Source organism: Pseudophryne corroboree, chromosome 2 (genome assembly GCF_028390025.1).
Source record: "Pseudophryne corroboree isolate aPseCor3 chromosome 2, aPseCor3.hap2, whole genome shotgun sequence".
In the NCBI taxonomy this organism is placed as follows: Eukaryota; Metazoa; Chordata; class Amphibia; order Anura; family Myobatrachidae; genus Pseudophryne; species Pseudophryne corroboree.
The window spans coordinates 192,959,133-193,103,311 of record NC_086445.1 but is presented as its reverse complement, the minus strand read 5'-3'; the positions used below and the strand labels follow the sequence as shown (position 1 = coordinate 193,103,311).

The 144,179-nt window shown below is 46.7% G+C and overlaps 1 protein-coding gene across 3 annotated transcripts; it reads left to right on the top strand.

Moving 5' to 3' along the window:
- Positions 1-27,489: 27,489 nt before the first annotated feature.
- Positions 27,490-128,723, top strand: GPR84 (G protein-coupled receptor 84). Of its 3 annotated transcripts, XM_063957068.1 has the most exons (4): positions 27,490-27,571; positions 32,907-32,986; positions 72,890-73,048; positions 127,365-128,723. In XM_063957068.1, the coding sequence occupies exon 4, from the start codon at positions 127,399-127,401 to the stop codon at positions 128,518-128,520; it is 1,122 nt and encodes a 373-aa protein (XP_063813138.1). In that variant the 5' UTR covers positions 27,490-27,571; positions 32,907-32,986; positions 72,890-73,048; positions 127,365-127,398; the 3' UTR covers positions 128,521-128,723. The 3 variants fall into 3 exon arrangements, with proteins under 3 accessions (XP_063813138.1, XP_063813137.1, XP_063813139.1); XM_063957067.1 differs by lacking the exons at positions 27,490-27,571; positions 32,907-32,986; positions 72,890-73,048 and adding an exon at positions 124,155-124,253; XM_063957069.1 differs by lacking the exons at positions 27,490-27,571; positions 32,907-32,986; positions 72,890-73,048 and adding an exon at positions 124,171-124,248.
- The last annotated feature ends 15,456 nt before the right edge of the window (positions 128,724-144,179 follow it).

The following is a 144,179-nucleotide window of genomic DNA, read 5'->3' as shown; positions in this document are numbered from 1 at the left end:
TCCAAACATCTTGGAGAACTAACCACAGATCTTCTGTGGATGTATACTTACTCAAATCCTTCTGTCTCTTCATGTAATCCCAGGCAGACTTTTTGATGTTGAGATCAGGGCCTGACTCCCAGACTAAACAACCCGTATCTCACAGACAGACACAGTAACTAAGGAGGTTCAATCCCAGCATTTCATACCTTCAAGGAATACAAAACCAACAAACATTAACATACCTATAGTGTAGACACCTATGTGCTTCCGACCATGGGCATTCCATCCCGATGTGTGACACGATGATGTAATCAGCATGCGCTGCATCGCTGACACCCTTCCACTCACAATGGGAGGTCTGAGCCAGTGTTGTCTTTCCCATCAACATTGTGACATACAGAGAATCATAACCAGATTCTACTTCTACCTATACTACCCACATTAATACAACAGCACAACTGTTCAAATCGCCATTCTGAGACTCTCTCATTTGTAAGAGGTTGCAAATTTACAACCATTTCAAAGCAAACTTAATTTTCTGGTGAGTTTAGCCTCCAAATCACCGAATGTAATCAAACTCTGGTGATGTACATTGGCCTATAATTCCACACTTTCCAGCATTCCGTTGTGTCATTAGCATTTCTTTTAACTATATAAAAAAGGAACACTCCCATCAGTATGCAACCATACCAGGCTGAGCTTACCCTGACATGGTCGCATCTGATGCGACCAGTCAGAAACACCCACTGTGTGGCTGCGGGAAGAGAATCTTCTAGCAGCTGCCAATCTCAGAGGGACCTTCCAGCCCCTCTGCTTCCTGTGTCATCCCCCCCCCCCCCCTCCTCCACAGTGCCTACTACGCTGCCAATCACTGCTGAAAGGGTAGTCTGGCATCACCCACCACTCTGCAGCTGCAGAGATTAGCAGCCACTGGAAAAAAATTCAAAAAGCAGCCCTCCCCTTCCCTGTGTACACCCAGCGGTTGCAGAGAAGAGCAGATGCTGGGAAAATGTAAAGTCGTGATGGTCGCGATGTTCCAATAAATTGGCCATTGATGTTAGAACCAATGTTTATAAAAAATTCTGAGCGGCTTTCCAGAAAACATATTAGCCACTTAAGTGGTTAATGATACTGTAGATGGAGAATGTCTGCAATGGGGCTCATACTGTACATCAGCAATTAGAAAACATTCAATTATTCTGAAGTTTTTTCACCCTTATTTAACAATAGTCCAATCCGCCAATATGCACCTGTACATTGCCAACATTTTTCAGTGATTTGCAGATCATTTTCAGCAAATACAGATGCCAATCTTGAAAAGCTCATCATTTTATTAGTAACAATTAGCAAATTGGCTTCTTGTTAACATACACCAGCAACCTACAGCCCTGATTGGTCGGTGAAATTCAACATGCCGAACAACCCAATTTACAGATTTCAATAACTTTTTGCAGATTTTCTATCCCAGTCATTTGCAAAATGGGAATTGCCCCAATCTATCACACATGTATGGATCCCATAAGGTATTTTCAGTACATCCTTGTAAGGATTTGTTAGGCCAGCCTCATCTGGACAGTTCTGATCATCTTATGATTACAGGCTAATGTGATTTATAAACAGAGAATCACTGGCATACACAGCAGAACTAGTTATGAAATACAGTACATGTCCCTGAAAAACACAGGAACACTGAAGACTGGTTAGGACAACAATCTATTACTTATGTAAGATGTTGTTAGGTTATGTTGGTGGAGTTATAAATAATGATTAAGCCTAATAAAGAAACAGTTATTTTGTTTCACTTGGACTCACCAGTCTTTATCTGCTCGGACTTGGGGCCTAATTCAGACCTGATCCTAGATGTGTTAAATTTCGCACATCTACGATCAGTTACACAGACATGCGGGGGGGTCACCCAGCACAGGGCTAGTCCATCCCGCATATCAGGCTCCCCCCGCTCAAGTACAAAAGCATCGCACAGCAGCGATGCTTTTGTACCTGAGGAGTAGCTCATTACCAACGCAGCTCCTGCGCGCTGGCAGGGATCTACTTGTCGCTGTACGGATCGCAGTGGATGAGTGTGATTTCACGCAGCCGCCACAGTCTGCCCCCAACGCCTGCGTTGCCCAGACTGCGCCCCTAAAACAGCGGTCAAGCTCTGCCGGCCTGCCCCCTCCCACCCAGCGACCGCCTCTGCCTGTCAATCAGGCAGAGGCAATCATAGGGCTGAGATGGCCATCAGCTGTCTGGCATGCCCTGGCGCATGCGCAGTTCAGACCTGACCGGCTGCTGTGAGAAAACGCACACCAGCGATCAGGTCTGAATTAGGCCCATGGTACCTAATTTGGAAATGTAAGCAAACGTGATTATCGCTGGCCTGTGCATGTGTGTAAGTCGCACTGCACATGTTCCTTGGTCTTGCAACAGTGGTCACAGAGAGGATCAATTTGCAAAATGATTGACACTCAGAAACCATTTGGGGGAAGTAACAGGAAGTGGTGGTAAAAAAAATGCAGGCGTGTCGCAACCGGTTTGGGAGCATGTTACTGATTGTGAATGCAATGCCGTATGCAGTAGAAATGTCTCTGGTGTCTTACTTCCTGCAGCCATGTTGTGTGGACATAGGTCTACGCAGATAGTCAAAGTTTACATGATTGGGCCCAATGGATACGTATTTGTACCCAAGCGGTGGAACAGTGACGCGGCTTCGACCGGCGGCTGCGACATTTGCATAGTTTTCGCAGAGACGCTGAGTACAAAGATGTAACTACAACGACAGTCGCATACATCTCTGACTCAGGCCCCCAGCCATTTACATCAGATAACTCAAGATATGGGAGATTGGCCTGGGTAGGTGTTGTATCACTAGGTTTGTATTAGCAAAGGCGTCAGCTTCCAGGACTTAAACATCCTGATTTCCATATCACCTCAGTGGTAACAGATTTCCTCTTGCTTATAGCTGCTTTGTAACAGCAAATAATACACCACAGAAACAAAGAAGGAAGGATTAAGCCCATACTTGCCTACTCTCCCGGAATGGCCGGGAGGCTCCCGAAAATTGGGTGACCCTCCAGGCCCCCCGGAAGAGCAGGCAAGTCTCCCGGAATCAGGGGTCCCCCTGCCCGTCCGCCCACTTAGTGTGTAAAGTGGGCGGTCCGGGCAGTTGATGACGCAAATTTTTGCTGAATCGCGTCATCATAGCCACGCCCCCTGCAGTGTAATGCCGGGGATCGCGGCATTACAGAACGGGGGGCGTGGCTTAAAGGATGTGCCGCCAAAACTCCGCCCCATCCCGCCCCTGCTCCGCCCCCGTCCCGCCTCCGGTCCATCTCCTCCTCACGTCACAGCCCTCCCCTGCCCTCTTGCTGAGCCGACCTGGCTGCTCTCTCCCGCAGAGAGCAGCCAGAATGTCGGCAAGTCTGATTAAGCCTCACTAAAACATTGTGTTTGGTTCCAGTGCCGTAACCTCCTTGCGAGTCTGTGAGGCATCCTCGTTTTTCTTGCTATAAATGGCAACCCAAATCATCAGTGACTGCAGATCCCACCAATGACTTAGCACCTGAAAAAAATAGCTCTATTAGTGATAGTTTATAAAGGGTTGCTCCTATACTTCCAAGAACCCTTTTTTTTCTCTTTACCTGCTAAAGCATTACTGGATAATAAATTAGTAGTGATGTGCACCGGACATTTTTCGGGTTTTGTGTTTTGGTTTTGGATTCGGTTCCGCGGCCGTGTTTTGGATTCGGATGCGTTTTGGCAAAACCTCACCGACATTTTTTTGTCGGATTCGGGTGTGTTTTGGATTCGGGTGTTTTTTTACAAAAAACCCTAAAAAACAGCTTAAATCATAGAATTTGGGGGTCATTTTGATCCCATAGTTTTATTAACCTCAATAACCATAATTTCCACTCATTTCCAGTCTATTCTGAACACCTCACACCTCACAATATTATTTTTAGTCCTAAAATTTGCACCGAGGTCGCTGGATGGCTAAGCTAAGCGACACAAGTGGCCGACACAAACACCTGGCCCATCTAGGAGTGGCACTGCAGTGTCAGACAGGATGGCACTTCAAAAAAATTGTCCCCAAACAGCACATGATGCAAAGAAAAAAAGAGGTGCACCAAGGTCGCTGTGAGACTAAGCTAAGCGACACAAGTGGCCGACACAAACACCTGGCCCATCTAGGAGTGGCACTGCAGTGTCAGACAGGATGGCACTTCAAAAAAATTGTCCCCAAACAGCACATGATGCAAAGAAAAAAAGAGGCGCACCAAGGTCGCTGTGTGACTAAGCTAAGCGACACAAGTGGCCGACACAAACACCTGGCCCATCTAGGAGTGGCACTGCAGTGTCAGGCAGGATGGCACTTCAAAAAGATTGTCCCCAAACAGCACATGATGCAAAGAAAAAAAGAGGCGCACCAAGGTCGCTGTGAGACTAAGCTAAGCGACACAAGTGGCCGACACAAACACCTGGCCCATCTAGGAGTGGCACTGCAGTGTCAGGCAGGATGGCACTTAAAAAAAATTGTCCCCAAACAGCACATGATGCAAAGAAAAAAAGAGGCGCACCACAGGTATAGAATGTAGATGGATAATAAGAATTTACTCACCGGTAATTCTATTTCTCGTAGTCCGTAGTGGATGCTGGGACTCCGTAAGGACCATGGGGAATAGCGGCTCCGCAGGAGACTGGGCACAACTATAAAGAAAGCTTTAGGTCTAACTGGTGTGCACTGGCTCCTCCCACTATGACCCTCCTCCAGACTTCAGTTAGGATACTGTGCCCGGAAGAGCTGACACAATAAGGAAGGATTTTGAATCCCGGGTAAGACTCATACCAGCCACACCAATCACACCGTATAACTCGTGATACAATTCCCAGTTAACAGTATGATAACAACTGAGCCTCTCAACAGATGGCTCAACAATAACCCTTTAGTTAAGCAATAACTATATACAAGTATTGCAGACAATCCGCACTTGGGATGGGCGCCCAGCATCCACTACGGACTACGAGAAATAGAATTACCGGTGAGTAAATTCTTATTTTCTCTGACGTCCTAAGTGGATGCTGGGACTCCGTAAGGACAATGGGGATTATACCAAAGCTCCCAAACGGGCGGGAGAGTGCGGATGACTCTGCAGCACCGAATGGGCACACTCTAGGTCCTCCTCAGCCAGGGTGTCAAACTTGTAGAATTTTGCAAACGTTTTAGACCCCGACCAAGTAGCTGCTCGGCAAAGTTGAAGAGCCGAGACCCCTCGGGCAGCCGCCCAAGAAGAGCCCACCTTCCTCGTGGAATGGGCTTTCACTGATTTAGGATGCGGCAGTCCAGCCGCAGAATGTGCAAGCTGAATCGTACTACAGATCCAACGAGCAATAGTCTGCTTTGAAGCAGGTGCACCCAACTTGTTGGGCGCATACAGGATAAATAGCGAGTCAGTCTTTCTGACTCCAGCTGTCCTGGAAACATAGATTTTCAGGGCCCTGACTACGTCCAACAACTTGGAAGCCTCCAAGTCTTTTGTAGCCGCAGGCACCACGATAGGTTGGTTCAGATGAAACGCTGATACCACTTTAGGGAGAAACTGGGGACGAGTCCTCAATTCTGCCCTATCCATATGGAAAATCAGATAAGGGCTTTTACATGACAAAGCCGCCAATTCTGATACACGCCTGGCCGAAGCCAAGGCCAACAACATGACCACTTTCCACGTGAGATATTTCAAATCCACGGTTTTAAGTGGCTCAAACCAATGTGACTTTAGGAAATCCAACACCACGTTGAGATCCCAAGGTGCCACTGGAGGCACAAAAGGGGGCTGAATATGCAGCACTCCCTTAACAAAAGTTTGAACTTCAGGTAGTGAAGCCAGTTCTCTCTGGAAGAAAATCGATAGAGCCGAAATCTGGACCTTAATGGAACCCAATTTTAGGCCCATAGTCACCCTTGACTGTAGAAAGTGCAGGAAACGGCCCAGCTGAAATTCTTCCGTTGGGGCCTTCCTGGCCTCACACCACGCAACATATTTTCGCCATATGCGGTGATAATGGTTTGCGGTTACTTCTTTCCTAGCTTTAATCAGCGTAGGAATGACTTCCTCCGGAATGCCCTTTTCCTTCAGGATCCGGTGTTCAACCGCCATGCCGTCAAACGCAGCCGCGGTAAGTCTTGGAACAGACAGGGCCCCTGCTGCAGCAGGTCCTGTCTGAGCGGCAGAGGCCATGGGTCCTCTGAGATCATTTCTTGAAGTTCCGGGTACCAAGCTCTTCTTGGCCAATCCGGAACAATGAGTATAGTTCTTACTCCTCTTCTCCTTATTATCCTCAGTACCTTTGGTATGAGAGGAAGAGGAGGGAACACATAAACCGTCCGGTACACCCACGGTGTCACTAGAGCGTCCACAGCTATCGCCTGCGGGTCTCTTGACCTGGCGCAATACTTTTCTAGCTTTTTGTTTAGGCGGGACGCCATCATGTCCACCTGTGGCCTTTCCCAACGGTTTACAATCAGTTGGAAGACTTCTGGATGAAGTCCCCACTCTCCCGGGTGGAGGTCGTGCCTGCTGGGGAAGTCTGCTTCCCAGTTGTCCACTCCCGGAATGAACACTGCTGACAGTGCTAACACGTGATTTTCCGCCCATCGGAGAATCCTTGTGGCTTCTGCCATCGCCGTCCTGCTTCTCGTGCCGCCCTGTCGGTTTACATGGGCGACCGCCGTGATGTTGTCTGACTGTATCAGTACCGGCTGGTTTTGAAGCAGGGGTTTTGCCTGACTTAGGGCATTGTAAATGGCCCTTAGTTCCAGAATATTTATGTGCAGGGAAGTCTCCTGACTTGACCATAGTCCTTGGAAGTTTCTTCCCTGTGTGACTGCCCCCCAGCCTCGAAGGCTGGCATCCGTGGTCACCAGGACCCAGTCCTGTATGCCGAATCTGTGGCCCTCTTGAAGATGAGCACTCTGCAGCCACCACAGCAGAGACACCCTTGTCCTTGGAGACAGGGTTATCAGACGATGCATCTGAAGATGCGATCCGGACCACTTGTCCAACAGGTCCCACTGAAAGGTACTTGCATGAAACCTGCCGAATGGAATCGCTTCGTAGGAAGCTACCATTTTCCCCAGGATCCGCGTGCAGTGATGCACCGACACCTGTTTTGGTTTTAGGAGGCCTCTGACTAGAGATGACAGCTCCTTGGCCTTCTCCTCCGGGAGAAACACTTTTCTCTGTTCTGTGTCCAGAACCATCCCCAGGAACAGTAGACGTGTCGTAGGGACCAGCTGTGACTTTGGAATGTTTAGAATCCAGCCGTGCTGTTGTAGCACTTCCCGAGATAGTGCTACCCCGACCAACAACTGCTCTCTGGACCTCGCCTTTATCAGGAGATCGTCCAAGTACGGGATAATTAAAACTCCCTTCTTTCGAAGGAGTGTCATCATTTCGGCCATTACCTTGGTAAAGACCCTCGGAGCCGTGGATAGACCGAACGGCAGCGTCTGGAATTGGTAATGACAATCCTGTACCACAAATCTGAGGTACTCCTGGTGAGGATGGTAAATGGGGACATGCAGGTAAGCATCCTTGATGTCCAGTGATACCATGTAATCCCCCTCGTCCAGGCTTGCAATAACCGCCCTGAGCGATTCCATCTTGAACTTGAATTTTTTTTATATAGGTGTTCAAGGATTTCAAATTTAAAATGGGTCTCACCGAACCGTCCGGTTTCGGTACCACAAACATTGTGGAATAGTAACCCCTTCCTTGTTGAAGTAGGGGCACCTTTACTATCACTTGTTGTGAATACAGCTTGTGAATTGCCTGTAACACTGCCTCCCTGCCTGAGGGAGTGGTTGGCAAGGCAGATTTGAGGAAACGGCGGGGGGGAGACGTCTCGAATTCCAGCTTGTACCCCTGAGATACTACTTGAAGAATCCAGGGATCCACCCGTGAGCGAGCCCACTGATTGCTGAAATATTTGAGACGGGCCCCCACCGTACCTGGCTCCGCCTGTGAAGCCCCAGTGTCATGCTGTGGACTTAGAGGAAGCGGAGGAGGACTTTTGCTCCTGGGAACTGGCTGTATGCTGCAGCTTCTTTCCCCTACCTCTGCCTCTGGGCAGAAAGGACGCACCTTTAACCCGCTTGCCCCTATTGGGCCGAAAGGACCGTACCTGATAATACAGTGCTTTCTTTGGTTGTGAGGGAACATGGGGCAAAAATGTAGACTTCCCAGCTGTTGCTGTGGAAACGAGGTCCGAGAGACCATCCCCGAACAACTCCTCACCCTTATAAGGCAGAACTTCCATGTGTCGTTTGGAATCTGCATCTCCTGTCCACTGCCGAGTCCATAACCCTCTCCTGGCAGAAATGGACATTGCACTAATTTTGGATGCCAGCCGGCAAATATCCCTCTGTGCATCCCTCATGTATAAAAGTGCGTCTTTTATATGCTCTACGTTTAGCAATATAGTGTCCCTGTCTAGGGTATCTATATTTTCTGACAGGGAATCTGACCACGCAGCAGCAGCACTGCACATCCAGGCTGAAGCAATAGCCGGTCTCAGTATAACACCTGTGTGTGTATATATAGATTTCAGGATAACCTCCTGCTTTCTATCAGCAGATTACTTCAGGGCGGCTGTATCCGGAGACGGTAGTGCCACCTTCTTTGACAAGTGTGTGAGCGCTTTATCCACCCTAGGGGATGTTTCCCAACGTGACCTATCCTCTGGCGGGAAAGGGTACGCTTTAAGTAACCTCTTAGAAATTACCAGCTTTTTATCAGGGGAAGCCCACGCTTCTTCACACACTTCATTTAACTCTTCAGATGGAGGAAAAGCTACTGGTAGTTTTTTCTCTCCAAACACAATACCCTTTTTTGTGGTACCGGGGGTAACATCAGAAATGTGCAACACATTTTTCATTGCCTCAATCATGTAACGTGTGGCCCTACTGGAAGTTACATTAGTCTCATCGTCGTCGACACTGGAGTCAGTATCCGTGTCGACATCTGTGTCTGTCATCTGAGGTAGCGGGCGTTTTAGAGCCCCTGATGACTTTTGAGACGCCTGGGCAGGCACAGGCTGAGAAGCCGGCTGTCCCACATTAGGTATGTCGTCAAACCTTTTATGCAAGGAGTCGACACTGTCGCGTAATTTCTTCCACAGCACCATCCACTCAGGTGTCGACCCCGCAGGGGGTGACATCACGTTTACAGGCATTTGCTCCGCCTCCATATAAGCCTCCTCATCAAACATGTCGACACAGCCGTACCGACACACCGCAAACACACAGGGAATGCTCTGACAGAGGACAGGACCCCACAAAGCCCTTTGGGGAGACAGAGAGAGAGTATGCCAGCACACGCCAGAGCGCTATATAACACAGGGATCCCACTATAAATGAGTGTTTTCCCTTATAGCTGCTTTTTTATATATCATATATATATATATATATCTATACTGCGCCTAAATTTAGTGCCCCCCCTCTCTTTTTTACCCTTCTGTGTTCAGACTGCAGGGGAGAGCCAGGGAGCTTCCTTCCAGCGGAGCTGTGAGGGAAAAATGGCGCCAGTGTGCTGAGGGAGATGGCCCCGCCCCTTTTTCGGCAGACTTTCTCCCGCTTTTTCTGGAATACTGGCAGGGGTAATTTTACATCTATATAGCCTCTAGGACTATATATGATGTAGATTTGCCAGCCAAGGTGTCATATATTGCCCTCAGGGCGCCCCCGCCCAGCGCCCAGCACCCATCAGTGACCGGAGTGTGAGGTGTACATGAGGAGCAATGGCGCACAGCTGCAGTGCTGTGCGCTACCTTGGTGAAGACCGAAGTCTTCTGCCGCCGATTTTCCGGACCTCTTCGTTGCTTCTGGCTCTGTAAGGGGGACGGCGGCGCGGCTCCGGGAACGAACACCAAGGTCGGGTCCTGCGGTCGATCCCTCTGGAGCTAATGGTGTCCAGTAGCCTAAGAAGCCCAAACTACCACCTGTTAGGTAGGTTCGCTTCTTATCCCCTTAGTCCCTCGCTGCAGTGAGTCTGTTGCCAGCAGATCTCACTGTAAAATAAAAAACCTAAATATACTTTCTTTCTAGGAGCTCAGGAGAGCCCCTAGTGTGCATCCAGCTCAGCCGGGCACAAGTTTCTAACTGAAGTCTGGAGGAGGGTCATAGTGGGAGGAGCCAGTGCACACCAGTTAGACCTAAAGCTTTCTTTATAGTTGTGCCCAGTCTCCTGCGGAGCCGCTATTCCCCATGGTCCTTACGGAGTCCCAGCATCCACTTAGGACGTCAGAGAAAGTATACTTAATGACGACACAGAGGTAAGTACAGCAGTAGCCTTCCGTACTGCTATATATAGTATACTGGTGGTCACTGTGTCAGCAAACTGCAACACTAAAATGCACCACAGGTATAGAATGTAGATGGATAGTATACTTAATGAATGACGACACAGAGGTAAGTACAGCAGTGGCCTTCCGTACTGCTATATATAGTATACTGGTGGTCAGTGCCAGATTAAGGTCCACATGGGCCTGGAGCTGACATTTATGAAGGGCCTATTTTGTGCCACCGCAGGGGATGTGACCATTGCCATGAGGGTGTGACTAGATATGTGGGGGTGTGGTCTGCACAGGGGGTGTAGTCTTTGCCATGGAGTATGACTAACGCCTACCTCAAAAAGCCTAAGTTTCATTCCTCTAGTTGTAGTACACACTCCCCATCCCTGAATAGCAGGAGCCAGCAGGTCGTCCCTGATAATTTTTTATTATTATTATTATTATCCTTTATTTACTGTATATGGAGCCACAAGGGTTCCGCAGTGCCCAATTACAGAGTACATAAATAATCAAAACAATGAAACAGTGACTTTCGGTTGAAGACAATATAGGACAAGTACAGGGTATATAGACATAGCTATATCAGCAGATGACACTGAAAATAAGATTTTACTCACCGGTAAATCTATTTCTCGTAGTCCGTAGTGGATGCTGGGGACTCCGTAAGGACCATGGGGAATAGCGGCTCCGCAGGAGACTGGGCACAGCTAAGAAAGATTTAGGACTACCTGGTGTGCACTGGCTCCTCCCACTATGACCCTCCTCCAGACTTCAGTAAGGATACTGTGCCCGGAAGAGCTGACACAATAAGGAAGGATTTTGAATCCCGGGTAAGACTCATACCAGCCACACCAATCACACCGCATAACTCGTGATAATATACCCAGTTAACAGTATGAACACAACAGAGCCTCTCAAAAGATGGCTCAACAATAACCCTTGTAGTTAACAATAACTATATACAAGTATTGCAGACAGTCCGCACTTGGGACGGGCGCCCAGCATCCACTACGGACTACGAGAAATAGATTTACCGGTGAGTAAAATCTTATTTTCTCTGACGTCCTAGTGGATGCTGGGGACTCCGTAAGGACCATGGGGATTATACCAAAGCTCCCAAACGGGCGGGAGAGTGCGGATGACTCTGCAGCACCGAATGAGAGAACTCAAGGTCCTCCTCAGCCAGGGTATCAAATTTGTAGAATTTTGCAAACGTGTTTGCCCCTGACCAAGTAGCAGCTCGGCAAAGTTGTAAAGCCGAGACCCCTCGGGCAGCCGCCCAAGAAGAGCCCACTTTCCTCGTGGAATGGGCTTTTACAGATTTAGGCTGCGGCAGGCCAGCCACAGAATGCGCAAGCTGAATTGTGCTACAAATCCAGCGAGCAATAGTCTGCTTTGAAGCAGGAGCACCCATCTTGTTTGGTGCATACAGGATAAATAGCGAGTCAGTCTTCCTGACTCCAGCCGTCCTGGAAACAAAAATTTTCAAGGCCCTGACTACGTCCAGTAACTTGGAGTCCTCCAAGTCCCTAGTAGACGCAGGCACCACGATAGGTTGGTTCAAGTGAAAAGCTCATACCACCTTAGGAAGAAACTGGGGACGAGTCCTAAATTCTGCCCTATCCATATGGAAAATCAAATAGGGGCTTTTACATGACAAAGCCGCCAATTCTGACACACGCCTTGCCGAAGCCAAGGCCAAAAGCATGACCACTTTCCACGTGATAAATTTTAAATCCACGGTTTTGAGTGGCTCAAACCAATGTGACTTTAGGAAACCCAACACCACGTTGAGGTCCCACGGTGCCACTGGAGGCACAAAAGGAGGCTGAATATGCAGCACTCCCTTGACAAATGTCTGAACTTCAGGCAGTGAAGCCAGTTCTTTTTGGAAGAAAATCGACAGAGCCGAAATCTGGACCTTAATGGAACCCAGTTTTAGGCCCATAGTCACCCCTGACTGTAGGAAGTGCAGAAATCGACCTAGCTGGAATTCCTCCGTTGGGGCCTTCCTGGCCTCACACCACGCAACATATTTTCGCCATATGCGGTGATAATGTTGTACGGTTACATCTTTTATAGCTTTAATAAGCGTAGGAATGACTTCCTCCGGAATACCCTTTTCTTTTAGGATCCAGTGTTCAACCGCCATGCCGTTAAACGCAGCCGCGGTAAGTCTTGGAACAGACAGGGCCCCTGCAGCAGCAGGTCCTGTCTGAGCGGCAGAGGCCATGGGTCCTCTGAGATTAATTCTTGAAGTTCCGGGTACCAAGACCTTCTTGGCCAATCTGGAACAATGAGAATAGTTCTTACTCCTCTTTTCTTTATTATCCTCAGTACCTTGGGTATGAGATGACAATGCTAAATTCCTTTGTCGTATAAACAACCCTTTATGAAGTCTAAGAACACTGTACGCTGTTTACTTAAGAAGTACCGTACGGGTACGCTGGTTGCGTAACGATCGCTCAGCCGTAGGCGAGACGCTCAAGCGTCACGTTCGCTCACGGCCCAGCGATCACAGGACAGCACGTTAAGGGCTATGACTAGAGTAATGATTCGCTATGGCGTAGCGGACGCTCGAGACCACGAGGAGATCACCAGCGGCGCAGACGCTCACAACGCTATACCTTTATGTCTAAACCTTATACCAATGAAATACACAGAATACCTTAATGTGAATACAGGGTGCAAGTGCAACCTTGTGTAACCTGACTAACTACAAAGCTGCTTGAGCGTCACCGACGCTCAAGTGAACACTTAACACTATAGGAAATACACAGATACTGGTTTAGGGTCCAAAGCCTATTAACTGTATTATATCTAATATACTTGTAAAAGGGGATAACAGTACAAATGATACACTACAATATAACAGAGACTTCCTAACCAAAATACAATACTATCTAATACAATACAATACTAGTCTAGGGGAGATGTGAGAGAAAAGAGAAAGGAGAGAGAGAGAGAGAGAGAAATGGAGAGAGATGAGAGAAATTGGCTCACAGTAAGACAATGATTACGGAGAGAAAACTTACGCACAAGGGGAAACGATCGCATGCGCCTGGACATCCAGCACCCGATTTTCAGCAATGAGAACCGTTGAAGAGTGAGAGCTGGATGTGGTCGGCCTGCCTATTTATGCCCCACACACAATGCAATCTCATAGTCCCTACAATCCCATTGTCCATTGGACGTCGGAATTCGGCCCTGTATCATAACAAAAGGTCATAGGTTGATTCATACAGGTGGGCTGTGACGATTTCAAACAGCTCAGGTGGGTGGGAAACTAGGTTTCCCGCCGCATACCTGAGTATGAGTAAATAATAGAAATGGACATAAACTTCTTATGTCCATAACTATTCGCACGAGCGATTAATACGCTCCAAACCAACACCGGAATATTGCTAATTAAATACTCTTCCGATGGGTACCAAACACTGCTGCATGACTCTTGTTAGACCCTTCCCACAATACAAAGAGGGATTCCTCAGCTCAGGGACATTCTATATTAACTAAACTTTCAGAAACTATCAAAGGGACCATGATCTACAAACTACATTAATTGTGAAAATATGTAACGAATGAGTCGCACGCTACGATTACATAAACTCTACCGTAAATACGCATACCGTGCGCCCGCGGGTGCACGCTATTGCGGGTATGCGCCTTCACGGGAGAGCGTACGCATGCGCAGCGCGGACCAGTGTGCGGTGCAAATATGGCAGTGTGTATGGGGATATTTTTCTGACTTTGACAGTCCACCCTTTGGCAGTCAATAATAACTGCCACTTCCTGAAAACATTTCAAAAGGAGAAAAATATATGTCAGGGGTTAATTCATTTCCATGGTTGGGTAAGGGAGGAGAGAGGAGAAGGTGTGAAGAGGGTATGACCTAGTGAGATAGCAGAAGCATGTGTGTATGAGTCCATGTTTGGAGGGTCATGTATCATCGTGCCGTACGTGTGGTAAATCAAGCTTCGAGGTATTGCGAAGTATACATTTGAATTCCTTCTTATCCCGTGGTACGGGTCTGTGGATGGGCTGTCAAACTTTACCGAGCTCATTTCGGCTTTCAGTTGTAACAAAATGGGGATGCACATTTTAGTTGATGATACATGAATGGGGGAGGTATGTGGTTGCTGATATCTGTGCCTGTATTCCCTATCGTCTATGTGTGTCATTACCTGAGGGTTGTAGAGATGAAGATAAAGAACACTTATGGAAAATGCAATGATATTCTATGTCAGGGAAATGTACATCTGTCGTTGAAGTTGTGTTCGGTATCTGTTGAGAGTCGTCTTCTTTGCGCTGTATTGCTCCTTGGGCATGAGCAAATAGCTTTGTCAGAGCCATCGGATTTACAAAAAATGTTGGGCTAGCGTGAGTTTAAAAATACTAGGGAAACTGGGGATCCATGGCAAAGTTCATCAAGTGTCCATATCATAGGTTGTCAAAACTTCATCTTGGGTGCTTGTCTGTTGTCTGTATAGCGTCTCGTCAACTTCCTCGTCCAAGGGGGTCTTTGTATCTTGGAGAAAAGCAGAAAAACAGGTGAAAGAAACGGACCGTATAATCGCATTTTCATCACATTCTGGTTTCTATCATTGGGTCATAAATCAAATCCAGGTTAATTACAGTTTCCTCACTCCTCAAGCTCATCACTTTTGTACTTTGTTTGCACCTCATTAAAGCCTGCCCGCATCTAAATATCAATCCAATCGATATAACGACACCCAAGATACATAGTAGAAACTTTCCAACATCCATTATGACTCCTTGAGCCCAGTCTCCCAAACCGGAGAACCAATTTCGCGGGTTCAACCATGACACCCAACCAGTCAGCTCATTACCTACAGCAGCAAGGGTGAGATTGTGTTTTCGACGAAATTCCCACTTCAATTGGAGAATATCGTCCATCTTTTGGTCTATGACCTCTACCGGATCCTCGGTGCTATTTGTGATATACGTGCAACACTTTATGCCGTACTGTGTTGCCAATGTAACACAATATCCGCCTGTTACTGCTGTAAGATAATTAAGAACCATCCTATGCTGAACTAGTTCTGTTTTATAAGCTTGAAGTTCTCTTCCAGTGTATCTAAACGTGTCATCATACATTTCAGTGATATTATCTAACAAATTGGCGAGTGCGGAAATGTATTTATAATTCATCACTCCCCGAGCGGTGCGAGTGAAATCTAACGCTACCAGAACCTGAATCCCGGTGGATTCATGGATAAGATCAGAGGCCGGATGCTCTAACCTTTCTGACAGTTGTCTTTTAACTCGGTGCTCGTAATGAGTGTGAGTATAAGGAGCTTGGGCACCACGGTGTATGTCCTTCATTTTGTCATGTGTAACAGTCATCACTTCAGGCAATACTTTTCCAATATAACACAATCCTTCAGAGTTTGGGGCAAGCCACTTGTACGCCTTTCTCCCGCATATGAAATATGCATCATCGGGGAGAACATATGGGACGGAGAAGGACATTACCATGTTACAAACCTTCCAGGTGAAATCTCCTGACCCTAATTCTTCCATTTGCTTAATGCACGTATCAGTTTGTACGATATGTGCACAGTATCCTGGTGATACCTCTCCAACTCTAGTAATCCTATTTCCTAAGGTATATCGATACCGGAAAGATTTTCCTCTACTGGCTATGTGGCGTACAAGCTCTGTATCTGTAGGCATTCCATCTGCTCTGTGTGAAAAGGTCATGGTAAGGTTGCTCCATGACACTTCCCAATTTCCCGGCTTACGGGGATTGGAGATATTAAAACATAAGAGGGACCTATCCACATGGTATTGGTGGAGCTTCAAACTAGGAGGGCTGGAGATGTTAAACCTCCGGTCCACCGGTCTCCCACCACTTAGCTCAAGTACCTCCCCTAACGTTAAAGGAAATGGTACTAGCCCTGATTTGCTATGACCCTGAGGTACTTGAGAGCATACCCAACAATCTGTTTGGTTTAATACGTTACCCACTAAGGAGTGATAGTCACTCAATGAATGCTGGTCCATATGGATATTAAGACTGGATTGGCATTTCTTTATGCATCCATCTTCGACCATTGTCACAGAGCCTACAGATACAGTTTTTTTCTTTTTGAACTAACAATCCTTCAAAGAAAATGTTTACAGATAACATGGTTGTTAGATCGTGCCCGGTACTCGCCTTTGCTTGGTGATTGGGTTGCTATTGGAAATTTACACCTCCGTCTCAGTCATCAGGACCTTTCTGGATCCTTTCTCGACCTCACTGGTACTCTCACCGAAACAGACTGCTCTGGTCAACATCATGGTTAACGGGAAAATCCATATCACAGTCTCTTGGGGCAAGTCCATCTTACAGGAGGAGAAAAGAAGAAATTTGTAAAGGGGGCATAAGAAAACAGTTTGAGGGGGGAGAGAACTTGTTACGATAATAAGTTCTCTCGTCTTGTTGTTCTTCTTGTTCTGCTGTCCTCTCAAAGGTGCTGTCTCTCAGTCTTCCAAACGAACATTCTGGTGATGCAATATTCCTTCCCAACCGACGATCTTTCTGTAAGGAGCAAAAATCTGGCATTACCATTGGTCCAACTGAGGGGTGACATAGCATCTTTAAACCATGGAAACATGAGTGGGAAGAGAGAGACAACAAAAAAACCAAAAGAGATAGAGAACAATTCATGTGCATATATACATTACATAACTCGACAATAACCATCAATAAGAAAAGAGAAACAAAGCATTTTTAAACATTGTCAACATTAAGAAAACATTGTTAGCATTAGAAAAACATTGTCAGACTTATTAGGCTGTCATATCTATGTGTCTAATGGTCTCCTTGAGCAGTCCCTCCCCACCAGCACCTGCATTACTCCACTGTCTGTATCTGGCCAGAAATACATTGTGGCGGAGGTCATGCTGGGGTTTGGTAGACTTCTGCAAGGACCAAGTGGATATGCAATGTGTGAATTCTTACCAATACTCGTCAGAGATGGGGATAGAGAGAGAGAGAGGAAAAAAAAACATTTCACTGATACATTTACAACGTTTCACCTGGTCATTCCTGTGTCTTTCAGTGAATGACCTCCCAAGTTATTAACCGTTACCTCAGGCTTACCATCAGTCCTAATGATCACCTTTCCTGACTATATATTATGGGTGTGGCCCAAAATTCTTCCTATATGATCTCTGATTATAATGGTGTGTGTTGTAATTTTGCTCATTTCTTGGTCTAGGGGGTCTAACTTTATGTGGGTTATTACAGTTGTTGGCATAATGCCCTTCTCTTCTACAATGGTAACAGATCCTTGGCTTTCTCCGAGTGCCAGTGAACTGGGGTCTTGGCTGATTTGATGCCTCCTCAAACGCTCGGATGCTCATCATCATCAACCGTTTCCCCTGTTCTTCCCTTATTCCTTGGATTTCATGATTATGGTGTTGTCTTTCTCTTGATCTACAATCTCTTGCAAAGTGTCCCTTTTTATGACAATTGTAACAGACTTCCATATCTGGATTTCTCGCAGGGGTGTGGGGCTTTTGTTGGGGTGGTCTTGTGGTTAGGGCCTGTATATTTGCTGCCATTAACTTATCTCTTAGTGACTCTCTGTATCTGGTGATATTCTGATCATGATTAATGACGGCCTCTCTTAGTGCGGTCACCGAGATATCTCTCCAGTTTGGGTTGGTGGTCTGTACCTTTGTTTTTAATTCATCCTTTAAACCATTCATTAATACCTTAACCGCTATTCCTTTATGTTGTGCATTTGTCTTGATGTCTGCGATCCCAGTGTTTCTAGCCATTATTTGCAGTGCTCGATTGAAATAATTAGAAACATTTTCCCTTTCGTTTTGCCTTATGGAGAAAATGTCATTCCACTTGACAGCGGCTGGGAAATATATTCCTAACTGTCGGTTAATCTGCCTAATACATTCCTGATTGTGTTCCTCCATACAAGGTACCTCCGTGTCTAATTTACAATCAGCAATGAATTTTGCAGGGTCAACACTGGAGGGCAAACATGCCCTCAGCACTGTCCGCCACTCTTGGTTGGTGGGTCCTGTGGCGTTTCCTAGTTCTTTAATAAACCTTTGACATTTGGCTAGATTTTTCCTAGGATCAGGAAATTCAGACATAATTGATCTCAATTCGGTCCGGGACCAGAGACAGTGCATTGCGCTGTCCTTGACGGGAATGATTCCCTGATCGTCAGTCTTCCCATTGGGGACTGAGATCACCCTGGCCAGATCGAACTCAGTTACATCATCTTGTGTTGGTCTTATAATATGGGGTACATTTGTTTGTGCGTGATATAAAACATTGTACGTACCTGTGGACACGACCTCACCTGACCCTCCGTTAGGGGGTTTGATTATTGCCTTTACCAATTTGGTCGCGTCCACCTGGATGGCTTTTGTGATGGTTGCTGGAAGAGGTGCTGACATCGTTCTGGGCTCACTTTCTTGTTTGTATTCCTGAGGGAAGTTTGACATGGGGTGCAACTTGCATAGGTTAATAGTTGTACATTCAACAGTATTACAATAATCATTGTTACATTTATTACACTTATTCTTATAATCTATATTACAGTTGCTAAGAGCGTTTTTATTGTTCCACCTTGTGCTTTTCTCCGCAACCACAATCCTCCCTGCTGCCATATCTCTCCCCTCAAGATAAGAGTCAGAAAAGTCAATTGAATCTCTTTGTAATTCACCTTCCTGTTGCCATAACTGCAAATAATCATAATGTTTACTTCGTCTCTTTGTTGGTTCAATGAGACATATCCTCCTCCTTAAATTTTGTAACACTTTTGGGCTGAAGCTACCTATTCTTGGGAACTTCTCCCCTTCATGTACAGTCATTCTCTCCCATTCATCACATAAAACTTCAGCGTGATTTCCATATTTCTCACACATCACATATCGTGCCGACCCGACTGGCCGGTTCCCTAAATCAACCCGAACCGAGGTTGATCGCCCCCTACCTGAACAACTGGCCCCCATAATCTGCAGGTGTTGCTTACTACTCCTTTGATCTTTATATCAAGGTTTTCAGCGAACCCTTACAAACAAACCAAGATGTCCTGGGCAGGCTGGCGGTGGCGGTTTACCAAGTACCCCACTTACTTCTCGCCCACGTTGGCCAGTACTGCAATCACTGTAACCAGAGCTGCTGTACCCAACTCAGGGCCCCTGTGAACCTGTGTTTACTGGAACATATGAGGGTTACCTGCAGGACACTTACTCTTTCCAGTAAAGGTGGGGTTGTTAGATAGTTCCTGAGTGACCAGCGAACTTCCCTTTAAAAATAAAAAATTACACAAATCACGTCAGAATGTACAAATAGCGTTTGTGACCACTTTACTCTAATGGTATTAGGTCAGATTACTAACTACTGCACACAATTACGTGCGGTCCAATCGTTCAGTACATAAGCACTACTTGTCATGTACTGAAAGATCAATGGAATCGATGTTTCCGGCCGCGATTCCTTCAGCAAGAGCTTGTATGGCCTATATGGGTTCTGCACCAACACCCCAGGCGTTGTGCCTCTTGTACCTTTATAGCGGACCTCTTTGTTTATTTTACCTGTTACCTTATGACCTCCTGGTCTGTTAATGACCTCCTGGTCTGTTACCTTATGACCTCCTGGTCTGTTACCTTATGACCTCCTGGTCTGTTACCTTATGGTCCGCTATACTCTAATGCTCAAATATTATTTAACCAGGGATGCCTCCCTAGCCACCGTATATGTCACTTACACGTGTGTCCCTTGACGAGTACCCGACTTTCCTTTTGGTTCAACCTCTAAGTTATATAAACTTATGTGATAAAAACACACTCACTCAACACATGTACACTTTGTTTCTATATCTATTTCTGCGCAGAAATTTTTCTTCAGCCCAGCAGTGTTACCAATTTGGAGCAGGATCTGTTAAACTAAATTTCAGATTTTTCCAAAAATAGATTTGCGTTATTTACCGCTGTGCGTTACTTATCGCCTTTGCGCTAATTATCGCTTTGCGCTAATTCAACTTTTCGTGACTTGAGCTACGTGGGTGTAACCGGACGCTACGTTGCGTAACGTACGCTGCGTGCGTCTGCCTTTGGATTGCGTACGCAAGTCTTTTGTTAGGGACACGTGTACGCAAAACAAAGATCCACCGTAACACAATTTCTATTTTTATCAATGTAGATGATCCCTGATCATCTACCGCACACCACACTGACTGCCTTGTCTCCCAGACAAGCCGTGTGTTGGTCTATATTTTAACTATTACCTCTACTATGAAATAACAGCAAATCTCTTTTAGCACTTTCTATCAACTATAAAAATTGGCAAACAGGAATAGTGATATACGAAATTGAAAAAGAAATGCAGATATATATGTATGCGTGCGTGTATACGCAAGACAGAAGAGAAATAAAACAGTTTTAAAAGACACAAGCGTTTTGTTCTTACTTCCGGTTCCCGGATTCCTTCAGCACTCTTTATCTAAGCGAAGCAGACGCTTATCCCGTCAGCACAGCGAGACAACCTCCCACCCTTTGCTGGGGGGATAATGTCTGCTGATCTACCTAGTGCAGATATGAGAAGGATAGGACGAGTCCCCAATTGACAATGCTAAATTCCTTTGTCGTATAAACAACCCTTTATGAAGTCTAAGAACACTGTACGCTGTTTACTTAAGAAGTACCGTACGGGTACGCTGGTTGCGTAACGATCGCTCAGCCGTAGGCGAGACGCTCAAGCGTCACGTTCGCTCACGGCCCAGCGATCACAGGACAGCACGTTAAGGGCTATGACTAGAGTAATGATTCGCTATGGCGTAGCGGACGCTCGAGACCACGAGGAGATCACCAGCGGCGCAGACGCTCACAACGCTATACCTTTATGTCTAAACCTTATACCAATGAAATACACAGAATACCTTAATGTGAATACAGGGTGTAAGTGCAACCTTGTGTAACCTGACTAACTACAAAGCTGCTTGAGCGTCACCGACGCTCAAGTGAACACTTAACACTATAGGAAATACACAGATACTGGTTTAGGGTCCAAAGCCTATTAACTGTATTATATCTAATATACTTGTAAAAGGGGATAACAGTACAAATGATACACTACAATATAACAGAGACTTCCTAACCAAAATACAATACTATCTAATACAATACAATACTAGTCTAGGGGAGATGTGAGAGAAAAGAGAAAGGAGAGAGAGAAATGGAGAGAGATGAGAGAAATTGGCTCACAGTAAGACAATGATTACGGAGAGAAAACTTACGCACAAGGGGAAACGATCGCATGCGCCTGGACATCCAGCACCCGATTTTCAGCAATGAGAACCGTTTAAGAGTGAGAGCTGGATGTGGTCGGCCTGCCTATTTATGCCCCACACACAATGCAATCTCATAGTCCCTACAATCCCATTGTCCATTGGACGTCGGAATTCGGCCCTGTATCATAACAAAAGGTCATAGGTTGATTCATACAGGTGGGCTGTGACGATTTCAAACAGCTCAGGTGGGTGGGAAACTAGGTTTCCCGCCGCATACCTGAGTATGAGTAAATAATAGAAATGGACATAAACTTCTTATGTCCATAACTATTCGCACGAGCGATTAATACGCTCCAAACCAACACCGGAATATTGCTAATTAAATACTCTTCCGATGGGTACCAAACACTGCTGCATGACTCTTGTTAGACCCTTCCCACAATACAAAGAGGGATTCCTCAGCTCAGGGACATTCTATATTAACTAAACTTTCAGAAACTATCAAAGGGACCATGATCTACAAACTACATTAATTGTGAAAATATGTAACGAATGAGTCGCACGCTACGATTACATAAACTCTACCGTAAATACGCATACCGTGCGCCCGCGGGTGCACGCTATTGCGGGTATGCGCCTTCACGGGAGAGCGTACGCATGCGCAGCGCGGACCAGTGTGCGGTGCAAATATGGCAGTGTGTATGGGGATATTTTTCTGACTTTGACAGAGAGGAAGAGGAGGGAACACATACACCGACCGGTACACCCACGGTGTCACTAGAGCGTCCACAGCTATCGCCTGCGGGTCTCTTGACCTGGCGCAATATTTTTCTAGCTTTTTGTTTAAGCGGGACGCCATCATGTCCACCTGTGGCTTTTCCCAACGGTTTACAATCAGTTGGAAGACTTCTGGATGAAGTCCCCACTCTCCCGGGTGGAGGTCGTGCCTGCTGAGGAAGTCTGCTTCCCAGTTGTCCACTCCCGGAATGAACACTGCTGACAGTGCTAACACGTGATTTTCCGCCCATCGGAGAATCCTTGTGGCTTCTGCCATCGCCGTCCTGCTTCTTGTGCCGCCCTGTCGATTTACATGGGCGACTGCCGTGATGTTGTCTGACTGGATTAGAACCGGCTGGTTTTGAAGCAGGGGCTTTGCTTGACTTAGGGCATTGTAAATGGCCCTCAGTTCCAGAACATCTATGTGTAGGGAAGTCTCCTGACTTGACCAAAGTCCTTGGAAGTTTCTTCCCCGTGTGACTGCACCCCAGCCCCGAAGGCTGGCATCCGTGGTCACCAGGACCCAGTCCTGTATGCCGAATCTGCGGCCCTCTCTGAGATGAGCACTCTGCAGCCACCACAGCAGAGACACCCTGGTCCTTGGAGACAGGGTTATCAACCGATGCATTTGAAGATGCGATCCGGACCATTGGTCCAACAGGTCCCACTGAAAGGTTCTGGCATGGAACCTGCCGAATGGAATCGCTTCGTAGGAAGCTACCATCTTTGCCAGGACTCGCGTGCAATGATGCACCGACACCTGTTTTGGTTTCAGGAGGCCTCTCACTAGAGATGACAGCTCCTTGGCTTTCTCCTCTGGGAGAAACACTTTTTTCTGGACTGTGTCCAGAATCATCCCCAGGAACAGTAGACGTTAATATGCTCTACGTTTAGCAATATAGTGTCCCTGTCTAGGGTGTCAATGTTTTCTGACAGGGAGTCTGACCATGCAGCTGCAGCACTGCACATCCATGCTGAGGCAATAGCTGGTCTCAGTATAATACCAGTGTGTGTATATAAAGCTTTCTGGAGAGCCTCCTGCTTTCTGTCAGCAGGTTCCTTTAGGGCGGCCGTATCCTGGGACGGCAGTGCCACCTTTTTTGATAACCGCGTAAGTGCTTTATCCACCCTAGGGGGTGTTTCCCAACGTGACCTATCCTCTGGCGGGAAAGGGTACGCCATTAGTAATTTTTTTGAAATTACCAATTTTTGATCAGGGGAAGCCCACGCTAGTTCACACACTTCATTCAATTCTTCAGAAGGGGGAAAAACTACTGGTAACATAATACACTTTTTTGTGGTACCTGGGGTCACCTCAGAAATGTGTAAAACATTTTTCATTGCCTCAATCATATAACGAGTGGCCCTATTGGACATTACATTAGTCTCTTCGTCGTCGACACTGGTATCAGTATCCGTGTCGACATCTGTGTCTGCCATCTGAGGTAGCGGGCGTTTTAGAGCCCCTGATGACTTTTGAGACGTCTGGGCAGGCACGGGCTGAGAAGCCGGCTGCCCCGCATTTGGCATGTCGTCAAATTTTTTATGTAAGGAGTCGACACTTTCGCGTAATTCCTTCCACAAGTCCATCCCCTCCGGTGTCTGCCCCGCAGGGGGTGACAACACATTTATAGGCACCTGCTCCTCCTCCACATAAGTCTCCTCATCAAACATGTCGACACAGCCGTACCGACACACCGCACACACACAGGGAATGCTCTGACATAAGACAGGACCCCACAAAGCCCTTTGGGGAGACAGAGAGAGAGTATGCCAGCACACACCAGAGCGCTATATAAATCAGGGATTAACTAAATTATATCCCCTTATAGCTGCTATATGTATATTGCGCCTAAATTTAGTGCCCCCCCTCTCTTTTTTACCCTTTTCTGTAGTGTAGACTGCAGGGGAGAGCCAGGAAGCTTCCTTCCAGCGGAGCTGTGAGGGAGAAATGGCGCCAGTGTGCTGAGGGAGATAGCTCCGCCCCTTTTTCGGCAGACTTTTCTCCCGCTTTTTTATGGATTCTGGCAGGGGTATTTATCACATATATAGCCTCTGGGGCTATATATTGTGATATATTTGCCAGCCAAGGTGTATTTATTGCTTCTCAGGGCGCCCCCCCCCCAGCGCCCTGCACCCTCAGTGACCGGAGTGTGAAGTGTGTTTGAGGAGCAATGGCGCACAGCTGCAGTGCTGTGCGCTACCTTGGTGAAGACTGATGTCTTCTGCCGCCGATTTTCCGGATTCTTCTTGCTTCTGGCTCTGTAAGGGGGCCGGCGGCGCAGCTCCGGGACCGAACATCAATGGCCGGTTCCATGCGGTCGATCCCTCTGGAGCTAATGGTGTCCAGTAGCCTAAGAAGCCCAAACTACCACCAGTTAGGTAGGTTCGCTTCTTCTCCCCTTAGTCCCTCGCTGCAGTGAGTCTGTTGCCAGCCCTGCTGTCTCCCCTGATATCTCCCAGGCAGCCGGAATCCGGCGATGGCCGAGGGGGGAGGGGAGGCAGGGCAATTGATTATGCAGGGGACTGGCAGGGGCGTGCGATGTCAGCACAAAGGGGTGCGGGAGCGAGAGGTTACGGGGCGCGCGCACGGGATGTGTGCGAGCCCGTGTCCACTGCGAGCGGTGCAGGGCGTGAGCGCGCAGCTGCGCCGCGGGGTTCCCTGTCTCCCCAAATCACTCCCCTGGAGCCGGAATCCAGCGGCCGGCGGGGGAGGAGGGGGGACAGGGAATGGGTTAGTGGCCGCAGGATTAATATGGGGATGTAGGATGTAGGATGTATGGGGATGTAGAAATTAGTACATTCATCAAACCCCAAAAAAGCATTTTATTCAGAGTTTGATAGTGAAACTGTTCGCCATCCTGAGATGGCGTTCAGTTTCACGAAGGAGCACAAGCTTGTGTGTTTCCTGTGCCGCTGCCAGCACATAGCAGCGGTCCTGCTGCTGTCTTGTAGATTCAGCTCCCCTTCCCTCCCAACATATTCCCGCCGGCCCTAGCTGTCTCCCTGCCCGGGGTTGTGCAGCCTCGTCCACTTCAGCTTCCCTCCCTTCCTGCCGGCGACAGTCTCAGCTGTCCTGCAGGTCCGTCCTCCACCTTCTAAAATATTATTATCTGCAGTTAGTGGCAGTTGGGGGGGGGGGGAGGGGGTACAGCTCAGCTCCGGAGTCTGCAACTAGGAGGAAGTCCTTATGGGCGCCTAAGCTGCAAGGGAAAAATATCACTTTTCCGAAAAACTGCTTCTCAAAAATTGTTTTTCAAAAGTGATATTTTTATTAGCGCGGCATGATGAATATTGAAAAAACTGTGAAATGAGTGAGAATTGAAAACTAAAATGTCTCATTTCACAATTTTTTCATGATGAGTATGCCCCATATAGTGCTGGTTCCTTGCCCACAGAGCTTGCAATCGCAGAGATTGCCTTCTCGCCTGGGAGGGGCGGGGAGTTGAGACGGGGTCCCCCCATAGAAGCTGCTCCATGCTCTCCCAAAACTCTTCTCTGCTGCCGAAGCGGGGCCTGAGACATCAGAGCTCCTTCCCACTAAACCAGGTCTGGACTTTTAGCTTGACTGCAGAGCTCAGGCTCTCGCCTGATAAGAAGCAGCCCTGTCACAATCACGCGGGCCGCCTTCACGGAACCGAGGGTAACCACAGCTCAACTGCCCCTGGTACGCTGGTGGTGTGGCATCACACTTCATGATGTTACACAGCACGGAGGAGGAGCTGGGAAACTGTGAAGCGCAGGGAGAGCTTATAAAGCCTTCTTCTGCACCACCAATTTTAACAGTGTTGCCGGCATTTGAAGAACCCTGTGCGGGGTCAGTCTTCGGCTGGATGGCAGGGGGAGAGATCAGCTGTGGTGCTAGTGAGCGGGACCTCAAGTGGCTGCTGGCAGCAGGGGCTGAAGCTCCATCCACCCCATTGTTAACCCAGCCCTGGCTGGCACCCTGTACATACTGTATGAGGAGCTGTGCTGCGAGCATCAATGTACGCGGACGCATTGTATATAGTACAGTAATGCATACATATACATAGTATACATATAATATATACACACACACACACACACACACACACACACACATACTATACATGCATAGGATGCAGTCAGCATACTGGCGTTCGGGATGTCGGCAATTGGAATGGCGATGCTGGAATCCCAACATTGGTCGGAATGCTGGTGTCGGGATCCCGACATGGATAAAAATGCCGGCGCTGGAATCCCGACTACTGGCTCCCCGTACGTAAGTATGGCAAGGTTCCTTAGTGTCAGGCCGCAGGAGGGAGGGGTAAGGTTTAGGTTTAGACTGCGGTGGGAGGGTTAGGAGTAGGCTGTAGTGGGGTTAGGTCTAGGCTGCGGGGGGAGGGATGTTATGCACCACCAGAGAGGGTTAAGCAACAGGGGGCAGGGTTAGCTTTAGGCTACGGGTGGGGGGGGGTTAGGTTTAGGCAACACTGGGAAGGGTTAGGGTCAGGCTGCGGGAAGGGAGGGTTGGAGGGGGAGTAGATGAGTGTTAGTATACTTACCTTGCAGGTTTCTGGATCTGGCACGTAGGGATGCCGCTGTCGGTATTATGACCGCTGGCAACCCAAACGCCAGGATCCCAATACCATCCCCGCATGCATATTTAGTGTGTGTGTGTGTGTGTGTGTGTGTGTGTGTGTATATATATATATACATACATACATACATACATACATTAAGCACACACATAGAATACACATACATAATATACATTTATATGCACAGTACATATTGTATACATAGTATAGAGATATCTGTACACATGCTGCTATAGAGCAGGGTGGGTGTTACAAGAGGGGCTGCTACTGTACATGCAGAGGGTAGAGATGGAACTTGTAGGTTTTGGTGAGGGGGTCATGCTTATAAAAGTGATTATCCTGTACAGTACTATACACATTTATAGTGTATGTGGAACACACTGACAGGTGACTTACCATTTTTCCTGTGTTAAGCTGCCTGCAATATCATCCTTCATTCAGCCTGCTCTCCGGGTAGTTGGTGTGTGGGGGTGGGGGTGTCTGTGCTCTGATTGGCTGAGTGACTTTGTGTGATGTGTCACTCAGCCAATAGGAGCACAGCACACACTGCTGAGGAGTTCCTGCACTGATCAGGAATCTCCTCAGCGTTACAGCAGAGTGCAGCACCGCCTCAGCAGCTGGAGTAGAGAAGTAGTAAGTACTGTATACAGCTCAGCTTGTCACCGGCCACCAGCCCGACCCTGTCTTGGCCACGCCCCCGATAGTGGGAGGAGTTGCAGAGCAGTGGGCCCATCTGGGATTAACCGAGTCTGAGGGTAAGGCATCAATAATAACTTTGGATAGGCCAGGGGGCGGGGCTATGGACGGATCCGGGGGCGGAGCCTCAGGAGAATTCAGGACTGAAATGGCAGTTTCAGACTTCTGTGGTCGGAGCTGCGGTCAGCTGGTTTGGGGTCCTGTGGGCCTATTTTCAATGGGGGGCCTGGAGCTGCAGCTCCATCTGCCCCATTGTTAATCCGGCCCTGCTGGTGGTCACTGTGTCAGCAAACTGCAAAACTAAAATGCACCACAGGTATAGAATGTAGATGGATAGTATACTTAATGACGACACAGAGGTAGGTACAGCAGTGGCCTACTGTACCGTAATGCTATATATTATATACTGGTGGTCACTGGTCAGCAAAACTCTGCACTGTACTCCTCCTATATAATATTACATACCTTCCAACTTTGCTTCTTTGCGGAGCGCTCCCGAAAAGGGGGCGTGGCCTATGGAAAGGGGCGTGGCTTCACGGGAGGACCCGCGATCGCGAGCCACACCTCCGTTTTCGGCACTGAGGGGGCATGCCCAGCGCTCTGTGAGCCGCTGGCATGCTCCCTCTCCCTCTGACTCCACTGAATAGACGCTGTGCACATGCGCACAGCGTCTATTCACCACTCCTCTGCTAAGCAGAGCAGCAATTGACAGAACCTCCCAACTGACCCGCCCCACCGCGAGACACTGTGGCCCGCGGGTGGGACAGCGGGACAGTCCCCAAAAAACGGGACTGTCCCGCGAAAATCGGGACAGTTGGGAGGTATGATATTATACTGGTGGTCCCCAGTCCCCACAATAAAGCAGCACACTGAGCACAGATATGGAGTGTTTTTCAGGCAGACAACGTATACTGGTGGTCACTGTCAGCAAAACTCTGCACTGTACTCCTGCTATATAATACAGCTGCTCCCCAGTCCCCACAATTAAGCAGTGTGAGCACAGATATATGCAGCACACTGAGCACAGATATGGAGCGTTTTTTTCAGGCAGAGAACGGATAACTGGTGGTCACTGATCAGCAAAACTCTGCACTGTACTCCTCCTCCCCAGCCCTCCCCACAATTAAGCAATAGTGCACAGCACAATCAAGTTCAACAATAACGGAGAGGACGCCAGCCACGTCCTCTCCCTAACATTTCCAATGCACGAGTGAAAATGGCGGCGACGCACGGCTGCTTATATAGAATCCGAATCTCGCGAGAATCCGACAGCGGGATGATGACGTTCGGGCGCGCTCGGGTTACCCGAGCCATACGGGAGAATCCGAGTATGGCTCGGATCAGTGTAAAAAGGGTGAAGTTCGGGGGGGTTCGGTTTCCGAGAAACCGAACCCGCTCATCACTATAAATTAGTACCATCGACAGACAGATACCACAGCAACAGTAGTCATAACCATTGTGAATGGGCAGTACTGATGGTGTAAGGGGAGTATGGATGGTGTAATGGTTGGCATTACTGCATCACAGCACTGAGGTCGTGGATTCAATTCCCACCATGGCCTTAACTGTGTGGAGTTTATATATTCTCCCTGTACTTGCATGGGTTTCCTCCGGGTACGCCGGTTTCCTCTCACAAATATACTGGTAGGTTAATTTTCTCCTGACAAAAATAAATCCTACTGTGTAAGTGTGTGCATGCATGTGTGTTTAGGGCAGACTAGATGTCACAAATGGGCATAAAAAACTGAACACAAGGGGGTAAATTTACTAAGATGGAAGTTCTATTTAAGATGGGATGTTGCCCATAGCAACCAATCAGATTTCAGGTATTATCTTCTAGAAGGTGATAGATAGATAAATGGGAAGTAGAATCTGATTGGTTGCTATGGGCAACATCCCATCTTAAATAGAACTCCCATCTTAGTAAATTTACCCCAAGAACAGCGCTAACACATTAATATATGCAGACAGGCGTGTATGAGTGGATTAAGAAATGTTATTAAAATAAAGCACTGAATGAATTAAACATTCAGCAGCATAAAAAATGGAGCATAAAAACCAGTTTCTGGTAGCTCAATCAGTCAGACTCATGGGACAGATTCCAATGGTAGGTGGACATTAAAAGCAGTAGACTGTCTTAATGGGACTCATTGGCCCTCATTCCGAGTTGATCGCTCGCTAGCTACATTTTGCAGCCGTGCAAACGCATAGTCGCCGCCCACGGGGGAGTGGATTTTTGCAAGTGTGCAATCGCATGTGCAGCCGAGCAGTACAAAAACATTTTGTACAAAACAAGACCAGCCCTGAAGTTACATATCCTGTGCTATGATCCTGGCGACGGAGGTCCTGGAATTGACATCAGATACCCGTCCTGCAAACGCCTGGTCACGCCTGCATTTTTCCTACCACTCCCAGAAAATGGTCAGTTGACACCCATAAATGCCCTCTTCCTGTCAATCTCCTTGCGATCGGCTGTGCGATTGGAATCGTCGCTAGAAGCATTGCACAGCAACGATGCTGTTTGTACCCGTTCGATGCGTGTGCGCATTGCAGTACATACACATGCGCAGTTTTGCCATTTTTTTACCTGATCGCTGCTCTGCGAAAATCTGCAGCGAGCAATCAACTCGGAATGACCCCCAGTGTGGGGGATGGTGTGGTTTCCTCCGTGTTTAGCAATGCAGCAAAGTCCCAGGCTTGTAAGTCCACGGTCCAAGTACAGTATCTGGATGTCACATAAATGTCCCAAGGTCCAAAAGAACAAAGGGGGTCATTCCTAGTTGATCGCTCGCTGGCTAGTTTTAGCATCCGTGCAAACGCTATGCCGCCGCCCACTGGGGAGTGTATTTTAGCTTTGCAGAAGTGCGAACACATGTGCAACCGAGCTCTGCAAAAACAGTTTGTGCAGTTTCTGAGTAGCTCTGAACCTACTCAGCGCTTGCGATCACTTCAGCCTATTCGTGTCTGGATTTGACGTCATACACCCGCCCAGAGATCGCCCAGCCACGCCTACGTTTTTTCAGACACACCTGCGTTTTTGCAAACCCTCCCTGAAAATGGTCAGTTCACACCCAGAAACGCCCCCTTCCTGTTAATCTTCTTGCGGCCATCAGTGCGACTGAAAACTTCGCTAGAACCTGTGCACAACCACAGCGGGCTTTATACCCGCACATCGCACGTGCGCATTGCGGGGCATACGCATGCGCAGAAATGCCGTATTTTAGCCTGATCGCTGCGCTAGCGCTCAACTCGGAATGACCCCCAAAGTCCTTATGCGTTTCGCTGTAACAAGGGGCAGCTTTGTCAAAGGTAACACTCTGTGCTCCAAATGCCCTTTTTAAAGGATGGTTAATCACACATCATTACAACACCTGTCTGCACTTACATTAATTGATATATGGCTAATACGTAAAAAACACCATTTATAAACAATTATTTTATATAGGAGGCAAACCCACCTTCATTTCATTCCTTTATAGTAAAAAACGATCATTCCTACTAAATGAAATAACTTTTGATTCCAAATCTTTCATGTCACATGATCTCTCGTTTGTGGACACTAGATGTATAATTCTAACCAGACTGTGTAGGCTTCTGTGTCTCACAGTCTCCAGTTAACAGAGCCCGCTCTAGTGGCCACAACCCGGGCAGTCACGTGACACATCTAGTCACGTGCACAAACTTTGCTACATGAGTAGTCACGTGCCACACTGGATGGAACACTTCACTGTACTCGGATCACAGCGTCATCTAACGCTGCCATGTGATGCGGTCATATGATCACTATGTCACATGTTCCAGATCCGTCATCCGAAATTCATCTACATTCTGCCGGTCACGTGATCGGGAAATGGCTCTTATCTGCCATCAAATTCTATGTTTCTGTGAATTCCATGATTTAATGCATGTGGCACCTGTTACAGATGTAGAAGCCCTGAACAGGGCTGCCAAAAATGCGTAGGGGGAGACACATATCATATGGCCCATTATGTCAGGGGGTTGTGAGGTGCAAGTATCCTGGAGCATGTGTAGAGTACAGATGTCTTAATGATGCTGCATGACCTCAACACTGTCAGAGAGTTGGGAGGAGAAACTACATAGCTTCCCGTATCCTACAATGTACAGAATTGGATGGTGTGTCTGTGCTTGTAAATCAATCCACTCTACTTAACATAAAAGTTCTGATGTTGTTTTGAAAATTGTAGGAGAGCAAGATTAAGGGGAGTGCGCAGGGGATACTGTACCCCTGGCCCCCTTCTGTCAGGGGGCCCCTCGGCTGGAGCACACTGAAATCACTAGCTCTCCCTCTTGTGCAGGAGCCGAACCTGGCAGCCAGAATGTAAGCAGGATAGAATGCAGTGCAGGCACAGACACAGTATTATCAGGTTTCATGAGCTATTGATGGAGCTTCCCGACCAGAGGAGAGATAAGAGGGGGGAGAGAACTGTAAGTGACCCAGGGATCTCAGCTTCTCTTCCTCCCCACCTGGGTGTCTGGGTCCTTTGTAACCTTTTGCCTAATGAGAGTACTCAGGTCTAGAGAGACACACACAGAGAATCCTCCTGAGTCCTGTCCCAGTGTGTAAGTAGTACAGAGGCTAAATGCTGTTCTTACATGTGACAAGATATATTATATGCATTATTTTTCTATGTGTATTTTAGGGTTGTTTAAGTTGTCTTTGTTCCACTCCAAGAAAACTTTATAGAATTTTTTAATATACACAATCCATTCCTCCTAACATGGCCCATTCCAGGAGGGACAAAATGCTACCTGGACGTCTTTCTTAATTTTTGATCGCAATCACCTGTGTTGAAGTACCTTTCTTATTAATTAAATAGTTCGACACAGGTAACGCCAATCATATATTAAGAGGAAAGTCCATGTAGAGAGCACTTTGCCCCTCCTGGAATGGGTCATGTTGGGAGATATGCACCACGCCTCCCCCTGTTCCCTTTGGCCCCCCTGTCTTAAGTGCCGTGGGCCCCCCAAAACTTAATCCAGCTCTGGGTGGTTGGATACAAAGAGGGTTTCATACAAGTTACCACGATTTAATTATAGTACCTTTTGGTGAACAAGATCCTACTCACACTGCTTCATAACTCACAGGGCAAATGAGCATTTGCACCCTAAATGATTCCAAGCTATGAAACATGAGCAGTGATATCTCCTGAAGTTGAAGGTCTGCCAGAAATGTAATGGTGCATTGTTGAGAGAAGTTACATCCTAATGTTCTTCTGATAAACAAGCTTTACTACAGATTTACTATTTACAGATGCAATTCCCGGAGCCAGTACTTGATTAGGGGGAGGTACAGTATGTTTGCCATTGACATGGTGGATGGAGTTACCAGAGGTAAGTGGCAATGTAATACAGACTTTATTATGTCAAGCAATAATTCCTAGCATCTACAATCTGTAATGAGCCATGCATGGGGCTCATTTGGTATGATTAAAGACAATAGTAACCATTGCCCATTATATTGGTACACTCGGACAGTATAGTTTTAACTACAAGGTCCAAATCTTTTTAATATACCCAGTTACACAATCCATTAGTATCAGTCAGAGCAACATACATTTTCAGAGCAGGATTGTTAGTCACTGGAAGGGACACTATTTTTGCAGCCCCCCTCCCCCCCACCACCACGACCACCACCCACACTCCCAGGGCCGGCAACAGAAATTTTGGAGCCCAGTACATGTATCTCTCTGGGGTCCCTCTATCAACCTTTCTCAAGACACTCGCACACATATAAGTTAATAATTTTATATATATATATATATATATATATATATATATATATATATATATATATATTTTTTTTTTTTTTTTATATATATATTTATTTATATATTTATATTATATATATATATATATATATATATATATATATATATATTTATATATTATCTATAATCACATGGGCCGGCACTCCCACTCGTAAAGTGATGTGCTTCGGTGCCCTCTGGCTGAAATAGGCTAGGTAAAAGCAGGAAGAAATGCAGCGGCACTCGGAGACTTCCAAAACAAAATCGTGTACTAGAGAATCACTCCATGATATTACAACATTTCGGGGCTAGCATGCCCCTTTGTCAAGATGAGCTCAGGGATGATCATCTGCTCCTCCTCAACACAGTAGCAACAGCATGGAAGGATTATGCGTTGCAACGTCGGCAGCGCAGGAAGGATCGCCAAACCGGACCAAGTGTAACCAGGAAGGGGGGGGGGGGGGGCAGAAGGGGAATGGAGGTGCGGCCAGCTTATTGTTTTTTTTTTACTTAATTGGCAGGCTTAGGGGAGTAAAGAGTATTAATAAGCGCTCCAGCACCCGTGTTTTGTGCCCCTGCCTTGGGGCGCCTCTGAACCATGGGGCCCGGTATAGCTGTCCCCTTTGAACCCCCCTGTCGCCAGGCCTGCCCACTTCACTAACAGCAACGTTTTCCTACTCCAGTCCTCAGGGACCCCTAACCGGGCATGTTTTTGATAGCTCCTCAGTATCACAAATGAAATAATTAGCACAATCTGTGGATCCTTTAAAATGTGTCAGTAAGTAATGAATACACCTGTGCGCTAACTAGGAAAACATGCACTGTAATGGGGCATGCACACGGGATTTGTATAGATCACTTAGAAATAAAGCACGGATCACTCCATGAACACCCCCATAGCACATGCAGGCAGGATCAAGTTAGATAGCCTAGCATGTGCATAAAGAACACTGATTAGCACAGATCGCGCAGCACACATCGCTGTGTGTATAGCGATGTGTGCTGAGTGATCTGTGCTAACCTAGATTGCTTAGCACACAGCACAAGTCACCCCGTGTGTATGCTCCATTAGGGGTCCTTGAGGTCTGGAGTTGGGAAACATTGACTTTTGGTAAGCTGACCATACACTCACTAGACCAACATTCACCCAAACATCCAACTAGTTGGTTGGTTGAAATGAAAATCTGGTAAACAACTTCTCTGAACTACCGTTTTCCAGGTTTTGCGAGCACATTGCTGATTGTCTGTTGCTCCTATATACGACCAGATTTTTATTTTCATTCCAATCAAACAACTAGTTGGATAGTTGGGTTAAAGTTGATCTAGTGTCAGGACTGGCAACAGAAATCTTGGGGATCAGTACATGGATATCATCCAGTATAAAAAGAATTAATAGGTGCTGCGGCCATGTTTTTTTTGTGCTCTTGATCCTCAGCGCCCTCTGATCCTCAGGGATTCAGGACTGTTGTCTCCCCCTGTTTCCGGGCCTGTCTAGGGTAGGCATTCCCATCCTCGATCCTCAAGGCACACTTAGGGGTATAATTACTAATTGCTGTTTTTTAGAAGTGGAGATGTTGTTCATAGAGTCTAGCTATTATCATCTAGAAGGTGCTAGATGAATAAGTAGAAGCTGAATAGTTGCTATAGGCAACATTTCCACTTCTAAAAACCCGCAATTTAGAATATATACCCCTACCAGTTTAGGTTTTAGTGATATCCATCATTGAGTAGAGATGACTAAAAAATAGAAGCGCTTGTAATTTGTTTAAAAAATGCTCATACCTAAAAAAAGAAAACTATTAGTTAGTTATAATGAATACAGCTCCTTTGGGTAATATGTGGAGATATTTTGTAAGTTTTTTTTAATTGCTGGGGGTTCCGTATTAGTGATCCAGGTTTTACTGTCCAGTAATTGACTGACCCTGGCTCTCCCTACCTTTTGTGAGCCGCCAATCGCGACTCACTAGTGGCGTCCCGGCTCTGGTTCCCTCCTGCAATGAGTTGCGGTATCCGTTCGTTTTGAGATCGGCGCTTGGTGATGACGTCAGATCCCGCTTCCGCTACTCCTGCCTCCGTCATCACCAAGCGCCGATCTCAAAACGAACGTATAACGCAACTCATTGCAGGAGGGAACCAGAGCCGGGACGCCACTAGTGAGTCGCGATTGGCGGCTCACAAAAGGTAGGGAGAGCCAGGGTCAGTCAATTACTGGACAGTAAAACCTGGATCACTAATACGGAACCCCCAGCAATTAAAAAACCTACAAAATACCTCCACATATTACCCAAAGGAGCTGTATTCATTATAACTAACTAACAGTTTTCTTTTTTTAGGTATGAGCATTTTTTTAACAAATTACAAGCGCTTCTATTTTTTAGAGTCAGTATTGTTTATCTTTACAGAAGCTGCTAAAAATCACACAAGCGCAGTGAAAAATATATTTTAATTGAGTAGAGATGGTTAAATCAAAATAATTGAGGTACTATTAAGTCACCTGTGCTCAAACATGGATACCACTTGAGGACCGAGGTTAGGATTGCCTGGCCTAGTGTATGGCCAGCTTAGAGGTACCAACCCTGTCTGGTTTCCAGTATGACAAGTCTCTCTTCTGCAGTGGAAACCTGACAAGGTAGTGTAGTGCTTAGCGGTATGGGACTCCTGGTCGACACCAAAAAGGTTGACACACCTTAGGTCGACACCAATTGGTCGTCACACCTTAAGTCAACATGGACAAAAGGTCAACATGAAAAAAGGTCGACATGAGTTTTTTATGTTTTTTTTGGTGTCATTTTCGTCGTAGAGTGACCGGGAACCCCAATTAGTGCACCACGTCCCCTCGCATGGCTCGCTTCACTCGCCATGCTTCGGGCAAGGTTACCGTTCCCAATTGTAGTCCTCGTGGATCGTAAAGTATGAAAAAGTTTAAAAAATGAAAGAAAATGTGAAAAACTCATGTCGACCTTTTCCCATGTCGACCTTTTGTCCATGTCGACCTAAGGCGTGTCGACATTTTTGGTGTCGACCTGGAGTCCGGATACCAGTGCTTAGGTAGGTTAAAGATCTTGACTAATGTCCAATGTTTTATTTATTACAATTTATATATATTTTGTTGAAACCTGAAATAGTTTCTTTCTGGACTATATAACTACCATTTATGTATTTCATTGAAATGACTTCTTTCTGGGGTAAAGCTGCTTGGAGGGCATGAGGGAATATATATATATTTTAGATCTTTTTTTTATAGGCAGATTGTGCACCCCAACGGTCCAAGTTTTAAGTTTATCCATGCTTGACCACAGGTGACTTAATTAGCACCTCAGTTAATTTGATTTTCCCATTTGTGCTGAGCCATGGATGATATACAGTACATAACACTTGGACTATTGGGGTGCTTTGAAGTTCACGTTTGAGAACCTCTGGCCTAAGGTCTAGAAATGAGCATATCTTCCAACATGATCCATTCCGGGATAGACAAAATGCTCTGCACCTGGACTTTTCTCCCAATTAATGATTGCTATCACTTGTGTTGAAACACCTTTCTCATCAACTTTCTCCTGGAATTGGCATGTTGGGAGTTATGAATGAGTGTTGTACTTTTATCTAAAGCTTGAATTCTAGTTAATTACTTTTATGCTTTACAGTAGTGTTGCCATTTGCGTACAGTTTACAAACCAGTCATCAAACCACATGAAAAATGTCAGTTTGAGAAAATTGCATTTAAACCCACCCTTGGTGTGATAGTGACTGTATATAGGGGCACGCTGCGCTATACTCTGTTGTTTAGGCTTGCTGTGTCCATCCAGAGAGTCCAGACTAATTATGGCTGTGCAGTATAGTTACTGTGTATATAGGGGCATGCTGCAGGCTGCTGTGTGTTGCACTGTACTCTACTGTATTTGCTGTGATGTGTCCAGAGACTCCAGACTCACAAGTGGCTGTGGTCTATATAGTGACTGTGAATATGGGGTATGCTGCTATATGCTGCACAGTACTCTGCTGTAAATTGTAATGTTTGGTGCGCTTTACCCTAGTGCTCTTTGTTCATGTGTATCTATATGCCCTGTAAACCACACAGATTAAACCGAGCTGCAAGTTTTAAAAATAGAAAAATAAAATTACTTATACATATCTATTGTTTGTACTGGTTGATGCGCTTTGTTCACGTGCATCTATAAGTCTTGTGATCCATACAGTTTGAACTGAGCTGCAAGTTTTAAAAGTAAAAATATATATCTACTGTTTGTACTGGTTGGTGTGCTTTACTCTAGTGCTCTTTGTTCACATGCATCTATAAGCCCTGTTAAAAAAAAACCCTGAAAAATATATATACTGGTATATATGGTTTGTACTGTTTGGTGGGCTTTACACTACTGTGCTTTGTTCATGTGAATCTATAAGCCCTGTGATCCACGCAGTTTGAACTGAGCTGCAAGGTAAAAAAAAAAATGAAAAATAATATATATAAAGTATACATACACTATATCGTTTGTACTGTTTGGTGCACCTTACTTTAGTGCCCTTTGTTCGAGCTGGGTAGAATATACCTCAGTACGCTGTGGCAATGTTTCATAGATGTGGTATAAACTGGCGTGTGTTTGTGCCATTGCTTTGTTGCTTAGTAACCATACAGCTTGCTGCAGCCTTTGGGCAATATTGGTGAAAACAATATTGTGAGCTGTGAGATAGTCAAAACTGAGTGGAAATGACTGGAAATTAATGTAATTGAGGTCAATAATATTCTAGGAACAAAAAAAGGCCCAAATTACAGTATGTGATATTAGCTTTTTTTGTCTATTAAGAAAAAAAAAATGCAAATCCGAAACCAGTCATAGCAGTTTATCAAAGCCAAATCCAAAGCTGGACGATGAGTCAAAGTCAAATCCAGCAAAAATGGACCGTGACACATCTCTAATGCCAAGTGGCTGCAGATTTTCCTAACAATTCTGCTGTGTGTGTGTCTGTGGATCTGAGTGCTCAATCATCGCACCAGAGAGAGAACCTGCTAAGTGGTTTACCATGATCATTGGACCTGCATATATCTGAAGCACTGTATTACATAAACTGCGCTTTTTGAGGAGCAAACTTGCAAAAGCTTGAAGGAGCAAAGCTTGTTACATGATAATTATCAGTGGCGGTTGCAGGGCCGATGCAAGATTTCCGGGCGCCCTGGGCAACATTTCACCCACCGCCCCTGCTCCCTCCAATTCAAAATATGCCACGCATCAGTGCCCCAAATTTATTGTATGCCACGTAGTGTAAATTATGCCATACAATGCCCCCAATGCATATTTTTGCTACACATCTTGCCCCAATCAGTGTCAACACCCATCAACTCCCCCCCACACACGCACACACAGACACACACACTAACCCTGACAGCACTCATTCACACACACAGCCACCACTCTTTAACCCACACCTACAAACCCTGCCAGCACTCGTTAAAACCTTACATACAAATTCACTCACCCTCAATATATCCACACCCCTCACACACACTCACCTTTTCAGGACACATTAACCTCCCACACAGACACTCACCCTGTCAGCACTCATTAACACCCCCCCCACACACACACACTCACCACCAGCACTCAATAAATCCACCCCTACCCTCACACATACTCACTCAACCTGCTAGCACTTATTAACCTCCTCCCACACACACACTCATTAATACAGACAATCCCCCACTTTCTCCTACAAAAAGGCATTACAGACACGCCTTAGCCTGCTCGATGTGGCAGTAGCAGCCACAGCTCCTCGTGTTGCTCAGGGGCCGGAGCTTCCTATGTGATTGTGAGTGACAGGCTGGCAGTATACGGAGGGAAGGGTGGACTGCAGGAGAGTGAAGGGGCAGCCACCACTGCTGCAGTGGCGGGGAGCTGGGGCTTGCACATACTGAAAGAGAAATACTTAGTTTTCTTTTTTTTTTTTTTTTTTGGACTCAGCGGGGAACTCAGCAGTGCCCTTAAGTAACTGGCGCCCTTAGGCAGCTGTCTAAAGCTGCCTAATGGTAGCACTGGCCCTGGGCTTGCCTTGTGCAGGGGGGGGGGCACTAAGCACATATAAAAATTAGTATGTGCACCGGAAATTTTTCGGGTTTTGTGTTTTGGTCTTGGATTCGGTTCCGCGGCCGTGTTTTGGATTCGGACGCGTTTTGGCAAAACCTACCTGAAAATTTTTTGTCGGATTCGGGTGTGTTTTGGATTCGGGTGTTTTTTTACAAAAAACCCTCAAAAACAGCTGAAATCATAGAATTAGGGGGTCATTTTGATCCCATAGTATTATTAACCTCAATAACCATAACTTCCACTCATTTTCAGTCTATTCTGAACACCTCACACCTCACAATATAATTTTTAGTCCTAAAATTTGCACCAAGGTCGCTGGATGACTAAGCTAAGCGACCGAAGTGGCCGGCACAAACACCTGGCCCATCTAGGAGTGGCACTGCAGTGTCAGACAGGATGGCACTTCAAAAAAATAGTCCCCAAACAGCACATGATGCAAAGAAAAAAAGTGTCACAATGAGGTAGCTGTGTGACTAAGCTAAGCGACCCAAGTGGCCGACACAAACACCTGGCCCATCTAGGAGTGGCACTGCAGTGTCAGACAGGATGGCAGATTTAAAAAATAGTCCCCAAACAGCACATGATGCAAAGAAAAAAGAGGAGCACCAAGGTCGCTGGATGGCTAAGCTAAGCAACCCAAGTGGCCGACACAAACACCTGGCCCATCTAGGAGTGGCACTGCAGTGTCAGACAGGATGGCAGATTTAAAAAATAGTCCCCAAACAGCACATGATGCAAAGAAAAAAAGAGGTGCACCAAGGTCACTGGATGGCTAAGCTAAGCGACCCAAGTGGCCGACACAAACACCTGGCCCATCTAGGAGTGGCACTGCAGTGTCAGACAGGATGGCAGATTTAAAAAATAGTCCCCAAACAGCACATGATGCAAAGAAAAAAAGAGGTGCACCAAGGTCGCTGGATGGCTAAGCTAAGCGACCCAAGTGGCCGACACAAACACCTGGCCCATCTAGGAGTGGCACTGCAGTGTCAGACAGGATGGCAGATTTAAAAAATAGTCCCCAAACAGCACATGATGCAAAGAAAAAAAGAGGTGCACCAAGGTCGCTGGTTGGCTAAGCTAAGCGACCCAAGTGGCCGACACAAACACCTGGCCAATCTAGGAGTGGCACTGCAGTGTCAGACAGGATGGCAGATTTAAAAAATAGTCCCCAAACAGCACATGATGCAAAGAAAAAAAGAGGCTCAATGAAGTAGCTGTGTGACTAAGCTAAGCGACCCAAGTGGCCGACACAAACACCTGGCCCATCTAGGAGTGGCACTGCAGTGTCAGACAGGATGGCACTTCAAAAAAATAGTCCCCAAACAGCACATGATGCAAAGAAAAATGAAAGAAAAAAGAGGTGCAAGATGGAATTGTCCTTGGGCCCTCCCACTCACCCTTATGTTGTATAAACAGGACATGCACACTTTAACAAACCCATCATTTCAGCGACAGGGTCTGCCACACAACTGTGACTGAAATTACTGGTTGGTTTGGGCCCCCACCAAAAAAGAAGCAATCAATCTCTCCTTACACAAACTGGCCCTACAGAGGCAAGATGTCCACCTCCTCCTCATCGTCCGATTCCTCACCCCTTTCACTGTGTACATCCCCCTCCTCACAGATTATTAATTCGTCCCCACTGGAATCCACCATCTCAGGTCCCTGTGTACTTTCTGGAGGCAATTGCTGGTGAATGTTTCCACGGAGGAATTGATTATAATTCATTTTGATGATCATCATCTTCTCCACATTTTCTGGAAGTAACCTCGTACGCCGATTGCTGACAAGGTGAGCGGCTGCACTAAACACTCTTTCGGAGTACACACTGGAGGGGGGGCAACTTAGGTAAAATAAAGCCAGTTTGTGCAAGGGCCTCCAAATTGCCTCTTTTTCCTGCCAGTATACGTCTGACGTGCCTAATTGGATGCGGTCACTCATATAATCCTCCACCATTCTTTCAATGGTGACAGAATCATATGCAGTGACAGTAGACGACATGTCAGTAATCGTTGGCAGGTCCTTCAGTCCGGACCAGATGTTAGCACACGCTCCAGACTGCCCTGCATCACCGCCAGTGGGTGGGCTCGGAATTCTTAGCCTTTTCCTCGCAGCCCCAGTTGCGGGAGAATGTGAAGGAGGAGCTGTTGGTGGGTCACTTTCCGCTTGACTTGACAATTTTCTCACCAGCAGGACTTTGAACCTCTGCAGACTTGTGTCTGCCGGAAAGAGAGATACAATGTAGGTTTTAAATCTAGGATCGAGCACGGTGGCCAAAATGTAGTGCTCTGATTTCAACAGATTGACCACCCGTGAATCCTGGTTAAGCGAATTAAGGGCTCCATCCACAAGTCCCACATGCCTAGCGGAATCGCTCTGTTTTAGCTCCTCCTTCAATGTCTCCAACTTCTTCTGCAAAAGCCTGATGAGGGGAATGACCTGACTCAGGCTGGCAGTGTCTGAACTGACTTCACGTGTGGCAAGTTCAAAGGGTTGCAGAACCTTGCACAACGTTGAAATCATTCTCCACTGCGCTTGAGTCAGGTGCATTCCCCCTCCTTTGCCTATATCGTAGGCAGATGTATAGGCTTGAATGGCCTTTTGCTGCTCCTCCATCCTCTGAAGCATATAGAGGGTTGAATTCCACCTCGTTACCACCTCTTGCTTCAGATGATGGCAGGGCAGGTTCAGGAGTGTTTGCTGGTGCTCCAGTCTTCGGCACGCGGTGGCTGAATGCCGAAAGTGGCCCGCAATTCTTCCGGCCACCGACAGCATCTCTTGCACGCCCCTGTCGTTTTTTAAATAATTCTGCACCACCAAATTCAATGTATGTGCAAAACATGGGACGTGCTGGAATTTGCCCAGATGTAATGCACGCACAATATTGGTGGCGTTGTCCGATGTCACAAATCCCCAGGAGAGTCCAATTGGGGTAAGCTATTCTGCGATGATGTTCCTCAGTTTCCGTAAGAGGTTGTCAGCTGTGTGCCTCTTATGGAAAGCGGTGATACAAAGCGTAGCCTGCCTAGGAACGAGTTGGCGTTTGCGAGATGCTGCTACTGGTGCCGCCGCTGCTGTTCTTGCTGCGGGAGGCAATACATCTATCCAGTGGGCTGTCTCAGTCATATAGTCTTGAGTCTGCCCTGCTCCACTTGTCCACATGTCCGTGGTTAAGTGGACATTGGGTACAACTGCATTTTTTAGGACACTGGTGACTCTTTTTCTGACGTCTGTGTACATTTTCGTTATCGCCTGCCTAGAGAAATGGAACCTAGATGGTATTTGGTACCGGGGACACAGTACCTCAATCAAGTCTATAGTTCCCTGTGAATTAACGGTGGATACCAGAAACACGTTTCTCACCACCCAGGCTGCCAAGGCCTGAGTTATCCGCTTTACAGCAGGATGACTGCTGTGATATTTCATCTTCCTCGCAAAGGACTGTTGGACAGTCAATTGATTACTGGAAGTAGTACAAGTGGTCTTCCGACTTCCCCTCTGGGATGACGATCGACTCCCAGCAGCAACAACAGCAGCGCCAGCAGCAGTAGGCGTTACACTCAAGGATGCATCGGAGGAATCCCAGGCAGGAGAGGACTCGTCAGACTTGACAGTGACATGGCCTGCAGGACTATTGGCTTTTCTGTGTAAGGAGGAAATTGACACTGAGCGAGTTGGTGGTGTGGTTTGCAGGAGCTTGGTTACAAGAGGAAGGGATTTAGTGGTCAGTGGACTGCTTCCGCTGTCATCCAAAGTTTTTGAACTTGTCATTGACTTCTGATGAATGCGGTCCAGGTGACGAATAAGGGAGGATGTTCCGAGGTGGTTAATGCCCTTACCCCTACTTATTACAGCTTGACAAAGGCAACACACGGCTTGACACCAGTTGTCCGCATTTTTGTTGAAATAATTCCACACCGAAGAGGTGATTTATTTTGTATTTTGACCAGGCATGTCAATGGCCATATTCGTCCCACGGACAACAGGTGTCTCCCCGGGTGCCTGACTTAAACAAACCACCTCACCATCAGAATCCTCCTTGTCAATTTCCTCCCCAGCGCCAGCAACACCCATATCCTCATCCTGGTGTACTTCAACAGTGACATCTTCAATTTGACTATCAGGAACTGGACTGCGGGTGCTCCTTCCAGCACTTGCAGGGGGCGTGCAAATGGTGGAAGGCGCAAGCTCTTCCCGTCCAGTGTTGGGAAGGTCAGGCATTGCAACCGAAACAATTGGACTCTCCTTGGGGATTTGTGATTTAGAAGAACGCACAGTTCTTTGCTGTGCTTTTGCCATCTTAACTCTTTTAAGTTTTCTAGCAGGAGGATGAGTGCTTCCATCCTCAGGTGAAGCTGAGCCACTAGCCTTGAACATAGGCCAGGGCCTCAGCCGTTCCTTGCCACTCTGTGTCGTAAATGGCACATTGGCAAGTTTACGCTTCTCCTCAGATGATTTTGATTTAGATTTTTGGGTCATTTTACTGAGCTTTTTTTGGGGGATTTTACATGCTCTCTACTATGACTTTGGGCATCGGCCTTGGCAGACGACGTTGATGGCATTTCATCGTTTCGGCCATGACTAGTGGCAGCAGCTTCAGCACGAGGTGGAAGTGGATCTTGATCTTTCACTATTTTACCCTCCACATTTTTGTTCTCCATTTTTTAATGTGTGGAATTATATGCCAGTAATATATCAATAGCAATGGCCTACTACTATATATACTGCGCAAAACTGAAATGCACCACAGGTATGGATGGATAGTATACTTGACGACACAGAGGTAGGTAGAGCAGTGGACTACTGTACCGTACTGCTATATATTATATACTGGTGGTCAGCAAACTGCAAAACTGAAATGCACCACAGGTATGGATGGATAGTATACTTGACGACACAGAGGTAGGTAGAGCAGTGGCCTACTGTACCGTACTGCTATATATTATATACTGGTGGTCAGCAAAATTATGCACTGTCCTCTTACTATATGTATACTGTGCAAAACTGAAATGCACCACAGGTATGGATGGATAGTATACTTGACGACACAGAGGTAGGTAGAGCAGTGGCCTTCTGTACCATACTGCTATATAGTATATACTGGTGGTCAGCAAACTGTGCAAAACTGAAATGCACCACAGGTATGGATGGATAGTATACTTGACGACACAGAGGTAGGTAGAGCAGTGGACTACTGTACCGTACTGCTATATATTATATACTGGTGGTCAGCAAACTGTGCAAAACTGAAATGCACCACAGGTATGGATGGATAGTATACTTGACGACACAGAGGTAGGTAGAGCAGTGGCCTTCTGTACCATACTGCTATATAGTATATACTGGTGGTCAGCAAACTGTGCAAAACTGAAATGCACCACAGGTATGGATGGATAGTATACTTGACGACACAGAGGTAGGTAGAGCAGTGGCCTACTGTACCGTACTGCTATATATTATATACTGGTGGTCAGCAAACTGTGCAAAACTGAAATGCACCACAGGTATGGATGGGTAGTATACTTGACGACACAGAGGTAGGTAGAGCAGTAGCCTACTGTACCGTACTGCTATCTAGTATATACTGGTGGTCAGCAAACTGTGCAAAACTGAAATGCACAACAGGTATGGATGGATAGTATACTTGACGACACAGAGGTAGGTAGAGCAGTGGCCTACTGTACCGTATTGCTATATATTATATACTGGTGGTCAGCAAACTGTGCAAAACTGAAATGCACCACAGGTATGGATGGATAGTATACTTGACGACACAGAGGTAGGTAGAGCAGTGGCCTTCTGTACCATACTGCTATATATTATATACTGGTGGTCAGAAAAATGATGCACTGTCCTCTTACTATATGTATACTGTGCAAAACTGAAATGCACCACAGGTATGGATGGATAGTATACTTGACGACACAGAGGTAGGTAGAGCAGTGGCCTTCTGTACCGTACTGCTATATAGTATATACTGGTGGTCAGTAAACTGTGCAAAACTGAAATGCACCACAGGTATGGATGGATAGTATACTTGACGACACAGAGGTAGGTAGAGCAGTGGACTACTGTACCGTACTGCTATATATATATAGTTATACTGGTGGTCAGCAAACTGTGCAAAACTGAAATGCACCACAGGTATGGATGGATAGTATACTTGACGACACAGAGGTAGGTAGAGCAGTGGCCTACTGTACCGTACTGCTATATATTATATACTGGTGGTCAGCAAACTGTGCAAAACTGAAATGTACCACAGGTATGGATGGATAGTATACTTGACGACACAGAGGTAGGTAGAGCAGTGGCCTACTGTACCGTACTGCTATATAGTATATACTGGTGGTCAGCAAACTGTGCAAAACTGAAATGCACCACAGGTATGGATGGATAGTATACTTGACGACACAGAGGTAAGTAGAGCAGTGGCCTTCTGTACCGTACTGCTATATAGTATATACTGGTGGTCAGCAAACTGTGCAAAACTGAAATGCACCACAGGTATGGATGGGTAGTATACTTGACGACACAGAGGTAGGTAGAGCAGTAGCCTACTGTACCGTACTGCTATCTAGTATATACTGGTGGTCAGCAAACTGTGCAAAACTGAAATGCACAACAGGTATGGATGGATAGTATACTTGACGACACAGAGGTAGGTAGAGCAGTGGCCTACTGTACCGTATTGCTATATATTATATACTGGTGGTCAGCAAACTGTGCAAAACTGAAATGCACCACAGGTATGGATGGATAGTATACTTGACGACACAGAGGTAGGTAGAGCAGTGGCCTTCTGTACCATACTGCTATATATTATATACTGGTGGTCAGAAAAATGATGCACTGTCCTCTTACTATATGTATACTGTGCAAAACTGAAATGCACCACAGGTATGGATGGATAGTATACTTGACGACACAGAGGTAGGTAGAGCAGTGGCCTTCTGTACCGTACTGCTATATAGTATATACTGGTGGTCAGTAAACTGTGCAAAACTGAAATGCACCACAGGTATGGATGGATAGTATACTTGACGACACAGAGGTAGGTAGAGCAGTGGACTACTGTACCGTACTGCTATATATATATAGTTATACTGGTGGTCAGCAAACTGTGCAAAACTGAAATGCACCACAGGTATGGATGGATAGTATACTTGACGACACAGAGGTAGGTAGAGCAGTGGCCTACTGTACCGTACTGCTATATATTATATACTGGTGGTCAGCAAACTGTGCAAAACTGAAATGTACCACAGGTATGGATGGATAGTATACTTGACGACACAGAGGTAGGTAGAGCAGTGGCCTACTGTACCGTACTGCTATATAGTATATACTGGTGGTCAGCAAACTGTGCAAAACTGAAATGCACCACAGGTATGGATGGATAGTATACTTGACGACACAGAGGTAAGTAGAGCAGTGGCCTTCTGTACCGTACTGCTATATAGTATATACTGGTGGTCAGCAAACTGTGCAAAACTGAAATGCACCACAGGTATGGATGGATAGTATACTTGACGACACAGAGGTAGGTAGAGCAGTGGCCTACTGTACCGTTCTGCTATATAGTATATACTGGTGGTCAGCAAACTGTGCAAAACTGAAATGCACCACAGGTATGGATGGATAGTATACTTGACGACACAGAGGTAGGTAGAGCAGTGGACTACTGTACCGTACTGCTATATATATATAGTTATACTGGTGGTCAGCAAACTGTGCAAAACTGAAATGCACCACAGGTATAAATGGATAGTATACTTGACGACACATAGGTAGGTAGAGCAGTGGCCTTCTGTACCGTACTGCTGTATAGTATATACTGGTGGTCAGCAAACTGTGCAAAACTGAAATGCACCACATGTATGGATGGATAGTATACTTGAAGACACAGAGGTAGGTAGAGCAGTTGACTACTGTACCGTACTGCTATATATATAGTTATACTGGTGGTCAGCAAACTGTGCAAAACAGAAATGCACCACAGGTATGGATGGATAGTATACTTGACGACACAGAGGTAGGTAGAGCAGTGGCCTTCTGTACCGTACTGCTATATAGTATTTACTGGTGGTCAGCAAACTGTGCAAAACTGAAATGCACCACAGGTATGGATGGATAGTATACTTGACGACACAGAGGTAGGTAGAGCAGTGGACTACTGTACCGTACTGCTATATATATAGTTATACTGGTGGTCAGCAAAATTCTGCACTGTCCTCCTACTATATACTACAATACAGCACAGATATGGAGAGTTTTTCAGGCAGAGAACGTATAATACTGGTGGTCACTGGTCAGCAAAACTCTGCACTGTCCTCCTACTATATAATACTGCTGGTCCCCAGTCCCCACAATAAAGCAATTAGCACACTGAGCACAGATATTTGCAGCACACTGAGCACAGTCAGATATGGAGCGTTTTTCAGGCAGAGAACGTAGATATTTGCACTTGCAGCACACTGAGCACAGATATTTGCAGCACACTGAGCACAGATATTTGTAGCACAATTTGCAGCCCACTGAACATAGAAACTGAGAGGACGCCAGCCACGTCCACTCACGATCATCTCCAATGCACGAGTGAAAAATGGCGGCGACGCGCGGCTCCTTATATAGAATACGAATCTCGCGAGAATCCGACCGCGGGATGATGACGTTCGGGCGCGCTCGAGTTAACCGAGCAAGGCGGGAGGATCTGAGTCTGCCTCGGACCCGTGTAAAATGGGTGAAGTTCGGGGGGGTTCGGATCCCGAGGATCCGAACCCACTCATCACTAATAAAAATACATGTGTAGGTGTATGTAGTACTGTATATGTGCTGGCTGTGTGTCCGGATCAGCAGCAGCACTGAATACCACAGGCGCCGTGCACAACCTGAGACTCAGCATTAGGCTTCCCACTCCTAAGCCCTCCCACACGCTCTCACTGGCTAGATTCACAGGAGTCTCCAGGTGGGCATAGGAGAGAGAATCCTAATGCTGAGTTCCGCTAATTATGCATACTTCATGGACTGGCAACAATAGCTATGAAGTCAAACATTTGGAAACCCTCTCCAGAAATCCTTCATTTGCCCCTGCAATGTAATACATCTGAACGAAACTATGTTTATTCTGGACCTGTTCCTAGTGTGTTACATTTACTTGATGTCTGTATAAGCAGAGGAAGAAAGGATGCTCTCACAAGAACATATCTCACTCAGGCATTTGGGTCTGATGCAAAGTTGAACATGAGTTAGCTGTAATTATCCCTACATTGAATGTATAGAACTATGGGGGTGATTCAGTAAGGATCGCTGATGGTCGGGTCCCGCGCCATTCTGCGCATGTGCAGAACAGGTCCTGCGATCAGATCCCTAACCAATTCGATGTCTTAGGCAAGATTCTGGCTGGTGCCCCCTAGCACCACTATTAGTTCTGCCTCTGACTCTGCACCCCTTTCCCAGCACCATCACCCCTCACCCACAGCAGTCCTCATTTTGGTGCTCCTACGCCCTATATTTTAAATAGGAACAGTGCGCACATTCAACGCACAGCCCAAAAAGGGACGTGTTCTTGCTGGGAAGGGGCATGGACACACAATACTACCCCCGATTTAAATTACACCAACAGTAGTGCAACTTTATTCCCATTTTATCATGTGATAGTGGGGGTAATTCACGTTACATCACACAGTAATACACTTTACCTTATAAACATAATGCCCCTTATACATATGCTGCATGTTATTAATGTCCTTATACACATACTCACACACATAATGCCCCTTACACATATGCCGAACACTACTGCACAACCAACCCACCCGCACAAAGCACTCACACGGCCGCTAACACTGTGACCTCTGCCTCTGCTTGGATACAGATGTGTCTTCATACATCTTTCCTCAATACATCATGCAGCAGGAGATGCCTGGATGTATGCTGGACAAGCTGCACAAGCAGCTTCTGCTGATTAAAATGATATGCGGCATGCATACGAAATGCTACATTACAGTGATTTACAGGAATACACTGTAACGTAGCATTTCGCATGCAGATGCAGCCACAGTCACACACAGAATACAGGCATGCCGCATATCATTTTAATCAGCAGAAGCTGCTTGTGCCCCTAGTCATACAAATTGCCCTAGGCATCTGCCTAGTTTGCTATACCTAGAGCCGGCTCTGCCTGCGATCTCAGCATAGGAATGCCATCGCCTCTGCCTGATTGACAGCTAGAGGCGTTTGTAGGGAGGGACGGGGGCGTCCGGCACTTGGGAAAATGGGGGCGTTTCACCCCCATTTTCCAGGAGTGGTGAGGCCAAGGACTGCTTCGCGAGACAGTTTCCTTTCAAGCCGCCCTGTGACGGCAAGGCTGAGGAAGCTTAGGCTCACTGAATTAGGACCTAAATGCCTGTAAACATTTGCATGTATACATGTATTTGCCTGTATACAGAGTTATATGAATTGCAGTTCCTGAACGGAGCTTGGTTTGGAATTTATTATCAGTGTGCACCTATCCTCGGTACAAAAGAAATGTCTGAAAAGGGAGATTTATGGTAAGAACTTACCTTTGATAAATCTCTTTCTGCGAGGTACACTGGGTTCCACAGGGATAACATCGAGGTATAGAGTTGGATCTTGATCCGAGGCACCAACAGGCTAAATGCTTTTTGACTGTTCCCAGGATGATTAGCACCGCCTCCTCTATAACCCCGCCTCCATGCACAGGAGCTCAGTTTTGTTAACCAGTCCAATGCAGTAGCAGGTAAAAGAGACGACAACCGTTAGTAGCCACATACACTACATTCTCATGACAGGAGAAGGTATCAGCGGCTAATCCCATACAAACCCAAAGAAGCTAAGTGCGTCAGGGTGGGCGCCCTGTGGAACCCAATGTACCTCGCAGAAAGAGATTTAACAAAGATAAGTTCTTACTATAAATCTCCTTTTCTGCAGTGGGGTACACTGGGGTTCCACAGGGATAACATCGGGGATGTTCTAAAGCAGATCCTCATGGGAGGGGACGCACTGTAGTGGGCACAAGAACCCGGCGTCCAAAGGAGGCATCCTGGGAGGCGGAAGTATCAAAGGCATAGAACCTTATGAACGTGTTCACTGTGGCCCACGTAGCCGCCCTGCACAAGTGATCAAGGGTCACACCACGGCGGGCCGCCCAAGAAGATCCAACAGACCGAGTAGAATGGGCTTCGATGGTAGCAGGAGCTGGAAGGCCAGCCTGTACATAAGCATGTGCAATCACCATTCTAATCCATCTAGCCAAGGTCTGCTTGTTAGCAGGCCAGCCACGTTTGTGAAAACCAAAAAGTACAAAGAGGGAATCAAATCTCCTAAGTGAAGCTGTCCTCTTCAAATAAATACGGAGAGCCCGTACCACATCCAAAGACTGCTCTTTGGAGGATAAACCCGGAGATGTAAAGGCTGGAACCACAATCTCTTGGTTAAGGTGGAAAGATGACACCACCTAAGGTAGATAACCTGGGCGAGTTCGAAGAAACGCACGGTCACAATGAAAAATCAGAAAGGGTGACCGACAGGACAAGGTACCAACGTCTGAAACCCGTCTAGCAGAGGCAATAGCCAGCAGAAACAAGACCTTAAGAGTAAGCCATTTAAGGTCCACAGACTCAAGAGGTTCAAACGGAGACTCTTGTAAGGCCTCCAGAACAACCAACAAATCCCAAGGAGCCACAGGCGGGACATAGGGAGGTTGAATACGTAAAACACCCTGAGTGAATGTATGAACATCAGGCAGAGTCGCAATTTTTCTCTAAAACCATATCGACAAGGCAGAAATATGAACCTTGAGGGAGGCCAGATGAAGGCCTAAGTCCAGGCCTTGTTGCAGAAAAGCCAAGAGTTGGCAGTACTGAACTTATATGCATAATAATTGTTAGTTGCACACCAAGCAAAATAAGAATTCCAGACCCTATGATAAATCCGAGCAGAAGGCGGTTTACGGGCCTTCAACAAAGTTTGAATGACCACCTCCGAAAATCCTTTGACCCTCAGTACGGTAGCTTCAAGAGCCACGCCGTCAAAGCCAGCCGAGCCAAATCCTGGTAGACACAAGGGCCCTGAACGTGGAGGTCTGGGCGCTGCGGAAGCAGAAGAGGACACTCTATTGAGAGACCCTGCAGGTCTGAGAACCAATGCCGTCTGGGCCACGCCAGAGTGAGTAGAAGTAGTATTCCTCCTTCTTGCTTGAACTTCCTTATCACCCTGGGCAGAAGTGACACCGGAGGGAACACGTTGTTAGGCGCGGCGGTCTTCGGCCGTGCCCTGACTGAGCAGCGGTCACGGCCGCCGCGCCTCTCTCCTTCCCTGTCCCCCGCACAGCGCCTAGCAACGCCAGGACGCCGTGCGCACGATAGCCGCCGGGTCCCTGGCAACGCAGGACGCCGTGCGTGCAGGGCCGCCGGGTGCATAGCAATGGGGACGCCACAGGTGGACCGCGTTCCCCGTTGCTAAGAATAGTTAATTAGGTTGCTCGTGCAGCAGGGCAGCTGCACGGCAACTAGTAATTAGGGTCTGGGGGCTGGTCCTGCTGGCCCTTCTGTTATTGGCCAGCAGGGCCTTTTTATGTGAGCCAGCACACTGCAGCCCCGCCGGTGATAGCTTCTTGTATGCTGTTCCTGCCTTGCAGAACTCTGTTCCTGTCAGCCGTGTTTGGTGGATCTTGCTCCCTGCCCTCTGGTACTTTGGAGGTCCGAAGCCGGTCCTGGGAATCCTTCTAGTCCTTGGGAACCTGTCTCTGTCATCTGGGGTTCTCGCCCGGTTTCGTGAGTAGCGGCTTCTGCCGCGTGTAGCGGCCTATGCCGCTTAGTGTTTACTTCACTGTGAATTGGTGCATTTGCGGAGGTTTCCGCTTTCACTGTCCTCCCCGGAACTCGGCGGTGCCGCGTGGGGGAGTGGACAGTGGTTTCTTTGTAGTTTTTTTCCTTTGGCGGCGTGCCGCACATACGTTTAGTTTTTAAGTAGTTTATAGCCCCTAGCGTGGTTGTTTCAGTTAGAGGTCCCCTTGTTATTACCCTGTCTCACTTCACGCCTTGTCTCTCTTTAAGACCTGAGGGGGCATCGGAGTTGGGCAGACCTAATCCGCCCTTCAAACGCGGCTGCCATGGGCCCAAGAAACTATAGTCGTTCAGGCGTGAATTGATAACACGGGTAAGACAACGGAGGTAGGGTGCTAGGGGCTATTTCCTTCCCATTTCCCAATCCCAGCATTCCGTCTTGGTGCTCAGGACTCACTACATAAGATCTCCCCTGTCCTGAGCATCAGGATCGTAACATTATCACCGGCCCACAAAAAAAAAAAAAAAGGGGGTTTAATTTTTTCCGTTGTATTGGTGGGCCTAGAAATTCGGCCTCATGAATCCGGCAGGTTTAGGGCCAAACCCCAGTCAGCTTTTGGTTAACCAAATACAGGAATTAACTGAGATGGTTCAGGACCTTACTCTTCGGGTGAGATCGCAGGAAGATCTTTTGCGAGCCTCCATGAGTATGGTTCCAGAACCAAAGATGCATTTACCTGACCGTTTTTCGGGTAACCGAAAGGATTTTTTTAATTTTAAAGAAGCTTGTAAGCTTTATTTTCGTTTAAGGCCCCGTTCCTCTGGTACTGAGTCTCAGCGGGTCGGGATTGTGATGTCTCTACTTCAGGGTGATCCACAGACCTGGGCGTTTGGGCTAAGAGCGGATGATGCTGCTTTGTTATCAGTAGACGCCTTTTTTAAATCCTTAGGCCTCTTATATGACGACCCAGATAGAGAAGCATCAGCTGAGAGTCACCTGCGTGCCCTTAAGGAAGGCAAAAATCCAGCAGAGGTGTATTGTACCGAATTTCGCCGTTGGTCGAACGACTGTGGCTGGAATGACCCGGCCCTGCGCAGTCAGTTTCGCCTCGGTTTGTCGGAAGTTATTAAAGACAGTCTCCTTCAGTACCCCGCTCCTGAGACTCTAGACAAACTCATGGAGCTCGCTATTAAAATTGATCGTCGTCTCCGAGAGCGGAGGGCTGAAAGAGGAACAACTTTTAGGCCTAATCCATGTGTATATACTTTTCCTGAGGACGTCGAGGAGCCCGTGCAAATGGGTCTCCCCCGGCTGTCCTTAGAGGAAAGAACCTGAAGGTTAAGTTCTGGTCTTTGTTTGTATTGTGGTGGTAAGGGACATATCGCACGTAACTGCCCGAACAAGCCGGGAAACGCTCTGACCAAGTGAATTGTGAGGGGGTTCACTTGGGTCTGCAGTTAATCTCCTCTAATAATTCTCTTTTAGTTTAGGTAAAGATTTCCTTTGGCAGCCTCAGTTCGTTGGTGTCGGCCTTCGTCGACAGTGGAGCTGCAGGAAATTTTATGGATTTAGCTTGGGCTAAGGCTTTAGGCGTTCCACAGATACCCTTAGATAGACGTATCACCATGCACGGCTTGGATGGGGGTCCGCTTTCCAATGGGGTTATTACTCACCGCACACCTCCAGTATTGCTGACAGTGGGGGCCCTACATTCAGAAGAAATAGAATTTTACCTTACACATTGTCCGGCAGTTCCAGTAGTTTTGGGTCACCCCTGGCTTGCCTTTCATAATCCCACCATAGATTGGCGGTCTGGGGAGATTTCCCAATGGGGTCCTTTTTGTGTTAAGGAGTGTATTTCCCATCCAGTCCGGGTTGCGGCAGTTACCCCAGAACTTATTCCTTTGGAATATCAGGATTTTGCTGATGTTTTCTCCAAGGGTAATGCGGACGTTCTGCCTCCCCATCGGTCCTATGACTGCGCTATAGATTTAGTTCCCGGCTCCACTTTACCTAAGGGGAGATTATATGCCCTCTCCGGGCCAGAAACCACGGCTATGGATAATTATATCCAGGAAAGCCTGAAAAAAGGCTTCATTAGGCCCTCAAAATCTCCTTTGAGTGCAGGATTCTTTTTTGTTGAGAAAAAAGATGGGTCGCTCAGACCATGTATTGATTTTCGGGCTCTGAATAAAATTTCTGTTAAAAACACCTACCCTTTGCCTTTGATTTCAGTACTTTTTGATCAGTTACGCTCTGCCGTTATCTTCTCAAAAATCGATCTTAGAGGAGCTTACAATCTCATCCGAATAAGATCTGGGGATGAGTGGAAGACGGCTTTCAGCACACAGTCGGGTCATTATGAATACCTGGTGATGCCCTTTGGGCTGTCAAATGCTCCTGCGGTATTTCAAGACCTCATCAATGATGTTCTTCGTGACTTTCTTGGAAAGTTCGTTGTCGTTTATTTAGACGACATTTTGATTTATTCTGAGTCTATGGAACAACATATTACCCATGTGCGTCTGGTTCTTCAAAAACTACGGGAGAATCATTTATACGCAAAACTAGAGAAATGTGATTTTCACATCACGGAAGTGTCCTTCTTGGGGTATATTATTTCTCCCCAGGGATTTTTCATGGAACCGAAAAAACTCCAGGCCATCCTTAATTGGGCGCAACCCACAAATTTAAAAGCAATTCAGCGCTTTTTAGGGTTTGCAAACTATTATAGGCGGTTCATTCATACCTTTTCTGATTTGGTCGCTCCTATAGTAGCATTGACTAAAAAAGGAGCGGACCCTTCCAATTGGTCGCCTGCAGCTGAGTCTGCCTTTCAGGCCTTAAAGCAAGTCTTTGTCTCGGCTCCTGTTCTCAGGCACCCTAACCCGGAGCTCCCCTTTATAGTCGAGATAGATGCCTCAGAGGTTGGAGTGGGGGCAATCCTATCTCAGGAAGATCCGGAGTCTCAGGAATTACACCCTTGTGCCTTCATGTCCAGGAAATTCTCCTCCGCAGAATCCAACTATGACGTTGGTAATCGAGAATTGCTGGCAGTTAAATGGGCTTTCGAGGAGTGGAGGCATTGGCTGGAGGGAGCTAGACATACCATTACAGTGTTTACTGACCATAAGAACCTGCAGTATATTGAGTCAGCTAAACGGCTAAATGCTCGGCAGGCACGTTGGGCATTGTTTTTTACTCGTTTCAGGTTTATTATCACCTTCAGGCCTGGTTCCAAAAATACTAAAGCTGATGCCCTGTCACGTTGTTTTCTTCCGGTTCACAATAACCATCCTGCTACTACCCCCATAGTTCCATCATCTGTCATCCGGGCAGGCCTCACACAGGATTTATTTACTCAGTTAGTCCAGCTTCAACAGCAGGCTCCTAAACTTACTCCTGCTGATCGTCTCTTTGTCCCTGAATTTCTGAGAGGCACTGTTTTAGCTGAGTTTCATGACAACAAAGTCTCTGGTCATCCAGGTATCACTAAGACCTTGGAGTTAGTCTCTCGCTCGGTGTGGTGGCCTAGTCTTTCTAAAGATGTTAGGGAATTTGTCCATTCCTGTGAGGTTTGTGCACGGCATTAGGTTCCTCGTTCATTGCCGATCGGGCAACTCGTACCTTTAGCCGTTCCTCTAAGGCCATGGTCACATATATCCATGGATTTCGTGGTGGACCTTCCTCTTTCAGCCGGATTTCGAGTCATTTGGGTGGTAGTGGATCATTTTAGTAAGATGGCTCATTTCATTGCTCTTCCCCGATTACCCTCTGCTCAAGGGTTGGCAGTCTTGTTTCTCCGTCATGTGTTCAGGCTCCATGGGTTGCCCAGGGATATTGTCTCTGATCGGGGTCCGCAATTCATTGCTCGTTTCTGGAAACGTTTTTGTGCCTCATTAAATATGAAACTCTCTTTAACATCTGGGTACCATCCACAATCTAACGGACAAACCGAACGAGTTAACCAGTCATTAAAACAGTATTTACGGTTGTATTCGGCCAAACTCCAGAATGATTGGTCTGAATTTCTTCCTTTAGCCGAATTTGCTTATAATAACTCTTGTCATTCTTCCACCAAGGAGTCCCCATTCTTTTCGGTTTTTGGCTTTCATCCTAGAGCCAACTCTTTTTTTCCTCATTCTCCAGTCTCCTCGTTGACCTTAACCTCCCATCTCAGAACAATTTGGAGAAAGGGGCACCTTGCCTTAAGAAAAGCTGCCTTCCAAGAAAATAAATTTTCTGATAGGCTCCGACATCCTTGCACTTTTAAGGTGGGAGATAAGGTATGGTTGTCAACTCGCAACATCAAGCTCCGACAACCCTCGGCTAGATTGGGACCCAAATTTATTGGACCATTCCTTATCATTAAGAAGGTCAACCCAGTTGCTTTTCGGCTACGCTTGCCGAGATCTCTCAAAATTGGCAATACTTTTCACTGTCCTCTTTTGAAACAGTATTTTTCTTCCAGGAGATTTCCTCGGAGGACTTCCCAGGGTAGATCTCCGGTGGATGTTCAGGGGCAACAAGAGTTCTTGGTGGAGAAGGTTTTAGATTCTAAGCTTTCTCGGGGTCGGCTCTATTTTTTGGTCCACTGGAAAGGTTATGGCCCTGAAGAAAGATCTTGGGTGTTGGATAAGGATTTACATGCTCCTAAGCTTAAGAGGATATTCTTTCAGGAGTTTCCTCAGAAACCTGGCTCTAGGGGTACTTTAACCCCTCCTCAAGGGGGGGTACTGTTAGGCATGGCGGTCTTCGGCTGTGCCCTGACTGAGCAGCGGTCACGGCCGCCGCGCCTCTCTCCTTCCCTGTCCCCCGCACGGCGCCTAGCAACGCCAGGACGCCATGCGCACAATAGCCGCCGGGTCCCTGGCAACGCAGGACGCCGTGCGTGCAGGGCCGCCGGGTGCATAGCAACGGGGACGCCACAGGTGGACCGCGTTCCCCGTTGCTAAGAATAGTTAATTAGGTTGCTCGTGCAGCAGGGCAGCTGCATGGCAACTAGTAATTAGGGTCTGGGGGCTGGTCCTGCTGGCCCTCCTGTTATTGGCCAGCAGGGCCTTTTTATGTGAGCCAGCACACTGCAGCCCCGCCGGTGATAGCTTCTTGTATGCTGTTCCTGCCTTGCAGAACTCTGTTCCTGTCAGCCGTGTTTGGTGGATCTTGCTCCCTGCCCTCTGGTACTTTGGAGGTCCGAAGCCGGTCCTGGGAATCCTTCTAGTCCTTGCGAACCTGTCTCTGTCATCTGGGGTTCTCGCCCGGTTTCGTGAGTAGCGGCTTCTGCCGCGTGTTGCGGCCTATGCCGCTTAGTGTTTACTTCACTGTGAATTGGTGCATTTGCGGAGGTTTCCGCTTTCACTGTCCTCTCCGGAACTCGGCGGTGCCGTGTGGGGGAGTGGACAGTGGTTTCTTTGTAGTTCTTTTCCTTTGGCGGCGTGCCGCACATACGTTTAGTTTTTAGCTAGTTTATAGCCCCTAGCGTGGTTGTTTCAGTTAGAGGTCCCCTTGTTATTACCCTGTCTCAGTTCACGCCTTGTCTCTCTTTAAGACCTGAGGGGGCATCGGAGTTGGGCAGACCTAATCCGCCCTTCAAACGCGGCTGCCATGGGCCCAAGAATCCATAGTCGTTCAGGCGTGAATTGATAACACGGGTAAGACAACAGAGGTAGGGTGCTAGGGGCTATTTCCTTCCCATTTCCCAATCCCAGCATTCCGTCTTGGTGCTCAGGACTCACTACATAAGATCTCCCCTGTCCTGAGCATCAAGATCGTAACACACGTACGAAAGTTCCATGGAATTGCCAGTGTGTCCACGAACGCTGCTTGAGGATCCCTTGTCCTTGCTCCGAAGACCGGAACATTGTGATTGTGTCGAGACGCCATCAGGTCTACATCTGGCAGTCCCCACTGGTCAACTAGGAGTTGAAAGACCTCCGGATGCAGGCTCTACTCTCCATCGTATACGTCCTGACGACTGAGGAAGTCCACTTCCCAGTTAAGAATCCCCGGAATGAACACTGCCGATATGGCTGGCAGATGGCGTTCCGCCTCATTCTGGTTTCCAAGTCTGGCGGGAAGTCCCGAGCCGGACTTGGATTCTGGCTCGGAACGGGATGTTTGGGGGGATTCGGTTAACTGAACCCGCTCATCTCTAGTTTGAAGATACGAAAATCTGAAGTATGGTGTCATCTACCTTAATATCTGCTAACCCTAGCCTATTTAGTACAAGTCTGAACGTACTAGGAGAGTCAAGCCCACAGAACAAAGGTAAAAAAACACTAACAATGAAGCTCCCGTTTCCATGTGAGTTTTTAGAAAATATAGCAAAATCAGCATTATTCTTGTGATACTACTGATTCCAACAGGCTCTGGCAGTCATAAACTGCTTGGTTATCCTAGCTCTTTCAGACCTATAGGAAACACTGCTACCAGTCTGCGCCTCATCACAGACATAGATCTTAAGAGCCCTACACACTTGCCGATAAGGCCAACGGGTGACCCGTTGGTGTGGGGGGGATTGAAGTTACTTCCCTTCCCCCCTTCACCTGGTCCCATAACACTGCATGCTAATATGGACGAGATTGTCCATATTGGCTTACATGTTTAAACGAGCAGGCAGCAACGATGAACAAGCGCGGGGCCACGCATCGTTCATCATTGGTGCATACACGCTGAAAGATATGAACAATATCTCGTTCATTAATGAACAAGATCGTTAATATCTTTCAGTGTAATCGGCCAGTGTGCATGGTTCAATACTCTAAGGCAGGGGTGGGGAACCTCCGGCCCACGGGCCATATAAGGCCTGCAAAGCCGTTAGCTCCGGCCCACCTGCTTGTGTCAGTGAGACACGCCGCCGCTCAGGCTGGTGGCAGTGTGTCTCAGCTGTCAGGACAGGGAGGAGAGCGCGGCTATGTTGGGCGGCGTTGTGTAGAACTTCAAACCAGCCGCCGGTTTGTGAGCCAATCAGAGCACGTGGACCGGCAGCCAATCAGGAGCCGCCGCGCTCTCCTCCTTGTCCTTACCCCCTGACATGATGCTGGATGGAGCAGCAGCAGCAGCGGTAAGCAGCACAGTTCGGTGGGGGGGCACTGAGGGGGCATTTGTATACATGACACTGTGGGGGGGGGGGAGCTTTTGTATAACTGACACTGTGGGGGCATTTGTATACCTGGCACTGTGGGGGCATTTGTGGATTTGGCACTGTGGGGGCATTTGTATACCTGGCACTGTGGGGGCATTTGTATACCTGGCACTGTGGGGACATTTGTATACCTGGCACTGTGGGGGCCTTTGTGGATCTGGCACTGTGGGGGCATTTGTGGATCTGGCACTGTGGGGGCATTTGTATACCTGGCACTGTGGGGGCATTTGTATACCTGGCACTGTGGGGGTATTTGTATACCTAGCACTGTGGGGGTATTTGTATACCTGGTACTGCACTATTGGGGGCATATGTGTATTACATCCCATTTTAATTGTCTACACAGTACCTCTAAGGGGCAGACCTACTGGGCAGGGCCGGCTCCAGGCCTACTAGCTCCCTGAGCGAGAAAATGTAAAAGCCGCCCCCCCCCCCCCCACCCCCACCCTACCGTTATGCGCGCGCTCCTGGGACAGTGGGCGTGGCCTCATAACTTCATATGATCAAACTGTAAATAAATATATTTTCACCCCCCCGCTACGCACACAATTAGCAGCCTTACATATAACAGCCACAGTAGTGTTCCTTACACACAATGTCTCCAGTATAGTGCCAGATACACATAATGTGCAGTGCCAGATACACATGATATGCCCCCCCAGCAGTGCCAGCTACACATGACATGCCCCACAGCAGTGCCAGCTACACATGACATGCCACGCAGCTGTGCCAGCTACACATGACATGCCTCCCAGCAGTGCCAGCTACACACAATATGCCCCCCAGCAGTGCCAGTTACACATGATAGTGTTCACTTTTTAGGACAGGGTGCTGATCACAGGGAGGGCACATTTTTAAGTTAGGAGGGCAAAATGATGTACATACTGTAATGCTTGGTTCTCCCCTAACTACATGCCAAAGCATGGACAGTGTGTGCCGAAGGCGCGCAGCAAAAAATAAGAATTTACTTACCGATAATTCTATTTCTCGTAGTCCGTAGTGGATGCTGGGAACTCCGTAAGGACCATGGGGAATAGCGGCTCCGCAGGAGACTGGGCACAAAAAGAAAAGCTTTAGGACTACCTGGTGTGCACTGGCTCCTCCCCCTATGACCCTCCTCCAAGCCTCAGTTAGGATACTGTGCCCGGACGAGCGTACACAATAAGGAAGGATTTTGAATCCCGGGTAAGACTCATACCAGCCACACCAATCACACCGTACAACTTGTGATATGAACCCAGTTAACAGCATGATAACAGAGGAGCCTCTGGATAGATGGCTCACAACAACAATAACCCGATTTGTTAACAATAACTATGTACAAGTATTGCAGATAATCCGCACTTGGGATGGGCGCCCAGCATCCACTACGGACTACGAGAAATAGAATTATCGGTAAGTAAATTCTTATTTTCTCTGACGTCCTAGTGGATGCTGGGAACTCCGTAAGGACCATGGGGATTATACCAAAGCTCCCAAACGGGCGGGAGAGTGCGGATGACTCTGCAGCACCGAGTGAGAAAACTCCAGGTCCTCCTCAGCCAGAGTGTCAAATTTGTAAAATTTTACAAAAGTATTTGACCCTGACCAAGTAGCAGCTCGGCAGAGTTGTAAAGCCAAGACCCCTCGGGCAGCCGCCCAAGATGAGCCCACCTTCCTTGTGGAGTGGGCTTTTACAGATTTTGGCTGTGGCAGGCCTGCCACAGAATGCGCAAGCTGAATTGTACTACAAATCCAGTGAGCAATCGTCTGCTTAGAAGCAGGAGCACCCAGCTTGTTGGGTGCGTATAGGATAAATAGCGAGTCAGATTTTCTGACTCCAGCCGTCCTGGAAACATATATTTTCAGGGCCCTGACAACGTCCAGCAACTTGGAGTCCTCCAAGTCCTTAGTAGCCGCAGGTACCACAATAGGCTGGTTCAGATGAAACGCTGAAACCACCTTTGGGAGAAATTGAGGACGAGTCCTCAATTCTGCCCTGTCCGTATGAAAAATCAGGTAAGGGCTTTTACAGGATAAAGCCGCCAATTCGGACACACGCCTGGCTGAAGCCAGGGCCAACAACATGACCACTTTCCATGTGAGATATTTTAAGTCCACAGTGTTGAGTGGTTCAAACCAATGTGATTTTAGGAAATCCAAAACAACATTCAGATCCCAGGGTGCCACTGGAGGCACAAAAGGAGGCTGTATATGTAGCACTCCCTTAACAAACGTCTGGACTTCACGCACTGAAGCCAGTTCTCTCTGAAAGAAAATCGACAGGGCCGAAATCTGGACCTTAATGGATCCTAATTTTAGGCCCATAGACACTCCTGCTTGCAGGAAATGCAGGAATCGACCCAATTGAAATTCCTCCGTCGGGGCCTTTTTGGCCTCGCACCACGCAACATATTTCCGCCAGATGCGGTGATAATGCTTTGCGGTTACATCCTTTCTGGCTTTTATCAAAGTAGGGATGACTTCGTCTGGAATGCCTTTTTCCTTTAGGATCCGGCGTTCAACCGCCATGCCGTCAAACGCAGCCGCGGTAAGTCTTGGAACAGACAGGGTCCCTACTGGAGCAGGTCCCTTCTCAGAGGTAGAGGCCACGGGTCCTCTGTGAGCATCTCTTGAAGTTCCGGGTACCAAGTCCTTCTTGGCCAATCCGGAGCCACGAGAATAGATCTTACTCCTCCCCGCCGTATAATTCTCAGCACCTTGGGTATGAGAGGCAGAGGAGGGAACACATACACTGACTGGTACACCCACGGTGTTACCAGAGCGTCCACAGCTATTGCTTGAGGGTCCCTTGACCTGGCGCAATACCTGTCCAGTTTTTTGTTGAGGCGGGACACCATCATGTCCAACTTTGGTTTTTCACAACGGTTTATCATCATGTGGAAGACTTCTGGGTGAAGTCCCCACTCTCCCGGGTGGAGGTCGTGCCTGCTGAGGAAGTCTGCTTCCCAGTTGTCCACTCCCGGAATGAACACTGCCGACAGTGCTATCACATGATTTTCCGCCCAGCGAAGAATCCTTGCAGCTTCTGCCATTGCCCTCCTGCTTCTTGTGCCGCCCTGTCTGTTTACGTGGGCGACTGCCGTGATGTTGTCCGACTGGATCAGCACCGGCTGACCTTGAAGCAGAGGTCTTGCTTGGCTTAGAGCATTGTAAATGGCTCTTAACTCCAGGATATTTATGTGAAGTGATGTCTCCAGGCTTGACCACAAGCCCTGGAAGTTTCTTCCCTGTGTGACTGCTCCCCAGCCTCGCAGGCTGGCATCCGTGGTCACCAGGACCCAGTCCTGAATGCCGAATCTGCGGCCCTCTAGAAGATGAGCACTCTGCAACCACCACAGGAGAGACACCCTTGTCCTTGGGGACAGGGTTATCCGCTGATGCATCTGAAGATGCGATCCGGACCATTTGTCCAGTAGGTCCCACTGGAATGTTCTTGCGTGGAATCTTCCGAATGGGATTGCTTCGTAGGAAGCTACCATTTTTCCCAGGACCCTTGTGCATTGGTGCACTGATACTTGGCCTGGTTTTATGAGGTTTCTGACTAGCTCGGATAACTCTCTGGCTTTCTCTTCCGGGAGAAACACCTTTTTCTGGACTGTGTCCAGGATCATCCCTAGGAACAGAAGACGTGTCGTCGGGATCAGCTGCGATTTTGGGATATTGAGAATCCAACCGTGCTGCCGCAGCACTACTTGAGATAGTGCTACTCCGACTACCAACTGTTCCTTGGATCTTGCCCTTATCAGGAGATCGTCCAAGTAAGGGATAATTAAAACTCCCTTCCTTCGAAGGAGTATCATCATTTCGGCCATTACTTTGGTAAAGGCCCGGGGCGCCGTGGACAATCCAAACGGCAGCGTCTGAAACTGATAGTGGCAGTTCTGTACCACAAACCTGAGGTACCCTTGGTGAGAAGGGTAAATTGGGACATGGAGGTAAGCATCCTTGATGTCCAGAGACACCATATAATCCCCTTCTTCCAGGTTCGCGATCACCGCTCTGAGTGACTCCATCTTGAATTTGAACCTCTGTATGTAAGTGTTCAAAGATTTTAGATTTAAAATAGGTCTCACCGAGCCATCCGGCTTCGGTACCACAAACAGCGTGGAATAATACCCCTTTCCCTGTTGCAGGAGGGGTACCTTGATTATCACCTGCTGTGAATACAGCTTGTGAATGGCTTCCAATACCGCCTCCCTGTCGGAGGGAGACGTCGGTAAGGCAGACTTTAGGAAACGGCGAGGGGGAGACGTCTCGAATTCCAATTTGTACCCCTGAGATACCACCTGAAGGATCCAGGGGTCCACTTGTGAGTGAGCCCACTGCGCGCTGAAATTCTTGAGACGGGCCCCCACCGTGCCTGAGTCCGCTTGTAGAGCCCCAGCGTCATGCTGAGGACTTGGCAGAAGCGGGAGAGGGCTTCTGTTCCTGGGAACTGGCTGTTTGCTGCAGCCTTTTTCCTCTCTCTCTGCCACGGGGCAGAAATGAGGAGCCTTTCGCCCGCTTGCCCTTATGGGGCCGAAAGGACTGCGCCTGATAATACGGCGTCTTTTTATGTTGAGAGGCTACCTGGGGTAAAAATGTGGATTTCCCAGCAGTTGCCGTGGATACCAGGTCCGATAGACCTACCCCAAATAACTCCTCCCCTTTATAAGGCAATACTTCCATATGCCTTTTGGAATCAGCATCACCTGACCACTGCCGCGTCCATAACCCTCTTCTGGCAGATATGGACAGCGCACTTACTCTTGATGCCAGTCGGCAGATAACCCTCTGTGCATCACGCATATATAAAAATGCATCTTTTAAATGCTCTATAGTCAGTAATATACTGTCCCTATCCAGGGTATCAATATTTTCAGTCAGGGAATCCGACCAAGCCACCCCAGCACTGCACATCCAGGCTGAGGCGATTGCTGGTCGCAGTATAACACCCGTGTGAGTGTATATACATTTTAGGATATTCTCCTGCTTTCTGTCAGCAGGTTCCTTAAGGGCGGCCGTATCAGGAGACGGTAGTGCCACCTGTTTTGACAAGCGTGTGAGCGCTTTATCGACCTTAGGAGGTGTTTCCCAACGTGCCCTATCCTCTGGCGGGAAGGGATATGATGCCAATAACTTTTTAGGAATTATCAGTTTTTTATCGGGAGAAACCCATGCTTCCTCACACACTTCATTTAATTCCTCAGATGCAGGAAAAACTACAGGTAGTTTTTTCTCACCAAACATAATACCCTTTTTAGTGGTACTTGTACTTGTTAGGTTCCTGGTGCTCAGAACAAGGGAGATGTTCATGAAGTGAGTCCAGAGCACCAGGACGTAACGCTGGGAAAGGGGAATGGAAAGGGAATAGCCCGTGGCGCCCTAACTCTGTTGTCTCACCCGTGCTGTCAGAAATCCCTTGCGAGACTATGGTTTCTTGAGCCCTTGGCAGCCGCGTTTGAAGGGCGGATTATGTCTGCCCAACTCCGATGCCCCCCGGTCTTAGTGAGAGACAAAGGGAAATCCGAGACAGGATGATAACAAGAGGCCCTCTATCTAAGCAAACAGGCCAGGGGCTACAAGCTAACTAAAAACCTAAAGTATGTGCGGAGAAACCGCCAAAGGAAAATAACAACAAAGGAAATGCTGATCACACGCCGACACAATACCTTTGTGTACCGGCGGTGACAGCATAAGCAGAACCCTCTGCAAAACACCAGGGACAGAAACAATAATGAAATACAGCGGCCTAGGCCAACGGACGCGGCAGAGCCGCTACTCACGGAACCGGTACGAATACTGGCAAACGGACAGGAACCCTCAATGATGCCGACACACACTCTCAGAACTGGAGGACAGGCAGAATCCCAAACGACAGACCGGTGGACACCAGGAAACCAGGAACTTGACCAGGGATAGGCAAAGCCACTGGACCTCAGGGCAGGAACGCCTCACAGCAGGACACGGGATCAGACACAGGAATCGACACAGGGACTGACACAGGAATCAACACAGGAAGCAGCTAGTCAGACACTGCTATACAGGAGCTCAGGGACTGGCAGGAACCAGGTCAGACTTCAAGCAGACTGAAAACCAAGAAATATCACCAGCATCTGTGAATTGCAAACAGCCAGCATATAACAGAGAGGCCTAATTAATAATCCCATGCAGCTGCCCTTTTGCATGACTCTAAACTGACAAGATGCAATTAGCAGCCAGGTGAGGCTGAACACATGGGAACAAGCTGCAATTACACAGACTCACCAGCGGCAGCAGACAAGAGTATTCTAAAACAGAGCAACGGGAAATCCTGGCATGCAAGACAACTTTATAAACATAAAATAGGAATGAACCACTACCTGTGGTTCATAACAGTATCCCCTCCTTAAGGGTGAGCTCCGAGCACCCCATGACACCCACGGGGAACATAAACAGAAGTATAACATAAAATACAGAACAAAAATGCAAAACAGGAATGAGCCACAGCCGTGGCTCATAACAGTACTATCAGAAATGTGTAAAACATTTTTCATTGCCTCAATCATGTAACGTGTGGCCCTACTGGAAGTCACATTCGTCTCTTCATCGTCGACACTGGAGTCAGTATCCGTGTCGGCGTCTGTATCTGCCATCTGAGGTAGCGGGCATTTTAGAGCCCCTGATGGTCTTTGAGACGCCTGGACAGGCACAAGCTGAGTAGCCGGCTGTCTCATGTCATCAACCGTCTTTTGTAAAGAGCTGACACTTTTACGTAAATCCTTCCATAAGCTCATCCACTCAGGTGTCGACTCCCTAGGGGGTGACATCACCATTACAGGCAATTGCTCCGCCTCCACATCATTTTCCTCTTCATACATGTCGACACAGTCGTACCGACACACAGCACACACACAGGGAATGCTCTGATAGAGGACAGGACCCCACTAGCCCTTTGGGGAGGCAGAGGGAGAGTATGCCAGCACACACCAGAGCGCTATATATATGTTGGGATAACACCAAACAGAGTGTTTTTCCCTTTATAGCTGCTGTGTATATTATACTGCGCCTAATTAGTGCCCCCCCCCCCCCTCTTGTTTTACCCTTTTCTGTAGTGCAGGACTGCAGGGGAGAGTCAGGGAGACGTCCTTCCAGCGGAGCTGTGAGGGAAAATGGCGCCAGTGTGCTGAGGAGATAGGCTCCGCCCCCTTCTCGGCTGACTTTTCTCCCGCTTTTTTTAGGAATCTGGCAGGGGTTAATATACATCCATATAGCCCTGGGGGTTATATGTGATGTAAGTTAGCCAGCCAAGGTGTTTATATTGCTGCTCAGGGCGCCCCCCCCCCCCAGCGCCCTGCACCCATCAGTGACCGGAGCGTGTGGTGCATGAGGAGCAATGGCGCACAGCTGCAGTGCTGTGCGCTACCTTGGTGATGACTGATGTCTTCTGCCGCCGATTTTCCGGACCTCTTCTTGCTTCTGGCTCTGTAAGGGGGCGGCGGCGCGGCTCTGGGACCGGACTCCGAGGCTGGGCCTGTGTTCGGTCCCTCTGGAGCTAATGGTGTCCAGTAGCCTAAGAAGCCCAAGCTGGCTGCAAGCAGGCAGGTTCGCTTCTTCTCCCCTTAGTCCCTCGATGCAGTGAGCCTGCTGCCAGCAGGTCTCACTGAAAATAAAAAACCTAAAACTAACTTTTCCTAAGAAGCTCAGGAGAGCCTCCTAGATTGCACCCAGCTCGGTCGGGCACAAAAATCTAACTGAGGCTTGGAGGAGGGTCATAGGGGGAGGAGTCAGTGCACACCAGGTAGTCCTAAAGCTTTTCTTTTTGTGCCCAGTCTCCTGCGGAGCCGCTATTCCCCATGGTCCTTACGGAGTTCCCAGCATCCACTAGGACGTCAGAGAAATTAGGGCCGTTGCTTCATGGGGAAGGTGCGTGGCCACATAATAGTGGCAATTCGCATTACACCACACAGTAGTGCAGCTAATACACATTGCACCAGGTAGAACCTCCTATACACTTTGCGCCAGGCAGAGCACGTTAGACACATTGCGCCAGGTAGAGCACTGAGACACATTGCGCCAGGTAGAGCACTGAGACACATTGCGCAAGGTAGAGCACTGAGACACATTGCGCCAGGTAGAGCACTGAGATACATTGCACCAGGTAGAGCACTGAGACACACTGCCACAGACGCCTAGCGGGAACACTACATAATATGCTCCCCAGCCGTGACAGCTACACATGACATGCCCCCCAGCAGTGCCAGCAACATGTGACATGCCCCCCAGCAGTGCCAGATACACATGACATGCCCCCCCCAGCAGTGCCAGATACACATGACATGCCCCCCCCCAGCAGTGCCAGATACACATGACATGCCCCCCAGCAGTGCCAGATGCATAAATGGCCACACAGTGCCAGATATGTCCCCACAGTTCCAGATACATAAATGCCCCTACAGTGACAGATACATAAATGCCCCCACAGTGCAGATATGCCCCCAAAGTGCCAGATACATAAATCCCCTCAGTGCCAGATAAATAAATGCCCCCACAGTGCCAGATAAATAATTGCCCCCACAGTACCAGATAAATAAATGCCCAAACAGTGCAGATATGCCCCCACAGTGCCAGATACATAAATGCCCTCACAGTGCCAGATACATAAATGCCCCCCGTGCCAGATACACAAATGACCCCACAGTTCCAGATACATAAATGCCCCCACAGTGCCAGATACATAAATGCCCCCACAGTGCCAGATACATAAATGCCCCCAGTGCCAGATCCATAAATGCCCCTAGTGCCAGATCAGAGGCGTATCTAGGGTAGGGCGAGTGGGGCACGTGCCCTGGGCGCCTTGGCAGACCCAGGAGAGGGGGGCGCTGCCGCCGGCCAGGGCATCATGCCCCACTCGCCCCCGTCAAGCCGAAATGTGAGGGGAGGAGAGCGCAGCGTCTCTCCGTCCCCTCACCACCGCTGCCAGCACTAGCAGCGCTGCTGTGTCCGGTCTCCAGTGGCGTTAGCCAATCAGAGCTTGCGGACCGGCTCCTGATTGGCTGCCGGTCCGCGAGCTCTGCTTGGCTGGCGAACCGGTGCCACACAGCCGCCGGAGACCTGGAGCGGTGAGGGGAAGGAGAGGCGCTGCGCTGCACTCTCCTCCCCTCACATATCAGAGCAAGCGGTGAGTGACCCCACAGTTCCAGATACATAAATGCCACCACAGTGCCAGATACATAAATGCACCCACAGTGCCAAATACATAAATGCCCCCGCAGTGCTAGATACATAAATACCCCCACAGTGCAGATATGCCCCCACAGTGCCAGATACATAAATGCCCCCACAGTGCAGATATGCCCCCACAGTGCCCTGCCCAATACATAAATGCCTCCACAAAGTGCCCGATCCATAAATATCCCCCACAATACCTGCGGTGCTGGGAGGGGGAGTGCTGCTGAGGGCGCAGACGGACTCTTCAAAAACAGTTGTGTGCACGCTATGCGCACTGCGCGGCGCCAGCATCTGACGTCAGACGCTGGTGCCGCACAGCGCGCATAGCGCGTACACAACAGTTTAGGCTGGGTAGCGCTGCAGGCTGGCTCAAGGCACGAATATGGTGGCGCCCCGCGCGGCCGCTCTATTTGAACATGCCTGGAGCCGGCCCTGCTACTTGGGGCAGGGTAATTTTTTACGCTGAGAATTTTTGTATGGCCCCCGAAGGATTTTCTAAATATCCAAATGGCCCTTGGTAGAAAAAAGGTTCCCCACCCCTGCTCTAGGGGTTGAAAACTCACAACAGATACATTTCTTCATAGATGTATCAGTGACTGTCATAACCTCCAGATGGACAACATTGAAACACTGGGGTATATTTACTAAGGTCCCGATTTTGACCGAGATGCCGTTTTTTCTTCAAAGTGTCATCTCGGTAATTTACTAAGCCGTGCTAAAATACAAATCGTGAAAAAGTGCTAAAAAAAACAGACCTGCTTTTTTATCCCGTGTTTGTATAGGCATGCACGGATCCATGAGATCCGTGCATGTTTTTCAGTGGGAAGGGGGGGGAAATGTTATAAATAAAAAATAAAAAATAAAAAAATGCGTGGGGTCCCCCCTCCTAAACCAAACCAGCCTCGGGCTCTTTGAGCCGGCCCTGGTTGCAAAAATATGGGAAAAAATTGACAGGGGTTCCCCCATATTTAAGCAACCAGCACCGGGCTCTGCGCCTGGTCCTGGTTCCAAAAATACGGGGAACAAAAAGAGTAGGGGTCCCCCGTATTTTTGAAACCAGCACCGGGCTCCACTAGCTGGACAGATAATGCCACAGCCAGGGGTCACTTTTATACAGTGCCTTGCGGCCGTGGCATAAAATATCCAACTAGTCACCCCTGGCCGGGGTACCCTGGGGGAGTGGGGACCCCTTCAATCAAGGGGTCCCCCCCCCAGCCACCCAAGGGTGAAGCCCGAGGCTGTCCCCCCATCCAATGGGCTGCGGATGGGGGGCTGATAGCCTTTGTTCAAAGTGATTGATATTGTTTTTAGTAGCAGTACTACAAGGCCCAGCAAGCCTCCCCTGCAAGCTGGTACTTGGAGAACCACAAGTACCAGCATGCGGCTGAAAAATGGGCCCGCTGGTACCTGTAGTACTACTACTAAAAAAATACCCCAATAAAGACAACACACACACACCTTGAAAGTATAACTTTAATACATCCATCCACACCTCCATATACACATACTTACCTTATGTTCCCACGCAGGTCGGTCCTCTTCTCCAGTAGAATCCATGGTGTACCTGTAGAAAAAATTATACTCACATAATCCATGGTTGAAGGCTCCTCTGCTTGTAATCCTTTTGTAATCCACGTACTTGAAAAAATAAAAAAACGGACACCCGACCACGAACTGAAAGGGGACCCATGTTTTCACATGGGACCCCTTTCCCCGAATGCCAGAAACCCACTCTGACTGATGTCTAAGTGGGTTTCTTCTGCCAATCAGGGAGCGCCACGTTGTGGCACCCTCCTGATCGGCTGTGTGCTCCTGTACTGTATGACAGGCGGCACACGGCAGTGTTACAATGTAGCGCCTATGCGCTCCATTGTAACCAATGGTGGGAACTTTCAGGTCAGCGGTGAGGTCACTTTCGGTCAACCGCTGACCTGAAAGTTCCCACCATTGGTTACAATGGAGCGCATAGGCGCTACATTGTAACACTGCCGTGTGCCGCCTGTCATACAGTACAGGAGCACACAGCCGATCAGGAGGGTGCCACAACGTGGCGCTCCCTGATTGGCTGAAGAAACCCACTTAGACATCAGTCAGAGTGGGTTTCTGGCATTCGGGGAAAGGGGTCCCATGTGAAAACATGGGTCCCCTTTCAGTTCGTGGTCGGGTGTCCGTTTTTTTTATTTTTTCAAGTACGTGGATTACAAAAGGATTACAAGCAGAGGAGCCTTCAACCATGGATTATGTGAGTATAATTTTTTTCTACAGGTACACCATGGATTCTACTGGAGAAGAGGACCGACCTGCGTGGGAACATAAGGTAAGTATGTGTATATGGAGGTGTGGATGGATGTATTAAAGTTATACTTTCAAGGTGTGTGTGTGTGTTGTCTTTATTGGGGTATTTTTTTAGTAGTAGTACTACAGGTACCAGCGGGCCCATTTTTCCGCCGCATGCTGGTACTTGTGGTTCATCAAGTACCAGCTTGCGGGGGAGGCTTGCTGGGCCTTGTAGTACTGCTACCAAAAACAATATCAATCACTTTAAAAAAGGCTATCAGCCCCCCATCCGCAGCCCATTGGATGGGGGGGACAGCCTCGGGCTTCACCCCTGGCCCTTGGGTGGCTGGGGGGGGGACCCCTTGATTGAAGGGGTCCCCACTCCCCCAGGGTACCCCGGCCAGGGGTGACTAGTTCGATATTTTATGCCACGGCCGCAAGGCACTGTATAAAAGTGACCCCCGGCTGTGGCATTATCTGTCCAGCTAGTGGAGCCCGGTGCTGGTTTCAAAAATACGGGGGACCCCTACGCTTTTTGTCCCCCGTATTTTTGGAACCAGGACCAGGCGCAGAGCCCGATGCTGGTTGCTTAAATATGGGGGAACCCCTGTCCATTTTTTCCCCATATTTCTGCAACCAGGATCGGCTCAAAGAGCCCGAGGCTGGTTTGCCTTAGGAGGGCCCACGCAATTTTTTTTTTACATTTAAACATTTTTTTTTTTTTTACAAAGTGCACAATGAAGCCCAGCACGGATCTCTCAGATCCGGCCGAGATTCATTGTATTAAAGTCGGCAGTGTTTTACAAGTCACTCACGTAAAACACTGCAAAAAAAAACGAATGACATCGACATCGGAAAACCCGAAAATGCAGAATACGGCAGCTTAGTAAATTAGTCGTAATCAATTCAAAAAGTTGCATATTTACACTTTCGATGTCATTCGTGATTGAACTTTGACCTCAAACGGGAAAATACGAATCTTAGTAAATTTACCCCACTCTTTCTTCCCCTGGTTCATCTCTTTACATGTAAGGAATTGCAATTCTGTAGGGATCTGGGCAAAGGAATCTGCATTTATCCTGCTTTAAAAAAACAGAACAATTACTGAATTTGTAAAAACTTTACAGATGTCGACCATAATGCTACTGTGCAACTTCTTACCTGTCATTTAACAACTCTGAGAACTACGCTTGTTTTCCTGCACAGCTAGTCAGGGGCAAAACAGACAGATTGGATCCTGAGAGTGCCCGTGTCAGAATGCAATCAGCCAGACAAGACTGTGGCCCTCATTCCGAGTTGTTCGCTCGCAAGGCGATTTTAGCAGTATTGCACACGCTAAGCCGCCGCCTACTGGGAGTGAATCTTAGCTTCTTAAAATTGCGAACGAAAGATTCGCAATATTGCGATTACACATCTCGTAGCAGTTTCAGAGTAGCTTCAGACTTACTCGGCATCTGCGATCAGTTCAGTGCTTATCGTTCCTGGTTTGACGTCACAAACACACCCAGCGTTCGCCCAGACACTCCTCCGTTTCTCCAGCCACTCCCGCGTTTTTTCCGGAAACGGTAGCGTTTTTTCCCACACGCCCATAAAACGGCCTGTTTCCGCCCAGTAACACCCATTTCCTGTCAATCACACTACGATCGCCTGAGCGAAGAAAAAGCGGTGAGTAAAAATCCAAACTTCATAGCAAATTTACTTGGCGCAGTCGCAGTGCGGACATTGCGCATGCGCACTAAGCGGAAAAACGCTGCGATGCGAATAAATTTTCCGAGCGAACGACTCGGAATGACCTCCTGTGTTGTGTAATATTGGTAAGTACCTTTTTACCTGTTTATACATTGTTTGAATCCACAAAATAGGCATCAGGATTTTCCAACTCTGTGAATGAGTCAGGTAAGAGTGTCCAACACACCCTGTTATATGTTATCATCACTTCCTGAAGACGAAGGGGTTAATATTATTGCAACACAATCTGTCTCCAATCCAGGTCATATACCTGCCCATCCTACACTGTGGTATTAGAAGTATTTCTTCACTGCTCTCAGGGAAAGCGGAAAGCTTCTAACTGATCATCACAGGAGGAACTGGACACTGAGCACCTGGATCCCTTACAGCTGAAGTTCTGAGAACAGCAACAGATCGTAAGGTGAGGCTGCCTGGTACTAATAACCTGCTCGGGACATACTGTATAAGCTGATGTAATGGGTGTACCACAGGTGGGGGGAAATTCTAAAGGTTTTATACTAGAGATTACATCTATAATGTTGTACTTCTAAATGCAAGAAAAAGTGATCAATATGCAGCACATACTATTGGTTAGGATTACAGTGACTAAATGTACAACCAGCATAATATTTCTTGTATAGTTACTGGAAATCTATCTATCTATCTATCTATCTATCTATCTATCTATCTATCTATCTATCTATCTATCTATCTATCTATCTATCTATCTATCTATCTAATCTATCTAATCTACAGAGCATTTTCCTATGTGGAATTCTGCCTTATCCTCTCTTCTACATATTCCTATTCTATTTATGTTTATGAGAGATCACTTTGCTCTGGAACGCACAGCAACACAGTACTGGCAATTCTTATAGCCCACAGTCTTTAATGTTTAAATATAATTGTTAATGCCTTACTAGCATACGTCATAAAGTTTTGTATTCCACTTCTTTCTATCTACAATTGCATTGCTGTTATTTAAAGAAAAGGTCTGCATACTGGGATCCGGTCTGAAGATCGACAGTGTCTAGGTCGACAATGGTTAGGTCGACCACTATAGGTCGACGTGGATGGAAGGTCGACAGGGTTTCTAGGTCGACATGTGCTAGGTCGGCAGGTCTAAAGGTCGACATGAGTTTTTCACTTTTTTTATTTGGATTTTTTCATATTTAATGATCCACGTGGACTACGATTGGCAAGGTAAAGTGTGCCGAGCAAAGCGGTAGCGGAGCGGAGGCACCATGCCCGAAGCATGGCGAGCGAAGCGAGCCATGCGAGGGGACGCGGTGCACTAATTTGGGATCCCGGTCACTCTACGAAGAAAACGACACAAAAACAAAACAAAACCTCATGTCGACCTTTAGACCTGTCGACCTAGCACATGTCGACCTAGAAACCCTGTCGACCTTCCATCCATGTCGACCTAGTGACTGTCGACCTATAGTGGTCGACCTAAACATTGTCGACCTAGACACTGTCGATTTGATGAACCACACCCCTGCATACTATATAACCATATAAAGGATACAGTTTTTTACAACAGTACTGTAAATGGCAGAGAAGCATATTTATTCTTAGGGCTCAATTTGTTGTACCCGTTAGTAGGAGTGGCTATATGCCACACTTATGTAGCTCCGGATTTACTGATTTTTGTTCACAGCTCCATAGGGCTGCATACAAAAAATTAGTGAGTCCTGGGTGAGATTGTGCCACGATGGCGTTTCTATGATTTTGCAATGCCAACTTGCCACCATTGCCCATAATTGAATTGACCCCTTAGTGTAAATAGAATTTCTGATCTACAGGGGAATGTCTGTAGGTATAGCCCAACCCCATGCTCTTGACTGGGGATTTTAACACTGGGGTATAATTTAGTATTTGGCTTCTTTTCCTCATACCATGGGACTGTAGAATATGAAAGGATATATTTTTGACAGATTCACAGCAATGAATTCTTTCATTGTGGATATCGTCTACGAGGGACTCGGACATATATTAGTTGGTGAAGTTATGACTGTACATGGAGTTTGTCATATAATGAGATATGTAATTAGAGAGTTTATGTCTTTATGTCTGTTTTTCTTATCATCTCTGCCTGTGTTACTTTAGTCACCCAAACACTTTGAAAAACTGTGAATCATAAATGAAACAGGTCTCCTGGCTTATGGATAGTTTTTTTTTCTTTTTTTTACTTTTTGTTTAAGAAATAATTATTAACCATAAAGACTCTTCATCAGTTTCCACCAGCTTCGAAAAGGCAACTCATCACGCCTCTCAAACTTTTACTAAATGGAGCTGCTCTTCCCTTGGCCACCAATACTAAACAGGGTTGTAGTAGAACTGGTAGATAAGCTGTTGTGAACCACATAGGTGATCCGGTATTATCCACCTTGAGCCCATGAAAATAGTAGTTATCACTGCATTGGCCCTCAGTTCGGGATCGGTATGAAATACCTCCAATCAAAATCCCGACGTTCAAAATCCCGACACCAATTGACCGATGGTCAAAATCCCGACAAGGTCAAAATACCGACATGGACAAAATACCGACATTTAAAATACCGACAAGGTCAAAATACCGACATGTAAAATGCTGACATGTCAAAATACCGACATGCTGTTTTTTGTGTGTGTATGTCGACATAAGTCAACATGGACACCATATATAGTGTACCGCGTCCCCTCGCATGGCTCGCTGCGCTCGCCATGCTTCGGGCACGGTGCCTCGCTGCGCTCGGCACACTATTATATTCCCCCTCCAGGTCCACTGGGATGGTAAAGTATGAAAAAGTCGGTTTCAATGAAAAAAAATCATGAAAAACTCATGTCGGTATTTTGACCTGTCGGCATTTTTACATGTCGGTATTTTGACCTTGTCTGTATTTTAAATGTCGGTATTTTGTCCATGTCGGGATTTTGACCTTGTCGGGATTTTGACCATCGGTCAATTGGTGTCGGGATTTTGAACGTCAGGATTTTGATTGGAGGTAAACTGACTGCATCCCCTCAGTCCAATGCGGGATCTTGCTCAGCCTGAGCCACCCAATATGAGGACCTGATATACAGTATATATGCTTCTTTATGGAACTTTGCTGCTAGAATAAATCTGTACTTTATTGACTTTTACACACACACACACACACACACACACACACACACGAAACACAAATAATCCAAGGTTAGGTACATATAGGGTAAATATAAGAGCATTGCAAAATAGCATAGTAACACAGCACAAATACAGTACACAACAGCTAACCATATATACAAACATTACTATAACACCACAGGCTTGGGGGTCTTTTTATGTGGCAGTGAAAAGCCCCGACACTTGTGCCCAGCTTCCGCCCTGTCACATGAGCAGGCGCTGGAGCGCAAGGCACTACTGTCACATGCGCAGTGAGAAGAAGACATATCGGACATTTATCAGAGTATGCCGCTGAACATGTAAGTTTGCATGACTACTAAACATTACTATACTATATTACATAGATATGATGCGATAATAGGATTTTAATTAACTACCGGTAAATCCTTTAAACTTCACACGTCAGATGCATTCACACATCACTCAAGCCCACTTATCTAATAAATAAAGACACAACAACCGTAATTTGGCGTGAAAGGGGTAAGCTTTTTATTTAGACTAAGAGGAAGGCCTATTAATTCTAAAACTAAAATGCAGAATTCCCTCTCTAACTAAGGTGGCGGGGAGAAGAACGGTTAAGCTTGATAAACCTAACATGGGTGAACAGTTCCTGAAAATCAAAAATTATATGACAAATTGAACAATAACAAGCATATGTGTTAGAGGGTCTTCTGCCCCAGATGTTCAGGGATTGGCCTCCTGCCTCCATCCCTGACATCGGAAATCCAAGCTCCATGGCCAGGGGTTGACCTTCTGCCACTACCCCTGACCACCACACCATTTTTAAGGACGGAGGTACACTCTGCCCCTACGGGCTAAAAAATTGGGCCACCGGCCCCAATATCCACATATGCTTACCAAATATCATATGGGCCCACCTGGTACAGTGGTTCCCATAAATAAATTATAGAAGTATAAAATTACCTCAAAAGTTCACCCGAACTTTCTAACATTAACCTCCTAAATTAATTTAAACTAACCGTTCAGAACCGGCCAACTGCCAAGTTACAAACCTGCCACCGCCACCAAACCTCAACAAGAAGGAACTCTACTGACCTAAATGGACCTCAATACACAAACCATGTCCTCCAAAAAATATACACATGCCAGCCGGTGACAAATGCACCCCATCGGACCAGGACTATGTCACTAGCGATCACCGACATTGAGATCACGACACTAAAAACCAGTATATGTAAGAACGGCCGACCATCCATAGAACCGATAACTCATATACAGAGGGGTCCACAGGTATCCCGGCTAGGTTGCTGCGCCTACGCACAACATGGTTTAATAACATAAACCCCTCGTACATTGCTCTCGGCTGCAATACAAAACAGAGAACAATACAGCAAGGGATAAGGTCGCTACAGCAGGGGATCAAGTCATTACAGCAGGGGATTAAGTCCGACTGCCCAGTCCCAGGTAATCCTCTGAAAAGTCAAGATAAACATGGACCCATCTGCATCTAAGAAATGGCCGGCCCACCACAGATGGATAACCAGTATATGTAAGAATGGCAGACCCACCATAGAAACAGCAGATCTAACCGCCGCCCTGCAATAGGAGTGTGTAAACGGTATCAATAAAGGAATTATAGGTAGCATGGGAAAAAGCTCTCTAACCCATGTAAGAATGGCCGACCATTCATAGAACTGGTAACCAGTATATGTAAGAATGGTCGACCCTCCATAGAAACTGCGGATCTAACCGCGGCCCTGTAATAGGAGTGTGTAAATGGGATCCATAACGGAAGTATAGGCAGCATGGGGAGGGGGGGGGGGGGGAAGAAGGTGAGTGGGTCGCCCAATTTGACTTGAGGCAAAAACACAAAACTTCCGTTACCCGGCAAAAGCCATAATTAAGACCAACGATAAAACAAAAATTCCTCAAGGCCCCCGCAATCGCAAAGTGCAACTGCGACGAGTGGCTAATCCTCAAACGGGTGCACTGGCAGGAAAAGGCCTGATATAGCATCTGCTGCACCAAACCTCCCCCTACCCAGTGCCCGGATATTGACTTCGGACCAACCCGCCACAGCGGCCGCAGAAGCAGCACCGATGCGGAAAGAGTGAGTCCCATAGTCGCCCGGAGATAGACCCAGGTCCAAAATACAACGCCCCTAGTCAATGGGGAGCCGTCACATGGACGAGCCACCCATCAGGCGAGGGAGGCCGTGCAAACCCGAATAAGCCCGGGACGCGATGCTGGACAAATGCCCCGCTCGCGAGCCCGACCCACTCAAACCCACAGCCCCTGAGCTACTTGTGTGGGTTGTAGACTCCGTCTCATGCTACCACTAGAGTGAAAGCACCCCCTGCTTTCAAAAGTGACCAAAACATCAGCCAGAAAGCATAGTAGCTGAGAAGTGGTCTGTGGTCACCACCTGCAGAACAACTCCTTTATTGGGGGTGTCTTGCTAATTGTCTATAATTTCCACCTGTTGTCTATTCCATTTGCACAACAGCATGTGAAATTGATTGTCAATCAGTGTTGCTTCCTAAATGGACAGTTGATATTGGTACAATCCCTTCCCTGGTGTACAGTCATGCATCTGAATATGCAAGCAGTGAGATGTCCACTTTTAGCTTCTTTACACATTGTTAACCCGCGCCTGGTGAGTCTTAAAAACCATGGCCCTCATTCCGAGTTGATCGGTCGGTATTTTTCATCGCATCGCAATGAAAATCCGCTTAGTACGCATGCGCAATATTCGCACTGCGACTGCGCCAAGTAATTTAACAATGAAGATAGTATTTTTACTCACGGCTTTTTCATCGCTCCGGCGATCGTAATGTGATTGACAGGAAATGGGTGTTACTGGGCGGAAACACGGCGTTTTATGGGCGTGTGGATGAAAACGCTACCGTTTCCGGAAAAAACGCAGGAGTGGCTGGAGAAACGGAGGAGTGTCTGGGCGAACGCTGGGTGTGTTTGTGACGTCAAACCAGGAACGACAAGCACTGAACTGATCGCACAGGCAGAGTAAGTCTGAAGCTACTCTGAAACTGCTAAGTAGTTTGTAATCGCAATATTGCGAATACATCGGTCGCAATTTTAAGAAGCTAAGATACACTCCCAGTAGGCGTAGGCTTAGCGTGTGTAACTCTGCTAAATTCGCCTTGCGACCGATCAACTCGGAATGAGGGCCCATGTTAGATGCAGAACCTCTGACAGATTATGCCCTCCAATATTAGTGATTAAGCATCTGATTTTGCAACCACTTCAATGGCACTCTACGTGTGCGTCTGAATTGCCACCTCCCAGTCAATTCCCAGTTGGTTATCACTCAGTTTTTTCCTATATGTATTATATATATATATATATATATATATATATATATAAAGAAGGGGGGGGGGGGGCGTCAGCGACCAACAGTGTCAATTAGATTTCAATTAAGTATGAAGAAGTAGCAGGATACGTTCCGATAAAAAGATAAAATTACATTTATTTATAAAAAGGGTTTAAGATATCAAAAGTATGGGATACAATTAAAATTACATCAAAAAAGAGCTAAAAGGTATAAAACAGTACAAAATATGTAAATACAGAGCAAAAATCTAATAGGATAAGAGAAAGGTGCTTGATGAAGTCTGATGGACGAAACGCGTTGGGTGTACCTCTAACTGACCCTCCATTTTTAAGATAAGCACCTTTCTCTTATCCTATTAGATTTTTGCTCTGTATTTACAGGTATTGTATTGTTTTATACTTTTTAGCTCTTTTTTGATGTAATTTTAATTGTATCCAATACTTTTGATATCTTAAACCCTTTTTATAAATAAATGTAATTTTATCTTTTTATCGGAACGTATCCTGCTACTTCTTCATACTTAATTTAAATCTAATTGACACTGTTGGTCGCTGACGCCGCCACCCCCCCTTCTTTATTTCTAAATCCAAGGCAGCTTATCACTGCCTGAATCTATTTGGGGGCTGGCTGACACCTTATATTCATTAGGGGGTGTCCACGGTTGAGTATATTACCTTAACCCTACATTTACTGTATTCGCATACACCTGTGGCGCCCCTATTTCATTATATATATATATATATATATATATATATATATACTGGGTCAACTTAGTCCCCATCCCCCCGTTCTGCCCTGTCCAGACGACCGCCCCTCCTCCTTTCCTCCTTTGTCCAACCCCACCCCATCTATCCACCATTCCTGATCTAATATCTTCTCAATATAGCTATTATTAAAAAGGAAAAGTAATTTTTTTTAATTTATTTTTTAAGTATAGAAAGGTTTCACATTCATGACTTCACTAAGCGAAGTGTAGCCTCTTCAGTAGAGAGGCTTCACATTTACATCATCATTAAGGGCCCTTTTCCTTTTCTTTTATATTAGGTTATGTTAACATGGCGTGTTTCTCTTTGTTCATTTGTAGGTTTTTCACATTACCCTGTAGATATAAGCGAAGAGGGGAAGGATATTGAGGTTTTTCAAGGTAGGCGCTAGTCATACCCCATAGCACAGACCACACCCCAACAACATCAACCCCCCCCCCACCCCCCCACATCACTAGTCACACCTCCACAGATTTTTAACATCCCCTGCAGCGGCATAAAATAGGCCCTTCGTAAATTTCAGCTCCCTGCCCATGTGGACCTTAATCTGCACTGTGTCTTATGCTGATTTATTTTCAGTATGTTATGCGATTTGTTTGGTTAATTGAATCCATGTATTTCTTTTTCTGTTCAATTATACTTATAGTTATGTACTGTATACTGTTTTCTTTTTTGCCTTTTATGATATGTCCTACCAAGGGATTTATTCATGTAGAACAGCCGTGGCCAACGCGTGGCTCTTGAGCCGCATGCGGCTCTTTCTTTATTCAAATGTGGCTCCCAACACTCAAAGTCACCTGACCACGACAGATCCTGGAAACCGGTACACTCCAGCATGACACACAGCAGCACTACGGCGACTGAAAACTGAGGGAGCCATATACTAGGCTGTAGTGACATATGAGGGTGGGCTGGAGTGACACAAGGGAGAGATGGCTGGAGTGACACAGAAGGATCCTGGCAGGAGAGACATAATGGGGGAGCTGACTTGAGTAATAAAGGAGGGTGCTGGCAGGAGTGACACAGGAAGGTGCTGGCAGGAGTGACACAATGGGGAGCAGGCAGGAGTGACACAGGAGGATACTAGCAGGAGTGATACATTCACACATGGGCTGACTGGAGTGACACATGGAGGAGCTGAAGTGTATTATGTGAATATGGCTGTTTCAATATACGTTATGTGGATCTGGATTGTGTAATTATTTTATGTGTAAGTGTCTTTTTTAATGTATTTTTTATTGTTGGCTCTGGCTTTAAAATTTATTTTATATGGATCTGGCATTTTCATTGTATTTTATACCAGAGGTGTGGCCTAGCAGGCACAAGGCCACACCCCATTTTTGCACACGCGCCTTCGGCTTGATGTCGGCTCTTGACGTACCTAACAAGATTTGTTGGCTGTCTCTGACTGGTTGGCCACCCCTGATGTAGAACATGAAGTGGGTACCGACATATCACTATATTGCGCTTACATCCTAGAGGATGCTGAGGTCCACATTAGTACCATGGGCTATAGACGGGTCCACTAGGAGCCACTGGCACTTTAAGAGTTTGAGAGTGTGAGCTGGCTCCTCCCTCTATGCTCATCCTACCAGACTCGGTTTAGAAAATGTGCCCGGAGGAGCCGGTCACAGCTAGGGGAGCTCCATAGGAGTTCTTTTAGTTTTATTATTTTTAATAGAGTTTAGGCACAGGGAGGCTGCTGGCAACAGCCTCCCTGCTTTGAGGGACTAAGGGGAGGGGGGGGGGGAGTAGTGTCTGCCCTGCGGGGTCTGAGCCACTATCTCCGCTGACAGGACACTGAGCTCCTGAGGGGATCGAACGTTCCCCGCCACAGGGGATCGCTCACCACAGCAGCATGCCGCCACCCCCTTACAGGGCCAGAAGATATGTGGCGAGTTAGTCACCGGCCCCCATGGCAAGCGGGGAGCCGGTGTGAAGATGGCGGCAACAGGTTATGGAGCGCAGTACTAACTGCACTCCTGGGCTCAGCGGTACATGGTGCGGCGCTGTGAGGGGCGCCCTGAGCCAGCACCTACACCCTACACTGACCTCCAAGCCTGTCAGGATCCCAGGATCACTGCCAGCACAATTCCTCAGGCCAGTATAATCTTCAGAAGAGCAGGAAGACAGCGCCATTAAAGGGGGCGGGGCTTCTCCTCAGAGCGGACCCAGCAGTGTTCAGTGCCATTTTCCTGCCTGCAGAAGCACTGACAGGGAGAGCTGTCCCTCCAGATCAACCTCAGCTGCCTTGTATGGTACCACTCCAGGATGTTGTAGAAGGGGGGGTGGGGGTGGGAGGCTGTGTAAAGTCTGTGTAGCCTATTAAGGTACACAGACAGCGCTGGTAGTGTTATTAGTTCTACCTTAAAAAGCGCTGTGTGTGGGTTGGCTCCAATCTCTGTGTCTCACTGTAGCATGCTTGGGGGTAGGGGGGGAGAACTGTGTCTGAGTGTGTGTGTGTGTGTGTGTGTGTGTGTGTGTGTGTGTGTGTGTTCTCAGGAGGGATCCATTCCATGTACACAGGATTGTAATGCTTTGTCTCAGATTCCCATTGTTGACGCTAATGCTGAGACTGAGGTGTTGAAGAGGTGTTGAAGAAGTCTATGGCAGTTTAGTCAGGCTCTGTCCCTACTCCTGCAAAATCTACTAGCATGTTCCCATAGAAACGTGCACTTGCCCTAATCATGCAAGATGACACGAATACCTATTCTGATACTGCAGACGGTGATGGGGAAGGCTGAGGGGGGCGGCATCCCTTGCTAAGGGGGTGCAGCTCATGATTGAGGCCATTAGAGATGTGTTAAATATTAATGACACCACACTTGAGCAGGTTGAGGAGGCTTACTTCACTGACAATAAGAAAGCCTCGCTAACCTTCCCTGCATCTAAATAATTAAACGCCATTTTGAATAATCCTGGGAAAACCCGGAGAAAAAAATTCCAGATCCCAAAAAGGGTTCTGGTTGCTTTTGCCTTCCCTGAGGAAGATAGGAAAAAAATGGGTTTACCCACCCATTGTGGACGCATCTGTCTCCAGACTGTCTAAAAAGGTAGTTTTTACCTGTCCCTGGATCTACTGCGTTAAAAGAACCGTCTGATCGGAAAATTTACACTACACTTAAATCCATTTACACTGCTTCAGGAGTAGCGTTAAGACCCACTACCGCCTGTGCATGGATTTCTCAAGCCATAGTAAAGTGGTCAGCCACATTATTAGAGGATTTGGATACAATGGATAGAAGTGACATTGAATTGTTTTTACGTAACATACAGGATTCTTCAAGGTTCATGGTGGAATCCATGAAGGAACTGGGAACCCTGACTGCACGGATATCTTCCATGTCGGACTCAGCCCGCAGGGGACTCTGGCTATGCCAATGGTCTGCAGACTCGGAATCCAGGAGAAGTGTGGAGAACCTACCCTACACAGGTTAGGCTCTATTTGGGGAAACGTTGGGTGCGTGGATTTCCACATGCACCTTTCCTTCACTATGCTACACCTTCTACGAAGAATCCGTTTTCTTCAGATGTGCCGCAGTCCTTTTCCGACCGCTAAAGTAAAAATGTCCAAGCCTCCTACCACTTTCTTTAGAGGTGGTTGGGCAAAATCCAAAAAGCCTGCACCCGCAGGCTCCCAGGACCAGAGACCTTCTTCTGGTTGGTCCTCCTCAGCATGACGGTGGACCTAAAAGCCTGGAGGATGGGCTGATGGGTGCAAGACTCAGATGTTTTAGACACGTCTGGGTGTCGTCCGGCCTGGATCCCTGGGTACAAGATATTGTGTCCCAGGGGTACAGACAGGAGTTTCAAGAACCCCCAGGCTTGCCAACTTTGCTGGCAGACAGGGCTATCCCACAGGAAGCCATCCTAAAATTGGAAAAGTGACAGATCATTGTCCCAGTTCCACCTCATATGCGAAACAAGGGTTATTATTCAAACCTTTTAGTGATACCGAAATCGGATGGTTCGGTCAGACCAATTTTGAATTTGAAATCATTGAACCCTTACCTAAGGGTGTTCAAATTTAAAATGGAGTCTCTCGAGCAGTGATTTCAGTTCTGGAGGAGGGAGAATTTCTGGTATCTCTGGATATCAAGGATGCGTACCTCCACATTCCGATTTGGCTGACGCACCAGGCTTATTTCAGATTTGCACTGTTGGACAGTCACTATCAATTTCAGGCACTGCCATTCGGCCTCTCCACAGCACCGAGGGTGTTCACCAAGATGATTTTGGAGATAATGGTTCTCCTCCGCAGACAAGGAGTGAACATAATCCCATATCTGGACGATCTGCTCATAAAGGCATCGTCCAGGGAGAAGTTGTTTCAGTCCATTGTTCTCACGACTCATCTCAGGGAACACGGGTGGATCCTGAACCTTCCAAAACGCATTTGGAGCCGACCAGGGGGTTGTCTTTTCTGGGAATGATTTTCGACACGGAAGTGCAAAGGGTGTTTCTCCCAGAGGAGAAAGCATTGGTGATACAAACAATGGTCCGGGATGTCCTGAAGCCAGCCTGGGTTTCAGTTCATCAGTGCATTCGCCTTCTGGGGAAGATGGTGGCCTCTTTAGAGGTTCTACAGTACGGAAGGTTTCATGTTTGACCCTTCCAACTGGATCTCCTGGACAAGTGGTCGGGATCTCATCTTCACATACGCCAGAGAAAACGTCTGTCACCGAAAGCCAGGATTTCCCTCCTCTGGTGGGCACAACTACCTCACCTTGTGGAGGGATTCAGGACTGGATCCTTCTAACCACGGATGCGAGTCTCCGGGGCTGGGGTGCAGTCACTCAGGGGGGTAACCTTCTAAGGTAGGTGGTCAAGCCTGGAGTCCAGCCTTCCATAAACATTCTGGAACTAAGAGCCGTCTACAACGGTCTTCTCCAAGCGGCCCATCTTCTGCGAGATCGAGCCATTCGGGGGGAAGAACAAAGAGCAGAGCTGCATTGTCAGCGGTAACAAGAATCATCCTCTGAGCAAAAACACGCATTGGCGATGTCAGCAATCTTCATTCTGGGAGTAGACAACTGGGAAGTGGACTTCCTCAGCAGACACGATCTCCATCCAGGAGAGTGGGGACTCCATCCGGAGGTGTTCAAGGAGGTAACAGATCTTTAGGGTGTACCTCAAAAAGACATGATGGCCTCTCATCTCAACAAGAAGCTTCGGCATTATTGTTCCAGGTCGAGGGACCCACAAGCCATGGCGGTGGACGCCCTAATGACTCCGTGGGTGTTCCTGTCTTGTATGATGTAAAAAAATAGGGGTGCTGTGAAAATAAATGTACACTGAGCCTGTCTTGCATGCTACAAAATTACAGGGGAATTGTTAAAATACAGGGGTGCTGGGCACCATCCTGCATTCTGTAAAAATACAGGGGTGCTATGAAAATAAATGTACACTGGCCCTATCCTGTATGCTGTAAAAATACAGGGGAGCTGTGAAAATAAATGTACACTGGCCCTGTCTTGTATTATGTAAAAATACAGGGGTGCTGTGAAAATAAAGGGGCATTGTTCTGTGTGCTGTAATAATAAGGTGGTGCTGTCCAGTGAAATGGAGAACAAAAACTTGGAGGAAAAAATAGTGAAAGGTCAGGAACCACTTCCAGTTCCTAGTACTAATGCTGAAGCTGGTGTTGCCAGCAGTCATGACATTGACAATGCAATTTCATCAATGTTGTCTGCTAAGGCCAATGCCCAATGTCATAGAGGGCATGTAAAATCCAAGAAGCAAAAATGAAGAACTAAAAAAAGAAAATAAATTATCTGATAAGAAATGTAAAATTTACAATATGCCATTCATGACACAAAGTGGCAAGAAAAGGCTAAGGCCTTGGCCTATGTTCATGACTGGTGGTTCAGCTTCTCATGAAGATGGAAGCCCTCCTCCCTCTCAAAAAATAAAAAAATAAAGCTTATTAAAGCACAGGAAAAAACAACTATGCATTCAGAGATATCACAAATCCCCAGGGAGAGTTCAAGTGTGTCCGCGGTAGCGATGTCTAGGCCTGACCTTCCCAAGACTGTCTGAGAAGAGACATTTGCATGCCCCCTGCAAGTGCTGGGAGGAGCACCGCCAGTCCAGTTGCTGATATTGAGATTGAGGATGTCACTGTAGAAGTACACCAGGATGAGGAGGATATTGGTGTAGCTGGCGCTGAGGAGGAAGTTGACGATGAGGATTCTGATGGTGATGTGGTTTGTTTGAATAAGGCACCAGTGGAGACAGTTGTTGGCAATGGGATGAAAAAGCCCATTGTCATGTCTGGGCAAAATACCAAAAAAGCCATCTCTTCGATGTGGAATTATTTCTCCACAAATCCGGACAACAGGTTTCAAGCCATCTGTTGCCTTTGTCAATTCATAATAATTAGGGGTAAGGACGTTAACGACCTAGGAACATCCTCCCTTAAACGTCACCTGCAGTGCATTCATCATAAGTCATTGATGTGGTTTGTTTGAATAAGGCACCAGTGGAGACAGTTGTTGGCCATGGGATGAAAAAGCCCATTGTCATTCCAAAATGACCAAAATACCAAAAAATCCACCTCTTTGGTGTGGAATTATTTCTCTGTGAGGATGAGGATGTAAACACTGAAGGGGAAGTGGAATCGGAGGATGAGGACGATATCTTGTCTCTGTAGGGCCAGTTTGTGCAAGGAGAGATTCATTGTTTCTTTTTTGTGGGGGCCCAAACAAACCAATCATTTCAGCCACAGTCGTGTGGCAGACCCTGTCGCTGAAATGATTGGTTTGTTAAAGTGTGCATGTCCTGTTTATACAACATAAGGGTGGGTGGCCAAAGTCAGTCAGACTCAGAATAAACATAAACATAATCCATTGCAACTGCCGGAGAAAACTAGATTTTCCAAAGACACCTATGTCTATATGTCTGCTATATAATTCCAGGGGTACCCTGTCTGAACCTGCTCATCTACATATTTTAGTGTGCACTGTGTACCCAGCATTAGAGAGAGGTTCTTCTCAATTATTTCATGAGAGGGATTTAAATGAATGGCTCCAATTAGTCAGCCTTAATTTTGATTTCTTATTAATGTTCCACATTTTGGGATGATTTACAAGATGCACATTTGTTGTACAGGGTTCTTTTTCCTTTATTTTGTAAATGTTTTCTGCTTTAATAATTGTACAATGTAAGGGCTGCGTAGGGTTATCGCAATACATTGCGGTGTTAGAAGAACAGAGTGTCGGTGATCTTGCATTGCATCAGCTTTCCATTGCACTGCAGCACTAGATGGGTCAGGAGCTCCTGTGAGGCACAAACAGTTACTGAATAAGGCCCATTATGGAGTGTCATGCTGGCTTACAGCCAGGAAGATGTCTGGCTTGCCAAGCTGAGGCATCTGCCACAAATTATGTCAATAAAAATGCAATAAAAAAATGGAAAAAAAGAAACCCATGAAATTTTCACAAAATAAGTCTCCAGACTCTGTAGAGGCGAAAATATCCAATCTTGATCCTGTGGTATACACTAGTTTATTTGCATCCAAGCATTAAAACCGAGATTATCTTAATCCCTGAAAATGGAGAAGGGGGTACAAATTTTGAAGGCTTTGGCCTCTAGTTTTTCAGTTTGTCAGTAATGTGGTAATTATATATTTGCTTGGTTAAAGTCCTTTCCATTCCACACCAATATAGGAGTGGATGTGAAAGCCTGTGTGTTGTTCCTGATTGCGTGTGCCTCTCTAATTTTTAAATACCTTCTTGACATTTTCTCTTCCTCTTGCTTCTTTTCATAACGTGAAAAGTCATCAAAGAAGGAGACAATTCCATCTTGCGCCTCTTTTTTTTTTTTTTCCTCTTTACATTATGTGCTTTTTGGGGCCTAGTTTTTAAAACTGCCATCCTGTCTGCCACTGCAGTGCCACTCCTAGACGGGCCAGGTGTGTGTGCCGCCTACTTGTGTCGCTTAGCTTAGTCACCCAGCTACCTCGGTGCAACCTTTTGTCCTGATAACAATATTGTGAGGTGTGAGGTGTTCAGAATAGACTGGAAATGAGTGGAAATGAATGTTATTGAGGTAAATAATACTGTAGGATCAAAATACCCCCAAATTCTGTGATTTTAGCTGTTTTTATGTTTAAAAAAAAAACATTCAAAACCAAAACCCGAAAGGGTGGTTTTGGCAAAACCAATCCAGATCCAAAACACAAACGGAGATCCAAAACCAAAACACAAAACCCGAAAAGTGTCCGCCACACATCTTTTTTTTTTTTTTTTATATTAAATTTTTATTGAGTTTTCATACAAATTATAATTACAATTACATTTAAATTGGTCAATGAGAAATAAAACACAAAAGGGGGGAGAAGACATGTACACAACAGAACTAATAAAGACAGGGGGGAGGAAGGGTGGATATCAGGGACATCTTAATACAACAATGAAATCAGAATATGATGAAGGGGAAGAGGTCTGAAGCCCGTAGCAAGTTAGGGGCCATCTTGGATCGGGGAATTAAGCACAGAAAGGTCAGGTAGGTCAGTTAAGGCCCCGGATATATCCATTTGGCCCGATCTCTCCCTGTATAGGGACCACTTACACCATTTCTTTCTCATAGTGGGTGTCCCTGGGGAATAATCGCCCCCTGCGGTTTCAAACACATAGTGTTGATGAACTTTTTGTTCTATCATCGATAAATTGGGGACGACCGCCGATTTCCATTTGGAGGCAATGGCGGCCTTAGAGGCTATAAGAATGTGGCCTAAAAGATATCTGTCACAATTGGACAATTCGCCACGGTAATAGTGAAATAGTGCCAATAGGGGGTCAGGTATGAGGACTACTCCCAAAACCTGGGAAATGAAAAGGAACACCTCCCTCCATAGCGACCGGATTGCCGGGCATAACCAAAAAATATGAAGGATATCTCCCACCATCCCACAGTTCCTCCAGCAACTAGCGGAGACCTCAGGCCAAATCTTATGCAAACGTTCCGGTGTAAAATATACCCTATGGACCAATTTGTAATACATTTCACAGTGATTTACACATTTAGAAATTTTAAAGCAAGATTGAAAGACAGCTCTCCATACATCTTCGGTGAAGACCGCAGGGAGGTCTTTTTCCCATTTAGTCTGTGAGGGGAATACCCCATGCCGGGACTCAGTCACAAGATATTGGTACCATCTGGAGATGCCTCCCCTATTTCCGCTAGGCAACAGAAGAGACATCAGCAATTTAGGGACGCCAACATGGGGGACTCGGTTGGGAGAACAACTTTGGAGCCAATGCCTCATCTGCAGATATTTATGAAAGTCTTGTTTAGGTACCTGAAATTGTTCTTGGAGTAGGGAAAAAGGGACTAAAACACCGTCTCGAAGGACATCCTGCAGGGAGGAGAGGCCCATGTCCCGCCAATGGTGTAAGTGTAAGTCTGGGATCAAGGTGGCTATGGCGTGGAGAGACAGTTGGGGGGAGGGTAGAGCCCCGGCAGGGAGGGATTTAAGAACGGTTCTCCATGCTAACAACGTTGCTTGGACCGCTGAATATTCAGCAACTCTGGGAGGGATAGAAATGGTAGGCAACCAAAACAAGTCCGACAGTATAAAGGGGGATATAGCACTCCGTTCCAAGGATACTCATGGTTTAGGGGTGTCTTGGGTGAACCAATCTCTGGCCTGGGCGAGTAAACAAGCATTATGATATCTCTCTAAATCTGGGTATGCCACTCCCCCATCACACCTCGGAGCAATCAAGGTGGATTTCGCTATTCTCGGTTTTGAGCCCCCCCCACACATAATTGGATAGCAATCTGTTAAATCTATCACAGATATCTTTAGGGAAGGTCCTGGGGGTGGTACGGAAAAGATACATCAGTTTAGGTAAGAGAACCATCTTCGCAGCTGCCACTCGTCCAACCCAGGAGACCTCCTGCATCATCCAGTCTTTAATAAATAGCTCAAATGTTCGATAGAGGGGGTCGTAATTACATCCCATTAAGTCCCGCCCTCTGGATATATGCACACCTAAATATTTAAGCGACCTGAGTTGCCATGCGTACTTGTAATCTTTCTTTAGACGCCTAAGAGCGCTATCAGAAACATTCAAAGGGAGGGCCTCAGTCTTAGTAGTATTCAGCTTGTAGTAAGATACCGCTGCATATGAGTCTAAGAGAGAGTGTAAATGTGGTAGAGACGATTCAGGCTCACTAAGGCATACTAAAATATCGTCAGCAAAAAGACAAATGTTATGGTGCATCCCTCCCACCACTGGACCAACAATGGAGTCCAGCGCCCTAATTCGCTCCGCCAGGGGTTCAATAGCCAGCACAAAGATGAGGGGTGATAAGGGGCAACCCTGACGAGTCCCATTAGTGATATTGAATGTAGATGAATTGCAACCATTGGTGAAAACCGAAGCCGAGGGCGAGGAGTACAGAGCCAAAATGGAGTCGAGTATCCTACCCGCAAATCCAAAGCAGCCCAGGGTGGCCCGTAAATAGTCCCAGTGGAGCCTATCAAATGCTTTTCTGCATCGAGAGAAAGGAGCAAGAGAGGTTCGCCTCGGGTCTGGCAGCGTTCAATCAAATTGATAACCCTACGTGTGTTATCTGACGCTTGCCGTCCCAAAACAAAACCCACCTGGTCAGGGTTTATCAAACTAGATAAGAGTGGGGATATCCTATTTGCAACCATCTTAGCGAACAACTTACGGTCAGTGTTCAGCAATGCTATTGGACGATAGTTCTGGACCACTGCAGGGGATTTACCCGGCTTAGGGATGGTAACTATCCGGGCCTCTAACATCTCTTTCGGGAAACATGTGGAGTCCGAGGCTTCATTGAAAACTGACATTAAAAGTGGGGCAAGAGTTGGTTTAAAGGTTTTGTAAAAGTTAGAGGGATACCCATCTGGGCCAGGGGCCTTATTTACTGGGCAGGAATCAATAACCGCCTCGACTTCCTTGAGTTCCCAGGGCGAACTAAGGGATTCGCGGGTCTGAGAGTCAATAGTGGGGAGCGACAACCCCTCTAAAAACCCAGCGATATCTACCAAAGAGGGCTGAGGGGTATCAGGATCATCTCTGAGGTTGTACAGCTGCGAGTAATATTCAGCAAACGCATTAGCTATCTCCACCGGATCGATCACTTTAACTCCCGAAGATGTATGGACAGCCTGTATACGTTCCTTAGCTCTACGTCCTCTTAGTTTACGCGCCAGCAAACGTCCCGCTCTGTTACCAAGTCTATAGTATTGTTGATTGAGTCGCTGCAAGTTACGATGAACTTCAGATAAAGCAAATGTATTCACCTTGTCATGGGCAGCAAGGAGTCGCTTAAAGAGGGCTTTATTATCAGGGCTACTTTTATGTGCAGATTCCAGTCGGGCAGCCTCTCTTTCGGCCGAGGCGTGTCTGCTTCTATACTCACGTTTGAGTCTAGCCGCTATTTGGATTGCAGAGCCTCTAACCACGGCTTTCAGAGAACACCAATGGGTGAAAACGGTTGTATCCGTGGGACAATTAGTAGCTAGATATGACTCTAAAGATTGCTGGATGGCCTGGCGAGCCTCAGGGCGGGCTAAAAGATACGGGCCTAGTCTCCAGGGGCCATGGGGGACCACCCTCTTATCGGCATCCCAAACTACAACAAGTGGCGAGTGATCTGACCAAGACATAGGTAATATGTCCACCTTACTGATAGCTGCTAACATCCACTTATCCACTAATGCTAAGTCTATCCTAGAGTACGAGCTATGCACGTGGGAAAAGAAAGTGTAATCCCGTTCTGCAGGGTGTTTGGCTCTCCATACATCATACAATGCATACTCAGCTAACAATTGACCAAATTTGCCTGAGGGATCCTGGGTCGGACTGCTGCGAAGAGCTCTGGTTGGACGAGAGCGATCCCTATTGGGGTCCAGCACCATGTTGAAGTCTCCAAGGATCAACAGGGCTCCTCTAGTATGCTCCTGAAGAATTCTACAAAAGGTTCTAAGAAATGCTATTTGTTTGGTATTAGGCGCGTAACAAGAGACCAGAGTGGTCTCTACATTATCTAGCCGACCCACTAAGATTAAAAATCTCCCGTCAGGATCTTCATATTTAGAGGACAGAACAAATGGGCAGTGTTGTGCTATAAGGAGAGCCACGCCAGCTTTCTTGGCGGGTCCATTTGCAGTATAGCAAAGGGGGTAACGTGAATTAGTGAAGAGGGGGGGGTTTGACTCTGAAAATGGGTCTCCTGTACTGCTACCACATGTGCCTTAAGCTTATGAAAATAATTCAAGGCTACTCTTCGTTTTTGGGGAGAGTTAAGCCCTTTGGCATTAATGGAGACTATCTTCACCATATTCAACTACAAGTAGAACCGATGACTCCAATGACCAATATCTGTGTTGAAACCGATATACCTGATGGGAGGGGGGAAAAACATAGGAGAACATGAGGGGAAACATAAAACAAAAAAACAAACAAAACAAAACTAAATTGATCTCCCATGAGATCACAGCCAGTCGCCATACTGTGGCGACTGTGTAGGCTAAAGGAGGGGTTAGTGGCATAACTCCCACCCACCGCCATTCTATTTTACTATAAACCAAAGAATATAGGAACGTCTTGTTAACATAGGAGCAGATGAATGCACATATGTGCACACGGACCCTTAAGAACAAATAAGGCGGAACAAAAACGTTCCAACATGGGAACAGAACATATAAATCTAACATTAGAACATTAGAACCAGTCCAGCGACTCGTACTGCGTGTCAAACTCTTAAACTATCCCAACAGGCCGACATTAATATAAACATTTATGTCCGGGGAGGCGCCAGGCACAGCATCCCAAAGAGGGGGCAACTAATAAAGCAGCGTGAGTAATCAGTTAAATTTTTCCAAAACATGGACACATCTCCCGCTATACTCAGCGCCTCCCCCGACACACCACGGCCCCTCGTAGGGGTGAAGGCAACATTGACCTAACATACCCCTTTATCTGGAGAGTCACTGGAGTCATAACAGTAGGAACATAACCGCTATATAAGGTATCCCACCCAAAGCAGGCATCCTCACTTCACCGACGACCAGTCCTGCTGAAGTCGCCGGGGGGAGGAGTCCGCAGTGGGTTCTGCAATATTCCACGACTTAAGCAACTTTTCTCCTTCTTCTGCAGTAGAGATAGAGACAGTGGAGCCATCTCGATGAATCAGCAGCTTGGTGGGGAAACCCCAGCGGTATGGGATATCAGCCTTTCTGAGGGCCGCTGTGATCTGATGAAATGATCGCCGTTTGTAGAGGGTGGCTGCGGACAGGTCGCCAAAGAGTTGAAGTCCTTGAAGGGCTGAAGATGTATCCAACGTCGGTCTAGATGCTTTCAGTAAGGCCTCTTTAACATGAAAGTAGTGCATCTTCATTAGGACGTCTCTAGGTGCATCGCCTGGGGCCGCTCTGGCCTTCGGTAACCTGTGTATACGGTCAATAAGGAAGTCTGCAGATGGAGACTTAGGCAATAAAGCTTTAAAGAGGGCCACCGCGTAATCGTGTAGACTGCTGTGTGACACCGACTCGGGGACTCCGCGTAATTTAAGGTTGCTGCGACTCGATCTGTCCTCCAGATCTGTGACTTTGTCCCGTAAAAGCTTCACCTCCGCTTCTAATGCATCATGAGAGTCCAGTAGGCCGTTGTGGGACCCCACGACTTCTTCCATTTTGGTTTCCAAATGATCTGTGCGGCCACCCAGGTCATCTATTGATTGTTGGCATGCCGTTAACGTGGTACGGAACTCAGCCTCCACCTCCTCCTTAAAGCGGGACGAAAGTAGTTTCATAGTGCCCACAGTGAGGGCCTCACCGTCTCCAACCCTATACAGGGTCGTAGCAGACAGAGGCTTCTCCAGCGAAGGAGGGGTCTGTGGGGCCGCTCCTTTTGTAGAGGGCCCGGCGACATTAGAGCCAGACATTTTCGGAGAGGATTTGAAAAATGAAAGCTGCTGTGCAGGCTTTGACGGTTTGCTGCGCCTAGTAGGCATGATAAGGCCCAGAAGAAGATAGCTCAACGGTTCCAAACACGGAAGATGGAAAGATCTGAAGGCTCCACTTTCTCAAAGACTATCAAGACATCACGTAGATAATGGCAGGGGTAGGAGAAATCTCTTGGTTTACATTGGCATGAGCAGGGTTGACAGGGCTATGAGGCTAGCCATCCTCTCTTAGATGAAGAATTCCCGGCAGCTCCAGGTGCAGACACAGGGGTGAATCCCGCCCACCCGGAAGGATTCTAGCCAGAGGGGGGATGAGACGGTAGGGCTGGGGACCGATTCCCTCCCGTTCGCCCTCACGGTCGTGGTATGCCGGGGCCCCACCACCGCCAGCCCCGTATCAAACTTCAAATAGTTGGAGGCCGCAGGAGGCTGTGTCGACCTCCAGCACCACCCGGCAAGCCACCCACAGCCGTGGGAGGCCACTCAGAGTGGCAGGGGCGCCACAGGACCCCCAAGCGTCTAAAGGGGAACCAGAAGGGGGGGAGGTCTTCGCCGCCTATAGGGGGCAGCATTTTTTTCTTCAAAATATGGGAAAGCGGCGCTGACGGGTCCCAGATTCATGGGGGGGCACCCGCAGTAGGAGCCGCCAGGAGCCGCTAAGCTGGGTTCCAGACAGGCAGAGGGCGGGGAGGGGGGGGGGGCCGCGGCCGACCCAGCGGTCAGACCCCCGCCGCACGAGACGGCCGCCCGGCAAGAGTCCACGGGGAGAGGAGAGAGGAGTGCTGTTGGCTCGTCCGAGCCGTGACCGCAAGACTCACTCACCCGGGAGGCCGCCAGACGTCTCCTCCGCGCTGCGGCTGTGCTTCCTCTCCGTGTGCGGCACCCAAGATGGCCGCCGCTCGTGTCACGGAGCGCGCGGCTTGTCCCCGATCCGGACCGGGAGCACCCCCGTCACCCAGCAAGGGGCACTGGGCAGGCTGCAGTGGGGCCCCAGCAGGAGCAGGGTCCAGGCGGGCCTCTCAGACGTCCCGGGAGGGCAACCGCACGGCCGGTGGGTATGTGCTTAAATTGAGGCCCCGGCTTCTGAGCAAGGAGTAGGCCGCAGTCCGCGGGAGCCAGAAAACCGGCTCCCCGACTCTGCAGCACTACTTCCTCGATTTCTTACTAGTCCAGTGCAGTAGCCAGAGGATCCAGGGCACAGAATATAGTATGGGAATGCTAGTTTTATGTATGTAAACTCTCAGATCCCTGAGAGCTCATATAAAGTGCTGCCTTCTCCTTCAGCCTCCAGGCCACGCCCCCGCCACACATCTTTAATACTTATTTATTTACTAAAGTATTTTCACTGCCTGAGGGTGCATACCAGTGTGAATGACAATACTTTACAATTAGCATCAGCTGTCAGAAGGACTGAGCTGACACCTCTCTGTAGGGTCAGTTACTCACAATGTCAGCACCCAGCCTTCACGAGCTCTGTTCCTCCTCTGATGCGACCAGAGACTCACTCGTAGCAAACAAGGGCAAGCAAGGTTGCTTCTTCTGTGAATGGACCGGCGAGATGGGACTGTACCTACAGTATGTAACATCATGCGGTACCGAGACTGTGTGTATGTGGCATGCGCAGCGAAGGCTAGTGAAGTTGAAGCCTTCTACTGCGCTATGATGTGAGTGTAAACAGCTGAGATGCCGGCATTTGATCCCCTGACGGCCGCTGGATGGGGGGCGCGCCACTGCGTTTGAGAGGGGGACAGGACTTAAGACGGACACTGGCTGGCAGGCTTCTGTAATTGGAAAACAAAATTCCTAGCAACAGCAGCACTGCATATACTGTGTGTGCCTATTATGATGGGGGGGGGGGGGGGGGGGTCCTGGAGCTGCAGCTCCTCCCGCCCCATTGTTAATCCTGCCATGATAGGACATGACAGGGATGAACAAGGAAGACAAGAACTTTACAGACATATATGTACAAGAAACAAACAGGGGGGATTTCCCCAGTAATCCAAGGGGTATCAGTAACTAGACTTGAACACTATATAGTAATAGAACATTCAGAGATCTTAGTAAAAGGCTGCGTGAGGGATTAGTTAGGCTGCACGGGAAGGGGGAGTTGAGCTGCATAGGGGAGCTGCTCTGTGGGAATTTAGTTGCTGCGGGGGGTAATTAAGCTGCAGGGTAGAATTAGGCTGCACGGGGGGGGGGTCACGATGCCGCCAATACCACCGATAATCTGGTAAAATGGATAATCCGGTACAGCGCTGGAACCAAGTGTGCAGCACCGGATTATCAGTGTTGTATCTGTATTGGCAAAGAAATGGTTAAGCCTCCAGGCCACTTCACAGTGTTTCTGATACTGGAGGTCCCTATACTATGTGTAAGTCTGTCGTTTGTGCGGAACCCCACAAAAGACAGTGAAGGCCAGCCACCCACCCAGGGCAGCCCACCAGTCAAAGGCTAAGGTTTTGGTAAGTGTTAATAAGAAAGAAGCAAAAGCTATGTATTAAAAGGAGATGCACAGGTGAAAAGGTGTTAGTTAAAATATTGAAAAGAATAGAATTAATGGAATAATTATTTCAAAGTGTTAAAAAAAAGTGCTAAATGAAATGTCATAGTGTGCCATCCCAAAGTAGCCCGATCACATCAACCTAAGGGTCTCCGTGCTCCAAATTCATCCCTATAATTGATAACCACACCACTCTGGGTATATAATTGCCAAGTTTAAGGCCACACTAAATTGAAACACACTCTAGAACAACCCCTCCCTTTAAGCACCTGGGGGGGGTATTGTGAGATTGATTGAGCAGCTACCATTGATTGAGCAGCTACCATTCTATATTGCAGACATATATGTACATACAGGACCGTCGCAGGCCCTGGTGATACAGGAGGGCATCTCCAAATCCGGCAGATGTGGCCATATACCAGTCTCATTCCTCCAATTACATTTTTTACCGCCGCCAATTGGACAGCAAAGTTACTATAGCAACTAGGTCACTGGATCTCTCTCCAGTGGTATTGCTACAGCAGTAGTTTGACTTGCATTCCATGTTGTAGACAGCTGGAAAAGCTGATGATATGGATGAGATCTAAAGTTAAATATTTTGATCCGGGTTCCTATTGTGGCTTCCATTATATCCAACATTGTGATCACACCATCAAATACAAACATACAGGGAGATCACAAGAGCTTATGACCTGAAGACGTTGCTGAAATATACCATCAGGAAGGTGAAAGTTGTGAAAGTTCCCTTTACAGAACTCAGAAACCACTTAATTGGCAAATGCATAATATATTTCCTTCATATATGTAACAGAGCATAAGGGTTCTTAGTATTGGGTTCTGTGTGGTATAATGAAATACTGGGGGTATTACATAAAATAGTACATTATTTCATCAGGATGAAAACACAATTTGTGCTGGGCTTAAACAGGGCACAGAGTTGGCAAATACCCGAGACACATCTTCCCCTTTATTCCTGCTTTGTCTGGCTTTATTGTAAGTGGATCTATTTGTCCAGTGAATTCAGCAAATGTTTGCGTAACACTATCATAAAATAATAAATATTGCAACCTTATGGCCAATAACCAGAGCAACTGTTATTGCCTTACTAAAGGTAATACAGCTTTGTCTGAAGGCTGGCATTCAGTAAGCATCAGGCTTTAGTGACCAAGTTGTTGCCTCTATCAAGACAAAATACCTGACAAAATATCTTGGCTTCAAACCGAGGAATTCAACAGTCTAAACATCATCTGAGATAAGAATCTGTTGTGTTTTGGGTGGAGGAAAGATTTCAGACTTGTGAATCTGCTAACATTGAAGAATTTGATAATATTTGTGAGTTTATGGTAGGATACAGTATATGTCTAATTTGCCTATTCTCTCAGAAAGCTTGATACATCTCACCATGTGGTAGATGTACTAAGGGGTCGATTTATCACAACCCGCATTTGAGCACAGAGTCCATGAGGTTCCCTGTAACCTCATTTTTCCTGATAACATAATCTCAAACCGCAATGCAATAACTGATTACATTGTATGCATGTATCAATTATCACAGTGACAGAGCTTGGAGAAAGCCCTGCCGCTGCGATGCCACTCCGCAGCCTTTTTTCAGGATATTGGGGGTCATTCCGAGTTGTTCGCTCGTTGCCGATTTTCGCTATACTGCGATTAGTCGCTTACTGCGCATGCGCAAGGTTCGCAGAACGCATGCGCTTAGTAATTTTACACAAAAGTTAGGTATTTTACTCACAGCATAACGAAGCTTTTTCATCGTTCTGGTGATCGTAGTGTGATTGACAGGAAGTGGGTGTTTCTGGGCGGAAACTGGCCGTTTTCTGGGAGTGTGCGAAAAAACACTGGCATTTCTGGGAAAAACGCGGGAGTGTCTGAAGAAACGGGGGAGTGTCTGGGCGAACGCTGGGTGTGTTTGTGACGTCAAACCAGGAACAAAACTGACTGAACTGATCGCAATGTAGGAGTAAGTCTGGAGCTACTCAGAAACTGCTAAGAAATTTCTATTCGCAATTCTGCTAATCTTTCGTTCGCAATTCTGCTATGCTAAGATACACTCCCAGAGGGCGGCGGCCTAACGTGTGCAATGCTGCTAAAAGCAGCTAGCGAGCGAACAACTCGGAATGACCCCCATTATTCATGAAAAATGCAAATGCACCACTGCCACCGGGTACCCCAAGTTGTGACAACCCTTCTCACACCACGAGGTCCGCTCTCCCTTCTCCCTGCTGCTACATACTCACCAGAACCAGGGACTGGTGATTGGAGGGCTGCCCCTCTTCAGATAATCTTCCGGCTGTGACCTCCAGTGCTGTAAGGTGAACTTCTGCTTCGCAACATCACTTTGCTGCATCGGGTGTCACAGCGGCAGCAGGAGGATCAGATGACCATCAGCCCTCACCGAAAAAGCACCAGTCACCGGTCCCTGGATCTGGTAGGTATATTTTTGTTTTTTTTATACACAGTGATCAGCTTGTGTGTTCATCGGACACACATAGCTGATCACACTGCTGGGTCCCTGCACAGCTTTCTCTGTCAGCGGGCAGAGAAAGCTGTGTAGGAGACAAGATATCGCAGTGAGCCCCTTCACAACGCTTTCTGAAGATAGTGTTATTGATTACCTCAGGGCTCACTGCTGTGTTTGAATCCTTTTTTTTTGTTTTGTTTTTTAATTTGTCCAGATGGCATTTCTTATTTAAGCATGGGAAATGTGATTTGGTTACTTAAAAAAAAGTTAAAGGGTTTTTGAGCAGTTTTTCACTAAATGCCCTTTAAAACATTTCAGTGAAACTAAAATAATGTTGAGAGGGTGTGAAAATTAGTGATGAGCACCGGAAATTTTTCGGGTTTTGTGTTTTGGTTTTGGGTTCGGTTCCGCGGCCGTGTTTTGGGTTCGAACACGTTTTGGCAAAACCTCACCAAATTTTTTTTGTCGGATTCGGGTGTGTTTTGGATTCGGTTTTTTTTCTTCAAAAAACCCTAAAAAACAGCTTAAATCATAGAATTTGGGGGTCATTTTGATCCCAAAGTATTATTAACCTCAATAACCATTATTTCCACTCCTTTTCAGTCTATTCTGAACACCTCACACCTCACAATATTATTTTTAGTCCTAAAATTTGCACCGAGGTCGCTGGATGACTAAGCTCAGCGACCCAAGTGGCCGACACAAACACCTGGCCCATCTAGGAGTGGCACTGCAGTGTCACGCAGGATGGCCCTTCCAAAAAACACTCTCCAAACAGCACATGACGCAAAGAAAAAAAGAGGCGCAATGAGGTAGCTGTGTGAGTAAGATAAGCGACCCAAGTGGCCGACACAAACACCTGGCCCATCTAGGAGTGGCACTGCAGTGTCACGCAGGATGGCCCTTCCAAAAAACACTCTCCAAACAGCACATGACGCAAAGAAAAAAAGAGGCGCAATGAGGTAGCTGTGTGAGTAAGATAAGCGACCCAAGTGGCCGACACAAACACCTGGCCCATCTAGGAGTGGCACTGCAATGTCACGCAGGATGGCCCTTCCAAAAAACACTCCCCAAACAGCACATGACGCAAAGAAAAATGAAAGAAAAAAGAGGTGCAAGATGGAATTGTCCTTGGGCCCTCCCACCCACCCTTATGTTGTATAAACAGGACATGCACACTTTAACCAACCCATCATTTCAGTGACAGGGTCTGCCACACGACTGTGACTGAAATGACGGGTTGGTTTGGACCCCCACCAAAAAAGAAGCAATTAATCTCTCCTTGCACAAACTGGCTCTACAGAGGCAAGATGTCCACCTCATCATCATCCTCCGATATATCACCGTGTACATCCCCCTCCTCACAGATTATCAATTCGTCCCCACTGGAATCCACCATCTCAGCTCCCTGTGTACTTTGTGGAGGCAATTGCTGCTGGTGAATGTCTCCACGGAGGAATTGATTATAATTCATTTTAATGAACATCATCTTCTCCACATTTTCTGGATGTAACCTCGTACGCCGATTGCTGACAAGGTGAGCGGCGGCACTAAACACTCTATCGGAGTACACACTTGTGGGAGGGCAACTTAGGTAGAATAAAGCCAGTTTGTGCAAGGGCCTCCAAATTGCCTCTTTTTCCTGCCAGTATAAGTACGGACTGTCTGACGTGCCTAATTGGATGCGGTCACTCATATAATCCTCCACCATTCTTTCAATGGGGAGAGAATCATATGCAGTGACAGTAGACGACATGTCCGTAATCGTTGTCAGGTCCTTCAGTCCGGACCAGATGTCAGCATCAGCAGTCGCTCCAGACTGCCCTGCATCACCGCCAGCGGGTGGGCTCGGAATTCTGAGCCTTTTCCTCGCACCCCCAGTTGCGGGAGAATGTGAAGGAGGAGATGTTGACAGGTCGCGTTCCGCTTGACTTGACAATTTTGTCACCAGCAGTTCTTTGAACCCCAGCAGACTTGTGTCTGCCGGAAAGAGAGATCCAAGGTAGGTTTTAAATCTAGGATCGAGCACGGTGGCCAAAATGTAGTGCTCTGATTTCAACAGATTGACCACCCGTGAATCCTTGTTAAGCGAATTAAGGGCTCCATCCACAAGTCCCACATGCCTAGCGGAATCGCTCTGTGTTAGCTCCTCCTTCAATGTCTCCAGCTTCTTCTGCAAAAGCCTGATGAGGGGAATGACCTGACTCAGGCTGGCAGTGTCTGAACTGACTTCACGTGTGGCAAGTTCAAAAGGTTGCAGAACCTTGCACAACGTTGAAATCATTCTCCACTGCGCTTGAGACAGGTGCATTCCACCTCCTATATCGTGCTCAGTTGTATAGGCTTGAATGGCCTTTTGCTGCTCCTCCAACCTCTGAAGCATATAGAGGGTTGAATTCCACCTCGTTACCACTTCTTGCTTCAGATGATGGCAGGGCAGGTTCAGGCGTTTTTGGTGGTGCTCCAGTCTTCTGTACGTGGTGCCTGTACGCCGAAAGTGTCCCGCAATTCTTCTGGCCACCGACAGCATCTCTTGCACGCCCCTCTCGTTTTTTAAATAATTCTGCACCACCAAATTCAAGGTATGTGCAAAACATGGGACGTGCTGGAATTTGCCCATATTTAATGCACACACAATATTGCTGGCGTTGTCCGATGCCACAAATCCACAGGAGAGTCCAATTGGGGTAAGCCATTCTGCGATGATCTTCCTCAGTTGCCGTAAGAGGTTTTTAGCTGTGTGCGTATTCTGGAAAGCGGTGATACAAAGCGTAGCCTGCCTAGGAAAGAGTTGGCGTTTGCGAGATGCTGCTACTGGTGCCGCCGCTGCTGTTCTTGCGGCGGGAGTCCATACATCTACCCAGTGGGCTGTCACAGTCATATAGTCCTGAGCCTGCCCTGCTCCACTTGTCCACATGTCCGTGGTTAAGTGGACATTGGGTACAACTGCATTTTGTAGGACACTGGTGAGTCTTTTTCTGAGGTCTGTGTACATTTTCGGTATCGCCTGCCTAGAGAAATGGAACCTAGATGGTATTTGGTACCGGGGACACAGTACCTCCAACAAGTCTCTAGTTGGCTCTGCAGTAATGATGGATACCGGAACCACGTTTCTCACCGCCCAGGATGCCAAGGCCTCAGTTATCCGCTTTGCAGCAGGATGACTGCTGTGATATTTCATCTTCCTCGCAAAGGACTGTTGGACAGTCAATTGCTTGGTGGAAGTAGTAAAAGTGGTCTTACGAGTACGACTTCCCCTCTGGGATGACCATCGACTCCCAGCAGCAACAACAGCAGCGCCAGCAGCAGTAGGCGTTACACGCAAGGATGCATCGGAGGAATCCCAGGCAGGAGAGGACTCGTCAGAATTGCCAGTGACATGGCCTGCAGGACTATTGGCATTCCTGGGGAAGGAGGAAATTGACACTGAGGGAGTTGGTGGGGTGGTTTGCGTGAGCTTGGTTACAAGAGGAAGGGATTTACTGGTCAGTGGACTGCTTCCGCTGTCGCCCAAAGTTTTTGAACTTGTCACTGACTTATGATGAATGCGCTGCAGGTGACGTATAAGGGAGGATGTTCCGAGGTGGTTAACGTCCTTACCCCTACTTATTACAGCTTGACAAAGGCAACACACGGCTTGACAAATGTTGTCCGCATTTCTGTTGAAATACTTCCACACCGAAGAGCTGATTTTTTTGGTATTTTCACCAGGCATGTCAATGGCCCTATTCCTCCCACGGACAACAGGTGTCTCCCCAGGTGCCTGACTTAAACAAACCACCTCACCATCAGAATCCTCCTGGTCAATTTCCTCCACAGCGCCAGCAACACCCATATCCTCCTCATCCTGGTGTACTTCAACACTGACATCTTCAATCTGACTATCAGGAACTGGACTGCGGGTGCTCCTTCCAGCACTTGCAGGGGGCGTGCAAATGGTGGAAGGCGCATGCTCTTCACGTCCAGTGTTGGGAAGGTCAGGCATCGCAAACGACACAATTGGACTCTCCTTGTGGATTTGTGATTTCGAAGAACGCACAGTTCTTTGCTGTGCTTTTGTCAGCTTGAGTCTTTTCATTTTTCTAGCGAGAGGCTGAGTGCTTCCATCCTCATGTGAAGCTGAACCACTAGCCATGAACATAGGCCAGGGCCTCAGCCGTTCCTTGCCACTCCGTGTGGTAAATGGCATATTGGCAAGTTTACGCTTCTCCTCCGACAATTTTATTTTAGATTTTTGAGTCCTTTTTTTACTGATATTTGGTGTTTTGGATTTTACATGCTCTGTACTATGACATTGGGCATCGGCCTTGGCAGACGACGTTGCTGGCATTTCATCGTCTCGGCCATGACTAGTGGCAGCAGCTTCAGCACGAGGTGGAAGTCGATCTTGATCTTTCCCTATTTTTGGAACCTCAACATTTTTGTTCTCCATATTTTAATAGGCACAACTAAAAGGCACCTCAGGTAAACAATGGAGATGGATGGATACTAGTATACTTATGGATGGACGAGCGACTGCCGACACAGAGGTAGCTACAGCCGTGGACTACCGTACTGCGTCTGCTGCTAATATAGACTGGATGATAATGATATAAAAAATATATATATATCACTACTGCAGCCGGACAGGTATATATTATATAATGACGGACCTGCTGGACACTGTCAGCACTGCAGACTCATAAAGTAAGCTAATAGTATCAAGAAGATAGAAAAAAAAAAACACCACAGGTAGGTGGTATACAATTATGGATGGACGAGCGACTGCCGACACAGAGGTAGCTACAGCCGTGGACTACCGTACTGCGTCTGCTGCTAATATAGACTGGATGATAATGATATAAAAAATATATATATATCACTACTGCAGCCGGACAGGTATATATTATATAATGACGGACCTGCTGGACACTGTCAGCACTGCAGACTCCTAAAGTAAGCTACTAGTATCAAGAAGATAGGAAAAAAAAAAACACCACAGGTAGGTGGTATACAATTATGGATGGACGAGCGACTGCCGACACAGAGGTAGCTACAGCCATGGACTACCGTACTGCGTCTGCTGCTAATATAGACTGGATGATAATGATATAAAAAATATATATATATCACTACTGCAGCCGGACAGGTATATATTATATAATGACGGACCTGCTGGACACTGTCAGCACTGCAGACTCCTAAAGTAAGCTACTAGTATCAAGAAGATAGAAAAAAAACAAAACACCACAGGTAGGTGGTATACAATTATGGATGGACGAACGACTGCCGACACAGAGGTAGCTACAGCCGCGGACTACCGTACTGCGTCTGCTGCTAATATAGACTGGATGATAATGATATAAAAAATATATATATATCACTACTGCAGCCGGACAGGTATATATTATATAATGACGGACCTGCTGGACACTGTCAGCACTGCAGACTCCTAAAGTAAGCTACTAGTATCAAGAAGATAGAAAAAAAAAACACAACAGGTAGGTGGTATACAATTATGGATGGACGAGCGACTGCCGACACAGAGGTAGCTACAGCCGTGGACTACCGTACTGCGTCTGCTGCTAATATAGACTGGATGATAATGATATAAAAAATATATATATATCACTACTGCAGCCGGACAGGTATATATTATATAATGACGGACCTGCTGGACACTGTCAGCACTGCAGACTCCTAAAGTAAGCTAATAGTATCAAGAAGATAGAAAAAAAAAACACCACAGGTAGGTGGTATACAATTATGGATGGACGAGCGACTGCCGACACAGAGGTAGCTACAGCCGTGGACTACCGTACTGCGTCTGCTGCTAATATAGACTGGATGATAATGATATAAAAAATATATATATATCACTACTGCAGCCGGACAGGTATATATTATATAATGACGGACCTGCTGGACACTGTCAGCACTGCAGACTCCTAAAGTAAGCTACTAGTATCAAGAAGATAGGAAAAAAAAAAAACACCACAGGTAGGTGGTATACAATTATGGATGGACGAGCGACTGCCGACACAGAGGTAGCTACAGCCATGGACTACCGTACTGCGTCTGCTGCTAATATAGACTGGATGATAATGATATAAAAAATATATATATATCACTACTGCAGCCGGACAGGTATATATTATATAATGACGGACCTGCTGGACACTGTCAGCACTGCAGACTCCTAAAGTAAGCTACTAGTATCAAGAAGATAGAAAAAAAACAAAACACCACAGGTAGGTGGTATACAATTATGGATGGACGAACGACTGCCGACACAGAGGTAGCTACAGCCGCGGACTACCGTACTGCGTCTGCTGCTAATATAGACTGGATGATAATGATATAAAAAATATATATATATCACTACTGCAGCCGGACAGGTATATATTATATAATGACGGACCTGCTGGACACTGTCAGCACTGCAGACTCCTAAAGTAAGCTACTAGTATCAAGAAGATAGAAAAAAAAACACAACAGGTAGGTGGTATACAATTATGGATGGACGAGCGACTGCCGACACAGAGGTAGCTACAGCCGTGGACTACCGTACTGCGTCTGCTGCTAATATAGACTGGATATAATGATATAAAAAATATATATATATCACTACTGCAGCCGGACAGGTATATATTATATAATGACGGACCTGCTGGACACTGTCAGCAGCACTGCAGACTCCTAAAGTAAGCTACTAGTAGTATCAAGAAGATAGAAAAAAAAAAACACCACAGGTAGGTGGTATACAATTATGGATGGACGAGCGACTGCCGACACAGAGGTAGCTACAGCCGTGGACTACCGTACTGCGTCTGCTGCTAATATAGACTGGATGATAATGATATAAAAAATATATATATATCACTACTGCAGCCGGACAGGTATATATTATATAATGACGGACCTGCTGGACACTGTCCGCAGCACTGCAGACTCCTAAAGTAAGCTACTAGTAGTATCAAGAAGATAGAAAAAAAAAAACACCACAGGTAGGTGGTATACAATTATGGATGGACGAGCGACTGCCGACACAGAGGTAGCTACAGCCGTGGACTACCGTACTGCGTCTGCTACTAATATAGACTGGATGATAATGATATAAAAAATATATATATATATCACTACTGCAGCCGGACAGGTATATATTATAATGACGGACCTGCTGGACACTGTCAGCACTGCAGACTCCTAAAGTAAGCTTCTAGTATCAAGAAGATAGAAAAAAAAAACACCACAGGTAGGTGGTATACAATTATGGATGGACGAGCGACTGCCGACACAGAGGTAGCTACAGCCGTGGACTACCGTACTGCATCTGCTGCTAATATAGACTGGATGATAATGATATAAAAAATATATATATATATCACTACTGCAGCCGGACAGGTATATATTATATAATTAATGACGGACCTGCTGGACACTGTCAGCAGAATGCGTTTATAAAATAAAAACACCACACGACGAGTGTTTAACTTTTTCAGGCAGACAATCACAATATACTGGTGGTCAGACAGTGGTCACTGGTCAGTCACACTGGCAGTGGCACTCTGGCAGCAAAAGTGTGCACTGTTAAATAATATGTACTCCTGCTACTGCTCCCCAGTCTCCCCCACAATTAAGCTGTGTGAGCACTGAGCACTCAGCACAGTCAGATATACATAGATGATGCAGCACACTGAGGCTGAGCACAGATATGGTATACTGTTACTGTGTCACTGTGTATCGTTTTTTTTCAGGCAGAGAACGGATTATATTAAATAATAATATAATAAAACTGCACTGGTGGTCACTGGTCAGTCACTAGTAAACTCTGCACTCTCTGAGTACTCCTAAGCTCCAGTAAATCAAGTGTCTCACTCTCACTCTCTCTCTTCTAATCTAAATGGAGAGGACGCCAGCCACGTCCTCTCCCTATGAATCTCAATGCACGTGTGAAAATGGCGGCGACGCGCGGCTCCTTATATAGAATCCGAGTCTCGCGATAGAATCCGAGCCTCGCAAGAATCCGACAGCGGGATGATGACGTTCGGGCGCGCTCGGGTTAGCCGAGCAAGGCGGGAAGATCCGAGTCTGCCTCGGATCCGTGTAAAAAGGCTGAAGTTCGGGGGGGTTCGGTTTCTCGGAAACCGAACCCGCTCATCACTAGTGAAAATACCCTTTTTCACATTATTTTAGTAAAATTGTTACTAAAGTTAGTTACTAAAGCCCTCATTTATCAAGCCTTGGAGAGTGATAAAAATTATGGTGATAAAGTACCAGCCAATCGGCTCCTAACTGTTATGTTACAGGCTGTGTTTGAAAAATGACAGGCGCTGGTTTGCTGGTACTTGATCACTGTGTATTTATCACTCTCCAAGGCTTGATAAATCTGGGCCTAAATCTGCGTCCAATTCTTGGAAGTGATAAAGTAGAGAGAGATAAAGTACCAACCAACAGCTCTTAACTTTCAGTTTTCATACACAGGCCAAAATGTATTAAGCCTTAAAAAGTGATAAAGTGGAGAGTGATAAAGTACCAGCCAATCAGCTTCCTAACTGCACTGTTACAGGATGTGTTTGAAAAATTACAGTTTGGAGCTGGTTGGTTGGTACTTTGGCCCACATGTATTAAGCGTTAACAAGAGATTAATCAGACACAGATTTAAAGAGATAAATGACCAGTCAATCAGCTCCTAACTGCCATGTCACACAGGGCTGTCTTTTCTTATGGGCTCAATGGGCACTTGCCCAAGGGCCCCAGGAGTATAAGGGCCATAGGCTGATAGCTGAGGGTCCCCTCTTTCCAGGGGTACCAGATTTTTGAAAATCGCCCCTAGAGAACCGGTGATATCCAACTTCAAAAACAGTGGTCCCCATCCAAGCTGTTAATTGCTTTTCCCAGCCAGATCTCTCAGGCTCTGTCTGACTTAGAGTTTTTCTGAGGGTATACGCCAAAAGCTGGAACTCGCCACTTTCGGTGGACACTGTCATCTTGTCTCTACCATGCCCAGAACCAGAGATATCAGCCTTCAAGCAGCTGGTCCCTGCTCCAGCTCCACACGCCTAATATGCAGTTTTATATATTCGTTGGTGGATTGCTCTGGCTCCTGACCTCTGATCCCCAAGTACCCAGTACCATCTGAAAGGTGGGACTCTCTTATTTTTTTTTTCCATCCCTTTCAAAGCTAAGAAATATTTTTCCAGGACCTTGAGATATCTGCAGTCAAGCAAGCTGAGCTCTCACCAGAAAATTATGAATATTAAGCCCACTCCACTATCGACCCCTCCCCTACGTATTAAACACCCCATACCACCCTGGAAGTCATGTACCGGGGCCCCTTCATTCAGTCCAATGCCTCCTTCTACAGTTTAGTGTTCTCCCTCCTGCCCCATCTGTGCAGTAAAGGCGTAAATAGCAGAAATTACTGCTCCAGGTCCTACATGCTGAGTGGAAGATAGAACACCCCCTACGGCCCGCGGGACATCAAAGCTGCCACTGATAGTAACCCCCACCCCTAACGCTGGAGGATGGTTACGGGCCCCAGTACACTGCTGTGCCCAGGGGCCCACACTGCTGTTAAGACGGCCCTGATGTCACAGGCTGTGTTTGAAAAATGACAGAAGCTGGTTGACTGGTCATTTATCTCTTTATGCGCCTCAGATTTATCTCTTGTTAACACTTAATACATTTGGGCCAAAATCACTCTTTCTCCGTCTCCACTGTATTACTTTGTAAGGCTTGATACATGTGGGCCACAGTTTGTGACATGTCAGGAGCTCCATGACCCAGTTTCAATTTCCTCTGGTGAATAGGAACGATGTCGTAAATGTCTTCCTGCCGCTATAAATATATACAGTGCTTTATCTTTGTTGCTCCCTTGGACATTTTAAAAGTATAAAGCTTTGATGAATATAAATGTTTAATATCTCAAACTAAATATTACAAACAAACACATGAAATGTTGCTTTAGAGCTATATTATCATTTCAGATCTATGGGTAAACATTTTGTGTTTTTGGAAATTAATATGATTGTTTATGAAATCTCAGTTATTGAAAACCTTCTGATCATAAAGTTGTTAATGTTCCTATGATGTAAAAAAAACAACCCCCCCCACATCCCCATCCCTGAGTAGGATCTAAGATATCTTCCAACTACTGCCAGAAATTCAGTTTGATCTCATTCTCTATAATGAAGTTACACATACAATAAAATACTGGAGACTGCTTGGACGGGCCAATATCAGCAACCAGGGGTGATTTAAGAGAGGAGGGGAAACGCGTGCAACCTCCATTGCGGGCCTCCTTCTCTCTGGCAGCAAGGAGACTCTGATGAAGTCCCGTGGCTGCCATTTTCCTAGTGATTTGTTTCCACACTGCAGGGCTGCTACCGTGGGCCTTCGGAGGGGTAAGTATAATATATGGGTGCAGTGTGTGTGGTGTGTGCTCTACACACACTGCACCAATGATAGAATCACCTATGTCAGCCACGTATATGTAATTAGACCTGTGACATTTACTCTCACGGTGTGTAATATATATAGGGGCTTATTTATCATCATCTGCATCCAGGATGTGGATGACAGGTGATAAAATCGCCCAAACTCGCACTGCGATAATTGATTACATTGCAGGGATGTATCAATTATCACATGCAGGGACAGAGTTGAGGTCAAGCTCTGTCCCTGCGATGACACTCCGCAGCATCATCGGGGTATTTATTACGTAAAAAATACCCCGATGTCCTGCTGCACATGTGCCGCTCCCACCAACATCGCCGCTACTGCCGCCGCCCTGTCGACCCCCCTCGTCACATGTCGCAGACTTCCCTCCAGCTGATCAATATACTTACCCGTCCGGGGAGCTGGTCCGCGCTCCTTCTGCTGGGCTGCCGTGCGCCGGATCCTGTGTGCTGCGGTGACCTCTGATGCTGTAAAGTGCACTGCCACTTTGCAGCGTCACTTTATTGCACAGGGGTCACATTGCAGAATTTGGGGGACCCGGCGCCCGGCAGCGCTCACCGGAGCAGATGACACCGGCTCCCTGGACAGGTGAGTATGTTTTTTCTTTTTTTTTTTCATTTTACACTCTGATCAGCTTGTGTGTCCATCGGACACACATAGATGATCACTGGAGCCGGGTCCCGGGGCAGAGAAAGCTGGGCAAATGCCTCCCTATCGTAGTGCTGCCCTGTGAACTCACCAGCCTGAGCTGGCAAGACTATCACAGGGCACACTGCAGTATTTTTTCATTTTATTTTTATTTTATTTTAGTAAATTCGGCCACATAACAGTTCCCATTATAAGTATGGGGAATGCAATGTGGATTACTAAAAAAAAAGTGAATTAAAGGGTTTGGAGCAGTTTATCATGAAAACTGCTCCAAATGCCCTTTAGTACATTCAGGTGACACTAAAATAATGTGGAAATGGTATGAAAACACAATTTTTCACATTATTTTAGTAAAAATAATGTTAAGAAATAGACCTCATAATCTGCTATATATAAAATCTGCTTGTCTTTGCAGTAATAATAATAATAATAATAATAATAATTTTATTTATATAGCGCTCTTTCTCCAAACAGAACTCAAGGCACTTTCCAGACATCAAAACAAACATAATACAGAAGATTAATACAGCAATACACAGGCATAAAAATGAAAACCTAAAATGCATAGAGTAATCATAATGCAGGGTTGGTGTATGCAATTTGGGTAATAACTTCCATGGGCTGTGTATTCCACCCTCACAGGGTACCAGGTGCGGCAGCCATCTTCGGCGCACAACGTAGGATTACCCTGGGTGGAATAGTCCATCCCTAGAAGAGGTGACACAAAATGGGGGTGATGGCAGCATCCTAACATTTAGAGTAGAGTACAAACAAAACTATCAGGTCCATGTATTTTCATCCCATCCACAAGCGTACCAAATGAGGCAGCCATATTGGGCGCACTAGAGAGGTTAAACTGGGAGGTAAGCCATACATGGGCCCAATGCATACATGGGAGAACGGGCACTTGATATATAACCTGTATGAACAATCCACGTGAGGCACATCCTGCCCACAGAGCAACCACCAGAGGCCCACATTTGGGGTGCACTGTGTTAGATGCTGCTGGCAGGGTGTGCAATCAGTGGAGGCACACCTCACAGGAATACCACACGGTGGGGTGGAGGTATGCATTAAAAGTGTTTTGTTTTTTTTTTTTTTAAGAAGAAAGCACATGGTGAGATCACCTTTGCAGGTAAACAATGAAAGGAGGGAAATTATCCTGGTCTAATAGGAGCAGTACGGAGGGGTATGAAAATGTGGGGAGCACACTAAAATCTGAAGAAAATAACCCTGCTGAGCCTGGCTTTGGTGCTCTCCCCACCAGTGCTCCCTGCTCACCTTGAGGGGTAAGCCTGTAAGGCACTGCTGATGTTCTCTGCCAGAGGGTTAGTGGGCGTAGTGCTGGTGATTTCATTGCAAAGGTTTGGTGAGTCCACAAAATGTTCCTGAAATCTTTATTGATGTTGTTCAATGTTTGTTCAACTTTTTTTTTTTGAACTGTTACTTTTCAAAACGCTTAGAGATAGGAACGCTTTGAGTAGTGGAACACACAGCTGACACGCACAGCTGTGCATGGTTGAAGCTACAGATACTGTATACTATGGTAATGTTATGATTCCAGCACTCTGGTCTGAGGAAATCTTTTTGCGAGGACCGGAGCACTGGAACGAAATGTTGGGAAAGGGAGCGGGAATGGAAAATAGCCCCTTGCGCCCTAACTCCGTTGTCTCATCCGTGCTGTCAGAGATCCCCTGCGAGACTATGGTTGCTTGAGCCCATGGCAGCCGCGTTTGAAGGGCGGATTATGTCTGCCCAACTCCGATGCCCCCCCAGGTCTTAATGAGAGACAAAGGGAAATCCGAGACAGGGTGATAACAAGGGGCCCTCTGACTAAACAACCAGGCCAGGGGCTACAAGCTAACTTAAAACTAGAATATGTGCGGAAACACCGCCAGGGAAAAGGACAACCAAAATATCCACTTGTCCACTTCTCCTACCCGGCACCGCCGAGTTCCAGAGAGGACTTGTGGAAGGGGAACCCTCCGCAAATGCTCCAAAAACAGAATAAATAAAGATAAAGCGGCTGCGCCGCAACACACGGCAGAGCCGCAACTCACGAAACACCACTCGATATTAAAAAGTGATCAGTCAGGACTACTGGGGACCAAACGACTTCCTGGGATGAGATGACAACTCCCGAATACAGGACTTCTGAGAACAGGAACGACCGGATACAGCAGGACTGGAACAGACTCTCAGCAAACCAAAGCAGCATGCAGGAAGCTATTACCGGCGTCTGTGAGAAGCACTGGGAAGGTATTTAGCAGGGAGTCCTCCAATCAGCTGCTTAGAGCCTGATTGGGAATAAATGCCGTGCAGCTGCCTTGCTGCACGGCCAGAGGACAAGTGTGTGTGCTTGTTAAATAGGCCCTGCAACGGGGAACGCGGTCCGCCCGTGGCGTCCCCGTTGCTAGGGTCCGTGCGGCTCAGCGTGCCCAGCGTCTAGCGTTGCTAGGGAGCCGGCGGCTGAACGCGCACGGCGTCCCTAGTTGCTAGGCGCCGGGCCGCGCGGACATGCGGACCTCGGCGCCTAACAGTACCCCCCCCTTGAGGAGGGGTCAAGGAACCCCTAAAGCCAGGCTTCTGAGGAAATTCCCGAAAAAATGCCCTCTTGAACCTAGGGGCATGAAGATCCTTATCTAGGACCCAAGACCTTTCCTCCGGACCATAGCCTTTCCAGTGAACTAAAAAATAAAGCCGACCTCGGGACAATTTGGAATCAAGAACTTTCTCTACCAAGAACTCCTGTTGTCCCTGTACATCCACTGGAGATCTACCCTGAGAGATCCTCCGAGGAAATCTACTGGAAGAAACGTATTGTTTCAACAGGGAACAATGAAACGTATTTCCAATCTTGAGAGATCTTGGTAAACGTAGCCGAAAGGCAACTGGGTTGACTCTTTTAATAATAAGAAATGGTCCAATAAATTTGGGTCCCAGTCTAGCCGAGGATTGTCGAAGCCTGATGTTGCGAGTTGACAACCACACCTTATCTCCGACCTGAAAAAGTGCAAGGACGTCGGAGCCTGTCAGAAAATTTATTTTCTCGAAAGGCCGCTTTTCTGAGAGCAAGGTGCACTTTTTTCCAAATTGCTCTGAGATGGGAGGTCAATGCCAGCGAGGAGACTGGAGAATGATGAAAAAAAGAATTAGCTCTGGGGTGAAAACCAAAAACTGAAAAGAATGGAGACTCTTTAGTGGAGGAATGACAGGAATTATTGTAAGCAAATTCAGCCAAAGGAAGAAACTCGGACCAATCATTCTGGAGTTTGGCTGAATACAAGCGCAGATATTGTTTTAATGACTGGTTAACTCGTTCGGTTTGCCCGTTGGATTGTGGGTGATAACCGGATGTTAATGACAGTTTCATCTTTAATGAAGCACAAAAACATCTCCAGAATTGTGCGATGAATTGTGGACCCCGATCAGAAACAATATCAGTGGGTAACCCATGAAGCCTAAACACATGGCGGAGGAACAAAACTGCCAACCCTTGAGCAGAGGGCAATCGGGGAAGAGCAATAAAATGAGCCATTTTACTAAAACGGTCCACTACCACCCATATGACTCGGAATCCAGCTGAAAGGGGAAGGTCAACCACAAAATCCATGGAAATATGAGACCATGGCCTGAGAGGGACACTTAAGGGCATAAGTTGCCCGATAGGCAAGGAACGGGGAACCTTATGCTGTGCACAAACCTGACATGAAAAAACAAATTCCCTAACGTCTTTAGACATACTAGGCCACCAAACTGAGCGAGAGACTAACTCCAATGTCTTAGTGATTCCCGGATGCCCTGAAACCTTGTTGTCATGGAATTCAGTTAAAACAGTGGCTCTCAAAAATTCAGGAACGTAAAGACGACCAGCAGGAGTAAATCTAGGAGCTTGGTGTTGAAGCTGGTTTAACTGGGTAAATAAATCCTGTGTGAGGCCTGCCCGGATGACCGAAGATGGAAGTATGGGGGTAACAACAGGATTGTTATTGTGAACCGGAAGAAAACTACGTGACAGGGCATCAGCTTTAGTATTCTTGGAACCAGGCCTGAAAGTGATTATAAATTTGAAACGAGTAAAAAATAATGCCCAACGTGCCTGCCGGGCATTAAGCCGTTTAGCTGATTCAATGTATTGCAGGTTCTTATGGTCAGTCAATACCGAAATAGTATGCTTTGCTCCTTCCAGCCAATGCCTCCACTCCTCAAAAGCCCACTTTACCGCCAGTAACTCCCGATTACCAACGTCATAATTGGATTCAGCGGAGGAGAACTTCCTGGACATAAAGGCACAAGGATGTAAGTCCAAAGACACCGGATCCTTTTGAGAAAGGACAGCCCCCACTCCAACCTCTGAGGCATCAACCTCCACAACAAAGGGCAATTCCGGATTAGGATGTCTGAGGACTGGAGCTGAGACAAAGGCTTGTTTCAGGGCCCGGAAGGACAACTCAGCTTCATGCGACCAGTTGGTAGGATCCGCTCCTTTCTTTGTCAGAGCCACAATGGGAGCAACCAGGTCAGAAAAAGAATGAATGAACCTCCTGTAATAATTCGCAAACCCTAAAAAGCGCTGAATTGCTTTTAAATTGGTGGGTTGCGCCCAATTAAGGATGGCCTGGAGCTTCTTAGGTTCCATGGAAAATCCCTGAGGGGAAATTATGTACCCTAAAAAAGATACTTTCGTGACATGAAATTCACACTTCTCCAGCTTGGCATATAAATGATTCTCACGTAACTTTTGAAGAACCAGACGCACCTGGGTGATATGTTGTTCCATCGATTCAGAAAAAATCAAGATGTCGTCTAAATAAACGACCACGAATTTCCCTAGGAAGTCACGGAGCACATCGTTAATGAGGTCTTGAAAAACTGCTGGAGCATTAGACAGGCCGAACGGCATCACCAGGTATTCGTAGTGACCCGACTGAGTACTGAAAGCCGTCTTCCACTCATCTCCAGATTTAATTCGGATGAGGTTGTAAGCTCCTCTCAGGTCAATTTTAGAAAAAATCACAGCAGAACGTAACTGATCAAAGAGTACAGAAATCAACGGCAAAGGATAGGTGTTTTTGACTGAGATCTTATTCAGGGCTCTAAAATCTATGCATGGTCTAAGCGAGCCATCCTTTTTCTCCACAAAGAAAAAACCAGCACTTAAAGGGGATTTTGATGGTCTAATAAAACCTTTCTGTAAGCTCTCCTGAACATAGTCATTCATAGCCGAAGTTTCTGGCCCGGACAATGCATATAATCTCCCCTTTGGCAATGCGGCACCAGGAATTAGCTCAATAGCACAATCACAAGGCCGATGGGGAGGCAGAATGTCCGCATTGCCTTTGGAGAATACATCGGCAAACTCCTGGTATTCCACAGGAATGAGTTCTGGAATGATAGCTGCCACTCTAACTGGAAACGAAATACATTCCTTAGCACAAAAAGTACCCCATTGTGAAATCTCCCCGGACCGCCAATCAATGGTGGGATTATGAAAGGCCAGCCAAGGGTGACCCAGAACAACTGGAACTGCTGGGCAATGTGTTAGATAGAACTCGATATTTTCGGAATGTAAAGCTCCTACTGTAAGTACTACGGGAGGTGTACGGTGAGTAATAACCCCGTTGGAAAGCGGACTCCCATCTAAGCCATGCATGGTGACACACCTACCCAATGGTAACTGAGGAATGCCTAAGGCCTTAGCCCAAGTTAAATCCATAAAGTTTCCTGCAGCTCCACTGTCAACAAAAGCCGACACCAAAGAACTGAGGCTGCCAAAGGAAACCTTAACTGGGACTAAAAGAGAGTTATTCGAGGAGATAAGCTGCAGACCTAGGTGAACCCCCTCACAATTCACCTGGTCAAAGCGTTTCCCGACTTGTTCGGACAGTTACGAGCAAAATGTCCCTTACCACCACAGTACAAACAAAGACCGGAATTTTGCCTTCTGGCCCTTTCCTCAGGAGACAGCCGGGAGAGACCCATCTGCATGGGCTCCTCTACGTCTTCTGGAATGGAATAAACACATGGACTTGACCTTACAGGTGTTCCTCTTTCAGCCCTCCGCTCTCTGAGACGACGATCAATCTTAATAGAAAGCTCCATGAGTTTATCGAGAGTCTCAGGAGCGGGGTACTGGAGGAGACTGTCTTTAATAGACTCTGATAAGCCGAGGCGAAACTGACTGCGCAGGGCTGGGTCATTCCAGCCACAGTCGTTCGACCAACGGCGAAACTCAGTACAATAAACCTCTGCAGGATTTCTTCCTTGTTTGAGAGCACGCAGCTGACTTTCAGCGGACGCCTCTCTATCTGGGTCATCATACAAAAGCCCTAAAGACTTAAAGAAAGCGTCTACTGACAACAACGCAGGATCCTCTGCCCTTAAACCGAATGCCCAGGTCTGAGGATCCCCCTGGAGTAAAGAAATAATAATCCCAACCCGCTGAAATTCAGAACCAGAGGAAGTAGGTCTTAAACGGAAATAAAGTTTACAGGATTCTTTAAAATTAAAAAATTATTTTCTATCGCCAGAAAAACGGTCAGGCAAATGCATCTTTGGTTCAGGGACTACCTTTGGGGAGGCTCGCAAAAGATCTTCCTGCGACCTCACCCGAAGAGAAAGATCCTGAACCATCTGAGTAAGTTCTTGAATCTGATTGACTAAGAGCTGGCCAGGGTTTGGCCCTAAACCTGTAGGATTCATGAGGCCAAAAATTTTAACAAAAACTGAATGAGAGGAAAAAATTAAAGCCCTGTTTAATTTTAATTTTTTGGTATGGCCGGTAATAATGTTATGATTCCAGCACTCTGGTCTGAGGAGATCTTTTTGCGAGAACCGGAGCACTGGAACGAAATGCTGGGAAAGGGAGCGGGAATGGAAAATAGCCCCTTGCGCCCTAACTCCGTTGTCTCATCCGTGCTGTCAGAGATCCCCTGCGAGACTATGGTTGCTTGAGCCCATGGCAGCCGCGTTTGAAGGGCGGATTATGTCTGCCCAACTCCGATGCCCCCCCAGGTCTTAATGAGAGACAAAGGGAAATCCGAGACAGGGTGATAACAAGGGGCCCTCTGACTAAACAACCAGGCCAGGGGCTACAAGCTAACTTAAAACTAGAATATGTGCGGAAACACCGCCAGGGAAAAGGACAACCAAAATATCCACTTGTCCACTTCTCCTACCCGGCACCGCCGAGTTCCAGAGAGGACTTGTGGAAGGGGAACCCTCCGCAAATGCTCCAAAAACAGAATAAATAAAGATAAAGCGGCTGCGCCGCAACACACGGCAGAGCCGCAACTCACGAAACACCACTCGATATTAAAAAGTGATCAGTCAGGACTACTGGGGACCAAACGACTTCCTGGGATGAGATGACAACTCCCGAATACAGGACTTCTGAGAACAGGAACGACCGGATACAGCAGGACTGGAACAGACTCTCAGCAAACCAAAGCAGCATGCAGGAAGCTATTACCGGCGTCTGTGAGAAGCACTGGGAAGGTATTTAGCAGGGAGTCCTCCAATCAGCTGCTTAGAGCCTGATTGGGAATAAATGCCGTGCAGCTGCCTTGCTGCACGGCCAGAGGACAAGTGTGTGTGCTTGTTAAATAGGCCCTGCAACGGGGAACGTCCCCGTTGCTAGGGTCCGTGCGGCTCAGCGTGCCCGGCGTCTAGCGTTGCTAGGGAGCCGGCGGCTGAACGCGCACGGCGTCCCTAGTTGCTAGGCGCCGGGCCGCGCGGACATGCGGACCTCGGCGCCTAACAGGTAAATTGACACAACTACAGCTGAGGCAAATGTCCCACTAATCAAAGGGGTTAAATTACACAGTGTTTGACTAAGCAAACACCAGCCCAGTCTGCCTTCATTAAATATGCGCCACTAACCAAAAGTTGAAGCCCAGGTAATTTAAATTACAAACAAATCCAGAAATCACAAAACTATCTAACAAATGGTTTGAACATACATTTATTAAATTGATGTTTTGCAGAGGTTCAGATTGCAATAGGCAGATTACAGTGTGAGATTTGAACATACCTGAGGATGAGAAGAAAAGGAAGTTGGTTAAGTCCAGACCAATGCAGGATAACTGTTTTTTTTTAACTGTTACTTTTCAAAGCGATTAGAGATAGGAACGCTTTGAGTATTGGAACGCACAGCTGACACGCACAGCTGTGCATGGTTGAAGCTACAGATATAGATATACAGATACAGATATAGATATACAGATATAGATATCATTTTAGCTGTGTGGAAATTTTGGAATATACAGTATACAGAACATAACTATTTTTTAGTCTGCAAGGTTCTATATTAGGTCTGGCCAACCTGTGGCTCTCCAGCTGTTGTGAAGCTACACATCCCAGCATGCCCTGCCCTAGTTCTGCTTTTAGTGAATGCTAAAACTGTGGCAGAGGATGCTGGGATGTGTAGTGTCACAGCAGCTGGAGAGCCACAGGTTGGCCAGGCCTGTTCTATATGATGCTATAATCTCACATATTAATTTAAAGTTTTAATACATTTTGCTATAAAAGATCACATCACTGCAACATAAGGATCTATTTTACATTGTGCAGTTGATTAAAATCTAAATCTTACGTGCGATGTTTGTTATACCTTCTGTCATATATCTGCAGATGACCTGAAGCATTTCACAATATTTTGTTCTACTTTTTGCACTTTTTTTTCTAGTAACCTGAGTTAAAGAAAGTAATCTATAACCGGCTCTGTAGAAACAGGTTTTGTAAAATAACACTAGTTACATCAGACAAAATCTCGCCTAAAAAGTGTTAGAAAAACGCATCAAAGCTCCCATGCAGCGTAGTGTACTATGGTCATGCTTGTCATCTCCAGAATTTCTGGGGACTCATCAAGGACCCCCTCCCTCTATAAGATGCAGTGAATTGTGGGTTTGAACAATGGTCCCAAGATGACACTATCACAGCCCCATACAGACCATGCCTCAACAAGGTTGCCTCCTCTCCAGGCCACATATACAGTATAAAAAGCATATTTACACCTATGTGCTAAGTAGTAAGCACTGCAACATGCGTGCAGGTCTGCACCTGTATCGGGTTGAGTATGAAATGCCAGCTGTTGGGAGACCCACAGCGGCATCCTGACAATCTAAATCCTGACAAGGGGCAGTGAGTAGTTTTAACCCTCTCCCTACCCTAGCCCTCCCTTTTAGGTGCCTAACCGCGCCCCCCCCATCCCCCCTCCCTTCCCCCGCAGCGTAACCATAACACCCCTGTGTGGTGCCTAACCTAACCCCTCCTTCCCACATCCCACATCCTAAACCTAACTGTGTCACGCCTGTAGCTCAACCCCCCCCCCCCCCCATTCCCGGCATAATACTTACTAGCCCGCTGTGTAGACGATCATGTGCTGATGGGCGTATTTTCGGGGTCCTGTACTGTTTCGGTATTCCGGCGCCGGTATCTTGTGCACCGTAAGTGCATCCCCCTGTATCATATACTCCCAGGCTGTTGTGTCACATACATTTACACCCATATGTTTTTCTTACGAAATATGCATTTACTGTTAGCCATGAAAAAACAGGTAAAAAACTTCTCTGATCCAGCAGATACAACTGCCTTGTGCACGGAAAAGCGGAAGTGCTAAAATATGCGCACAGAAGCATAACATGTGCACAAGCATAAGCAGCGATGGGCATCAGCAGTGCATTCACACACAGCCAATCATAAGCATTCCGGTATATGGACGTGCCCCTGACTATCCGCAAATAAAATACGGCTTTGTCAGGCACAGTGCTCGTCCATCAAAGCCTACGTAAGATTCCCTTTCAATTCCTGATCCGACATATGCAGGCGGAAGTGACAGAATCAGCTTTCTGGGCATGTGCAGAGTGATTTCACAGGGGGAGATATATCAAAACTTTCAGTGACACGCCTGCAACACTCCTTGAACAAATCCCATAGGCCGGACCATCTAGGTGCATCCACGTAGTCATCATCTTCCTGTCGCCACCCAGGAATGCCCTACACGAGGAATGCCCCTCGTACATCTTCAGGACATTTCTGAGATCGTGCATCTGAATTGCAACTGTGACTCTGTGCACATGGATGCATGCATAAGGAGAGAGAAATGACTACATAGGAATGGAAAGAGTTAAACCTCCTGTGAGGGGTGGACCTAGCTGTGAGGAAAGTACAGCCCATGGAAAAAGGGGAGGGTTAATATATATAGGGAATGCTAGGCCAGCTTGGTCTCTCTTGCTGCTGAATTGCCTTCCCGCCCTCCCACCCTGTTGGTAGAGGTTCTGGCACGGAGTGCCTTGGCGTTCAATTGTTAGCTGGTTTTATCATTGGCTATTTGTTGGCGGAAAAGAACGGCAGGTTGTAGTTTGTCCTGTTAGCTGTAGTGATTTACAGTTTGGTGTGGTTTAGGTGCACTCACCTCCATCGACTTTTAAGGCCGCTCGACCACCCGTCCGGGGGCAGCGGCATCACCCATCAGGGTGGGTAGTCACCGTGGGGGTATGAGTCGGGCACCTATTACCGATTTTATAGTTTGTTTAAATTAGGATGGTTTTGAATTTTAATGTTTTAAGGTTAGCGTCAGTTGAATAGAGTCGTTCTTTTTTCTGCCACCATATGCCGGCTGAATCGGCATGTTAACTAAAATTTTCAATTTACAGGTTTGCTAATGGTTAGGGTACAATAAATAGCTGACAATTTTCTGCCAAATTCAAGTCTCCGTGTCATTATTTCTTGGTATTAAAGGTAATGAATGCTTTACTTTTGAATAAGGGGTCCACAGATTATCATTAGGAGGTTTAGGGTCTATTCAATTCAAGTCGGAATTCCTGACTTGTCGAAAAAACGTCAGTTTCCGACATTTTATGGTTGAATCCAGATTCGACCTATTCAATCAAACTACCTGACTAATTCTGACTTGTCGGAAAATACGTGGATCGGCGGATTAGCCGTGGATCCACGTGATTTGTCGGATTAGTGGCCAAATCTGACAGGTTTAAGCCCCGTTTTCCGGCCAAAAACTGACAGATTTGGCTGCTAATTGAATACTGAAATGTCGGATCCTTTCCGTCAGAAAGGATCCGACATCAATTGAATAGACCCCATAGTGCAATTCAGCTACTTCCAACATCGACATCGCTCAACTACATCCGACATCGACATCGCTCAACTACATCCGACATCGACATCGCTCAACCACATCTGACATCGACATCGCTCAACCACATCAGACATAGTTAACAACATTTACACAGAGCTCCAATACTTTTATCTGACATTTCCACAGAACCTCAGTCAGGGCCAGATTAAGACCTTGGGGGGCCCAGGGCACCAAAGATAGGGGGGCCCCCACCAGCAACTACCCCCTGCAGGGGCAAACGCAGGATTAGGAAGGGGGGTTTCCTTTGATGCACGCACGTATGTTTGTGTGTGTGTATATATGTATATATACACAGTATATAATATACACACACACACGTTACATAGAACACATATACACAAATGCACACATAGACACATATACCCACATACACACAAATACATACACATAAAACACATATGCACATATAGTAAAAAATACACACATACATATACACGAATAGAACATATACACAAATTAGGGCCAGATTAAGCCCTCGGGGGGCCCAGGGCACCAAAGACAGGGGGCCCCCCACCCGCAACCACCCCCCGCAGGAGCAAACGCAGGATTAGGAAGGGGGGTTTCCTTTGATGCACGCACATATGTGTGTGTGTGTGTGTGTGTGTGTGTGTATATACACAGTATATAATATACACACACACACGTTACATAGAACACATATACACAAATGCACACATAGACACACACACCCACATACACACAAATACATACACATAAAACACATATGCACATATAGCAAAATATACACACATACATATACATGAATAAAACATATACACACATACATATACACACATACATATACATATAGAACACAAACTGTGTGCACACTTACACTCACTGAAGCCTGTCCTGAGGAAAGAGGCGAGGATGCCACAGGACATATTGCTGGGAGGGAGCCAGGGGCACAGTTCACCATTATAACGTGATTCTATACAAATTCTCATATTAGCTTCGCCACCTCTGCTCCGCCCCGTGAATTGCGGCACACGGTCACGAAGGGACAGGTCTCCGAATGCCGGCCATAGGACCACGGGCATTGAAAAAAAAACATTTGGACCACCCTCCACCACCACCCACACAAAGCAGCTGGGTGGAGAAAGACTCCCGGCTGCCAGGGAGGGAGGATTCCGCACTGCCACCGGGTGTGTAATGTCTCGCTCGCGGCTGTGCATGCGGCTCCCTCCTCACGGGCAGCGCGGGTCAGGGACTGATACAAGCAGCAATCTCCAGCCTCCGCTGCTGCCAGGAGAGCTGCTGCTGGCGGTGGAGGCTGGAGATTGCTCACTGCATCAGAGCGGGACAGAGAAGCTCTGGCAGGGGGGCCCCTTATGACGGGGGGCCCGGGGTACTGACCCCCTGCCCCCCCCCCCCCCCCCCCCCCCTTAATCCGGCTCTGATCCAGTGTATTACTGATATTTTTGCACAGATGTCTGTTGTGTTTTATGGTACACTGACAGCAATGCTAAAAATGGATTATGTTAGTCCAAAGCACAAAGAGGGTCATTCCAAGTTGATCGCTAGCTGCCGTTGTTCGCTGCGTAGCAATCAGTGAAAAAAAGGCTAATCTGCGCATGCGTATGCACCGCAATGCGCACGCGCATCGTATGGGTACGGAGCCCATTGTGGTTTTGCACTGGTTCTAGTGAAGATTCCAATCGCACAGCCGAATGCAAGGAGATTGACAGGAAAAGCGCGTTTATGGGTGTCAACTGACCGTTTTCTGGGAGTGTTTGGAAAATGCAGGTGTGGCCGGGCATTTGCTGGTCGGGTGTCTGACATCATTACCGTGTCACTCGTCGCAGCAATCATCGCACAGGATAAGTACTAACTACAGGGCTGGTCTTGTTTTGCACAAAATGTGTTTGCACTCCTGCAAAGTGAAAATACAGTCCCCCATGGGCGGCGACTATGCGTTTGCACGGCTTCTAAAAACTGCTAGCGAGCGATCAACTCAGAATGACCCCCACAGTTGGGATGGGAGGCTCCTACGTACCTGATGTTAGAAGGTTTATTTGAACCAAATGATCCAAGTTGTTTAGCTCTGTTATTCTTACATATTGGGCTAGTCAATCAGACTTACTTTTGCAGCTGGACTATAGCTCCCAGCATATGCTACCATTCCATAATAACAGTTGTAATTCAACAACAGCTGAAGTAGGGGCGTTACTTTCTACAGAGGAGGGGGCCCATGTGCACGTCCGGGTGGGCCCCCTCCTCTGTACGGCGCTGTAGACTCCGGCATTGTGCCGGAGTCTACTGCGCATGCGCAGGTCGCCGGCAACATGGCGCCCACCATGATCCGGAGACCAATTTGGCTACCGCGCATGCTCGGTGGCCATTTTGGCGGCGATTTCCGCCGCGATTGGAGGTCCCGGCACTGGACTCCGGAAAGGTAAGTGTATAGGTGCAATGGACCCATTGCACCCATTATAGAAATGCCAATGAGCTTTAAGGTGCATACACACCTGCTCCTACTTCTCCAGTTGTAATCACACTTTGTTTGGGGCAGAAGAATTAAGCCTGGAGAAGTGATAAAGCAGTGATAACCAGCCAATCAGCTCCAATATGTAAATTGACAGTTAGGATGTTATTGGCTGGTGCGTTATCACCTTCCACTTATCACTGCTTTATCACTTCTCCAGGCTTAATACATCTGCCCCATTGGGTGGAATTAAACTGCGTATAAAAATACATTCTCGTGGCCGAAATAGCACAGCAATAGCCGCGCTTTATCGCAGCCCAATCTTGCACAAAAGTGTTCACTGCCCCATAGGTTACTGAGCACTTTTGAGCAAATTTGACATTTGGCTAGTCGGACGAAGGGTGCGAGGTGCGGAGCCATTGCCACGTTTAGAGGCTGAGGCAAAGGCAATTCACATCCTTCACCAGGAATTTAAATCCCCTTTGCTGAAGTATAGAAAATAGCGTTTATTTATGATACCATTTTTCTATTCTTAGTTTATTAGCAGAGATAAAATGATAATAACTTTATCTTATGTAAGACAAAAGCAGATAATACACAACAGTTCAGAAGTGCAAGGGTTAGCTGCACACTCAGTAAGTAAAAAAAAAAAAAAAAGTAAGTACAAGTTAAAACAGAACTGACTTCAGCAGTCATGGGAAATTATTGAGCAAGGTGGGGCTTTTCAGGGAAGACAGTATATATATAAAGCCTCCTGTACCATATGAGCACAGATCATCAGCTACTGACTCCGCAATTGGTGAGGTAAGTAGGGGAAACATCCCAGCCTACTGACACCTACATTTGTATCAACCATGGTAGCATTTTTAACATACAGTATAAAGGTTTTTATGGAAATTATTATTATTAATAATAATGTTATTTATATAGTGATTTACAACCTATAATATGCAAAGTGCTTATTCTTACAGTACCAAAGGTTGTTTTTTTTTTAAATTTAAGCTGCAGTTGATAAAAAAATGGAATTACCAGCTTTCATTCTCCGAAAAATGAGTTGTTATACCTGCACACATTGCAGTACTGTAACTGCATGATTACTTGTCATCTAGAAAGTTACCAAAGATGTCCATGTGAATTTCCACTAAGTGGGCTGGAATGTAATTAAGTCCAAGTTCGGCGGCCGTGCGGGATGCGGACCGTAGTCGAACTTTTTTTAAAGGGGCAATCATGTACAAGGCAAAACCATATCTTGCACATGATTGCCCCTTTAAAAAAACATTTGAGTTCTGCCAGCATCATGCACGGCAACCGAACTCGGAGTTTATTACATCTCACACTTGATGTTTAAAAACACCTTTCTTATTATGCCGCACAGGTGACGGCAATATTAAGTTAAGGGAGCAGAGTCATTTAAACCAGGTGGAACGGGACACAATAGAGCAGGGCTGGCCAAACCGGTCCTCGAGATCTACCACCAGTTCATGTTTTCCAGGTTTCCTGGATATCTGTAGAATTGTCAGTTAGGAATGAATGCAGCACATCTTAAATAGTAATTACTACACCTGTGCACCAGCTAGGAGGTCTGGAAAATGTGAACTGTTGGTAGATTTCGAGGACTGGTTTGGCCAGCTCTGCAATAGAGGGTCTTTAAAGCCTGACTGGTCTTTTGGGCATGTTTGCAAACTGATGGTGGGGTGCCAGTGCTATAGTACATAGCTCCTCCAGGCCCTCCGCCGTGACCGCTCTACTCAGTATGAAATTCTCTGCTCCCAAACATCCATTTATTTTTCTAAGTAATGAATTATGTAATTTGAAGAGTGGTTTTAAACATCAATTAATCATCAATCATTAAATAATCCAGCCCAGGTTATTGTAATGGTTAGGGAAGTAGGAATTTTGGGAGATGAGTATTTTGTACCAAATGGAACAGGTTGATGCCTGATGTAAAACACTCCTGTATGTACTATATGCCCTTTCATTTTATTTCTATTATTAATTAGTATTTTTCTATTAAAGTGTTAACAATTGAGGTATTTTAAGGTAAAACTCTTCAGATGTTACGTAATGCATGTGCAATATTTTCTTCTCTGAACAATGTTTAGTATTGTGGAAAATATCTTGCAGTTGGCATGATAGCCTTGCTTAGAACTGAAGACTGTGGAAACAATGAAGAACATAGTTAAAAACATGTTTTAAATATTTTATTTTATTGCAGACTTTGGGCTGGATGTAATGAAGTCCGCGCTGGCAGGAGGTACTGGCTCCCAGACGAACTCGGATGTTTTTATCAGCGCCAATTATGTACAAGGCAAAACCATGCCTCGTTAATAATTGATTGCCGTTTAAAATAAAAAAAATCTGAGTTTGACTGGAAACCCGCACCTGCAGCCAACTTGGACTTCATTACATCTGGCCCTTCATGTCTCTGCACCAAGCATGGTCATTGCCTGCACACTGACCATAAAGGGACACATATTTCAACTGCAGGAGCTATTACTTTTAGCCACATTGTGACGTGTAATAGTTACAAACAACTGTGAGGTAAATTTACTAAGATGGGAGTTCTATTTAAGATGGGATGTTGCCCATAGCAACCAATCAGATTAAACTTCTCATTTATTTAGCACCTTCTAGAAGATGATACCTGGAATCTGATTGGTTGCTATGGACAACATCCCATCTTAAATAGAACTCCCATCTTAGTAAATTTACCCCTATGAGTAATGTTTTGTGCCTTATAATTCATCACAGCAGGGGAAGCACAGTACAGGCTTCAACTGGTCCTACAAGTTATAGTAGCTGCCAATCCACCAGTATCGCCTCAATTGGTATGCTTCATGGAAATAAAACATAGAAAGAACTAGCCCAGGGTGTCTAGTTTATATATTAACATTCATTTATATGCTGCCAGCAGATTTCGTAACACTCTACAATTGGCCTTATAACCAGTATATATTTATTTTGCATGTGATTACACCTGAAGCATAAAATGAATATTTTTATACTATTAGGCTAGGCAAATGTTCTGAATTTTATTACAAGATAAAAAAAAAACATAAAAACTTTCGGGGTCAGTAAGTCTTGTTCCGGGAGCGGTATGAGTGACTGCCATTGGCATCCCGAGTGGTGGAATGTCAGCAGGAGGGCGCCACGCTGCGGGCTCAGTGGCGAGTGTTCTATTCTCCCTCTATGGTTGTCTTGGGCACGCATAGAGAGGGAATCGCCTATCTCGCTGGTATACCGGCGGCGGTATGGTGACTGCTGGGATCCCGACAATCGGTATGCTAACCGCATACCCTTCTTCCAGCCAGGTGCTTATCAAGCTCTCTCTCTCCAGTACGGTAAGTGGGACAGTAACATGGATGGGCACAAGGTGGCGCCTGCACCCAGAAGGGACATGATAACATGTTCGTGACTTTGGCAGAAGAAAGATCAGGCACAGCTATAGGGAATTCAAGGAATGACAATCTGTTGCTGTACACTAAACATGTTTGTCTGTGCATATCACCACCATTAAAGTGGTGCCTTTGGGCAGAGGGGATAATTCAGAGTTGATCGCAGCAGCATATTTGTTAGCAGTTGGGCAAAACCATGTGCACTGCAGGTGTGGCAGATATAACATGTGCAGAGAGAGTTAGATTTGGATGGGTTATTTTGTTTCTGTGCGGGGTAAATACTGGCTGCTTTATTTTTACACTGCAATTTAGATTTCAGTTTCAACACACCCCACCCAAATCTAACTCTCTCTGCACATGTTATATCTGCTCCCCCCCCCCCCCCCACAGTGCACATGGTTTTGCCCAACTGCTAACAAATTTGCTGCTGCGATAAACTCAAATTTTATAATAGTGTACTGTAGACATGTTGAAAGTGCGCAGTCATTTAAATCGAATTTCATTTTTGTTTCCTATCCAGACACCGCTGTTGTTGCGAGAAGACTTTTGGCACCATGAATGATTCCGATTCCGATTCCAACTTTTCCTGCTACCACCCATCTGTTGTGGATTATCGCTATTTTGCAGTGACATGGGGCATCATCGTATCCATCGGTGGGACAGTCGGCAACGTGTTGACTGTAATTGCCTATGCTCTGGATAAAAAGCTGCAAACTCGTTTTAACCTACTTATCATTAATCTAACCCTGGCAGACATTCTATATTGTACATTCCTGCAGCCCTTCTCAGTAGATTCATACCTGCACTTGTACTGGAGAAGTGGACCCCACTTCTGTCGGGTCTTTGGGATGCTGCTGTTTGTGTCCAATTCCGTTTCCATTCTGAATCTGTGCCTCATCGCTGTCAGCCGTTACATTCTTATTTTCAACAGCAAACTGTTTGATCGTATCTTCTGCAGACTGGGTGCAACGCTCATTCTTCTGGGCACTTGGGTCATAGGGTTTGCTAGTTTTGCCCCCCTTTGGCCAGTCTACGTATTGGTTCCAAAAGTTTGTACCTGCAGCTTCCATCGTATAAAAGGCAGACCTTACACCACCATATTAATGGTATTTTACTTTGTGGTGGGCCTTAGTTGTGTTGGTGTTTTCTATTTCCTAATTCACCGTAAGGTAAAAGCTGCATCCAAGGCACTGGACCAGTACAAACTCGCCAACATCAAGCCTATCAAGTCAAATGTTTCTGATGGGAACTCGGGAGTGACGGGTAAATTTCATGAGTTGGAGGACAGTGGGGTAGACACAGGAGCCTCCAGTGAGGTCATCTCGGAGCATCTTCCTACATCCAAAGTCACAGCCACCTCCTATTCTAATGATTATGTAAAGTCTGCTCCAGCCACCGTACCCCAGCCAAAAGACTCTGGTTCAGATTTTAAAAAGGTCACTCGCATGTGCTTTGTGGTCTTTGTATTTTTTGTTGTCAGCTACATTCCCTTTTTACTGCTCAATATTTTTGATGCTAAAAACAGTGCGCCACAAGTTCTTCATATGATTGCCGCAAACCTTACCTGGCTCAACAGCTGCATCAATCCCATTCTCTACGCAGCCATGAACCGGCAGTTCCGTGATGCTTATAGGAGGGTTCTTTTACTAATCATTAACAAATTCAGGAGAGCGTAATGCCTACAAGGGCTGCTCTGTGACTGGACTTTTGAATGCTTCATGCTGAGTAGCAGAGTATGGAGAACAACTCTATATGCAACAAAGTAGAACTTTTGCACTTTCCTTTATAAGGCTCTATTAAGCATTTGTAACTGTACTGCTATGTTGCTGGTCACATGACTGTTGCAAAAACTTGAACGCACTATTGTATTTAAATTCAATTATTATATGTATATAAATTTGTAATAAATATTTATATTCTTATGACTAGTATCAAGGCAGCATTTTGTTCTAAAAATGATCTTTTCTTTTTCACTCATTAAGATTGTACGCCAAATGAATGTTTCAAAACATTAGTCCTTTAAGGCAATGAAGGGAGGTGTATAATGACCATGGGGCCCATTTATCAGTAAATATTTGTGGTGTTTTCGGGTGGTAACCGCAAATACTTAGTATCACCTAAATGTATGACAGAAGACCGCAGCAGGTATCGAAGATATCTGCTGCGATCCCTTCATTCCATACAGCAGTTGCAGCCCCCGTAGGTTTCTGAAGGGGATGCGATGGGGTCAGATTTACCAAGCTCTGGAATTAGAAGCTTATCGGAGATTGGCCCCAACAGCTAACACCATCTGAAGATGGCATTAGCACGTTGTAGCCTATGGGCTACAGATCGCAAACTTAGCCAGCAGAGGGTTACTAAGAGACGCTGCAACACATTAACCAACACAAGTACAATAATTATTACTCAAACAAAAAAAAATCCCTCAATTTATTATACAGATCCAGAAATCAGATCACGCTAATATAACATTTGGTGACTGCACAGCCACTGAACACTATCAATAGTGTAACTCACATGAACTCTTACATTTAGAATCAACAGGGCTTAATTACTTAACAATTGTCCAGCAACCGGTGGTGTAAAATATAATGATGACATTAAGTATACACAGAGCTCTATATAAATTGATAAACCATTATGGAGGCTGGCCATCTATGTTCAATATCCTTAGTCATTGTAAATACTGGCATACTTTAATATTTTTTATCTTTATTTATATACTGCCAACCTATTGTTCAGCTCATCACAGAGAAGGATTAATCATACAACAGTCACTGCCCCAGTAAAGATAACAGTATAAATTCTCTACCACACAAGCACAATCGGGTTGATTTTGAACCTTACAGTATGTTTTTGGACCAGGGAAAGAATGAAACAGTGGCAGGAATTAATTTACATTTAATGCAGAACCATGATTCCCACTGAGAATTATACGATCAATCTATTTTTCTTATTCTTAAAGTAAAGCTAGGGTATTTCCATATGTTCCAATTGTCTGACTGGAGCTCCTATATGCTTTTTCTACTTCTACATTTTACTGTTAATGGATTATTATATTTAACACAACCCCCTGCTTTTCTTTGTTTTATAGATATATCACATAAGGCTAAGGGCTTAGTGTGGATTTTTTTATTTTTTATTATTGAATAACAATTGTTCAGTGTATACTGTATGTATGAATGTCCTGCACGCTGGACACTGTTTCCACATTTCTAAAGTAAAAACTAAAACTAAAATAGTGAGTGTGCACACTGCATTTTATATAGCCATGGATTAGCATTACTGCTATTCCTTGGTCACAGTACAGTGAGAACTAGATTAACCTATTTTCCTGATCATTTTGTACACTTATATTGGATACACACTAGGTGAGTGAACAGGCAATATATTTCAAGCCTGTTGGAGGGTGTGTACACACGCTATGACTGTGAATGACGTTGTTTACATGCATATTGCAGGCCAATACTTCTAAAGATATATCGGCGCATCTGGCTGTGTGTATGCAGTAGTGGATCTTGCCACGGGCAAGAAGGACTTTTGCCCGGGGTGCCGCCTTCCGGAGGGTGCCGGCGCCATCCGGAGGGCGGCGCACCACGGCAAGATCTGCTACTGCTGGGCCCCCCGCTGCCCGCTGTGTCCCCCGCCGCCCCGTTGGTTCCCCGCTGTGAAGGGAACTAGACGCTACGCGTCTATTTTCCCTTCGTGGAGAGGACCTTTGCTGTGCGGTGCGCGATGACGTCATCGTGCACCGCACAGCATTGTGGGACTGACACAGACACTAGGGGTCATAATTGACCTCTAGTGTCTGTCTATGCCAGATCGAGGAGAGGAGCGGCGCCGGCGGAGGTCTGCAGCGGTCGGGAGCGGGGATAGTAAGTATTAATCTTTTTTTTTTTTTTTCAGCGGCGCTACTCTACTGTACAGGGGGCGGAACTGACCAAGCCCCCTGTATGAAGCCACGCCCATATTTCCCGCCCGGGGCTCCAAAAGGGCAAAAACTGGCCATGTGTGTATGGGAGGTCCTCTGGGCAAATTTGAATGCCCATCCAGCAGTAAGACAGGGATCGACATATAGAGCAGCTTATCAGTAAGTGTATATGCTGACCTGGATCAGCTGCACTGTCGGCATGATGGCGGGTCTGCTGTTACCGGTAAGTCGTGATGGTGTGTACCTGCCTGAGGTAGGGGGGGCTGCCGCTACCCATGTCTGCACGGAGAGGAGGAGACAATATGCACACAAGTGGTGGCCAGACTGCGCAAAACACCGGAATGTATGGACTGCATCGGCTGCAGCCTATAGAAGCCAGATTGGGCAGCACGAAAGGCAGGGAGTGGCTTCCTAGTATCTGGCACTGCTGGGCAGAGCCGTAACTAGGTGTGTGCCGATGGTGCCTTGCCCACAGCGCAAATGCACTGAGGGCGCACCATCGAGCATCACACCCGCACGGCCGCAGATTCACTGTTTTAGGCGGTGCCGCCTGCGTCCCGCTGAAGGCAGCGCCGCCGCCTGCGTCCCGCTGATGGCAGCGCCGCCTGTGTCTGGCTGAAGCCGCTGCCGCCCACACGACTGTGTCCTGCTGCTGAAGCCGCCACCTGCCCGCCCGTGTCCCGGTGAAGCCGCCTCCGCCCGCTCGTCCGCCTGCCTGTGTACAGCTTAAGCCGTCAGCGCTGCGGCTGAGTTCTGTGAAGTGGACAGAAGGAGTCAGGAGCCGGCAACAGCACGTAAGTGCCTACACAGACACTACACTACACTACACTTCACTACAGTACACTACACTACACCACAGTACACTTCACTATACCACACTACACTCTAAGGGTAGGAGGGGGGAAGGGGTGTAAGGGGGAATCTGCCTGCCGTACTGTGTTAAAGGGGGACTCTGCCTGCCATAATGTGTAAAAGGAGGACCTATCCTGCCGTAACGTGTAAATGGTGGACTCTGCCCGCCGTAATGTGTAAAAGGTGGACTCTGTCTGCTGTAATGTGTAAAAGGGGACGCTCTCTGCTGTAATGTGTAAAAAGGGGATGCTGTCTGCCGTAATGTGTAAAAATGGGACTCTGTCTGCCAAATGTGTAAAAAAGGGGACTCTGTCTGCCGTAATGTGTAAAAAAGGGGACACTGTCTGCCGTAATGTGTAAAAAGAGGACGTTGTCTGCCGTAATGTGTAAAAAGTGGACGCTGTCTGCCGTAATGTGTAAAAAGGGGACGCTGTCTGCCGTAATGTGTAAAAAAGGGGACGCTGTCTGCTGTAATGTGTAAAAAGGGGACTCTGTCTGCCGTAATGTGTAAAAAAGGGGACGCTGTCTGCCGTAATGTGTAAAAAGGAGACGCTGTCTGCCGTAATGTATAAAAAGAGGACGCTGTCTGCCGTTATGTGTAAAAAGGGGACGCTGTCTGCCGTAATGTGTAAAAAGGGGCTCTACCTGGTGTAGTGGCGCTACTGTGCGGCGTAATTTGAATAATGGAGACTACTGTGCACCATTATATGAATTGGTATTATTTTGTGGCCACACCACTTTCCTGTGAAGCCATGCCCCTATACTTTTTGCGCGCGCATACGGCGCGCACTGCCGCCGGTTTACGTTAAGGGGGGGCACCAATGCCATTTCTTGCACACAGCGCTAAAATGTCTAGTTACGGCACTGCTGCTGGGGGGCATTAATTGTGTATCTGGCACTGCTAGGGGAATTTATTGTGTATCTGGCACTGCTGGGGGGAATTAATTGTTAATCTTGCACTGCTGGGGGCATTATTTGTATATCTGGCACTGCTTGGTGTCATAAATTGTAAATCTGGCACTGCTGGGGGGCATTATTTGTGTATCTGGCACTGCTGGGGGGCATTATTTATGTATCTGGCAATGCTGAGTGGCATTATTTGTGTATATGGGACTGCCGGGGGCCATTATTTGTGTATCTGTCACTGCTGGGGTACATTTTTGTGTATCTGGCACTGCTGGGTGGCATTAATTGTGTATCTGACACTGCTGGGGGAAATTGTATATCTAGCACTGCTGGGGGGCATTATTTGTGTATCTGGCACTGCTGGGGGGCATTATTTGTATATCTGGCACTGCTGGGGAGCATTATTTGTATAGATGGCACTGCAGGGGGGAATTATTTGAAAATATGGCACTGCTGGGGGGCATTAGTTGTGTATCTGTCACAGCTGAGGGGCATTAATTGTGTATCTGGCACTGCTGGCGGGCAATATTTGTGTATCTGGCACTGCTGGGGGGCAATATTTGTGTATCTGACAGTGCTGAGGGCATTAATTGTTTATTCGGCACTGCTGGGTGCTAGATGCACATTATTTGTGCTGTAATGTGCATGCATCTGTTCTCAAAGCCACAGTAAGTTTATATAATTTACACCTACAGACTGGTGGGCAACTGAGGCCACCAACATATTGCTGTATGGAGTTCCAGGATATATAGTTTTTATATATATATATATATATATATATATATATATTTCCCAGAATTGCCCCGTCACTCCTCCTAGGCAGCTGGCTGAGGTGCCCTTCCTTGTGGACCGGCAGGCCCACCAATGTAGAATCAAAGAAATCAGGTGGCACTCACAGACTTGTAGCTTGTGGTGAAAACAATCTTCACGCCGTGAAGAAATTTATTGTGACGTCTCTCCCATAGTTCCAAGGAGGAGCGGGCAGCAAGGAAGAAGGATGTCAGGGGGCATACCGACAAGGGGCACTACTAAAGGGGGCATAGCTACAAGGGGCACAACTAAAGGGGGCATAGCTACAAGCGGCATAACTAAAGGGGGCATACCTACAAGGGACACTACTAAAGGGGGCATACCTACAAGGGGCACTACTAAAGGGGGCATAGCTACAAGGGGCATAACTAAAGGGGACATACCTACAAGGGGCATAACTAAAGGGGCCATAACTACTGGGGGCAAATTTACAGGGGGGCAAAACTAAAGGGGGTATATCTACAGGGGTCAAAACTAAAGGTGCCATAACTTCTGGGGGCATATCTACAGGGGGAAAAACAAAAGGGGGCATATCTACAAGGGGTAAAGTTAAAGGGGCATATCTAAAGGGGACATAACTACTGGGGGCATATTTACAGTGGCAAAACTAAAGGGGGCATATCTACTTGTGGCATATCTACAGGGGCCAAAACTAAAGGGGCATACTGTACAGGGGCCATATCTACAGGGGCAAAACTAAAGGTGGCATATCTGCTGGGGCAAACTAAGGGGAGCATATCTACAAGGGGCATATCTACTGGGGACATAACTAAAGGGGCCATATCTACAAGGGACATAACTAACGGGGCATATATACAAGGGGCATATCTACATGGGGCAAAAATTAAGGGGGCATAGCTACTGGGGGCATATCTACAGGGGACAAAACTAAAGGGTGCATATCGGTTGGGGGCAAACTAAAGGGGGCATATCTACAAGGGGCATATCTACTGGGGACATAACTAACAGTGCCGTAACTAGGCATTTTAGCGCTGTGTGCAAGAAACGACAGTGGCGCCCCCCCCCCCCCCCATGTAAGATAGGGGCAGTGCGCGCCGTAGTCGCGTGAAAAATGTATAGGGGCGTGGCTTCACGGGGAAGGGGCGTGGCCACAAAATAATAGCAATTCATACTACGGTGCACAGTAGTCTACATTATTCAAATTACGCTGCACAGTAGCGCTACTACACCAGGTAGAGCCCCTTTTATACATTACAGCAGACAGCGTCCCCCTTTTTACACATTACGGCAGCCAGTCCCCCTTTTTACACATTGCGGCAGCCAGGACCCCTTTTTACACATTGCGGCAGCCAGGCCCCCTCTTTACACATTGCGGCAGCCAGGCCCCCTTTTTACACATTGCGGCAGCCAGGACCCCATTTTACAAATTGCGGCAGCCAGGACCCCTTTTTACACATTGCGGCAGCCAGGACCCCTTTTTACACATTGCGGCAGCCAGGCCCCCTCTTTACACATTGCGGCAGCCAGGCCCCCTTTTTACACATTGCGGCAGCCAGGACCCCATTTTACACATTGCGGCAGCCAGGACCCCTTTTTACACATTGCGGCAGCCAGACCCCCTTTTTATACATTGCGGCAGCCAGGACCCCTTTTTACACATTACGGCAGCCAGTCCCCCTTTTTACACATTACGGCAGCCAGTCCCCCTTTTTACACATTGCGGCAGCCAGGACCCCTTTTTACACATTGCGGCAGCCAGGCCCCCTCTTTACACATTGCGGCAGCCAGGCCCCCTTTTTACACATTGCGGCAGCCAGGACCCCATTTTACACATTGCAGCAGCCAGGACCCCCCCCTTTTTACACATTGCGGCAGCCAAACCCCCTTTTTATACATTACGGCAGCCAGGACCCCTTTTTACACATTGCGGCAGACGGTGTCCCCCTGAGAGAGAGAGAGAGAGAAAAAGAGAGAGAGAAAGAAAGAGAGAGAGAGGGATATACTTACCTTCTCCCCGCTGACAGGCTCCTCGTGCTGGCATCTCCCTCTCGGTGCAGGCAGTGAGATGAGAAGGAGGAGGAGGGAGGGGGAGCAGGGAGCCGCAGCAGCGCTATTTGATTGGTAGTAAGCGCCGCTGCAGCATCCCCCTCTCCTTCTGTATTGGCTGCCCGGCGCTGCTTTCTGCTCAGCGGTGACGTCACTTTAGGTCAACCGCAGGGCAGAAAGTTCCCACCATTGGTTATAATGGAGCGCATAGGCGCTACATTGTAACACTGCCGTGTGCCGCCTGTCACTCAGTACAGGAGCACACAGCCGATCAGGAGGGTGCTACAACGTAGCGCTCCCTGATTGGCTGAAGAAACCCACTTAGACATCAGTCAGAGTGGGTTTCTGGCATTCGGGGTAAGGAGTCCCATGTGAAAACATGGGGCCCCTTTCAGTTCGTGGCTCGGCTTTCCGTTTTCTTATTTTATGCTAGTACGTGGATTACAAATGGATGCCCCGAGGACCCGCGATCTGGTGAGTAGAATTTATTCAACAGGTACCCCTTGGATTCTACTGGAGAAGAGGACCGACCTGCGTGGGAACATAAGGTAAGTATGTATGTATGTTTGTGTGCATGTATGTAATAAATCTTTACTTTCACGGTGTGTGTGTCTTGTCTTTTTTTGGGTATTTTTTTAGTAGTAGTACTACAGGTACCAGCGGGCCCGTTTTTCCGTCGCATGCTGGTACTTGTGGTTCTCCAAGTACCAGCATGCGGGGGAGGCTTGCTGGGCCTTGTAGTACTGCTACTAAAAACAATATCTTTTCATTATCACAAAAGGCTATCAGCCTCCCCATCCGCAGCCCATTGGATGGGGGGGGACAGCCTCGGGCTTCACCCCTGGCCCATGGGTGGCTGGGGGGGGGGACCCTTGATTGAAGGGGTCCCCACTCCCCCAGGGTACCCCGGCCAGGGGTGACTAGTTGGATTTTTGATGCCACGGCCGCAGGGCACTATATCAAAGTGACCCCCGGCTGTGGCATTATCTGTCCAGCTAGTGGAGCCCGGTGCTGGTTTTAAAAATACGGGGGACCCCTACTCTTTTTGTCCCCCGTATTTTTGGAACCAGGACCAGGCGCAGAGCCCGATGCTGGTTGCTTAAATATGGGGGAACCCCTGTCATTTTTTTCCCCATATTTCTGCAACCAGGATCGGCTCAAAGAGCCCGAGGCTGGTTATGCTTAGGAGGGGGGACCCCACGCAATTTTTTTTAATAAAATAACAACTTTCCCACCCCTTCCCACTGATATACATGCATGGATCTCATGGATCCCTGCATGCCTATCCAATCACGGAAAAAAAAAGCAGGTCTGTTTTTTTTTTGCACTTTTTTACGAGTTGTAATTTTTCACGGCAGTGTTTGTTTGTTTTTTGCTTTGCACTTCTTAGTAAATTACCGAGATTCATACTTAAACAGCCGCGTTTTGACCGATGGTGTATTCATTCGTAATTTTTTTCTTGGACTTGCAAAAAATTACGAATGCCCTCATCACTGCCGTGATTATTGCTTAGTAAATTACCGAGATGACACTTTGATGAAAAAACGGCATCTCGGTCAAAATCGGGAGCTTAGTAAATTTACCCCTATGTATGCACTACGAAAAGTAGGCGTGTAGGGGGCGTACTAAAGGGCTGGACTCGCAAAAACTACGAGCAGGGACGTGTTGTGGGCGTATGCAGATTTTTGAGAGGCGGTGCCTACACATTTTTTGCAACTGAACGCACATTTATGGTGTGCACATTCTGAGTGACTACAGGTCTACCTTAAAATCCGCACAAGCTGACCTCAGTTGTAGAATGTTCGATGTATACTGCAATCATTGCTTCATTACACCCAGCTGAAGCAGCGCACACTGCTGACCACAATTCAGTTTATTCAGCAGCATTGAAACTTAACAACATGTAAGGCAGCATTAATTTGATTTTTTTTCTGATTTAAAGCAACAAACAATTATTATCTTCAAAAATCATACCCACATACATGTGTAAGGTTTTTTTACCCCTTGATGTTCAGTAACATCACCACAATAATTGTGATTTTGTGGACATTTTAATTATGCACCACTTTTTTTTTTTATATTTTTGCATTAAACAATAACATAAGGAATGTTAATAATAACAAAGAAACATTAATATGTCATGTATGTAAACTTTCAACATAAAAAAACAACAACTATTCTTTTTCCTTTTTCTGCCTGCGTTTGTGGATTCACCAGCGGAAGTAGCTCGTCTTGTTGTTCGATGCATCCTGTCAGTAGGCATGGTTGGCTCAATGTTATGTGTGGCTGATGTTAAATTGTGACATCAGAAACCTGTACGCAAAAAATGCGACTAAGTGTAAGTCTTTTCGCAAAAAATGCGGAATTTTAAATCTCATATAAAAATGTGCTAATTTGACAAGTCCACCTTTTTTTGTAACATTAAATTGGTGTTGCAGATTTTCAGTTTGGGCGTGCTTTCGCAATTTTGCGATTGGTCGCAGTTTTTGCTAAGTGGTACTTTTTATGATCCTTACTGAATTAGCCCCTATGTTAGAAAGGGTATTACAGAAATCAATCAAAATGGCCTGCATTCGTTAAGAATGCATTTCAAGGATGTCATTTCAAGGATGCAGTTAGAACCAGAGTTGAAATCCCATCTCTCCTTTCTTCACAGCCCAAGATAGTTTATCTGCAACTGTGATACTTCCTGAAATACTCCTCTACTAATTAGATTGCTGAACATACAGATGAACACACCTCCTCCTGTGCCAGCTGATACAGGGCCTAATTCAGACCTGATAGCAGCAGATTTGTTAGAAAAATAGGCAAAACCATGTGCACTGTAGGGGGTGGGAGGGGGGGGGCGATATAAATGTGCAGTGAGAGTTAGATTTGGGTGGGGTGTGTTCAAACTGAAATCTAAATTACAGTGTAAAAATAAAGCAGCCAGTATTTAACCTGCACAAAAACAATATAACCCACCCAAGTCTAGCTCTCTCTGAACGTTATATCTGCACCCCCACTGCAATGCATATGGTTTTGCCCATTTGCTAACAAATTTGCTGCTGCGATCAGGTCTGAATTAGGCCCTTAGTGTGTAGTATATCATTGACATGGCCTGCAGTCAGGGCCTTGGCCTGCATTTGAAGGATGTAATTTCAAGGATGCAGTTAGAACTGGAGTTTGAGATGGATTTGGACATTGGACTACTCTATAATCTAAAATGAAACAATTTAACAAGCACTGCAGCTCAGGATCATTATTCGGCCTCTCCTCACCTCTGCCGTTAGAACACCAGAAACAGATCTACCACCCCTATGGCTGAGAACATCAGGACTGACCGGGCCTACTCTTCAAGCGTACATTAGTCCAGCGTGGCTGCACCCTTGGGCTACAGTGCCAACTACATTGTACAGAGGTGGAGCCAGTTAGCACATAACAACATACATGCAGAGATGCATGTAAAATATGTTGTGGCAGCAGGTCCCTGGGAATCGGAAGCGCTGTGTCTATCACAGTCGCCGTGCATCACCCAGGACTCAGCATTCGGCATAACTTTCCTTCTAAACCCGCCCCCAGACTCCCATTTGCTAGGTTTCACTGGATTCTGGGGGCAGGCCTTAAATAATACTAAAGCTGAATGCTGCACACGGGGGGAGTAGTGGCTGTGATAGATACAGCACTGCCGATCCCCGGGGAACTACAGTCAGCACATACGTTACACACATCTCTGCATGTATGTTGCAGGCGCCGCTGTCTCAGTCCCACTGTGTGCTACTGTATTCCTGCATTGTGTACCTCCACTGATTGGACACCTTGCCAGCAGCAACCTATGCAGATGGTTGCCTCGGATGGTTCCTTCATGGGCAGGAAGTAGTTTACGTGGATCTTTCCTTAAAGGTTACATCATACTATACACAAGTGTCAGTTTTCCCATATATGCATTGGGCCCTGGATGGCTCACCTCCCTCCCACAGTGTAACCTTTGTAGTGCACCCAACATGGCTGCCTCATCTAGTAACTTATTTATGAGATGAACAATACATGGACCTGACAGTTTTGTAGGGACCCTACTCAGAGCGTTAGGATGCCATAATCACCTCTTGTTGTGTCATCTCTTCTAGGGGTAGACTAATCCACCCAGGGTAATTCTACGCAGTTCGCCCAAGACGTCTGCCTCACCTGATACTGTATCTTGTGATGGTGGAATACACAATCCATGGAAGTTATTACCCAAAGTGCCTACACCAACCCTGCATTATACTTACTATGCACTTGGGTTTTTTTTATGTCTGTGTGGCTTGTCTGCTGCTGTATTACTTAAATCTTCTGCAAGTTCCTTGTTTTTGATTTGTAAAGCGCCTTGAGTCCTGCTGGAGAAACAGACCTATATAAATACAATTATTAGTATAATAAAGTGCCTCGGGTCCTGTTGGAGAAAGAGCGCTATATAAATAAAATTATTATTATTATTATTATTATTATTATTATTATATAATTATTATTACAAAGTACATCAAAGAAAAATAATATATTTACTGGTAATTAATCTATCAATTATTCAGTAAAATTAATAGCAAATGTGTAAAAAATTAAAATGATAGATTTATAAAGTCATTAGATAGGAAACTAAGTGGATATGAGTTTCACAGCTCCCGAGCCCCTGCTATAGACAAACCCATAATACCTTATCTTTTTACTACACGAAGATAAGTTAGAGTTTATATACACACACACACACACACGTATGCTCATGTACCTATCTTTCTGGCCAGACATAACTTCAATAGAGTAGCTTTAAGTAACATGCTAGAAAAAAAGAAACACCATCATCTTATGATAAGATATCACTACTTATCTGTAAACTAGTTAGCTACTGGTCTGCACTTGTACCAGCTTATACAAGGATAAAAAGATGCAGAGATATCTGCGAGGTATAGCTTTTAAATACGAGACTGTTACTATCATTTACGTTTGATCCTATTACGTACATTTTACCTCCATTCCCCTTCTATGTACACACAACGCTGCATTCTTATATTTAATTGGTCAGAGCCGTGCTGTAGCTCATTATCTGTTAGCTGACTCAGCAGCTCCGTCGTTTTCTTCTGTACCTCAGTAACCAGAGCCGGCCCTAACCAATATGATGCCCTAGGCAAGATTTTGGCTGGTGCCCCCTAGCACCACCACTGGTTCTGCCTCTGACCTTGCACCTCTTTCCCAGCACCATCACCCCTCACCCATAGCAGTCCTTGTACCCCCTATATTTTAAATAGGAACAGTTCGCACATTTGACGCACAGCCCAAAAAGGGGCATCTTCTTGCTGGGAAGGGGCATGGCCACACAATAGTAACCCCAATTCCAATTACGCCACACAGTACTGCAACTTTATTCACATTTTATCTTGCGATAGTGTCCATAATTCATATTACATCCCACAGTAGTATCACTTTACCTTATAAACGTTACTCCTCACAGTAGAGCCCCTTATTCACATTACATCACACTAAATTGCTCCTTATTCACATTACACCACACCTTATTGCTCTTTATTCACATTAGATGACACAGTAGTGCCCTTTCTATATGCAACACCACATAGTAGAGCACCTTATACACATAATGCCACACATTAGTAATGCATTTATACACAATTCCACACAGTAATGCCCCTTACACATATGAGACACATTAATGTCCTTATAAACATAATGCACATTACACATTATGACAACCTTTATTAATGCCTTTTTACACATAATGTCCTACACATATGGCACACATTATTAATGCCCTTATACACATAATGACACACATAGTGCCCACTACACATTTGCTGCACATTATTAGTGCCCCTATACACATAATGACACACATACAGTCAGAGCCGACCCTAGCCAATTTGATGCCCTAGGCAAAATTTTGTCTGGTGCCCCCTAGCTCCGCCGCTAGTTCTGCATCTGTACCTGCAACGCTCAGGTAGTGGGGCCCACCGGGGGGTTACCATGTGGGCCAGTTCAACTCTGCACAATGCCACACAGTAAAGACCATAATACATATAATTCCACACAGTAAAGGAACCTTACACATATGTCAGTGAACCTATACCTTACACATGTTAATGTTAGTTCATATTAGAGTATAGCAGGCTGATTAAGCCTGGCTGATTAATCCAGGGTGTAGGACTCTAAGGGAGGAGGCTCAAAGGGAGCAGATATATAATTTTAATATCAAAGCCTGGACTTAGCCTGGACTTAAACTAGACGAAAAACTGAAAGAAAACATCAAACACCAACAGATGAACTACTTATCAATATCAACTGCATATGCAAATTTATCACCCTCCAACTTTCACTCTGTGAACACTATGCAACCCACTTGCAGAAAAGAACATTAGTAAAATCTGGTTTCCATCCATAATCAGGATTACAAAGATCTTCTTTGGGACAATTGTGAGTTCATCTTCTCATCTACAAACACTTGAAAAATCTAACAGAATTACCATTGCTTCTTAACCCTCTCACAATCCTTTCATTTCTTACAGCCCAAATACATTTCTGCTCCCACTTTATCTACGCTTTTGACTCATTCCATACTAAATCTACACCCATTGAGACTACACTGCTTTTCTCACCTGCATTTCTGCAATTCTTCTGCTCTGATTCCCTTACAGTCTCCACTCCTACTTCCACTTTCCCTCAACCTATTTACCTACTTAACACTATGTCAAGGCTTTCTTATACTCCCCACATCACTCAGTGTCAACCTAATAATGTATCTTTATCCTTCCCCCCTAGTCTCCTACACCTCCTCCTCTGTCTCCCCTCCATCCCTCTGTTTCCTTCCCCCTCCTTTCCTGTTACCCCACATTCATTTACCTCTGCCCCATGGTCCTGCTACCCCACAACTCAGCCCTGCTCCCTCTATCCCTTCCCTGTCACCTCCCCATATCCCCATCCACATCACACTGACCTCCCTCCCTGCCCACCTCCTGCAGTTTCCCCTCCTAGCTCAGGCACCCGTACCATCACTACTCTCTCATCATCCCTGCCCTCAAAGTTAATCTCACCTCATCGCTACAGCAACCCTGATAATCTCATTCACATCTCTCCCACAAACTCATACCCCCTATCCTGTGCCCTCTGGAATGCCAGATCTGTTTGTAACAAACTGGTCCCCACTCATGACCTTTTCATTTCCAACTCCCTACACCTACTAGCCATTACTGAAACTTGGATTACGCCCTCTGACACTACTTCTCCTGCTGCTCTCTCTGCTGGGGGCCTCACATTCTCACACACACCCCGACCTTGGGGTCACCATGGGGGTGGTGTTGGGGTCCTTTTACCTTCTAGTTACTCCTACCAACTCATACCACCAGAACCATCCCTTACATTCTCAACATTTGAGGTCCATGCCATACGCCTCTTCCAACCAGTCCATCTTAGAGTAGCTGTCATTTACCGCCCCCCTGGCACTGCTTCCAAATTCATCGACAACTTTGCTTCCTGGCTTCCTCTCTTCTGACATTCCCTCCATTATCCTAGGCGATTTCAACATCCCTATTGACATCCCCACACAATCCCCTGCCTCTAAACTCCTTAACCTCACCTCTTCACTTGGTCTCTCCCAGTGGACCTCCTCACCCTCCCATGTGAATGGGAGCTCACTGGATCTGGTCTTCACTCACCGCTGTGATATTTCTGATTTTTCCAACTCCCCATTTCCCCTCTCTGACCACCACCTGCTCTCCTTTAACCTATCTCTCTCGACTTCCCCATCTCTACCTCCTAAGGCTACCATCACTAAGCGTAACATTGAAGCTTTTGACACCACATTCCTTTCCTCCCTGTTTGACTCACTTCTCTCTCCTATTCTCTCTCTCTCTCATGCCCTGAACAAGCCACTTCCACATACAATGCATCCCTCACTTCTGCTCTTGACTCTGTTGCTCCACCAACCACTATTCACCCTCGCAAATTATCACCTCAACCCTGGCACACCAAATGCACCAGATATCTGCAAAAATGCTCACGTACTGCTGAGCGACACTGGAGGAAATCACGCTCTAAGGCAGACTTCCTCCATTTCAAACTTATGCTCTCATCCTTCAGTGCTGCCCTTTCTCTTGCTAAACAGTCATACTTCAAGAACCTCATCTCCTCCCAGTCCTCCAACCCCCGGCGCCTCTTTGCCACTCTCAACTCACTCCTCTGCCCACCTCCACCTCGTCTCCCTTCCTCACTCTCTGCTCTTGACTTTGCCAATTACTTCACATCCAAAATTTACTCCATACGTCAGGACATCACATCACACCAGTCCATCAGTAACCAGCTTTCTCCTATCCCTTACCAACCCTCCCCATCCCTCGCACCTACTCTGACATCTTTCTCCCATGCATCTGGAGAGGAAGTCATGGCCCTCATTCGTTCCTGTCCCCTCACCACCTCCCCACTTGACCCTATCCCCTCCCACCTCCTCCGCTACCTCTCTCCTTCTGCTTGTTCCCATCTTTCCCACCTTCTCAATCTATCCCTCTCATCAGGCACTGTCCCCTCTGCCTTCAAGCATGCACTCATCTCTCCTATTCTTAAAAAACCTACACTTGATCCAAACACTCTCTCCAACTACCGACCCATCTCTCTCCTCCCTTTTGCCTCAAAACTCCTTGAGCGTATTGTCTACAACCGTCTTACTTCCTTTCTTTCCTCACACTCACTGCTTGACCCATTCCAGTCTGGCTTCCGTCCTCTCCACTCCACTGAAACTGCCCTTACAAAAGTATGCAATGACCACCATGCTGCTAAATCTAAGGGACACTACTCTATACTTATTCTACTTGATCT

Coding starts and splice junctions, on each gene's coding strand:
- GPR84 (XM_063957067.1), top strand. CDS start 124,213: ATGAGCACAGATCATCAGCTACTGACTCCGCAATTGGTGAG. Junction 124,254..127,364: donor CTGACTCCGCAATTGGTGAG/GTAAGTAGGGGA, acceptor TTTCCTATCCAG/ACACCGCTGTTGTTGCGAGA.